At 44.5% G+C, this 117963-nt stretch overlaps 1 protein-coding gene and 1 pseudogene across 1 annotated transcript; one reads left to right on the top strand and one right to left on the bottom strand.

Moving 5' to 3' along the window:
- Positions 1 to 371: 371 nt before the first annotated feature.
- Positions 372 to 97856, top strand: LOC140478531 (anoctamin-7-like). The gene is made up of 24 exons (XM_072571790.1): positions 372 to 498; positions 24076 to 24249; positions 28086 to 28170; positions 29911 to 30092; positions 33391 to 33498; positions 38931 to 39067; positions 43769 to 43826; positions 48228 to 48338; positions 51123 to 51282; positions 53289 to 53379; positions 54409 to 54505; positions 54981 to 55124; positions 58053 to 58190; positions 60117 to 60215; positions 64118 to 64220; positions 65130 to 65241; positions 70384 to 70438; positions 76582 to 76679; positions 77731 to 77867; positions 81797 to 82002; positions 85461 to 85609; positions 87626 to 87716; positions 92235 to 92354; positions 96827 to 97856. Exons 2-24 carry the CDS (start codon positions 24124 to 24126, stop codon positions 96941 to 96943), a joined length of 2724 nt encoding a protein of 907 aa, XP_072427891.1. The 5' UTR covers positions 372 to 498; positions 24076 to 24123; the 3' UTR covers positions 96944 to 97856.
- LOC140478530 (protein mago nashi homolog pseudogene) lies at positions 73861 to 74186 on the bottom strand (annotated as a pseudogene).
- Positions 97857 to 117963: the final 20107 nt, after the last annotated feature.

Below are 117963 nucleotides of genomic sequence, written 5' to 3' on the forward strand. Positions count from 1 at the left end.
ATGCTGCCAGATCTGCTGAGTTTCTCCAGCACTTTGTCTTTTTAATTTCAGATCTCCAGTCTCTGCAGTATTTTACTTTCATCAACACCTGGATATGATCATCCATAATCTCCTTCACACACGGTGTAGTCTCTACAGTATAACTGAATTGGTGATGATTTGACGGTCACAGTAACTGCTTCCTTTAGTGACAGTTCCAGTCTAATGTGTTGCTCATCTCTCTCTCTCTCTCTCTCTTTCGCTGCTCCATGCAAACTAAGGGATTGTTTGCACACCAGGAGGGTGCACTGTTGAACAAACAAGAATTTCCCCAGCACTGCTGATACTTCCTTGCAGGCCGACACTTCCTCACAGTCTGTTTGTGCGTGCAAGGCAGAGCATTCATCCAGAGCACGGCTGGTGTGTGGGTCACAGTGTGGTGTTCTCTGGGAGACATATCACCGGCACCTTACTGAATGAAAGGTTCACAAGGCTGCATGATGGACAGAACTTGACAAGGTAGGGAGTCATTACTAATATTTATTAGCAAATAATTGCACTGCAATCCCGAGAGTAAAAACTTCAGCCTGCATTTTGCAGGCAGGTGCTTTAGGATCTAAAGACATCCCTAAAGAGTGAGTTTAAATGTTGAGACAGGGAGCAATGATTCTGCCCGGATGGTGAGTAGTTGAATTTCTCATCTGGGGCTTTGCAACAAGTTGAAGTCCTGCTTCAACACCCTTTATATTTTCTAATCAGAGATGTTACAAATGCTCCGAGCTATTTAGGTTTCTTCCAGGTGTTCCAAGTTCCAGCTGAAATTTGCCATCAATTAACTGAAGTGAATACAGAACGTGTGGAGGCTGGACTGTTTGTTTGAGGTGGGACAGATTACTTTGTGACTTTGGGATATGTTATGACACTCCTCTGTGGCGCCTTTATATTCTGAAGTGGATCTTGAGATAGGGTACTGCCATCGCACCACAAGCGCTCCCTTTCAGATTATGTTGTTTGTTGATTAATATGCATGTCTATTTGATGTTGCGGTGTGAGGGTTGAGTTGAGGGAAGAGTGTATTGTTACATAAGATGATACTGGCACGGGAACCAGGTTCTCGTGTGCCTGTGTCAGAGACCACTGGGGATATCAGTTGGGTGTCCTCTTTGACCTCATGTATCAGGGTATCATTGCTGTTGTTTGTGGCAAGAGAGACGCTGTTTGTTTGAATGTCACCAGTGCTTCCCAGGCTCTTTCCTCTTTGAAAATTATTGTAACCGCTCAGAGAACATGGGACACTGAGGTGGGCTTGGTGGAAAATGACTGAAAGTGAAGGACTGACATGCTAGAGTAGGGGGGCAACATTCAGGAGTTGGTCAGATGTCCACAGTAAATATTGCTGCTTTGAGTTTGCAACATCAGCATTTCAGCTCACCACACCTCATTTTGGGAAGCCCTACCGTGTGGAAACAAGCCACACCGACCCTCCAAAGAGTATCCCACCCAAATCTGCACCCCTACCCTATTACCCTACATTTCTCCTGACTAATGCCCCTAACCTACACATCCCTGAACACTATGGGCAATTTAGCGTGGCCAATTCACCCTAATCTGCACATCTTTGGACTAAGGAGACATGGTTTCCAGTGTATGGAGAGGGGGAGACACTGACCTAGAACTCAGGAAGCATATCTTGACTTTGGATGGGGTGCAGTCCAGATTTATCAGAATCTTAGCATCAGACAGATGTACAGCACAGAAACAGATCTTTCCATTCAACTTGATCCAGGCCGACCAGATATCTTAAATTAATCTACTCCCATATCCCTCCAAACCCTTCCTGTTTATATAACCAGCCAGATGCCTTTTAGATGTTGTAATTGTACCAGCCTCCACCACTTCCTCTGGCAACTCATTTCATAAACGCAACACCCTCTGCTTGTAAAGGTTGCCCCTTAGAAACATAGAACATAGAACATAGAAGAATACAGCGCAGTACAGGCCCTTCGGCCCTCGATGTTGCGCCGATCAAAACCCACCTAACCTACACTAACCCACTATCCTCCATATACCTATCCAATGCCCGCTTAAATACCCATAAAGAGGGAGAGTCCACTACTGCTACTGGCAGGGCATTCCATGAACTTACGACTCGCTGAGTGAAGAACCTACCCCTAACATCAGTCCTATATCTACCCCCCCTTAATTTAAAGGTATGCCCCCTTGTAATAGCTGACTCCATACGTGGAAAAAGGTTCTCACTGTCAACCCTATCTAACCCCCTAATCATCTTGTACACCTCTATCAAATCACCCCTAAACCTTCTTTTCTCCAAAGAAAACAACCCCAAGTGCCTCAGCCTTTCCTCATAGGATCTTCCTACCATACCAGGCAACATCCTGGTAAACTTCCTCTGCACCCGTTCCAGTGCATCCACATCCTTCCTATAGTATGGCGACCAAAACTGCACACAATATTCCAGATGCGGCCGCACCAGAGTCTTATACAACTGCAGCATGACCTCAGGACTCCGGAACTCAATTCCTCTACCAATAAAAGCCAGTACGCCATATGCCTTCTTCACTGCACTATTTACCTGGGTGGCAACTTTCAGAGATCTGTGTACATGGACACCAAGATCCCTCTGCTCTTCCACACTACCAAGTATCCGACCATTAGCCCAGTACCCCATCTTTTTATTACTCTTACCAAAGGGAATCACTTCACACTTAGCTACATTGAACTCCATTTGCCACTTTTCTGCCCAGCTCTGCAGCTTCTCTATATCCCGCTGTAACCTGCCATATCCTTCCTCACTGTCTACAACTCCTCCGACTTTCGTATCATCCGCAAACTTGCTCACCCAACCTTCTAACCCTTCCTCCAGGTCATTTATAAAAATGACAAACAGCAATGGTCCCAAAACAGATCCTTGCGGAACACCGCTAGTGACGGCACTCCAAGATGAACCTTTGCCATCAACTACTACCCTCTGTCTTCTTCCAGAGAGCCAATTCCTAATCCAAACCTCCAACTCACCCTCAATGCCATATCTCTGTATTTTCTGCAGTAGCCTACCATGGGGGACCTTATCAAACGCCTTACTAAAATCCATATATACCACATCTACCGCTTTCCCCTCATCTACCTCCTTCGTCACCTTCTCAAAGAATTCAATAAGGTTTGTGAGGCACGACCTGCCCTTCACAAAACCATGCTGACTATCCTTGATCACATCATTCTTATCCAGATGTGCATAAATCCTATCCCTTACAATTCTCTCTAAGACTTTGCCCACAACAGAAGTGAGACTCACTGGCCTATAGTTACTAGGATTATCCCTACTCCCCTTCTTGAACAAGGGAACCACGTTTGCTAGCCTCCAGTCCTCTGGCACTACTCCTGTCGACAAAGAGGACACAAAAATCAAGGCCAATGGCTCTGCAATCTCCTCCCTTGCTTCCCAGAGAATCCTAGGATAAATGCCATCAGGCCCAGGGGACTTATCTATTTTCACCCTTGCCAGAATTTCCAACACCTCTTCTCTACATATCTCAAAGCCATCCATTCTACTTATTCGTGCCTCAGTATTCATATCGACAACAATGTCCTGTTCCTGAGTGAATACTGACGAAAAGTATTCATTCAGTGCCTCCCCAATCTCTTCAGCCTCCACACGCAACTTCCCATTACTATCCTTGATTGGACCTATTCCTTCCCTAGTCATTCTTTTATTCCTAACATACCTATAGAAAGCCTTAGGGTTTTCCCTAATCCTACCAACTAAGGACCTTTCATGTCCCCTCCTTGCTGCTCTTAGCTCCCTCTTCAGGTCCTTCCGGGCTACCTTATAACTCTCAATCGCCCCTATTGAACCTTCACGCCTCATCTTTACAAAGGCCGCCCTCTTCCATTTAACAAGGGATTCCAACTCCTTATTAAACCACGGCTCCCTCACACGACCCTTTCCTCCCTGCCTGATAGGTACGTACTTATCAAGGACACTCAATAGTTGCTCCTTGAACAAGTTCCACATATCAATTACGCTCTTGCCTTGGAATCTACTTTTCCAATCCACACATCCTAAGTCATGCCTCAACGCATCATAATTTCCCTGCCCCCAGCTATAACTCTTGCCCTGTAGTACACACTTATCCCTCTCCATCACTAGACTAAAAATCACCGAATTGTGGTCACTGTCCCCAAAGTGCTCACCTACCTCTAGTTCTAATACCTGGCCCTTTCACCCTAAACCTATGCCCTCTAGTCTTAGACTCCCTATCCTCGGAAAAAAAAAACCCTTGGCTATTCACCCTATCCACGCTCCTAATTATTTTATAAACTTCTATAAGGTCACCTCTCGGCTCCGATGCTCCAGGGAAAATAGTCCCAATCTATTCAGCCTCTGTCTATAGCTCAAACTCTCCAAAACTGGCAACATCCTTGTAAATCTTTTCTGAAACCTCTCAAGTTTAACATCATCTTTCCTATAACAGGAAGACCAAAATTGAATGTAGTATTGCAAAAGTAGCCTAACCACGGATAACTGGGGAGAGAATAGGGCCCGTCAAAGATCAGCAAGGCGGCCTTTGTGTGGAGCCGCAGGAGATGGGGGAGATACTGTAGGGATTCTATGATATTAAATGGTGGAATAAGCTCAAGAGGCTTTTTTGAGGTATTTTAGGTTTTGGAAGTGATTTCCTCGAATTCCACAAGGTCAATCTGAGACTGGTACATTTGGGAAAAGGAGCGAGTCAAACAGTCAGGACAGGCAGGGACAAAGCAGAAATCAAGGTAGAACTGAAATTAAACTGCATTTACTTCAATGCAAGGGGCCTAACAGGGAAGGCAGATGAACTCAGGGCATGATTACAAACATGGGACTGGGCTATCATAGCAATTACAGAAACATGGCTCAGGGATGGACAGTTCTGGCAGCTTAATGTTCCAGGATACAGATGCTGTTAGAAGGATAAAAAGGGGGTCAAGCGAGGAGGGAGAGTGTTTTTGTTAAGGGATAGCATTACAGTTGTACTTAGGGAGGATAATCCTAGAAATATATCCAAGGAAGTTATTTGGGTGGAACTGAGAAATAAGAAAAGGATGATCACGTTATTGGGATTGTATGATAGACCCCCTAATAGTCAGCGGGCAACTGAGAAACAAATTTGTCAGGAGATTTCAGTTGCCTGTAAGAATAATAGGGTGGTTATGGTCAGGGATTTTAACTTTCCAAACATAGACTGGGTTTGCCATAGTGTTAATGGTTTAGATGGAGAGGAATTTGTTAAGAGTTTAAAGAAAATTTTCTGATTCAGTATGTGGATGTACCTACTCGAGAAGGTGCAAAACTTGACCTACTCTTGGGAAATAAGACAGGACAGGTGACTGAGGTGTCAGTGGGGGAGCACTTTGCGGCCAGCGACCATAATTCTATTAGTTTTAAAATAGTGATGGAAAAAGATAGACCAGATCTAAAAGTTACAGTTCTAAATTGGAGGAAGGCCAATTTTGACGGTATTATGCAAGAACTTTCGAAAGCTGATTGGAGGCAGATGTTCACAGGTAAAGGGACAGCTGGAAAATGGGAAGCCTTCAGAAATGAGATAATAACAGCCCAGAGACAGTATATTCCTGTCAGGGTGAAAGGAAAGGCTGGTAGGTATAGGGAATGCTGGATGACTAGAGAAATTGAGGTTTTGGTTAAGAAAAAGAAGGAAGCATATGTCAGGTATAGACAGCAGAGATCGAGTGAATCCTTAGAAGAGTATAAAGGCAGTAGGAGTATACTCAAGATGGAAATTAGGGGAGCAAAAAGTGGACATGAAATAACTTTGGCAAAGAAGGTTTTTATAAATACATTAAGGACGTAAGGTAATTAGGGAGAGAATAGGGCCCCTCAAAGATCAGCAACGCAGCTTACGTGTGGAGCCGCAGGAGATGGGGGAGATACTAATTGAGTATTTTGCATCAGTGTTTACTGTGGAGAAGGACATGGAAGATATAGAATCTGGGAAAATAGATGGTGACATCTTGAAAAATGTCCACATTACAGAGGAGGAAGTGCTGGATGTCTTGAAACGCATAAAAGTAGATATATCCCCAAGACCTGATCAGGTGTACCCTAGAACTCTATGGGAAGCTAGAGAAGTGATTGCTGGGCCCCTTGCTGAGATATTTGTATCATCGATAGTCACAGGTGAGGTGCCAGAAGACTAGAGTTTGGCTAACGTGGTGCCACTGTTTAAGAAGGGTGGTAAGGAAAAGCCAGGGAACTATAGACGGTGAGCCTGACCTCGGTGGTGGGCAAGTTGTTGGAGGGAATCCTGAGGGACAGGATGTACATGTATTTGGAAAGGCAAGGACTGATTAGGGATAGTCAACATGGCTTTGTGCATGGGAAATCATGTCTTACAAACTTGATTGAGATTTTTGAAGAAATTATGAAGAAGATTGATGAGGGCAGAGCAGTAGATGTGATCTATATGGACTTCAGTAAGGTGTTCAACAAGGTTCCCCATAGTAGACTGGTTAGCAAGGTTAGATCTCATGGAATACAGGGAGAACTAAATATTTGGATACAGAACTGGCTCAAAGGTAGAAGACAGAGGGTGGTATTGGAGGGTTGCTTTTCAGACTGGAGGTCTGTGACCAGTGGTGTGCCACAAGGATTGGTGCTGGATCCTCTACTTTTTGTCATTTATACAAATGATTTGGATGTGAACATGGGAGATATAGTTAGTAAGTTTATAGATGACACCAAAATTGGAGGTGTGGTGTTTAGTGAAGAAGGTTACCTCAGATTACAATGGGATCTTGATCAGATGGGCTGAGGAGTGGCAGATGGAGTTTAATTCAGATAAATGTGTTTTGGAAAAGCAAATCTTAGCAGGACTTATGCAGTTAATGGTAAGGTCCTGGGGAGTATTGCTGAGCAAAGAGACCTTGGAGTTCAGATTCCTTGAAAATTCCTTGAAAGAAGAGTCACAAGAAGATAGGATAATGAAGAAGGCAAAAGTGAGGGCTGCAGATGCTGGAGATCAGAGTCAAGATTAGAGAGGTGCTGGAAAAACACAGCAAGGTCAGGAAGCATCTGAGGAGCAGGAAAATCGCCGTTTTGGGCAGGAGCCCTTCATCCTGCCCGAAACGTCGATTTTCCTAATGAAGAAGGCGTTTGGCATGCTTTCCTTTATTGGTCAGAGTACCGAGTATAGGAGTTGGGAGGTCATGTTGCAGCTTTACAGGACATGGGTTAGGCCTATCAGAAGGATGTTGTGAAACTTGAAAGGGTTCAGAAAAGATTTAGAAGGATGTTGTCGGGGTTGGAGGATTTGAGCTAGAGGGAGATGGTAATATCCTCGGGAGTGTTGCTGAACTGGTCTGTTTCCACACTGTAGGGAATCTAAAAAAAAGAGACCTTGGAGTGCAGGTCCTTGAAAGTGGAGTCGCAGGTAGATAAGATAGTGAAGAAGGCATTTGGTATGGTTTCCTTTATTGGTCAGAGTATTGAGTACCGGAGGTGGGAGGTCATGTTGCGGCTGTACAGGACATTGGTCAGGCCACTGTTGGAATATTGCATGTGATTCTGGTCTCCTTCCTATCGGAACGATGCTGTGAAACTTGAAATGGTTCAGAAAAGATTTACAAGGATGTTGCCAGGGTTGGAGGATTTGAGCTATAGGGGGAGGCTGAACAGGCTAGAGCTGTTTTCCCTGGAGGCTGAGGAGTGACCTTATAGAGGTTTACAAAATTATGAGGGGCATGGATAGGGTAAATAGGCAAAGTCTTTTCCCTGGGGTCAGGGAGTCCAGAACTAGAGGGCATAGGTTTAGGGTGAGAGGGGAAAGATATAAAAGGGACCTACGGGGCAACTGTTTCACACAGAGGGACATGTATGGAATGAGCTGCCAGAAGAAGTGGTGGAGGCTGGTGCAATTGCAACATTTAAGAGGCATCTGGATGGGTATATGAATAGGAAGGGTCTGGAAGGATATGGGCCAGGTGCTGGCAGGTGGGTCTAGATTGGGTTGGGATATCTGGTCAGCATGGACGGGTTGGACCAAAGGGTCTGTTTCCATTCTGCACGTCCCTATGGCTCTATGGGTCTATGAAGTTAGATATGGAGTACATCAGGTGTTCTCTCGGGAAACATTTCTTTGCCTAACACGAGTGAAAATTCACAATATTTACATCAAAGAGGAACAGGTGAGGCTGTTGGTTAAAAATGTCAAAATTAGATAGATCTCTGTTGAGGGTAGGGTAATGAATGTTGCTGAATGAAGGGCAATGGATAAAGTTCATACAGAGATAGCAATAATCCAATAAAATGACTAAACAGGGTCCTGTTCTCATGGCATGTGGTTCTTGGCATCCTCTAATATAGTGCTTTGATTGTTGTGCAATTAGAATATTATTTGCACAACAATCAGTGGGGGATTTAGTATTGGAAGTGGCTGGTGCTATTTAAAGGTAGATTGCATCTTGGCTGCAAAGTAAACTAAGAGTTACCACCCAATGCCTGGAGGAAGAATGCCTCAGCACCGCCCTCCTGACTTGTCCATCACCTTTCCCATCTATCTGCTCCACCCCCCTGACATATCACCTTCTCCCTCACCTTCATCTACCTATCGCTTTCTCATCTACCTTCCCCCCAACCCCACCCCCCTCCCATTTATCTCTCAGCTACCCCCAGCCCACAAGCCTCATCCCTGATGAAGAGCTTGTGCCCGAAATGTAGATTCTCCTGCTCCTCGGATGCTGCCTGATCTGCTGTGCTTTTCTAGCACCAGACTCCCATCTCTGATCTCCAGTGTCTGCAGTCTTCACTTTCTCCTGGCAATGTGAGAGAGCTTGCCCCAAAGTCTTCTCATTATGTACTTGAAGGACAGCGGTCGAGTAACATTTTCATGCAGAGGGTGGTGCGTGTATGGTATGAGCTGCTGGAGGAGGCGGTGGAGGCTACAATTGCAGCATTTAAAAGACATCCAGATGGGTAGGTCAGATTCGGATGTCTGGCTGGTGTGAACGAGGCAGATGGAAGAGTCTGTTTCCATGCAGTATGACTCTATGACTCTAAAGACTGGAGAGGGTGATACTGCAGGTAAGAACTCATAATTGTGAAGAAACAGTGAACCTGCTGGGACACTTTTGAGAAGGAAAGGTTGAGGGATGTTTTAATAGAGGTTATTCAAATAAAGATGTGGTGTGGGAGGGCAGATTGGAGAAGGTGTTTCCACTTTTATGGGAGACAAGAACTTAAGTCCAAAAATACACAGTGGCAACTACTCAGCAGTGAGACCAGGAGAAACTCAGGCAGTGGTTGAGAGGTGGAACGTTCGACCATAGGGAGTGCCTGAGGCAGTGACCATAGACACTCTTGAGGATGAACCAAAGAATGAAAGAGATGGGATTACAGGGCTACCCGTAATATTGGGGTAGGCAGGCCTCAAGGAGGCTCATGTGTGGGTGGCACGGTGGCACAGTGGTTAGCACTGCTGCCTCACAGCGCCTGAGACCTGGGTTCAATTCCTGCCTCAGGCGACTGACTGTGTGGAGTTTGCACATTCTCCCCGTGTCTGCATGGGTTTCCTCCGGGTGCTCCGGTTTCCTCCCACAGTCCAAAGATGTGCAGGTCAGGTGAATTGGCCATGCTAAATTGCCCGTAGTGTTAGGTAAGGGGTATATGTAGGGGTATGGGTGGGTTGCGCTTCGGCGGGGCGGTGTGGACTTGTTGGGCCGAAGGGCCTGTTTCCACACTGTAAGTAATCTAATCTAATATGATCACAGGAAACATCAGGGAGTCTGTTAGAATCCGAGCAGTGCAGTCGTGCTCCCAAATTACACTTAGAAGGTATCCGAAATAAGAGTATAGTTCAGATGAAAATCAAAATGAAACATTGCTTTTTTTATTTAAATAGGAACATAAAAAAATTATGGCATGTGGTAAAATTTGAAGTCAGTCAAAACCTGGATTACTGCAATAATTCCCTATCCTGTGGGATGTGGGACTGGATTACAGCAGGAACAGCCTGTCCTGTGGGGTGTGGGACTGGATTACTGCAGTAATTCCCTGTCCTGTGGGGTGTGGGACTGGATTACTGCAGGAACAGCCTGTCCTGTGGGATGTGGGACTGGATTACTGCAACAATTCCCTGTCCTGTGGGGTGTGGGACTGGATTACTGCAGTAATTCCCTGTCCTGTGGGGTGTGGGACTGGATTACTGCAGGAACAGCCTGTCCTGTGGGATGTGGGACTGGATTACTGCAACAATTCCCTGTCCTGTGAAGTGTGGGACTGGATTACTGCAGGAACAGCCTGTCCTGTGGGGTGTGGGACTGGATTACTGCAGGAACAGCCTGTCCTGTGGGGTGTGGGACTGGATTACTGCAGGAACAGCCTGTCTTGTGGCATGTAGGACTGAATTATGAATGTTCTGTGGAATGTGGGACTGGATTACTGCAGGAACATTCTTTCCTGGTGAGGTTTGGACTGGATTAATGCAGTAACAATCTGTCCTGTGGAGTGTGGGCAGTAGGAACACCATGCGCTTTTGTTCAGTGTATAGATTGTTGCCCACTGTAGAAAGGTATTGCTTTAATTTGTTCTCTATACGATGCCACCCATTGTCACAGCGTATTCCTTCCCTGGGTCTGGTTGGAATGTAGGCCTTACATAAGGATAGATCCTACAACTAGCCAAGTTGAATTGTTACAGCCTGTGCTGTCGATGTGTTGGAGTGGATGTTGCAGCTGTTAATCTGACCCCAACACACACACAGACACCCCTGGGGGAACTGGAACAAAGCATTAGGAAAAAACAGACAAAACATTACTGACATTCAGGTATAGGAATATATGATAAAGAATATACGTCCTTTGATTTCTAAATACATGTTTATTTAAAATATACTTTATTCATGAAAAAAGGTCTTTATACACATACATAGTTCCTGGAATAGTTCACTTCTGTACATACTTTGCATATGGAGAAACAAACAAATAACTTTCCTTACAATTTCAACAAATCAAGACAGTTCTTGCTTATGCAAGACACTATTTACATATATTTGAGGCACCGTAAGTGTCAGTTAACTGAATGGTTCCCCGTTGTACTTTGGCAACACATGTCTTGTGCTGGGAAAGGCTGACAGTCTGGGATCAACTGATGGAGCATGTCTGTCATTGCTTGTGCTTAAAACAATGCTGCCTGTTTATGTGTATGTTCCTGATGCAGGAACTGCTGGGGCTCCACCTCCCTCAAAGCCGGATCTTTGCACGTTATCTCAATAAACGCATCCTTGTGATGTGGCAGATAAAGGAACAGGATCCTGCTGGGTTTCCCTGATTTGCATTCACACGCAGCTCATATGTCATTGCAGAGAGTGAGTAAGAGAGAGCGCCGGCAAAACAAACAGGGATTAAAGGGTCGAGAGGACCAGTTACTTCCTGATTCCTTCCTCACTTTTCAGAACAAAATCTACTTAGGAAATTCCTAAATCCAGCAAGCTGTTGGTGCTTAGAGAGTTGAAGTGCTTGGTTTTGTTTGCAGTGCGTGTTACTAGTTATAACTGGTGAATATCCAAAGTGACATGTCTATTCTCATGATTTGGAGGTGTCAGTGTTGGTCTGGCATGTACAAAGTTAAAAATTACACAACACCAGGTTATAGTCCAACAGGTTTATTTGGAAGCAATAGCTTTCAAAGCGCTGCTCCTTCATCACTCATCCAACCACCTGATGAAGGAGCAGCGCTCTGAAAGCGATTGCTTACAAATAAACCTGTTGGACTATAACCTGGTGTTGTGTGATTTTTAACTATGTTTGTTCTCTGCAGGGACCTACTGGTCTCTCCCACGCTCCCACCCCCTCCCCTGAGTAATGGGGAGGTCCATGGGTACTGTTCAGCCACTTGTATGCTGGAATCCTGGAAAAGCTGGCGTGAAATCACGGGCTGGATGTTTCTATATCTTTATCCCCAGAAATTTGTTTATTTGGGTCAACTGAAAAAGTTCTCTTGTGCTAGAAAGCATTAGAGTTTTAGAAAAATTGTATAAATTTGCTACACGTCAGACTTATGACCTGGAGATCCAGTCTCAACATCCCCTTGGAGAGGGACTGACTTGCTGTATTTATGTAACTCACACCAGCTCAATTGTGAGAAAAGCAGAATGCCCCCCTCCATTTTTTGGCTCAGTGGTTAGCACTGTTGCCTCTCAGTCTTTCATAAATAAGGAGACTAAAACTGTTTTCCATACTCCTGATGTGGAGCCTTCTCTTCTCCAAGAAGAACCATAGAATCTTGACAGTGTGGAAGCAGGCCTTACAGCCCATCAAGTCCATACTATCCCTCTGAAGAGCATCTCACCCTGACCAACCCCCTATCCTCTGCCTGTAACTCAACATTTCCCATGTCTAACCCACCTAGCCTAGATACAATGAGCAATTTAGCATGGCCAGTCCATCTAACCTGCACATTTTGGACAGTGGGTGGAAACCGGAGCACACAGAGGAAACCCATGCAGACACAGACAGTCACCCAAAAGTGGAATTGAACCCAGGTCCCTGGCACTGTGAGGCAGCATTGCTAACCACTGAACCACTATGCCACCCATAGATTAGGGGACACAGTCTAACAATAAGGGATCTCCCATTTTTGACAAAGGATTAGCAGGAATATTGTTTCTCTCAGAGAGTCATGAGCCTGGAGACAGGGCAATTGCATAGTTTAAAGTCTAACAAGAGGGTCAAAGGATATTAGAGGTTAGCTGGATTGTGGAATCGAAACGGCATGATCTTGCTGAGAGTAGAAGGGCTGAATGGCCTACTTCTGTTCCGAATTGGTATGTTCATATGTAAGTGAGGAGAATTGATTGAGGTGCTCCAAACCATGAGAGACATGGAGGGAGTAGAAAGGGAAAATCTTTCAGAAAAAGTCAGCCAATACCAATAGCTACTTTGTCAACAGCTTTGAAGGTAAGCTGTACTGGAATACAGTATGGAGTGTGACATTGCTCATGAGGGACATGCCTGTTAGATTGGTCCATGGTGAGTTAGGAGTTGCGTCACATTCTGTTCACTTTCCCGATGACCTGCGGTACCTGCATATTAACCTTTAGTAATTCACGCACTATGATACCCAGATCTGTTTGCATCTCAGTGTTCTGCAATCTCTTGCAATGTCGACGATATGCCTTTTTCTTTGTTTGTTTCTGCCAAAGAGGACATTTTCCCACATTATATCCATTTGCTAGATCTTTGTCACTCACTTAATCTAACATTATGACTTTGTAGCTTCCCTGTGATATAGTTGCCAATGTTCCTGGAATGTCAGAAATTGGAGATTAAAGTCCAGGATAATCCATGAGAAAAAAGACTGGGTCGTTCAAAAATTGAATCCCCATTTGTGAGTAATGGAGGTTTGCCTCCCCCCTTAAACTAAAGGTCCTTGTCCACCTTTAGCCGATACAATGAAAGCTTGTGGGCTGCCTGCCTTTCTTAGCCACAGGAATTTGAGTGGTGGAGTGCACTGGGGTCCTTATGGGCATTAATTGGCCCCTTAAGGATCTCAATAGGTCTCAGGATGAATTAATTACTTGACATTTTATCCTTACCTTGAACATGTCAACGGTATGCTGGAGGTTGGCAGGCTGGTCACCTCCTTTAGTTTACGTGCCAACAAGCTTTCAAATATACTGGCAGGGAGTTCGCATCTTGAAAAAGATTGTGTGGGCTCTTTCTTAGGGCTTTGTCTCTAACATGTCCCATTTCAATACACCACAGAACTCCAGCTGAGACCTTAAACCAGTGAAGCAGAATGTTCCAGCACAACGTCTTTGTGTTTAAATTGCGTTCTGAAAAGCAAAAAAACCACTTTATGAGCTTGTCCTGCCACCCTTACTTACTTCCAGACTGGAAAATACCCACCCATCACCCCCTTTTCTTCCTGTCATTGAATCAATTGTATATCATGTCACTACTTTCTCCTTAATTCTATGGGCTACTCTTTTCTTAACCAACTTACTGTCAAATGCCTTATTAAAGAAGATATATAAAACATCTACTACACGATCTTGATCAACCTTCTCCTATTTTGCCAAACGTTAGTCAGAGATTAACTCCATGCTCTCTCTTCTTCATTAAACCATGCATTATGTAATTAAAGCTTATTTTATCTCTGTTAATGGTCTCCCTGTTATAGAAAGAATGTTATTAAGCTGGAGCAGTTTCAGAAGAGATTTAGATTACTTACAGTGTGGAAACAGGCCCTTCGGCCCAACAAGTCCACACCGACCCGCCGAAGAGCAACCCACCCAGACCCATTCCCCCATATTTACCCCTTCACCTAACACTTTGGGCAATTTAGCGTGCCCAATTCACCTAACCTGCACATTTTGGACTGTGGGAGGAAACCGGAGCACCCGGAGGAAACCCACGCAGACACGGGGAGAATGTGCAAACTCCACACAGACAGATGCCTGAAGCAGGGATTGAACCCAGATCTCTGACGCTGTGAGACAGCAGTGCTAACCACTGTGCCAATGTGCCGCCCATTTAACAGGATGTTGCCAGGAATGGAGGGTTTGCGTTATAAGGAGAGGCTTGATAAGCTGGGACTTTTTTCACTGGAGCATAGGAGGTTGAGGGGAGACCTTATAAAGGTTTATAAAATCATGAGAGGTATAGATAAGGTGAATGGCAAGAGTCTTTTCCCTGGAGTTGAGTATGAAATGTTTGGAGGGATGTGGGCCAAGCTGAGGCAGGTGGGACTAGTTTAGTTTGGGATTATAGTTGGTATGGAGTGGGTGGAATCGAATGGTCTGTTTCTGTGTTGTATGACTCTACAACTGAGCAGTGTTATCATGTCACTATGTGAAGACTTTCTCTTGCATGTTTAATGGGTTTAGCATTCTCTCCAAACTTACAGCACTGGTTTTAAGCTCCAGTCTCTATCAGGATTCTGTTGGCACAGAGACAGTGTCCCTATCACCATAACATCTCTGAACATCAATTGTTGGTTAGAAAATATCTACTCCACAGCCAGCGGTGAGTTGAAATTGCCAGGAACCGTGCTCTGACTTGCATGTCAAGAATTTTCAATATGTAGCTTGTTTGATGTGTTTGGTAAAACAGGAAACTGAGCATTAATGAGACAGGCTCTAGTGCTAATGACTCATTTAACAAACACTAATCCCCTTTAATGAGCAATGTGTTGGTGCTTCACGAGAAAATCGTCACATCACTTGGCAGCAACATAAAAGGCGGACAGAGAACCTCCTGACGTTGGGATTTACCTGACCACAGACTTCTCAAATATTTCTTCCACAAATCTCACCCCCCTATAGATTCCACCCAATGCATTTCTTGCTGTTGAATCTTTGTGGGTTGTGTTGAGCTGAACCGTACTGTCCCTCAACAACTTATCATGACCACATCTTCATATGCTGGTTCGGTTGTGTTTGCAGTTGGGTTAACTCACGTGGGAAATTATTGGATTGATTTGCTTATCAGAAAAATGCCAGAAGGCAATTATTTCAGTAAATGAGATCATAGCCATCACCTCAATCGGGTAACCGTTCATGGTCGATTAGGCAAATGCAGGTCGATGTGTGTTTGTGTGATTATCGAATCAATTTACTGTGGGTGTGAATATATTGCCTGTGGGTGTGCATTTTTAGAATTTATTTAATGGGCTGTGGTTGCCAATGGTGAAGCCAGCATTTGATTCCAACATGTAAGTGCCCTGGAGAAGACAGCAATGAGCTGGTATCTTGAACTGCTGAAGTCCATCTGGTACAGGGAGACCGAGCGTGCTGTGAGAACTAAGGGAGTTGCAGGGGTCTATTAACACAACTGTATGTTCACGTGTTAATGCCTCTGACTCATCTGTAGGTTATTTTGGTTTCTAAGTTTTTCACTGTCAGGTCATGTTTGAATTAACCCTCATTAAACTTGTTGGAATGACAGATGTCAGTTTGTGATACACACGATAGCAAAAGTTAATAATTGTATCTGTGTGATTATGTTTTTACTTTGCAGTGCAAAATGTGATGTAAAGGCGTTCGTTGTGTCATGAAAATTATTCAGAGGTGGCATGTTTGAATGGGAAGGGATTTTGCACAGTGGGCCCTCTCCCTGATCTCTCAATCCCTTGTCCCTGATCTCCCGACCTCCCTCCCTGATCTCTCGAAGCCCCACCCTCACCCTCTCTCTCAGTCTTGCACAGTTTCCACTGAGATTCTTTTTCAGATTTTGCTGTAAACAGTTCCAGATTTCCCTGTGACCTTTGACATCCCATGCCACCCTCATTCCTGTGGAGCTTGCAGGGCCTTCGTGCGGAAGGGCAGGAGGGTCCTCTCAATCTTCATCTCAACTCTACTCCAACCAGCCGAGCTCTACCAGATTTTGGATGGAATGGACAGAGGTTTTTTACCCCCCCCCAGGGTAGCAATATCAATGACTAGGGGACGTAGACTTAAGGTCAAATGGGGGGGATGTTTAAAGGAGATGTGAGAGGCAAATATTCTTTGCACAGAGGGTGGTAAGTGCCTGGAATGTGCAGCCAGAGGAGGTGGTTACAATAATAATGATTACGAGGCATCTTGTCGACATATGAATAAACAGAGAATAGAGGGATACAGACAGTATTATAGCCAAAGCTTTTTAGTTGAGAAAGGCATCATGTGTCCGTGTAGGCTTGAAGGTACCCTTCCTGTTCCCGTGCTGTTCTTTCTTCTCTTTATTCTGGTGTTGTCCCCATCCTGGTGTGAGAGAGTGAGGCTTAGATTGCAGACAGGAAGTCAACAATAGCAGTTTTATTTTCAGTCCAGAATGGTTATGTAGGAAATGCCACCCTTCCCGCACTGGGCACTAAACAAGCCACATGACGTGTGGAGCCTATTAGTGAATAAAACCTGGATTGCTGAGGTCCCCACTTTTCACCCTTAGAAACAAGAGGGAAAAGAAGAGGATTATAGAAGTGTTAAAGTTATAAAGGGGCATGGGAGGTTAGATATGTGGAGAATGGAATATTTTGAACCCCACGGTGAATTTGGGTAAAGGTGGGGGAGGAGCCTGTCAACACTGAGGGTCAAATGTCAGTGCGTTAGGAAGCTGGGTGTAAAGTTCAGAGGGTGAGGCTGTGTGAGGGAAAGCATTGTGTGAAAGGCAGGTTTCCGAATACTCATTTGCTTAATTAAAGCCGTCCTAACGGTTGAGGGTATTGTGGAAGTGGCTGAGGTCCTGCAGCAACACCAGCGCAGGATTCTGGCAGCCTGTGGCAATGTGACTGGTGAGCCCAGATGGCAGTCAGCAGTGTGACAGGAGCACAGAGGCACAGGGATCGAGAGCTCAAGCCCAGTGTGGGGGGAGAGATTGAACCCAATCTGCAGGGGGTGGGGGTGGGGGTGGATAGAGATTGAACCCAGTGTTCAGGGGGTGGGGGAGAGATTGAACCTAGTGTGGGGGGGTGGGGTGGGGGGGAGACAGAGATTGAACCCAGTGTTGGGGGTATGTGGGATTGAACCCAGTGTTGTGGGGAAGGGGGGGCGGATTGAACCCAGTGTGGGGGGGTGAAAAAGAGATTGAACCCAGTTTGGGGGTGGGGGGAGAGAGAGAGATTGAACCCAGTGTGGGGGGGGAGGGGAAAGAGATTGAACCCAGTGTGGGGGTGGGGGGGAGAGGGAGATTGAACCCAGTTTTGGGAGGGGGTGAGTGGGAAAGAGATTGAACCCATTATGTGGGGGGAAAGAGATTGAACCCAGTGTGGGGGCGGGAGGAGATTGAACCCAGTTTGTGGGTGGGGGGGGGGGGGCGAAGAGATTGAACCCAGTGTGGGGGTGGGGGAAGAGATTGAACCCAGTGTTGGGGGAAGAGAGAGATTGAACCCAGTTTGTGGGTGGGGGGGGGGCGAAGAGATTGAACCCAGTGTGGGGGTAGGGGAAGAGATTGAACCCGGGGCAGGGGGGAAGAGATTGAACCCAGTGCGGTGGGGGGGGGGTGGGTGGGGAGAGATTAAACTCAGTGTAAGGGCGGGGAGGCGAGAGAGAGAGAGAGATTGAACCCAGTGTGGGGGGTGGGGAGATTAAACTCAGTGCGGGTGGGGGTTGGTGGGGATGAGATTGAACCCAGTGTGCGGAGGGGTGAAGATTGAACCCAGTGTGTGGGGGGGGGGGGGGGGTGAAGATTGAACCCAGTGTGTGGGTGGGGGAGAGAGAGATTGAACCCAGTGCGGGAACGGGGAGAGATTGAACCCAGTATGGAGGAGGGGATCAGATTGAACCCAGTATGGAGGAGGGGATCAGATTGAACCCAGTGCAGGGAAAGCCCAGCTTGGAGAAAGAAAGACGTAATTTGGAACTTTTAACTTTATTACCTATTTGCCACTTTTGCTGAGAACAACAGTAATGTTGAACTTTTAACTTATTTACTATATCTTCTACTTTTTAACCTAAGAGTTGGTATCTAGGTCCCCTGTACCTCAGATAGCACCATAAGTGGCTCACTGTGCTGCTGTACCCCTGGCTGGACTTGAGTACATCTGATAATAAAAGCTAATTCTAATTCCAAGACACACACACACACAAACACACACACACACACAGACTTGAGCTTACTTTTGAGGTGTCAAGGTGCCTGGAATGTGCAGCCAGAGGAGGTGGTTACAATAATAATGATTACAAGGCATCAAGGTCTACCCAATGTTATTGACATTTGCAGGTGAATGCAAAATGAGTTCAAATGGTAAATCCTGATGAAGGGCTTATTCCCAAAACATCAATTCTCCTGCTCCTCGGATGCTGCCTGACCTGCTGTGCTTTTCCAGCACCACACTCTTGACTGTGATCTCCAGCATCTGCAGTGCTCACTTTCTCTCAAATGGTAAATGGCATCTGAGCAGTTGTGAGCAGGACTGTGTTTTGCATTGCTGTTACCAGTGCCTTCGTTGATATCAGGTGGTCCATCCAGTTTCTTTCCTTTCTTGAGAATTTTGGAGCAACTGAGTGGCTTGTTAGGGCCATTTCAGAGGGCAGCATGGCGACTTAGTGGTTAACACTATAGCCTCACAGCACCAGGGACCTGGGTTTGATTCCAGCCTCGGGCAACTGTCAGTGTGCAGTTTGCACATTCTCCCCGTGTCTGTGTGGGTTTGCTCCACATGTTCCAGTTTCCTCCCACAGTACAAAGATATCGAGAATGTGGTGCTGGAAAAGTACAGCGAGTCAGGCAGCATCCAAGGAGCAGGAGAATTGATGTTTTGGGCATAAGCCCTTCATCAGGAATCAGGAAACACTCCAAAGATGCGCAGGTTAAGGTGGATTGACCATGCTGAATTGCTCATAATGTCCAGGGATGTGCAAGTTAGGTGGATTAGCCGTCGGAAATGCCATGTCAAAGAGTTAGAAAGACAGGGTAGGTGTGAGATGATCTTCACTGGATTGGTGCAGACTTGATGGCCTCTGTCTGCATTGCAGGGACTATATGATTCTCAGGTAGTTAAGGCTCCACCACATGGTTGCGAGTTGAATCACAACGAGTCATAGAGTCATAGAGATGTACAACATGGAAACAAACCCTTCGGTCCAACCCGTCCATGACGACCAGATATCCCAACCCAATCCAGTCCCACCTGCCAGCACCCGGCCCATATCCCTCCAAACCCTTCCTATTCATATACCCATCTAAATGCCTCTTAAATGTTGCAATTGTACCAGCCCCCACCACATCCTCTGGTCAGATGTTGTTCACTCAAGTGAATCAGGTGGATTTTTATGACATTGGATGCTGGTTTCATGGTCATCATTGGATTCTTAACTCCAGGTTTTATATTGAACTCGAGTTCCACCATCTGTTGTGGGGAGGATTCGTACCCAGACCCTGGGACAATATCTGAGTCACTAATCCATTGACACCATCACCTCGCCAGACTAAGACTGAACTTCTCTGAACACCAGCGTCCCAGGGACATCCACTGTCTGCAGAGATGTGCTGCCCGCTGGAACTGCTGATCGCAGGCTGCCAGTATCTGTCCAAATCATGTCCTCTGAATTATTTTGGACTCTGAAACCCTCCAGACATCTGCAGAATCTCCCGGTCAACCACCCACAATTAGCTGGGTCCTTGGCGGGTTGTTTGCCAGTTACATCAGCCTTGCCAGGTGGAAGCCGGCTCGCTGCACCCTGGTGCTGGGCAACATTGGACCCACATACATGGCAACCTGGGCACACCCAGCTTCATCAAACACACCTCCAACACCATCGCTGGTGTGGAAGTGCAAGGATATAGAGTCATGCAGCATAGAATCAGACCCTTCAGCCTTACCAGTCCATGCCAACCGTAATCCCAAACTAAGCTAGTCCCACCTGCCTGCATTTGGCCCATATCCCTCCAAACCTTTCTTACTCATGAACTTAGATGAATGTCTTTTAAATGTGTTAACTGTGCCCACATCCACCACTTCTTCAGAAAGTTCATTCCATGCACGAACCACTCTCTGTGTAAAAACAAATTGTCTCTCATGACTTTTCAAAATCTTTCTCCTCTCACCTTGAAAATAAAACCTCTAGTCTTGAAAACCCACCCTAAGGCAAAGACACCTGCCATTCACTTTATTTTTACCCCTAATGATTTTATAAACCTCTATTGAGGTCACCCCTCAACCTCCTGTACCCCAATGAAGAAGGTCCTGGCCTGTCCAGCCTCTCGTTATAACTCAAACCCTCCATTCTCGGTAACGTCCTGGTAAATCTCCTCTCAATCCTCTTCAGCTATAACAGGGTGACCCTATCAGAGTCAGGAAATGGTCTCTTATAGGTAAGGGGAAAACATTGCAGGCTATGAACTATCAGAGGAGATAAGGATGCCATCTCTGTAATGTGCAGAGTATAATCTTGAGTCACAAGCCTCTTGACAATGCAAACTTGCCTCTGAGTGAAAATATTCCACCTCGTCTCAGATGGAAATAGCTGAGCTCTTATTCGCTCTGCACATTAAAACCTAGCCCAGTATTCTTTCATATGCATGAATCTAAAATCCAGCAGGGCATGCCGGACAGCCACTCCGAAATCCAAATGGGAGCTCAGGAGAAACTTTACTCAGGGCAGTGAGAATGTGGAACGTGACAATTGTGTGACTGACTGTATAGTGCAGGTAAGGAATTCTAGTTGAGCACAGGGGAGAGGGGAATAGAAAAACATGCTGATACGATAAAATGAAGTTTGTGGAAGGTCTTAGAAGACGCTCATGTGGGCAGTAACTACCAGCATTGAGTCAGGGTCTATTTTAGGCTGGAAGGCAAGAGCACTGCCATAGGGTTAAATGAAGAAATAACCCCAACCCTAACTTTGAAGACATAAATGCTGATCTCTCCACCCCCACTTAACAATTCTCAATACTCTCTACAGTATCCCTTTATTCCTGATGAAGGGCTTTTGCCCAAAACGTCGATTTTGCTGCTCCTTGGATGCTGCCTGAACTGATGTGCACTTCCAGCACCACTCATCCAAAAAATGTATCCCTTCATTAGCTTCTTTACAGCAATCCATGAGACCATTCAGCCTATCCAGATCTGCCGCCATGTGGAATACTTTAAGAATAAGAAGGCTCAAAGGTAGAAGACAGAGGGTGGTGGTGGAGGGTTGTTTTTCAGACTGGAGGCCTGTGACCAGTGGAGTGCCACAAGGATCGGTGCTGGGTCCACTACTTTTTGTCATTTACAAAAATGATTTGGATGTGAGCATAAGAGGTATAGTTAGTAAGTTTGCAGTTGAAACCAAAATTGGTGGTGTAGTGGACTGCAAAGAAGGTTACCTCAGATTGCAACAGGATCTTGATCAGATGAGCCAATGGGCAGAGGATTGGCAGATGGAGTTTAATTTAGATAAATGTGAGGTGCCACATTTTGGGAAAGCACATCTTAGCAGAACTTATACAATTAATGGTAATGCCCAGGGAGTGTTGCTGAACAGAGACCTTGGAGTGCAGGTTCATAGCTCCTTGAAAGTGGAGTCGCAAGTAGATAGGATAGTGAAGAAGGCGTTTGGTATGCTTTCCTTTATTGGTCAGAAGTTGGAGTACAGGAGTTGGAGGTCATGTTGCGGTTGTACAGGACATTGGTTAGGCCACGTTTGGAATATTGCATGCAATTCTGGTCTCCTTCTTATTGGAAAGATGTTGTGGAACGTGAAAGGGTTCAGGAAAGATTTACAAGGATATTTCCAGGGTTGGAGGATTTGAGCTATAGGGGAGGTTGAACAGGCTGAGGCTGTTTTCCCTGGAGCATCGGAGGCTGAGGGGTGACCTTATAGAGGTTTACAAAATCATGAGGGGCATGGATAGGGTAAATAGACAAAGTCTTTTCCCTGGGGTCGGGGAGTCCAGAACTAGAGGGACATAGGTTTCGGGTGAGAGGGGAAAGATAGAAAAGAGACCTAAGGGGCAACGTTTTCACAAAGAGGGTGGTGTGTGTATGGAATGAGCTGCAAGAGGACATGGTGGAGGCTGGTACAATTGCAACATTTAGGAGGCATCTGGATGGGTATATGAATAGGAAGGGTTTAGAGGGATATGGGCCGGGTGCTGGCAGGTGGGACTAGATTGGGTTGGGATATCTGGTCAGCATGGATGAGTTGGCCTGAAGGGTCTGTTTCCATGCTGTACATCCCTATGACTCTAAGAAAAAAAAGATACAGCTTAAAAGAGAGTCCATCAGTTCTGAGCCAGCTCATCATCAACGATACCTGCGCCACCATCCCACCTCCACCGCCAACACTGGAACCAACCAACATTCATATCTCCACTCTTCAGGCGCCATCTTTCACTACTGCGCTGCTAGAGCTGTCCAACTCCATTTGACCTTTTCCACAGCTTTGTAAATTTCTTTGCAAACTATTTATCCACTCGTCTTTTAAAAATAATAATGAAAGAAGAAAACCTCGAGTTGAAATGGAATTTCACAAACAACAGGACATCACTAAACACCACAAAGCCAGTGGGATATTCTTGAAGTTTATTTAATGTTGAAATGCAGCCAATTTGTGCAAAACATGCTCGCACAATCAAATAATGACGAGGTAAATATTTTTGGAATATTGATTCATGGATAAATATTAGTCAAAGGGGATCTCCCCTTTGTCAAAATATTTGCAGTCGGATCCATGGCGTCCATCTTAGAGGTTAGAGGGTGTTCAGTTTAACTTTTCTTCTGAAGGATGGCACCTTTGATATTGCGGCACTCCCTCAGATCTTTACGCTCAAGTCCTGGTGTTGGACTTGAACCTTTAGTCCTGACAGTGATGCCTACTGGATCACCATGACTTACCTTTCTTCTCACAGTGGGACACTCCATGTTCTACAAATGCGTTTTATTTTACAAAAAAACTTACCAGTTCCTATGAAGTTTTGGCGACAATCTTAGATTGATGCCCAGAAGTTATAGCCCCACAGATTAGATAAAATAACTTACTCTGATCCATCTCATCAAAATTAGTGTAAGTGTGGGAGAAGCAGAGATTCTCATCACGTTGAAGAAGTATTGAGATGAGCACTTGTGATGCCAAGAAAGATAAAGCAATGGGAGACAGTGAGGTCTGAAGATGCTGGAGATCAGAGTTGAGAGTGTATTGCTGGAGAAGCACAGCAGGTCAGACAGCATCCGGGGAGCATAAAAATGCTGCCTGACCTGCTGTGCTTTTCCAGCAACACACTCGCAGATAAGGCAATGGGCCAGGTGCTGGAAAATGGGATTAAGATAATTGGGTGGTTGTTTTTGCCTGGCACAGACTTGATTGGCTGAAAGGCATGCATCAGATCTCTATCACTCTATGACGTCCACCACATCTACTCTGAAAGTCCATTGACCTTCTGCAAAGTTAGCCCAAATGTTCTTGTCCACTTTCTCCCCCTAGTCCCTCTTTGTCTCGACTCACAACAGTCCAAAGCTGTCCTAAATTCTTCATCCCGACAAAGAGTTCCGATCCTCCTCAAGATGTTCAGCGGAACTGTATGAACACACGACACTGTTGACATTTACCACAGAGCGAGAGGAGTTCTGCGGGGAGTTCTCTTCAAAGAGTTCAAGGGTCTTGCTTTTCATTTCCCAAGCAGGTTCAACACTGGGCACCGATTTCCAAAAAAAAGAGAAGCTGAAACGCTATGTTGAAGAGTAAAGCCAACAAAGAGAATGATGCCATTAACCTCATTTCACCCAGTGAATTGAAGAATGAGTACTATGGCAGCTTGGAAAGTGAGGAGGATGACACCTTCGTGGCAATGCAGGAGGTGGGTGCCATTTACTCAAGTTTTAATTAATCCACCAAAAGTCTACAGATTCCAGTCGCTGTGGCTTGGGGAAGAGAGGGTTTGAGAGGAGACCTGGTACGAGGCACTCAAAATCACGAGGGGTCTGAACACAATAGGTAGGGTCTCAAATGTCGGAGCATGGATTAAAGAGGCTGGCAAAGCAAAACAAAAGGAGCAAAAGGTTTTGCCACAGGACGGGGGGGCGGGTTAAAGTCTGGAATGTGCCTTTGATAGTCTGGCTGAGGCAGGTTCAATTGAGCCACTCTTCGTCAAAACTGTTCAGAAGAAGGGTCGCAGGATCCAAAACATTAACTCTGCTTTCTCTCCACAGATGCTACCAGATCTGCTGAGTTCCTCCAGCAATTTCTGTTTTTGTTTCTGGCTTGTAAGGCGAGTTTTGTAGCTGGTTAAGAATCAGCTCCTTTGTTCTGGGTCTGGAGTCACATATCAACCGGGCTGGGTAAGGATAGTAGATATCCTTCACGTAAAGGCGCAAGATGAGTTTTTATGAAGATTGATGATTATTTCATGGCAGATTTACATAGACCTAGCTTTGTTTTAATAAATAATTCAATTTCTGTCAATTATTGTGATGGTATTAGTCTAGGTATGTGGATAATTTGTGGGTAATTACATTATTTCTGCCCCACTGTCTCCTCATAGCTCAGTCTGTTTACAACTTTGACACTTTCAATCCTCCTTTGGGACCTCTCCTCGATTGTCCAGTTAGTTACATTATTAATGGATCTTTTCCAGCTAGAGAATGACCAAAATAGCTTTTCTTCCGATTCTGGCACTGCAACATATGGGACTCCCACTATTCGTGGCCTCCTTTTGATAAATGTGACTGATATATAAAATATTATGCCTATGTATTAATTTATATATAGGATTTAAATAATACTTTTTAAGAGTTAGGATTTTCAAATATAGGCATAAAGAGCTGATTATTCTTCTGAAGAGTTAAAAAAAAATAACTAATTGTGGCAGTCTTTCCAGAACAGTGACCCAGTTCAGCCAATATCCAGGAGTGTTAATAGAAGATTGCAATGTTTTTTTTAAATTCATGGGATGTCACTGTTGGGTCAGCACTTATTGTGCAACTCTACACGCCTTTGAGAAGGTGGTGGTGAGCTGTGACTGAGGTAAACATTGAAGGCCTTGAACTTTGGGTCAGGATAATCAAAAACCAACTTTATATTAGAAAACGTTTTATCTTTTCTTCACTAGATTAGAGGAGACCTGACAGGAAGCAGGAGAGTGTAGAGCAGTTCAGGAAAAGCAGAATTACCTCAGCAGAGAAGTTTACTTTGTGCAACTTCCAGATCAGAAGTGATAATTAGAAATCTGCAGGTTTTTAAAAACTGAGAAAGTCTAAGCTCTTAGTTTTGTGAGTATTCATCTGAGAAGACTTCACAATTCACAGAAAAGAATGAGGATGAATCATCTGCGTCAAATTTAAGATTGGATAGACAGAAGTAATTTTCCCAGTTTTTTTTATTCATTTATGGGATGTGGGCGTCACTGGCTGGACCAGCATTTATTGCCCATCCCTAGTTGCCCTTGAGAAGGTCATGATGAGTTACCTTCTTGAACTGCTGGAATATAGATACATCCACAAAGCCATTTGGGCGGGAGTTCCAGAATTTTGACCTAATGCCCCAGAAGGAACACCGAGGGAAATTACAGATGTTAGTGTCCCCATGTATCTGCTGCCTTTGACCTTCTAGATGCAACTGGTGGTGGGTTTGGAAGGTGCTGCCTCAGTGTGTTTCTCCACCGTGTCTTGTGGATTGTATACAATGCTGATGCTGAGCATTGGTGGTGGAGGGAGTGGATGTTTGTGGGTTTGAATCACTGTAAAAAGTGATGGTAATCAGGAGCAGATTGAAACTTTGTTTTCCTGGGTGTTTTAGTAACTTCTTTTCTCACTGTCTTCTGTAACTTGGTTTGGTTTGCTTTGCTTTTGTTTTATTGAGTTGTTAAATTAAGTCTGCAAAGAGCACCATGTTCACTAAAATTTAAAAACAGATCTGTTAGACCAGATTTCATCCTGGGATCTGGTTTAACATCAGATGGGATCATTCATCCTCCTATTTCTCATCCCTTAGTAACATGATCTAAAAACACGGTCTGCGTGTACATTGATGACAACCAGCTCTAGCTCACCATCAAACTCTCAACTCCTTTACTGCCTCTGATTTATCGCATGAATCTTGATAAGGTTCCTCAAACGAAGAATTAGGAAGACTGGAGTTGTTGGCCTCCATTCCTGATTCAAACTCTGTTTCGTAGCAACCACCTCTACCCCATTTCTGCTATGGGTGGCCATGTCTTTAGCTGCTTAGGGCTGAAGATCTGGGATATCTTCCCTACCTCCTGCTCTGTTTTAATCCTTTAACTCGTTCCTTAAAACGTACCTCTTTTTACAATTAGAATTCCTATAGTGTGGAAACAAGCCCTTTGGCCCAGTAAGTCCACACCAACCCTCTGAACAGTATCCCACCCAGACCCATTCCCCAACCCTATTACTCTTCTTTTCCCCCTGACGCATGCAGCTAATCTACACATCCCTGAACACTACGGGCAATTTAGCACGGCCACTCCACCTAACCTGCACATCTTTCGACTGTGGGAGGAAATCGGAACACCCGGAGGATACCCACGCAGACACGGGGACAATGTGCAAGCTCCATGCAGGCAGTCACCAGGGTCCCTCACACTGTGAGGCAATAGTGCTAACCACTAAGCCACCGTGCCGCCTCTGCGATCATGTTTTGTTTTGCCGTTTGTCCTACCATCCCCAGATGTGTCAAATATAATTTGTTCAAGTTCCTCAGGATGTCTTACTTTGTAATAAAGTTAAAAGTGCTATGTGAGTGCAGGTTATTGTTGATTTGGCCCACTCGCTTCTGGTTTCCCTTTCTTGTGCCTTGAACAATATTATTGACCACCTTTGCCCCTCCCTACGTGTTTTATGACAGCCCTCCAACTTATCAAGTTTGCCATCTTTCACTCTTTCTCTCTGTTCTATTCTTACTGACTTGAAGTTAAGAGTTATCCCAGCATTTCCTGCTCTAACTCACTTTCTTCCAGGACCAACAGCTTATATTTACTGTACTATACATACACAATAAAACATCCCCTTGGTGTTTCACATGATCTAACAGTGTTTGAAACCGAACCATATGAGAAGGTCAAATAGTAAAAGTTTGGTCAAAGAGGAAGGTTTGAGGAAAGTGGGATAGAGAGATGGAGGGGCTTGAGGAGAGAATTCTGGGGTTTGGGTCCTCATTAGTAGGAATGATGAGAGCACTGAGAATCCACAACCACCTAACGCAGTGACAGCGTGCCGAAAGCTAGTGCTTCCAATTAAACTTGTTGGACTAGAACTGGGTGTTGTGTGATTTTTAACTTTGTGCACCCCAGTCCAACACTGGCACCTTCAAATCATTGAGAATTGGGAATGTCCCAAAAGAGGCAGAGATACTTCGGAAGGCTGAAGGAGATCGTGAGGCAGCAAGAGGAGGTGGAGGGAGGGAGGAAGGGATTTGAAAATGTTTTACAACCAAGGTGATACTTAACCGGAACCCGGTGTAAGCCAGAGAGCGCACTGCTGATGGGGTGGATGGGATTTGCCGTGAGTTCAGCAGACAGCAGAGTCTTGGCTGGTCTCATTTTTATTTAGGATGGGGGTCAGCTACGAAGCTAGTGAGAAGTGTGCCAGTTTGAAGTTTAAATAAGCGTTCTCCTGCACTAACTCAGAGATTTTGTAACTCCTAAAAGCACATTTATTGCCGCGTTCCTCTACTTAGGTCAAAGATGAATTCATAGAGTTCACAGCAGACCCACAGGAAGAAGAAAAAATTAACTTTTTCAGTGATGGGAAGACCAGAATCGGTGAGTTTTGTTCATTTACTGCCAACTTGGTTTGGCAAGCTTTTTAGTTTTAGTTTTAACTTGGGAAGGGTTCACAATATCAGCACTAAAGGGTAAAGGGGATGATTGTAATGCACTGGGGCCATGGGTTTAAATCTCACCGTGACGATTGGTGGTGTTTACACTTGAGTCAATTGAAATGTACCATTTGAAGGTCGTACCTTTGATCGTTGTAAAGACCCATCTGGTTCACTAATGCCACTTTAGGGAAGAAAATCTACCATTCTTGGCTAGTCTGGCCTACATATCACTCCAGAGCCACAACAATACTTAACTGCCCTCTGAACTGCAGAGTAAAAGGGAATGGGCAATAATTGTGTTCGGGGCATCCCTGCTCGCGATGCTCACATCCCACAGAAGGATAAAGTAATAACGTTTGCATTGATCCGTGTTCAACACTGCTCTATTGAGTACTCTCTCAATTTTGGATTGACAAACCAGGGCAGGGCTTACAAAGTTAATGGTAGAGCCCTGGGGAATGTTAAATTCAACTAGGTAAAAACAATGACTGCAGATGCTGGAAACCAGGGTCTAGATTAGAGAGGTGCTAGAAAAGCACAGCAGTTCAGGCCGCATCCAAGGAGCTCCTTGGATGCTGCCTGAACTGCTGTGCTTTTCCAGCACCTCTCTACTCTAGACCCTGGGGAATGTTGTTGAACAGAGAGACCGAGTGGTGCAGGTACTTGGTTCCTTGAAAGAACCATCAGGGAAAGACAGCATGGTGAAGAAGGCATTTGGCACGCTTGCCTTCATGAGTCAGAGCATTGAGAAGTTGGGACGCCATGTTACAGCTGCACAGGACATTGGTGAGGCCAATTTTGGAATACTGCACACAGTTCTGGTCACCCTGCTATAGGAAGAATGTCATTAAACTGGAAAGGGTGCAGAAAGGATTCACAGGGATGTTACTGGGACTGTAAGGTTTGAATTATAAGGAAAGGTTGGATAGGCTGGGACATTTTTCCCAAGCATATAGGAGGTTGAGGGGGGACCTTTGAGAGAATAGATAAGATGAATAGCCACGGTCTTTCCCCAGGGTTGCGAAGTCCAAACTTGAGGTTTTGGACATAGGTTTAAAGAGAGGGGAACGATATAAAAGGGACCTCAGGGGCAACTTTTTCCACACAGAGGGTGGTGCGTGTATGAAATAAACTGCCAGAGGAAGTGGTAGGTGCAGGCGCAGTTACAATATTTAAAAGACATTTGGGCAGGTGCATGGATAGGAAAGGTTTAGAAGGATATAGGCCAAATGCAGGCAAATAGGACTAGTTTAGTTTGGGAAAGGTAATCGGCATGGACGAGTTGGACCAAAGGGTCTGTTTCTCTGCTGTATGATTCTATGACCAGGGTCAGAGAAAAGCTTCCTTTACTTTGGTTATGAGAATGCTCCTTAATTCCAGTCTAATGTAAAATGCTTCTGCTCCACTTTTGCAACAGTTATGTTTCCCATGTTGCTTGTGCCACGTGACGTTGACATGTTTCTGCGGTTTAGTGGTAGATTTTGAGCTAGCTGTAAACTGATTGATGCCACCAGCCTGAGAGCTGACATTTAGCTTCTGATTGAGCGAGTTGGATATTTCAGTCCCAACTTTTGCTGTTCAACCTGGAGGGTTCAGCGGAGACGATTTGAACATTGAACAAAACCTGGCAGGGAGACAGGAGAGATTAAAACACTTTTGTGTTCTTTGACATTGATTCCAGATTTTGTCCTTGTGTGGGAAGAGGAGCTACAGAAGCTGCCTGAGAGCGTGGGAGCAGAAAATGTGGACGGTGCTAGTGAAACACACCAGGAAGCGAAAGTAACCACAAAACTAGCCCAGGAGACGAGATGGAGAAATAAATTTCTAGATAACCTTGGGAGGAATGGCCTGCTCATGGAAATGGTAGGTTGGGATGGGGGGGGAGGGAATTGTTTGTGGGAGAAGGTAGGAAGGTCAGGAGAGAGTAGGTTTGTTAGAGAGCACAGATCAAGGAGCAGGGCATTGGGAGGGGACAGTATAGGAGTGGCGGGGGGGAAGGGTAGGTCATGCAAACATACAAATTAAGATCAGGGCCATTCAGCCCCTTTAAGCCTGCTATACCATTTGAAAGGTCATGGCTGATCTGGTTGTGGTCATGACACCGTTTTCCTGTTTCCTCATAATAATACTCTTTGACTCCGTTGTTTAGTCAAGAATAGCCTAAACCACAACATTATGGATCATTAATTATAGTTAAGGCAGAATTAGATAGATTCTTGGTAGGCGGGGAATGAAAGGTTATCGAGGACGGATGGAAATATGGAATTTGAAACACAAACAGATGTGTAATAATCTGGTACATCAGGGTAGTAGAACAGAAAGCAGAATATTGTGTTACAGTTACAGTGAAGGTGCAGTGAAAGATCAACTCTAATATATGAGACATCCATTCATAAGTCTGATAACAACAGGGAAGAAGCTGTTCTTAAATCTGTTTGTACGTGTATTCCAACATTTGTATCTTCTGTCCAATGGAAGAGTGTGGAAAAGTGTCTAACTTGGGTGGGAAGGCTCTTTGATTGTGTTGGCTGCTTTCCCGATGCAGCTGGGGTCAATGGAAGGAAGGCTGGTTTATGTGATGGACTGGGCTGCATTCACAGCTCTCTGTAATTTCTTGTAGCCTTCAGTTGCCATACCAATCTGTGATGCATCTGGACAAAACTTGGTCAGAGTCACTGTGGACATGCCAAATTCCCTTAGCCCCCTGGAGAAGTAGAGCCATTTGAATGGAGGCACACGTTTGAAGGGCTGAATGGCCTACTTCTCCTGCTAATTTGTTCATCTATAAAGGAACATGCTTGGCGCAGTTCACTTGGAACCCACTGGTGTTGTTATCTCAATAAATATATGGCCTTGCCTCTCCCTAAGCAAATCATCAGCTCGAGGGGATTATTCTCCACCTGGTTTTGCATATCTTGCCTATTTGCATGGTTTATGGAACAACAGAGCAAGAATTGCATGAGATATTTCAGAAGGTGAGTTGCTGTTCCCAGCAGGAGGTTTGTAAAAAGAATATTTCTGCTGCTTGGAGGAGCACCACCCAGTGCAGAGAGCGACTTGAGGATCAATGCTTTTATTTCTTTCTTCAGCATACAAAGAACACTATTAACAGGTACAGCGGGCTCAACGTAAACATCCATTCTAACATTGTTTAAACTTGCAGAGAGCATAATCTCTCCTTTTACACCCTGGTCCTTTAACCAGCTTGAATTTACTTGCTGCCACTTCACTAGTTCCCGTGATCAATTCACAAGGAACCTCATCATCTTTAATACATGCTGAGTTCAGTTTTGAAATTCCGGAGTTAACCATTTCTAAATTTTGTTTTAAGTTTATGTTCTCTGTCCCTTTTCCCTCTCTCCCCCAACTCTGCAGGGAATTCAGAGCTGTCAGCCCCTCGCCATTTCCTGATAGCCTGCCTAGACTACCCTTTCTCTACATACACTGAATGAGTGATGACTGCTGCCCCACATTGACAGCAGGGGGAGCTCTCTACTCCCATGCACTTGAACAGAAAGGTAGAGCCTCAGTTTAATATTGAAGACAAGATATATCAAGACAGCTGGTGGAATTTAAATTCAATTAATGAATAACTCTGGAATTGAAAACTAATCTGAGTTAATGTTGACCATTACACGGTCATCAATTGTCATAAAGACATATATCCCTGACTCACGGCTTTTCTTATCAGCCACCTTTACCTGATCTGGCCTTCATGTGACTTCAGACCCACACCATTGTGGTTGATTCTTAATTGTGTCCTGAAATAGCCTGGCGAGCCTTTCAGTTCAAGGGGAACTAGGAATGGGCAACAAATGTTGGCTTTGCCAGTTAGGCCCAGTTAGGATCAATTAAAAACAAACAATTTTCATCTGATAGCTGTCTCCATACTGCACAGAACAGCCAACCAGTTATGTGTTCAGCTCCTTTATGGGGACTTGTTTGTTTAAATTTGAGCTAGGCGGGGTGACTTTGACTGGTCAAGGCATTGCCCTGAGAAATGGACCACTGATGATCTTGTTGAGTTGAAACAGGTGCAGTACATCTTTCTATTTGCAAAGAACAGGACTTTTGTGATGATATTGTGGCTTTAAGAGGTGTGTTTTGTCCTGTTTTTCCTTTAAAGAGAGAGATTGGGGGAAACAGGTGTTGAGCAGATTGTGAGAAGATAAACACCTGTGAGGCCTTGTTTTTTTTAAAAGTTGGAACAATAGAAGCATCCTGAGTGATTGTGGTGAAGCTCTCACACATCCAGAATATTTAACTAATCTTTCAGCAGTTGTTGCTGGGTCTCAGCAGGGTTGGAAGGCAGTGAATCTCTCTCGACTGCAACACTCTCTGTCTCTGAGTTGTCTTTCAGAATTGTCTTTTGATTTTCTTTCCTCCTGGATTAGAGAACTGCATGTAAGACAATCTGTCCTCTGAATTTGCCATTTTGCCACCTGTGTGCTTATGGGATGTTACTATATTAGAACAGTTGCTGTTTAGTCGTAAAATAATCTATTATTCTGTTAAGTTTTCCTATAGAGTTGTTATTCAAAGTTCCTCTTTCTTTTGTTGTATTTTAACTCTAGTGATCAAATAAATTATGTTTTGCTTAATCTCGAGTAGTTTGGCCAATCAAATTTCATCTGGAATACAGCACCTCACATTTAGCTTCAAAATAAGAAAATGTTAGAGTCTAAGCTACCTTCTTAATATATTTTGAGGGGGTCTGATCTGGACCATAACACTATGTATTAATATAGGTAGCTTCTAGTACATGCAATTGAGTCACGCTGTGAACCCTGACTGACAATCCCAAATCAGCTGTCAGTGTAATTATTGACACACTCGGGATTATTTAGCAAACATTGTCCTATTATGGAATAACGCCTAAAGTTGGACACTGTTTGGGATTTTCAGGAATGGGCTAGTTGGGTACAGTCAGTTGCGAACAGCTGAAGAGAAAAGCTGTCTGGTACAATTTGCCCATCTTTGGCATTAAACAACCGAAGTTTATAACTAGCATCACACTGGCTCTGAATTCAGTTGAGAATGGTCGGCGTAGACCCCAGTGATAAAGAGATTAAAATGGGGGCATTCTCCAGAAGCCAGTACTGGAGGAGGACAAAGAGGATTGTGGAGATTGCTTGGTCATTGACTGGATTTATCTCCACAGCATGAGACACAGAATGAGAAGCACCGAATCCATTACATTTTGCTGAGCGTTCCATGGAAGATACTGTGTCTTTATGCTGAGGACATGAAGCTACGCGTCCCACTGCAGGTTGGTGAATTATCTGTGGACAGGCTCAATCTTTACTTACTTTAATTACCTTCAAGCCTAGTTTTGGTCCCAGTCTTTCCTGAAGACAGTAGGACTCATGTTGCTGAGCTTCACCTTCCTCCAGTATTTCCGGTTAAATTGAAAAAAGTTGTTTATCCAAAACCTGGCATGAATTGTTCTGGTCACAGAGTCAAAGAGCTGTGCAGCATGGAAACAGACCCTTCAGTCCAACTCGCCTATGCCGACTGGATATCCTAAATTAATTCAGTCTCGTTTGCCAGCATTTGGCCCATATCCCTCTAAACCCTTCCTTTTTATACCCATCCAGATGCCTTTTAAATGTTGTAATTGTACCAACCTCCACCACTTCCTCTGGCAGCTCGTTCCATACACACACCACCCTCTTGGAGAAAAAGTTGCCCCTTATGTCCCTTTTAAATCTTTCTCCTCTCACCTTAAACCTATGCCCTCTAATTTTGGACTGTACTACCCTGGGGAAAATACCTTGCCTATTTACCCTATCCATGGCCCTCATGCTTTTATAAACTTTTGAGGTCACCCCTCAGCCTTCAGCGCTCCAGGGAAAATAGCCTCAGCCTATTCAGCCTCTTCCTATAGCTCAAGTCCTTCAACCCTGGCAACATCTTTGTAAATCTTTTCTGAACCCTTTCAAGTTTCACAACATCCTTCCTATAGGAGGGAGACCAGAATGGAATGCAGTATTCCAAAAGTGGCCTAAACAATGTCTTGTACAGCTGCAGCATGACCTCCCAACTCCTGTACTCAATGCACTGACCGATAAAGGCAAGCATATGAAACATCTTCTTCACTATCCTATCTACCTGTGACTCTACTTTCAAGGAGCTATGAACCTGCACTCCAAGGTCTCTTTGTTCAGCAACACTCCCTAGGACCTTACCATTAAGTGTATAGGTCCTGCCCTGATTTTCCTTTGCAAAATGCAGCACCTCACACTTAGATAAATTAAACTCTGTCGCACCAAAGGAAATAGTTTCTTATTATCTACTGTATAAAATCCTTTAACCGTTGTAAACTTGATCACTCCTGAAGCTTCTATACTTAAGAGAATAGATTAGATTACAGTGTGGAAACAGGCCCTTCGGCCCAACAAGTCCACACCGCCCCACTGAAAACAACCCACCCATACCCCTACATTTACCCCTTACCTAACACTACAGGCAATATAGCATGGCCAATTCACCTAACCTGCACATCTTTGGACTGTGGGAGGAAACCCACGCAGACACGGGGAGAATATGCAAACTCCACACAGTTAGTCGCCTGAGGCGGGAATTGAACCCAGGTCTCTGGCGCTGTGAGGCAGCAGTGCTAACCACTGTGCCACCGTGCCACCCACAGTGGCATAGATGCCTTTTGTTTGACAGTGGCCCTCATTAACCTGTTACCATCACTGTGAGGGAACCATGAACCAAAATAATTACATTTACAAAATGACACCAGAGAAAAGAAAATGCCAATTAGATTATTGCCTTCAAATAAATCAGAATCGAAATGAAATAACACATATACTTCTTCATATATGAAGGTAAATCTCACTTTTAATAAAATCGATAAAACAAAAGTATCACTCTCACAAACACAGATATCTTCCTTCACCAGACATGGTATTACACAGAGTCACATTTCCATAATGTGCTGTTAATTACTCACACTGGGTCGGTCAGAGTCCTATCTGACAAGAGCTTTCGCCTTCAATTTTCGGTATGATTGCTATCAGCAAGGTTCACATCCACAAACTGTTACGATCTGGGGTTAGCAAGTCAAACTAGGTCTACCCTCACTAACACTGGATTCACAACATAGTGAAATTAAAACATTCAATGTCTCTCAATTTGTCCAATTGTTCCTAACCAGTCTTTACAAGCAAGAGAACTTGAACACCAAGTTTATAACTTAAACAGCAATCAACATTTTATTATTAATACTGTAACTTTAGCAGGACAAAGCTAAACAACAAGATACTCTAATTAATATTTATGATTTAAAACCCATCTTCTTTGTTCATAACCCAATTCTCATACACACAGACTGAAACACCATCACGGTTAAAGGATAAATTAAGAAGAAAATATAAGAATTGTAATTTGCCAGTTCAATAAAACAGTTTCAAATGATAATACCAAGCATTTATGTAATTCTGGGATAATGAGTTATTTACAATCATGGAACTGGAAACTTAATTTCAAAGTCATTGGAATACAAACAGTTTCAGTAGACTTGTACTTATTTCTTACAGGCTAGAATTCTTTTGTCAGAATATTCAACAGCTCTTTAACTGGACAGAAAACTAGAGTGAAAGCAACAGCCAGTCCCAAAGCTTCCAAAATCACTCTGCATCTTTGTTTTCTCTTTTGTCATCAATATTCTCTGTGGTTCGCTGGTTAGCATCAGATTGTGGGCGGCACAGTGGCACAGTGGTTAGCACTGCTGCCTCACAGCGCCTGAGACCCGGGTTCAATTCCCGCCTCAGGTGACTGACTGTGTGGAGTTTGCACGTTCTCCCTGTGTCTGCGTGGGTTTGCCCTAGGTGCTCCAGTTTCCTCCCACAGTCCAAAGATGTGCAGGTCAGGTGAATTGCCCATAGTGTTAGGTAAGGGGTAAATGTAGGGGTATGGGTGTGGACTTGTTGGGCCGAAGGGCCTGTTTCCACACTGTAATACAATCTAATCTAACCTCCCTGATTGACCAACTCAACATCTAATCAGCTGCCAGCCCTTGGAATAATAGCACTCAATGCTGAATCATCTTCATTTTGTTTAAATTAATAATTAAGTTGCATTGTCTTTCTTTTTTTAAACCTATTCTTCTAATCAAACTGTTCAGAGATGTAGCACACACATTCTGGAGCAGGTGGGGCTTGAACCTGGGCCTCCTGGTTCAGGAGTCGGACCCTAAGTTGCAATATCTTCCAGCCAGTTCCCAGGAGCAAACATCTGCATTTGTTTTCTTTTCTTTTAAAACTTGCAGCTGTCCAACGTTCAACTCTTAATTCTAGCAAAAGAAAATTGGGAAAAATAAAGCAGAGATAGTGAGTGTCTCAACAAAATGTTCTCTCCCTAATGTCATGATATCCTGATTGTGTAACTTTTAAGAGTTCCCTTCCAACCAGCCAACCAATAATGTCCCCATTCACCATTTACCTATGTCTGGGAAAATATACATCAGCATCTCTGAACAATTCACACAGCTTTGTGGGTTTAAGTTCTGTTCTTTCTCTTCGCCCGGTACTTCCAAAGCTCCTATCTCACTTTATGCCAAACAGAAAAACTGACCTCTTTCTAGGAGCCATTTTGCTTAATATGTTCCTCTTTCTGTCCCTTTCCACTTTCTCTCTGTGTCTGCATCTCTTCACTGACCATCTTCACCCTCCAGCTCCCCTACTTGCATCAGTAGCTCTCCTTTCTGTCTGTCAGCACAGAGCTTCATTCTCAACTTCCTGTTGGTACTGCTTTCATGTTAAGGGTCACCAGGTCACGTGAACTAATATGTTTATTATCTTACTGTGCTGTTCCCGGGTCACCATAGACATTTTAAGTCTGTTGTGTTTCTGATGTATTCGTGGTTCAATCCCCCTAAGGCTAATATATCCTTCCTGCAACGTGGTGCCCAGAACGTGGTTCAACCAAAAATCTGTACAACTCGAATGTAACTTTCGCCCCTTTTTGCATTCCAGCCCTCCAAATAAAGATTAACATGGAGCTGGTGTAGATGTGGTAAAAATTGGGAGGACAGATGCACTGCATTGGGATGGCTATGTTTAACAGACCATGATTAGGCAGCAAAAGACTTTCAGAGATTTACAGAGGTTTTATTGTAAATCTATTGTTTAGCACAGACAACAGTTTCCACCTTTTCCTTCTGGACCCTTTCCCTGTCTAGAAGCCAAACCTCCCCACAGTAGAGAGGAACCCAACGCTTTTTCTTTTGAAAGCACACTACCAATTGACCCAAATAATCAACAAATGAACATTATAAACACTGCCCACCAGGGCTGATGCAACATTAACAAAAATAAAGGAATGCTAAGGAACCCGGCGCTTTAAGAACATAAGAAATAGGAGCAGGTGTGGGCTGTCTGACCCACTGAGCCTGCTCCATCATTCAATAAGATTATGGTTGATCTTCTCATGAACTCAGCTCCACTTACCCGCCTGCTCACTATAACCTTAGTTCCTTTACTTTTCAAAAGCCTATCTATCTTTGTCTGAAAAACATTCAACGAGGTAGCTTCAACTGCTTCTCTGGGCAGAGAATTCCTCAGTTTCACAATCCTTTTGGTGAAGAAGTTTATTCTCAACTCAGTCCTACATCTGTTTCCCACCCCCCCCTTATTTTGAGGCTCTTCCTCCTAATTCCAGTTTCACCTGTCAGTGGAAACAAGCTTCCCTGCTTCTATCTCACCTATTCCCTTCATAATTTTGCACGTTTCTATAAGAATACCCCCTCATTCTTCTAAATTCCAGTGAGTATAGTCCTAGTCTACTCAATCTCTCCCCATAAGCCAGCCCTCTCAATTCTGAAGTCAATCTTTATTATTAACCCATTGCCAAATCACGATGCTAACGAAATAAAACAAACAACAAATTCTGTGCCAATAACTAACAAGAAGGAAAGTGAGGAGGCACTAAATTAAATGGAGTTGGATGGGGAAATATTGTGGTGCCCATCTCTCTCAAACACTCTCTCTCCACCAAATCCACTAAGCATCAGCTATTCTCAGTCAGCTCTGTAGCTGCCCTGGTTAACCCTTAAAGGGACCTATATTTCCAACCTGACAAACTATCGAGTGGATAAGTTGCTGGATTCAGATGCCTTGCTTCCCAGGTCACCAAAAGAACTGAAAACTGACGTAGCAGAAGTGCTGGTCATAATCTTTCAATCTTCTCTAGATAACAGCGTGGGTGACAGAGGATGTGGAAGGGAAAATGTGACACACTTGCTCAAGAAAGGATTTAAGGGTATGCATAATAACTACAGTCAATTTAATGCCGGTAATAGGTAAGGATTTAGAAACAATCATCAGGAAAAAAAGAATCATCAAACATAAGTTAAATATAGATCACCAGCCTTGATTTGTAAAAGGCAGATTGTGTTGGACTAATTGATTTTGTTTTGGTGAAGGAACAGAAAAGGTCTGATGAAGGAGTTACAGTGGATGTTGGTCGACTTTAAGAAAGTGTTTGGTGAAGGGCCACATAAAAGGCTAGTTGACAATAATAGTGGTTCAAAGAACAAAAAGGAACAGTATCAGCTTGGATAACAAGTGATCATTAGCACAAAACTCCTGACCTGAGCTTTATGGACAATTGTTTCGGAGGCTGACTCAACCGAGGGTGGAGGTTTCCGACACAGCTGCAGCTTCACTGACCTGGACTTACTGTTCCTTTCAGGCCTCTGTAAACTCTCACTCCAACTGGTCAGAGGACTTGCTCTCGAAGCTGGGGATCCACAACATCATGTCGGAAGACTTTCCGAGCACCCCTCTGGAGTATTACACCTGCCCGTTCCGACGCTCCAAGTTAGAAAGGTCTGTATGAATTCAACTCTATTAGGTTGTCAGGCCACCCTCTCAAGGAAGGAGGAACTGCATTCCTATAACGCCTTTCATGACCTTACGTTATCCAAAAGCACCTTATGGCTAATGAATTGCTTTGAAGTAAAGTCATGGTTGCAATGTTGGAGACAAAGCTGCCAATTTGTGCACAGCAAGCTCTCTCAAGCAGCAAAGCAATAAATAATCTATTAGTTTGGGGATAAAAATTGATCAGGGTGCTGGGGAGTGGAATATCAAGAGAAGGAGGTGAGGTTACAGAACCTTGATCAGAGCTCACCTGGACATTCAGTGCAGTTTGGGAATATTCAGCCATGATATACCACGGATTTACTAGACCGATGAATGACTGAATTAGCTTTATCGCCACATGTACTCAAATGAGTACAGTGAAAAGTTTATAAGTTGTCGCTTATAGTGCCATCCATCTTAGGTTACAAAGGTACTTAGGTACAATCCTTAATTACAGAATAGAAAACTGAAGAAAATGAAAGTTACATTACAGCTTTACAGAAAAACAAGACACAAAGTTAAAAAGACAAATACCTGATTTCAGGGCTTGAAAAATTACCTTGAGGGAAAATTACAAAAGTTTATCTTGAATCTCTATGGGTGAATCAAACATCCCAGAAATGGCCTAATAAAGATGTTTACAATGATAATGTTAGGGCAACATGTGTTAATATATTTACAGTAAAATCTAAACATTCCCATCTCCATAGAGGGCACAAGCATGTTAGTCTTGTGAATGAACCTCATATATCTCTGTTTGTTCTACGTTCTGGTTTTTTGTGTTCTGTCAGACTATGTTGGGTGAGGGTGGATTGATTTGCTGTGGGTTAGAATCATAGAATCCCTATGGTGTGGAAAGAGGCCATTCAGCCCATCGAATCTGTACCAAACCTCCAAAGAGCATCCTACCCAGTCCCAGACCTCCACCCTGGCTTCGTAACCCTGCATTTCCCCTGGCCAATCCACCTGACCTGCACATCTTTGGGCTTTGGGAGGAGATTGGAGCACCCTAAAGTACTCCATGCAGACATGGGGAGAATGTGCAAACTCCACACACAGTTGGTCGCCTGAGGGTGGAATCGAACCTGGGACCCTGGTGCTCTGAGGTGGTAGTGCCAGTGAGCCTTCCGAAAATTGATATGTGTTACATCTTCTGAAACTTCCATGCTCCTCTATCTCCAACCTTCTGAGCATTCCTGATTCAATTACCTAGTCCTTAAATTCCAGATTTCCCCTCCCTTTTCCTAATCTCCTCTCTCTCCTCTCCCTCTCCCTCTCCATCTCTTTCTCTCTCTTTTCCCTCATTTTTCAAAACTTAGGCCTTTGGCCAAGCTGTTGCTCAACTGTCTTAATATCTTCTAATGTATGTTGGAGTCAAATGTAATTCAGTAATATTCCTGTGAAATCATGTGATGCATTTTACCCATGATGCTATTTAAAGATGTGGAGGGTGGGGTGCAGAATTAAATGCCCTCCGCTGTGGCGTGTTTGGTGGCAGAGGGTATTTAATGATAGCAGAATGGTGGGTGGGGTGACCTTCTACCCCTTCTTCCCATCTCCACCCTGGTGATGTCTGTGGCGGGTACACACAGAGGAGGCTGCCAACTGAGTCCCTCCAGTTTGAAAGTTAATGAGCACTTGAGGGCCTTATCCTGTTACAGCTAGTATTAACCCAGACTTGTATGTGGGGTGGGGGTTAGGGGGGTGGGACAAGCATGATAAGTAAACTATGGGGTGTTGCTTCTGGCTTCCAGAGGGTCAGTTTGGGAGGGGAATATCCTCGTTCGCAGGCATACTGCAGCTGCTTGAGGGACCTGGCATTGGAAACATTGATAGTGACCCTGTCTTCCCTCGTGGCTGAACACTCCTCTGTGACAAGCCTTTGTCCCACCCCGGGCATCAGTGACAATACTAGGCCTCGTCATCACTGACAATACTCGGCCTCGTCATCAGTGACAACACTAGGTCTTGTCATCAGTGACGACCCTTGGGCTCATCACTACTGACAACACTAGACCTTGTCATCACTGGCAACATTAGGCCTTGTCATCACTGGCAATACTAGGCCTCGTCATCAGTGACAACACTAGGCCTCGCCATCACTGACAATACTAGGCCTCATCATCACTGACAATACTAGGTCTTGTTGTTGTCACTGGCAGTAGTCCCTCAAAATTGAGTCTATTCTTTGTCAGGTTAGATGAGTCTTCAGATGACTGAGGAACTTTGGATTTACAAACTTTTCTGCAGTGGGAGTGGACTGTGACACAGGGAAATTGAATCCGCAGTCTGGGGTTGGCTTCCTACCTCTTCCTGGGGCCATTGTTGCACCTCATGGCGGAGTCACTGAGCCTTGAAGTGGCTTGTGCCTTGATGGATCAGGGAATCCCTTGTTGAGTGTTGACAACTTTCTCCTTCTGGTCACTGGTGTCAATGCCTCTGTACTTTAGGGTGGCGTGATTGTATCCTCTAGCAGGGAGTAAAGGCACAGAAATGTGAAAGAGATTCACTGGGCTTATCCCTGGGATGAAAGGGTTGACTTATCAAGAACAGGTTTGGCTGTTAATCATTAGACGTTGGAAGAATGCGGGGTGGTCTTATTGAAACCCACAGTATTCTGAAGAGGGTTGTCAGAATAGATGTTGAGAAGAGGTTTTAACTGTTGGTGGGGGGGGGGGGGGACTCTCTCCAACCAGGGGGCATAGTTACAGACAAAGGGGATGTTCATTTAAAACTGAGATGTGAGGAAATTTCTCACTCAGCGAGAAGGGACTGTTTGACATTCTCTACTCCAGAGATTTGTGAAGGTTCATCAGAAAAGTATTTAAAAATCTGGTTGATTTATTGTTGTCACGTGTACTGCAATACAGTGAAAAGGGGTGTTTTGCGTCCTATACAGGCCAATCCTACCATACAGAGTGCAGGACACAGTGTTACAGCCACGGAGAAGGGGCAGAGAGAGACATGTCAGATTAATATTTGAGAGGTCCGTTCAAACGTCTGATAGCAGCAGGGAAGAAACTGTTCTTGAATCTGTTCGTACATGTATGCAAGCGTTTATATCTTCTGCCCAACAGAAGAGGGTGGCCGAGAGTAGAACTAGGGTGGGGAGGGGTCTTTGAGTATGTTGGCAGCTTTCCCAAGGCAGCGGGAATGGATGGAAGGAGAGAGATTTTTGAAATGTCGAGTCTGACGAAACTGCTCCTTTAACAAGGTTATATTGTCCTTGGCTTTTTTTTTCCGGAGAGGTTGTAAATGACACAGTCTTCGAAAAGTCTGGAGTTGAGGGATTTTAGGGCCAATTTAATAAAGGCAATCAGATACTGTCTCAGGCAGAAGGCTTTCAAGTTTAAAAAAAATAATCATTGTGCACTGAAATGGGAGTAGCCAGTTCTCCCCTGCTCTGCTTTTCTCTGGTTTGTTTTTTTTCTCGCAGTAGTGTGGAAAAAAGCCGCTGGACCCAAAGAAGCAGGTCCATGCTGGTGCTTTCCCTCTGACTTCTCCCCTGTAAGACCCTGTGTTTGATTCTACCTTTTGTGCCAAAGGGTGTTTATGGGGATTGTTGCAAGTATTTGGAACAGCATCATTAAGTTGGGATAGTCTGTTGGGTTTTCGGATAGGTTAAGTTATTCGGTATTCTGCTTTCTGTTCTTTGTGTTTCATTCAGTAATCTTGTAAATAAATTGTTTTGTTTAAAACTAGGTGATTTGACCAGCTGATTCTCTCCTGGAATATCCACTTTACACCTGCTTAAAACAACTAGCAAAATTAGGACCTGGGCTACCTACTTGAAATATTTTGAGGGGTTCTGGCCTGGTCCAGAACACGAGAAGTTGAGGGCAATGTTGAATTGGCATCAGAGAGGAGTGGAGGCCTGGCGTAGGTCAGCCATGGTAGACTGGCGCAGTAGACCTCAAGAGCTAAATGGTATATTGCTGCTCCTATTTCTTATGTTCTTCTACCAGGATAATGAGTTCATGTGGGTGCAGTACCGAGAGCAGCCACCACCTCCCTGATGGCACTACTGCTCAATACAATTACCAACCACTGTTTGGCCAGTAGCTCTTCATGGATGGGAATTTCACCTTACTGGGGAAGATCTATCACTGTCCAGTGTGGCCTAGGAGAGGGCATGCATGTTTGGAAGGTGATGTCAAAGGAGACTTGGTGAATTTCTGCACTGCACCTTGTAAACAGAGATGCTGTTTAGTGAATGCTGGTGGGTGTAGTACCAATCAAGTAGGCTGTTTTGTCCTGGATGGCGTCGAGCTTCTTGAGTGTTGTTGGATCGCCACATATCACATCGCACTCCTGACTTTTGCCTTGTTGGTGGTGGAAATGTTTTGGGGAGTCAGCAGGTGAGTTGCTTGCTACAGTGTTCCGAACCTCCAACCTGCTCACGTAGGCACTGTGTTTATATGACGGGTCCAGTTGGGTTTTTGGTCAATGCTAATCCCAAGGATGTTAAAAATGAGGGATTCATTGATGGTAACACCATTGAATGTCAAGGGGTGGTGGTTAGATTGTCTCTTGTTGGAGATGGCCATTGCTAGGCGCTTGTGTGCTGTTTTCTTCTTGGACTCATATGTCGAGTGTTTTCGCAACTTTGGCAAATTTGGAAGAATGAATTATTGAAGATATTTACTGGAGATATTTCCTGTGCAGGTACTTAAATAATAAGAACAAGGAGGACTTCTTCACCAACACACAGAGGCATCAGATCGTGAGTACTGGGTAAACTTTCCCTCAGGGAACCATGCACTGTATTAGTTACTATGGTTGTGTGTCTTCATTTGGGGAGATTTTAATTTAAACTCATTAAGTAACTTGGTAATTCAGGACTTGAGTATTGCTGCAGGCAAAGAGAATATTGAAGCTTTTCACGTTGCACTGTTCAGGACTGATGCAAGAATGCCACATTTTAAAAGGAATAACAATTTACATTACATGAGGAAACGGTTGCTGATTGGTTGGCGAATAATCTCTGATTGGTTAAAGTGTTGTCATGGAAATGAGAACAGATGTCCCCCAAGCTCTTGTTTAATTGAAGAAGGCACAATATTTGGTTCTTCTTACCTGCAGAGAACAGGGCCCTGCATGTGAATGTATGTAGCTTCTATCAAGCATCAATGCAAGCTTGACTGATCATCTTAAATTGATTGTAAAAGCAATTCTTTGCACACTCAATATTATTCGGTTATTGCTGTCCAACCAGATGATCAGATTTAATGTTGGACACTGTTTGAGATTTGCAAGCATGGCTGGTTGAGTATGCCAGTATTCTGTCTGTTGCAAAGGTGCTGTTTGGTATATCGCAACAGCTGGAAGACCTAGGATTTATAAACTTGGCATCACACTGGCACTGAAACTCATATGCCACACAGTGTTGTAGGCCACTCATCTTTTTGGTTTGATGGCAGTATCCTGTTAGTTGTTATGGGCCAGACCAAACCCCCTCAAAATATTTGCAATTTTTGAGAAGGTTTACAAAATTTACAACATTTACAAAATACCCTGCACACTATAGCAAACACTACCTTGGACAGACAGGCAGAAACCTAGCCACCAGGATATACAAACACCAACTTGCTACCAAAAGACATGACCTACTATCACTAGTATTCTTACATACAGATGAAGAATGACACCACTTTGATTAGGACAACACATCCATCCTAGGACAGGCTAAACAGAGACACGCACAGGAATTCCTAGAGGCCTGGCATTCAAAATGGAACTCCATTAACAAACACATTGATTTGGACCCCATTTACCAATGTCTCAGAAAAAGAACCAGAAATGATATCACCGATCTGTACAGACCAAAACAGATAAATAGCAAGCAGGACAGAACACCAGCGCTTCACTGGCGGCTCACTGATGGTGTTGCCTAGCATGGTGACGAAACGTCTGAAAACAAATCTTCCACCTCAGTGAGCAAACTTAGAACCTGCCCCTCAAAATATATTACGAAGATAGCCTAGACCCTGACTTCTTCTTAACTTAAAGGCAAATGTAAGGCGTTGCATTCCGAGTGTAATTTGATTGGTTAAACTACCAAATTTGCAGCAGAACATACTATATTCATACACTACAGGTAAGGTACAACTTAAGAAAGAAGAAATTGGAATAACAGCTCATTTAGAAACTTAACAGAATAATAAATTATTACCTACCACTAATGAACTGATCCAATATAGTAACATCCCATAAACATTCCTTTGACAAAGGCAAGTCCAGGAAAAAAATAGATTGTCTCACAGACAATTCATCCAGTCCAGGAGGAAAAACATCAAGAGGAAATGTTAGTACAGTCAAGGGTGTGTAGGTTAAAATCAACTAGGAGCAAGTGAAGACTGCAGAAGCTAGAGATCAGAGCTTAAAAATGTGTTGCTGGAAAAGCGCAGCATGTCAGGCAGCATCCAAGGAGCAGGAGAATCGACATTTCGGGCATAAGCCCTTCTTCAGGAATGAGGAAGGTGTACCAAGCAGGCTAAGATAAAAGGTAGGGAGGAGGGCCTGGGGGAGGGGCGTTGGGAATGCGATAGGTGGAAGGAAATTAAGGTGAGGGTGATAGGCCAGAGAGGGGGTGGGGATGGAGAGGTCGGGAAGAAGATTTCAGGTCAAGAAGGCGGTGCTGAGTCTGAGGGCTGGGACTGAGAAAAGGTGGGGGGAGGGGAAATGAGGAAGCTGGAGAAATCCGCACTCATCCCCTGTGGTTGGAGGTTAGGCTAGTTTGACACAACATGGAGTGCCGAAGGGCCTGTACTGTTCTATGTTTGAAGACTCAGAGGGAGAGTAGCAGGGAGAGCTAGAGTTTCCAAACCCCAGCCTCAACACTCTAGCAACTGCTGCTGAGAAACTAAAACTAAAAATCCTGGCCCTGTAGGAGCTTGCCCCACCCATTCCTCAGCCAACCCCACGGCCCTCACATGCTGTTTATGGGCTTGCAGTGACAGCTTGGTACCTCTGACATAAAACCTCTCTTCAAACCCAAACCAGGACAAAACACACCTCTCAAAACCATTGTATCATCCTGCATTGGAGAGCGCTGCTTGTGTTGTTACTAAGTGGTAGCAGCATGCAATAGTCTCTCAAGTAATAACACTCGACTCCTTTGTGCATTTAACATGGCAATGCCTCAGTCAATCAGAAGTGTCTTGTCTTTACAGAATTAAACAAAGGCTTTGGGAAAAGCCGTTCCCTCCCTGCTGCATTCTCCATGGCGGAGATTCAATCAATTTGAATCCACTTGATAACCAATCACTTCTACTCTTATACAGTATAAATTGTTGCTCCCTTGGAACCCTTCGTTCTTGTTTGTCCCGGTGAAAAGCTTTGGCAACGCATCACTTTGTTCAGCGATACCTAAGTCACATTTGTTTCCTGTTGGTATGGGGAACTTCAGTTGAAATTGTCAGCATTGACGTTCGCTTTTAGTGTTACATCAGTTTATTTTACAGCAATGCTCAGGTTGGGTTAGAAGGTCCCGGATAATGGGCAGTGCTTTGTGAGCTTGGGAGATGATGTCCATGCTTATGGGGTGGCACGGTGGCCCAGTGGTTAGCACGGCTGCCTCACAGCACCAGGGACTCAGGTTCAATTCCCACCTTGGGCAACTGATTGTGTGGAGTTTGCACATTATCCCCGTGTCTGCGTGGGTTTCCTCCCACAGTCCAAAGATGTGCGGGTTAGGTGAGTTGGCCATGAGAATTGCCCGTAGTGTTAGGTACATTAGTCAGGGGGGAATGTAGGGGAATGGGTCTGGGTGGGTTGCTCTTCAGAGGGTCGGTGTGGACTTGTTGGGTCGAAGGGCCTGTTTCCACACTGTAGTGAATCTTAAAAAAAAACATCGTGCTGATTCCCTCGTGTGTATCTCTGTTTTTCACTCAATGAAATGAAGAGATTGAGCTTCCTTGTCCCAGGGAGCTTCTGCCAAACCATGAAAAATAGGCCTTTCAGCCCCTCAAGCCTGGTCGACCAGTCAGTAAAATCATGGATGATCTGATGATTATATGTACACAGAGTTCAAACTGAATGGTGCAAGTTAAATTAGATTTCAGTCTGACTTTTTGGAACTCGGTTTTAATGACCTTATAACATACAAACAGGTGTAGCCCATCCAGCCCAGCTCTGCTATTCAATCAGATTGTGGCTGATCTAGTAATCCTCAACTTCACTGTCCTGCTTCTTTTTTTCCCTCTGTAACCCTTGATTCTCTTACTAATTGAAGATCTGTCCATCTCAGTCTTGAACATGTGTAATGATCCGGCCCTCTGCACTAAAGAACCCACTACCCTCTTCAAAGAGAAATCTCTCCTCGTGTCTATTATTAATTAATGACCCCTTATTCTGAGATTACGCCCTCTGGTACTAGACTCTTCCACAAGGGCAAATCACCTCTCCATATCTTCCATGTCAAGACCTTTCAGAATCTTGTATGTTTCAGTAAGGTCTCCTCTCATTCTTATGAACTCCAATAAGTACAAGCCCAGCCTGCTCAACCTCTCCATATAAGACAGTCTCTCCATCCTGGTATCATCCTAAAGAAGTTGCTATGGACTGCCTCCAGTGTCAGTGTGTCTCTCCTTACATAATGGGCCCAAAACTGTTCACAGCGGGTGTGTGCACGTGTGTGTGTGTGTGTGTGGTCTGACTAATGCCTTGTACAGGTTTTAGAAAGATTTTCCTGTTTTTGTCTAGATTCAAGGAAGCCATTTAGCTCGTCAAGACCACACCAACCCTCCAAAGAGCATCCCACCCAGACCCAACCCCATGCCCGTAACCCTATGACCCTGTATCTCCCATGGCTAGTCCACATCCCTGGACACTATGGGCAATTCAGCATGGCCAATCATAAACTGCGCATCTTTGGACTATGTGGTGGGGCGCGGGGAACTGGAGCACCCAGGGGAAATCCACGCAGACACGAGGAGAACATGCAAATTCCACTCAGACAATCGGACGAGGGTGGAATTGAACCCAGGAGACTGGCACTGTGAGGCAGCGTGAGCCACCATGCCACCGTCTAGGAGCGGGGCCTTCAGAGACTGGGTCTTGTCATGTCTTAATTTGTTTACTAATGTATTTGATCAATTCTGATGTTGCTTCCCTCCTCGGACAGGTTTATGAAATATTAGCAAGGACTAAGTACGGGCTTCAACGAAAGGCACAGATTGGCATCAATGGCCTGTTGACTGCAAACGTGTTTACGGCAGCCTTTCCCCTTCACGATGTAAGAGCACTGCTTTATTGTTTACGTTCCAAACATCTGTCACGGGTACCCCAATACTTTAAGAAAAAAACCTCATGGGATTTGGATGTCTACCTCATCCCTAGTTGTCCAGAGAGTGTTCTAGGTCTGGAGTCACATGTAGGCCAGACCAGGCAAGGACAGCAGATTTCCTTCCTTAAAGGTGAACCAGGTGGGATTTAGTTTTAGTGACAGTTTTATGGCCATCCTTTAGGTTAGTTTTTTTTAAATTCCAGATTTCTATTGAGTTCAGATTTCACCATCAATCCTGGTGGGATTTGCATCTCTGTCCCCCAGAACATTAACCTAGGGTGTTCTGGAATCCTAGTTTATTGTCTCTGTCTCTACACCACCTCCTTCCTGCAGGTGACATACTGTACATTACAACTGAACACCAACTGGGGCAAACCGGTTCAACTGGACTGAGGAATTCTGCCATAAAGTATAATACAGCATTAACAGACATTGTCAAATGAGTGTGAAACTGACAAACAGTTTCAATGTAGATAAGCATGAATTGATTCATTTTGACAAAAGCAATAAAGGATGGCACACAATCCTTTGAAAATCTAAGTTTGAATGGGGTACGGTGCAGATACACTAATTATTTACAGCAGCAACATTGGATTATAAGGCAAACTGTGCGTGGGGATTCATTTCTAGAAGGATAGAATTCAAAAGCACGGACATTTCATTACACTTAGATATAATGTCTTACCTCCCTTGCAGTACTGTTCCCAAGATATTGCAAAAGGGAGAAAGAGGTAGTAGGTCAGGTCTTTGAGAATAGAAGGTAGTGTCCCTGTCTCTGAGCCAGACGCTCTGGGTTCAAGTCCGATCCAGGCCGGGGAATGTGCATTCGTAACACAGTCAAACAGGTCATTTATCAATCTGTAAATTCTTCCGATACACATGAATGGCGAGGAAATGTGGAGTCACCAGCGACACTATCCAGGTGACAAGATGCATGGAACTGTGTATGTTGCCACAGTAATTTAGACCCGTTTGGAGTTGGTGAGTGCAGTTTGGCTGGGTGGCCTGTGTAGATTGTATTGGGGCCAATAACAGGTGCTTTGATTCCCCTCAACCTGCCTGGAGGTTGTGGTGCTATCCATTGGGCAGATAATTCTAGAAGGAAATAGAAGTACTGGAGAAAAAGTGAGAAAAGGCCTTGTTTAGTCAGACTGAGAGGTTGTAAGTATTGGGGAGGCGAAAACAGGCTGGGCCTACTCTCCCTGAAAAGGAGAATGCTAAAGACTGACCTGAGAGAGTTCTTTGAAATGATAAATGTTCAATAAATATAGAATCCTTACAGGGTGGAAGCAGGCCACTCAGCCTATCAAGTCCACACCGACCCTCTGAAGAGCATCACACCCAATCTCGGCTACCCCTCATCTCCCATGACTGATCCACTCAGCCTGCCTGTCACGGGATACTAGGGGCAATTTCCAATGGCCAACCACCTGACCTGCACATCTTTGGACTGTGGGAGGAAACCGGAGCACCCGGAGGAAACCCACGCAGACACAGGGAGAATGTGCATACCCCACACAGACAGTCACCCAAGGTGGAATCAAACCCGGGCCCCTGGCATTAAGCTACCATGCTACCTAAATGTGAACAAGACCTTCCTGTTTGTAGGAGCCCCAAACTCTAAGGGCCATCTATATAACAAAGTCAGTATTAAGACCAATAAGAAATTGCACAGGAGCTTCTGTATTCAAGAACATAATTAAAAGGCTTGAATGAAAAGATTAGAATGTGGACTGTGCTCCATATAATGCATTGTGGAGCTTGTCAGTGTCTGATTGTAGCAGTTTGATGAAAGGAACCACACTGAGGAGAAAAGGAACGGAGAAGAAAAACTGGAGAGAAATAGTGAAGGGGGAAGGGAATAAAGAATAGATATGACCAAAGTGTAAAGAAGCAGGAAGAAAGAGGAGAGAAGCAGAAAGACAGCAGTGAGAGTACAAACAAAGAGCAGAAGCCCAACAAGAGGCAGAGGGAGTCATTGGGAATTGCCCATGGATCGGTATTTTCTTCTTAGGTGTTTCGGTTGGAGTCATGTGGGATAAGATTGAAGAGGTGGGATCCATCAGCCTGCCTGATTTGTGTCCTGTTTGAATTCTAAAAGCTAGCCAGTGCCCTGTGTGGCTCCATCCACCCTCTGACTGTCCGACCTCCCCTATTGGGAGTACTCAAGTGAAAGATTTACCTGGCCAGTCCAACCAAAGGCGTTGCTCAGACAAAACCATGGGAATGGTGGGAATGTTCCCACTTGTGGTTTGGCTGGGTACATAGAGCCTAGGGAAGAGTACTACTAGGGAAGATATGATGTGCTATAAGGGGGCACATTCTAAATCACTGTCAATCAGTACCTAATACTAATTTGTCTTATAAGGACATTCTGAAGCATCAGGAGTCAAAATCAGATGCATTCAACTTGGCTTCACAGTAAATCTATCTGTAAATAAGGTCAAAAATCAAATGAACATCATGGTATAGTCCAACAGGTTTATTTGAACTTGCAACCTTTGGAGCTCTGCCCCTTCCTCAGGCATGGCAAACCTGTTGCTCTATAACTTGGTGTTTGATTTTTGACCAGTCCAACTGCAGCATCTCCACATCATATCTGTAAATAGTCTGACTTTCAAATTGAGAAAGTAAAAGACTATAACAAGGAGAGGGAAGGCATCGCTGGTGTAAACTCTGAGCAACTGCTAAGAACTAGGTAATCACTAACCTCACCATTGGTTTTGTCTGCAGGGTCCATACCAGACTCGGGGTGAACAGGGTGAACAGCTCAGCCGTAGGCAGGTACTGTATGAGCATTGGGCTCGCTGGGGCAAGTGGTACAAGTACCAACCTCTGGACCATATCCGGAATTATTTTGGAGAGAAGATTGCATTTTACTTCGCGTGGATAGGTACGGTTCTGCATGAGTGACTTTTCAGTTTAATTCTTGTCTTCAACGAGATTGAAATCTGCAAGTGCCACAAGGGGAGCCTCAAATCAGTCCAAAAGAGTACAGTATGCTCTGTAAACCTTCAACCTGCATTCCACCCACTTGTCCATCATGAACGTTGAGTATGAATAAAACTCTGCAGTCATAATTACAGATATCGTTCAGTCCTTTGAGTATAGGAGTTGGAAAGTCATGTTGAGGTTGTGCAGGACATTGGTGGAGCCTGTTCTAGAACATTGTGTCCAGTTCTGGTTGTCCAGTTATAGGAAAGATATTTTTAAGCTGGAGAGGGTTCAGAAGCGATTTACCAGGACGTTGTCACGTATGGAAGGTTTAAGTTATAAAGAAAGGTGACCTTATAGAAGTTTATAAAATAATGAGGGGTATGGATAGACTTAATGTTGCTTGTCTTTTCCCTAGGATGGGGGATTTCAAGACTAGGGACACATTTTTAAGGTGAGAGGGGAGAGATTTATAAAAGATATGGGGGGAAAATTCTTTACACAGCGGGTGGTTTGTGTGTGGAATGAACTTCCTGAGGAAGTGGTGGATATGGGTACAATTACAACGTTTAAAAGACATTTGGATAAGTACATGAATAGGAAAGGTTTGGAGGGATATGGGCCAGGAGTAGGCAGGTGGGACTAGTTTGGGATTCTGGTCAGCATGAACTGGTTGGACTGTAGAGTCTGCTTCTATGTTGTATGACTATGACTCCATGAAAAGGAGAACATGATGATACTGCCTTGAACAATGGATCTACACATTCCACAGGGTCTGTACTTCAGGAAATGCCTGTTACTATATTTATTTAGCTTCACACGGTGTGATATTGTGTGTCTTTGCAAGGTTGTTGCATGAATTCATGTGCGAGTCACAGAATCTGGGGCTTGATCTTATTCACTGGCTCACAGTTTTCAAACAGTCCCGTGGATGCACAAATTTCTAAAACTTGCTTAAACAGAATCAATAATACGAGATGACATTTTGGAAAAGATAACAGTGAAAATAGATAACATGAAACAAACATTAGGTGAAAACACTTTATTAATCCACAAAGCAACAGGTGCGACCCTACTTGTAGGAGCTCATCGCTGACTGGTTACTCTGCAAACAAATTCTCTGCACGCGCCTTTCCATGACCTATCACATCCTGATTCCTAACTGCCTGCAGCAGCGATATCCCTGTGGAGCGTGCAGTAAAGCTTTTCTAACCATTGCCCTTTGACATATAAACCCATAACTCAAATTGGGACAGCAAACTGGGTCTCAGTGCCTTATTCATCCTTCCCAAGCTATGCAAGACCGCCTCCATGTGGTTAATGTTGGTCTTAGCAGGGGATGTCTCTAGCTACATACCACTATTGGATATGATCTCTTACAGCAACGATATGGAAAGACTGACAAGGATAATAGCTGAAACGTGCACATTTAAACATCAGAAAGGGTTGACAGACTGGATCATTTTTAAAAAATACAACCATGAAGGGTTACCTGATTGAGGAAATGATGGGAGGTTTCAAGAGTGGGGACAGAGAGAACATTTCCTCTTATGAGGAACAGAGGAGATCAAAATAACATTCCCAGAAGGGAATTCATAAGAAACTCCTTTCCATTCACTGGGGTCAGAATCTTGTCAACATAGAGAATGTTTGAAGTGAATTAGTAATGATTCTTTGAAGAGAAACTGGACAGACAAGTGAGGATGAAGGGAATAGAAGGCTATGATAGTAGATTTACATGGGGCAGGAGGAGGCTCGAGTGTTCTTGTTGGGCTGAATGGCCTGTTTCTGTGTCCTATGTAGTTGGACATTATCCTCATCCCTTCAGTGTCCGTGATCAGAGCTCCTCCTACTTTCTGTACCTACCCCACTAACTGCAGTACACTAGCCAGGACTGACTCTCAGCTTGAATGCATCAATTGGCTGGATGTTCAGTAATTGATGTTAACTTGTTATTTTTTTCAGGATTTTACACAGGGTGGCTGTTACCAGCAGCAATTGTGGGAACTGTGGTCTTCATTGTTGGAATTAACCTGGTGCTGAGTGACATTCCTGCGTGAGTTTTATGCCAAACAATGAGTGAGGGATTTAACAGTCCAAATGTAGTCACAACGCTATGTGCTACAGTTCAATTATAGTCACATCTGTATATTGATGCACTCTGAACATTGTCATTCAGTACAGTCAGAATATGCTTCCACTGTGCAGGGTTACAGTATGAATATGATCACACTGTTCAGAACTACAGTCTGAATGTGGTGACAAGCAGTTCTCCTAGAACTCATTTAATAGGAAATCGCTTAATAGAAATAATGGGAAAAGTGGGGCTGGGAGCAGACCAGCAAAGAATATCACACATCATCACCCAAAAATCACCCAAACATCTAACACAAAATATAGCACAGAACGAATGAAGGTTGAAATCATGTTTATTAACAAAAGTAAATTTAACACAGTATATTTAAAAAGTAGAAGAAAATACAGTACCTCTCACAGGAAGCTGCTCTGTCGGCAGCCTGACATTGGTGCTCGTGCAGAATGAAGCACACAAACCCATCTCCACTGGAATTGCGCTATTACCAACAGAGGTAAGCATTCTCGAAAACACCATTCCCTAATTCTTCAGTGATGTTACAGCCAAATTGCGCTACTGAAACACATGTTATCCCAGAACTACCTGCACATTGATGAGAACTACAGCCCGAATTTGATTACATTGTACAGAACTGCAGACTTAATGTGGTCACACTGTATGGAACTACAGTCTGACTGTGGTCACACTGTATAGCAGTACAGTCTGAATGCAGTTATACTTTATAGAACTACAGACTGACTATGACCACACTGTCCAACACCACGGACTGTGATTACACTACTACTGTATGAATGTGGTCATACTGAACAAAACTACAGCCTGAATGTGGTTTACAATCTTGTCTGAATTGGAAAGATGATGAGAATAAAACAACAAGTCTGGTTCTGGAGGAAGGACTCAGCCTGTGGTTTGGGAGGACAGCGCATGTGGCTGATGACATGGACACAGTCCCCATGGTTATAATTTCTGTTCCTCTCTGTCTTTACCCAGAAAGGAAATCTGCGAACAAGGAAATAATTACAGTATGTGCCCGCTTTGTACAAAGTGTAAAACTTGGAAACTCTCCAGTATCTGCTCGCTCTTCAAGGTAAACCCATTTCTTCATTGACTGAGCCCTGGGGGGTGTTTGAGTGACTGCACCACAGTGCACTTCTGCAGTAGAATACTCCTGTGACAGTACGTTAACCCGATTCTCCCACCAGTCAGGGGGTTCAAAGGTAGGGGGGTCATCGGCATAAGCTGTTGGAGAAGAGTCATTGTGAGTGAGCAGATATGATTGGCTGGTGATCAGGCATGGAAATGTCTCCTCTGGTCCTCCCTGGTCCAATGTCACTAAAACTAGTTTCTAATTCATCTGCTCAAGCCCAGCTCAGGTGAGGAATCCAGCCTGGCTGGGATCAACCCTGGAAAATTTGTGGCCTGTCCAGGGTCTGGTTTTTCTCATCCATCTCAAATCCTTCAGATTGATCACCCCTTAATCACGTAGACACCAGGGTAGGGGGTTTACGTATTTGTAAATATATCTACATTGCTGGCCATGTTTCTGTCTCCCTGGTCTTCAGGTGAGCCAGCTCTTTGACAATGGGGGAACGGTGTTCTTCAGTATCTTCATGTCGCTCTGGGCGGTGAGCTTTCTCGAGTACTGGAAGAGAAAGCGTGCAATCATGGCCCACAGATGGGACTGCTTGGACTTTGAGGAAACTGAGGTAAGAGACATTTTGAACAAACAAAACAGGCAGGACCTTACCAGGATACCCCGGCTCCTATAGCGTCCCCACAAACCGAGGCTACGGGTTCCAATCCCACTCCAGAGACACTTCAGCTGGCCTGATAAATCCAGCGGTAGTGTGGAGGCTGTCATGTTACTGGGAGTACTGCAGGAGTGTGGCAGTGTCAGAGGTGCTGTCTGTTGAAGAAGATGTCAAACTAAGGCCCACCAGCCCTCCAGGTGTTTTGTAAGAGGTCCCATTGCACTCTTCTAAAGAAAAGCAAGGAAACTCTCTACCTTTTGCTGTTAACATTTATTTAAATTCATTCATGGGATGAGGGCATCACTGGCTAGGTCAGCATTTATTGCCCGACCCTAATTGCCCAGAGCGCAATTAAGAGTCAATCACGTTGCTGTGGGTGTGGAGTCACATGTGGGTCAGACCATGTGGCAGTCGCCTTCTGATGATTTTTATTGCATTCACATTCCACCGTCTGCTGCAATCGGATTTAAACCTGCGTCCCCAGAACATTACCTGGGTCTCTGGATTAGCAGTTCAGTGATAATTTATGGCATCACGGTGGCTCAGTGGTTGCCACTGCCGTCTCACAGCGCCAGGGACCCGGGTTCAATTCCAGCCTCAGGTGACCGTCTGTGTGGAGTTTGCACATTCTCCCCGTGTCTGCGTGGGTTCCCACCGGGTGCTCCAGTTTCCTCCCACAGTCCCAAGATGTGCAGGTCAGGTGAGTTGCTAAATTGCCCGTAGTGTTCAGGGATGTGTAGGTTACATGCATTAGTCAGGAGAAATGTAGATAATAGGGTTGGGGAATGGGTCTGGGTGGGTTACTCTTCATAGGGTAAGTGTGGACTTGTTGGGCCGAATGGCCTGTTTCCACACTGTCAGGATTCTATGATGACCATTAAGCCATTGCTCCCCCTTTCTAACATTTGTAATTATCCCTGCAGTCAATTTTGTTAAAGCATATTATTGAATCATGTTGCTGTTTGTGGAAGCTGACTGTGTGTCAGTTGGTTACAACTGCAATGTAACCCACAGGCTCTTTGGGACGTCCTGAGGTTATGAATGATATTATTGAGATATGAGGTCTTTCAAAAATGGGTTGTGTAAGTGTCTGCTATCAAGTGTTTGCCACAGGATCCCGCCACAAATTGAACGTTTGCCTTTATTTCAATGAAAAACTGTCAACCTGAAACATTTTTGTCCAAACGTCTGGTCCAAGAGGCAGTGAGTCTGAGATGGGAAGGTGACTTTTATTAGAAGGGTTGCTGGTGTCCCAGAAAAGCCAGCCTACCCCCTTATTCTACCCCCCTCTGCTGGAATTTGGTTCTGGGCCTGCTGCTGCTAACTAAGGTCCTTAACTAGTCAATTAATGGCTAGTTCAGGATGACCAAAGGGACCATTCCTCCATGGTCTGCTAAGATCTCAACTCCTGATTGGACAAAGCAGGCAGCCCGGCCTACTGGTAAGACAGTTTGGGCAGGGGACATTTGGTGCTTGTTCATTGGCCTGCACTAATTTGTGAAGGACTGGGACTGGGGATGGGGATGAAGGGGGCTGTTAGCTGCCAGACTCCTGCCCTTCCCCCACTTCCAGTCTCGCTGTAACTCCCAGAAATTCCCACTCCAACAAAAAACACACATAGCGAAGACCTTGGGCCTAGTCACCATCACTGGCCTCTCATCAGCAGCAGCAGCTCAGTCCTCAGGGTGTTTCTGGCGAATGTGGTAGCTGACCCGGCTTGGCAAACAGCTCATGTGGGGTGCACCATGTACCCTAAGGGAAGGGAATGGGGCCTTGATATTGCAGAAAGGGCCCACGGCTGCCCCCCAAACTGCCTGATCAGAGGAACACATGGTGAGGCTTACTCTGACAGTCAACCCGGGTGTCCACCTGTTCGCCAAAATTCCAATGAAAACAGGGGTTTTCCAACTGCTAAGTCAGCCTTTCTCTGTCTCTCCCTCCCTCTCTCTTTTTGTCTGTCTGTCTCTCTTACTTTGCCACTATCTCTCTCTCTCCTTTTCTTCTCTCTCTCTCTCTCCTTTTCTTTCTCTATCTCCCATCTGTCTCTGTGTCTCTGTGTGTATGTCTCTCTCTCTGTATCTCTCATTCTGTTTCTCTGTCTGTCTCTCTCTCTCTGTCTTGCTCTCTCTCTCTCTCTCTCTGTTTCTGTCTGTCTCTGTCACTATCTGTCTCTCTCTCCCTCTCTGTGCCCCACTGTCTCACTGTCTCTGTCATTCTCTCTCTCTGTCTCTCTCATTCTTTCTCTTTCTGTCTCTCTCCACAGATACAGCCTGGCCTGCAGATTATTTCCATCGGATACTGGTTTGTGCTTAAACCATTATATTGAACTAGTTTCAGGACTGTAAATGTAAATTGAACTCTGGGCTATCAGTGACTGAGGCGGTGTGTGGATCTTAATGCCGTTAGCACCTGCAATGGGATCTGCTGCCTAGCTGTGAATGTTAGGCTCATGCTGCCTCATCCTATCCTCTCACCTCCCATTGCGGCTCGTCAGCAGCTGCTCTGTGACAGCCAGCGTCCCAAGTACCCCTGGGTCCAGCTCCTGACCTACTGTTTGCCCTCTGGAAGAGATCTGTGTAGCTTTTCAAATCTGACCGACTGCTCAAAATACTGTCATTTCCTTTTCTGCACATGATCTTTATTGAGTCCTGTTTGGTCTGTTCTTGAGATTTGTGGGCGTACTGTAACACTTAGAACTCACATCTGAAAAGGCCTTGATTTCCTTCCACAGATCTTTACTTATCGCCCGCGACCCCGAGGCGCACAGTTGACAATTTCGTGCTAATGCATCCATCGCGTGATTACTTGTGACTGCCTTCACCCGCTTTCCTAACGTCATGCCATTCCAACGGGGTTGATCCATTTTGACGTTTTCATTTTCAGGAACGCCCTCGGCCTGAGTTCACGGTTGTAGCTCCCATGACGACGAGGAATCCAATCACGGGGTCAGAGGAGCCATACTTCCCAGAGAAGGACAGGCTGAAGCGAATGGTCACCAGTTCCATGGTGATCCTGCTCCTGGTATGAAAGGGCACTCGATAAATAAGGCACACCTCCTTTGACTTCCCAATAACAACTGGTGTGCCCTTGGAGGTGGAGCACACTATTTCCAATGTTACGCTTGAGACTTGTTGTGACTAGTGGGTACCTCAGGGTGTTTCAGTGCATCACCTGGCCCAGATATGTAATTTTACCTTCAACTTTACTTTGTTTCCTTTTTTGTCATTTATGTCCCTTTAAGGAGTAATCAATTACTTAATTAGTTTGTTTCTTTATTTAATACTTAAAAGACTATTAAACAAAAGGATCTGGTAGTGTCCCTTCTGATTCGGGAGATCTGGGTTCCAGTCCCACCTGCTCCACTTGTCACTGTTGGAATATTGTGTGCAATTCTGGTCTCCTTCCTATCAGAAAGATATTGTGAAACTTGAACACGTTCAGAAAGGGTCTACAAGGATGTTGCCAGGGTTGGAGGATTTGAGCTATAGGGAGAGGTTGAATAGGCTGGGGCTGTTTTCCCTGGAGCATCAGAGGCTGAGGGGTGACCTTATAGAGGTTTATAAAATCATGAGGGGCATGGATGGGGTAAATAGGCAAAGTCTTTTCCCTGGGGTGGGGGAGTCCAGAATAAGAGGGCATAGGTTTAGGGTGAGAGGGGAAAGATATAAAAGAGACCTAAGGGTCAACTTTTTCATGCAGAGGGTGGTATGTGTATGGAATGAGCTGCCAGAGGAAGTGGTGGAGGCTGGTGCAATTGCAACATTTAAGAGACATCTGGATGGGTATATGAATAGGAAGGGTTTGGAGGGATACAGGCCGGTGCTGGCAGGTGGGACTAGATTGGGTTGGGATATCTGATTGGCATGGATGAATTGGACCGAAGGGTCTATTTTTGTGCTGTACATCTCTTTGACACTATGACTCTAAGTTGATTAGAAAATATTTGAAAAAGAATCAGGACTGAATTTTTTTTAACTGATTCGTGGGATGAGGGCTTTGCTGGCTGGGCCAGCTTTTATTGGCCTTCCCCATTTGCCCAGAGGACAGATAAGAGTCAAACACATTGCTGTGGGTATGGAGTTACATGCAGGTCAGACCAAGTAAGGATGACAGTTTGTCTTCTCCAAAGTGGTCATTGATTGGTGATTGAAGGGCTGTTTGACCCGACTGTTTGCCCCTCTATTCACAGCCTGGTATTTCTGGAGGGGGAGCATTTGGTTCCAAGAGCTGTGCCCACTACCTCCCCTCAAATTGATGACGTTTCCTTTGAAAGCTGTCTGTCATATCTGACTGATGCATTCACCTCTACCAATCAAAATCCCAATCAGCCAATCAATCACCACTCTCCTCGCTTGAAGTTATGAACGTTGGTGTGCCATGAATTGGTTTTCTTACAGGTTTTCCTGATCAGTGCGAAATTAAATGTTTCAACAAAATGCATCTTCTATGTACAGCAAATAGTTTATTGGCTAATGGGCACTCAAATAAGAATAAAAAACATTTTGGGTCCAGTGACCCTCAGAATAGGATCTTCACGGATGCTGCCCGACCTGCCGAGCTTTTCCAGCAACTCCTGTTTTTGTTTCTGACTTACAGCGTCCACATTTCTTTTGGTTTTCAGATTAGCAGTACGTTGGTGTATGTAATTAGCTCAGTTGGTTAGATCTGCAGCATAGGTTCATTTCCCATTCAGATCAAGGTAGACATGGGAGGTACCTCATCACCCTGACCCTGAGAATGGAAGGCAAGAGCAAACCACCATTGACTAAAACCTGCCAAGACAATGACTGAATGAAGCAGGCAATAAAGCAAGGAGTAGAAAGGGACTGCCAGCTCTTACAGAGTGCAATTCAAACACTGCGCCTGTGTTATTAACTAACAGGGTCTAGGTATCACTAACCAGTAGTTGTGTTGCATTCATTGATTTGTGATTTGTTTGTTTTGCAGGCTGCAGTGGTTGTGATTTTCCTGATTTCTGTCATACTGTACCGCACCATCATGAAAATCTTAATTTATGAGACAGGAAATAGCATCGTTTTGGCAACTGTGAGTGCACGACTTCTGGACGACCGCATTCAAAAAATAATCAAAGAATGTGTATTTCTGTGACGTCTCTGAATGGAGATCTTGTGACACAGTGTCCCTGCCTCTGAGCCTGAAACCCCAGGGTTTAAGCCTTGGTAAGGCGTGTTTGTAAAGCAGGCAAAAGGGAGGACTGCAGATGCTGGAGATCAGAGTCTAGATTAGACTCTGATGAAGGGCTTTTGCTCGATTTTCCTGCTCCTCGGATGCTGCCTGACCTGCTGTGCTTTTCCAGCACCACACCTTTTGACCCTTTACCCTGGCCCTCTGCTGGGTGTCATGCTGCTGTGGGTCAGACCTGCCTAGAGGCAGAGAACTCAAGGAGAGGTCCCTGTGACTACCTGAAAGCACTAGACAGTCATTAAAGTGCCTTCCAAATGTAAGGACACTGCTTCACGTAATGGCCAATTTCTCCCATCAAGCTATGTAGCCATGAGATAGTCATCAGATTTGTTCTTGGGTGTTGGTTGAGGGTTACATTTTAACCAATGAGATGTCATTGAGTTATAGAGTCCTACAGCATGGAAACAGACCTTTTGGTCCATTTGTCCATGCCGACCACATTTCCCAAACTAAACTAGTCCCATTTGCCTGCATTTGGCCCATATCCCTCTAAACCTTTCTTATCCATGTACCTGTCCAAATGTCTTTTAAATGTTGTAACTTTACCTGCATCTACCACTTCATCCCATGTATGCACCACCTTCTGTGTGAAAATGTTGCCCCTTAGGTCCCTTTTAAATCTTTCCCCTCTCACCTTAAACCTATGCCCCACCCTGGGGAAAAGACCTTTGCTAATCACCTTATCCATGCCCCTCATGATTTTACAAACCTCTTGGACATAGGTTTGCTCATTGAGCTGGAAGGTTAAATTTCAGACGTTTCATCACCATACTAGGTAACATCTTCAGTGAGCCTCCGAATGAAGCACTGGTGGCATGGCCCACTTTCTATTTATGTATTTAGGTTTCTTGGGTTGGTGATGTCATTTCCTGTTCTTTCTCTCAGGGGGTGGTAAATGGGATCCAAGTCAATGTGTTTGTTGATAGAGTTCCGGTTGGAATGCTATGCTTCTAGGAATTCTCATGCGTGTCTCTGTTTGGCTTGTCTAAGGATAGATGTGTTGTCCCAGTCGAAGTGGTGTCCTTCCTTATCTGTGTGTAAGGATACTAGTGAGAGTGGGTCATGTAGGTTTGTGGCTCGTTGATGTTCATGTATACTGGTGGCTAGGTTTATGCTTGTTTGTCCAATGTAGTGTTTGTTACAGTTCTTGAAAGGTATTTTATAAATTTTATAAACCTCTATAAGGTCACCCTCCCTGGCCTCCTACACCCCACAGAAAAAAGTCCCAGTTTATCCAGCATCTCCTTATAACTCAAACACTATAGTCCCGGTGATGTCCTTGTAAATCTTTTCTGCACCCTCTTCAATTTAATAATATCCTTCCCGTAGCGCTGGTCTTCTTTTACATCCTCTTGAGCGGGAAAATGGGAACCTTAGTTTAATGTCACGGTGTCATGCAGTTGTAAAGTTGTTATGACATAGCAGCAGGCAATTTGGCCTAATGAGTCCATGTTGACTTTCGCCAGAGCAACTCCAGTCACTCTCATTTGGTCCATCCTAGTTGCTTGCCACTCACCTTTACTCAATTTGCTTTTGAAATGATTCTTGTCTACGCTTTCACCACCTCTGTGGGCAACACATTCCAGGTCATTGCCACTCACTGCAGGAATATTCTTCCTCACATTCCCCTAGCCCTAGCCCCTGCTCTATGTTTGCACAAAACCATAGATTCCCAACAGTGTGGAAGTATACCATCCACCTAATCCCTGTAATCCTGCATTTCCCATGGCTAACCGACCTAACCTACACATTCCTGGACACTATGGACAATTTAGTGTGGTCAATCCACCTAACCTGCACATCTTTGGACTATGGGAGCAAACTCACAGGCAATTACCCAAGGCTGGGATTGAACCTGGATCTCTGGCCCTGTGAGGCAGCAGTGCTAACCAATGAGCTACCATGCTACCCAACCTTGTGTCCCATTGCATTTGCACCATCAGCTCATCCAACTTGGTCAAATCTCTCCTCAATCCTTTTTTCGAAGCTTTGCCTAGCTGACCTTTTGGCTAAATCTCCTGGAATCTTTCTGACAAATCTCCTCTGCACCCTCCCAATGATCCTCATCCTAAAGTGTGGTGACCAGAATTGTAGCCTTAGCAGTTTTCTAAATGATTCAGCAGAACTTCCTGGCTTTAGTATTCAGTACCTCTGCTTATGAGTCCCAATATCCCATGGGCATTACTAGTTACGCTTTCAATATGTTCTGCCCTCTTTTAAGCTCCATGCACACAAATTGCAGGGTTCCTATTGTCCTGAATGGTCTTTAGCTCTCAGGTTTTTAGGCTGTTAAGCCTATTTTGCCTCTCACCATCCCTTTTGCCAAGATGAATCATTCTAGATTGTTCTGCATTACAATTCATACCCCTCAGCTGAATGGTGACAGCTCCAACTGTCCAGCATAGCTTTGAGAATACTCAAAGAATCATTACCATAACATATATTCTTACATTGACTTAGCAGGATAGAGCTGGCCAGGGTATGGAGGAGGTAGGATCAATCAGGCCGAGACAGAGTTAAGAGCCCATTAAGGTGGGCGAGGCAGGATCTTGGACCAATCAGGGTGGAGGTATCAGGGTCAAGGACCAATCAGTGTTGGAGAGTCTGGGTCAAGAACCAATCACTGTGGAGGAGTCAGAGTCAAGGGCCAATTGGTGTGGAGGAGCCGGAGTCAAGGGCCAAATACATTTTTTTAGATTAGATTAGATTCCCTACAGTGTGGAAACAGGCCCTTCGGCCCAACAATTCCACATCGACCCTCCGAAGAGCAACCCACCCAGACCCATTTACCCCTGACTAACATACCTAACACTATGGGCAATTTAGCATGGCTAATATACCTAACCTGCGCATTTTTGGATTGTGGGAGGAGACCGGAGCACCCGGAGGAAACCCACGCAGACATGGGGAGAATGTGCAAACTCCACACAGACAGTCACCCAAAGTGTGAATCGAACCCGGGTCCCTAGCAGTGTGAGGCAGCAGTGTGGAAATAGGCCCTTCGCCCAGCAAGTCTACACTGACCCTCCAAAGAGTCTCCAACCCAGACTCATTACTCATTATTTACCCCTGACTAATGCACCTAACCTACACATCCCTGAACACTACAGGCAATTTAGCATAGCTAATTCACCTAACCTACATATCTTTGGATTGTGAGAGGAAACCCACGCAGACACGGGGAGAACATGCAAACTCTACACAGACAGTTGCCCGAGGCTGGAATCAAACACAGGTCCCAGGTACTATGAGGCAGCAGTGCTAGCCACTGAGCCACCATGTCCTCTGTAGTCAAGGGTCAATCATGGTGGAGGAGTCAGGATCAAGGACCAATAACAGAAAATTTTGGGTCCAGTGGAGTTCTGAGGAATGGTCACTGGACCTGAAACGTTAATTCTGATTTCTCTCCACAGATGCTGTGAGACCTGCGGAGCTTTTCCAGCAGTTTCAGTTTTTGTTTCTTACTTCAGTTTTTATTGAAAATCAAGGACCAAGTCAGGGTCAGGGACCAATCACTGTGAGGGAGTCTGGGTCAGGGGTCAATGTGGGACAAAACTAATCAGATGAAGAGAAGGACCATTTTGGGGAAGGATTTGGCGTTCATATATTTTCAAATCATAACTTCCTATATTTTAAATCAATGTATTCTTGAATTTGGATATATATCTTATTGCAGATTGAATAGTAACTGTTTAGTCTATACCTTTCTGAAATATTTATTGTACATTATTCTTTATTTCCAGGCATCAAGAATTGCCAGTATAACAGGATCTGTGGTTAACCTACTGGTCATCCTCCTGTTGGCCCGAGTGTATACATCACTGGCTCATCTCCTCACGAGATGGGGTAAGCTCACGATGTTACACATCCTAATGATCTGGAATTTAGATTATCCAGGTCAATCAGATTATCATAGTTTGTCAATCCACCCTATGTGCCCAGATCTCTTGGTGGTCTTGTTGCATATCAGTCTTGATACCCTCTATATCTTTCCTGGGGTCTGGTGCCGAGAATTGAATTGAGTGTGCTAAATGAAGCCTACTCAGAGTTTAATTCTCAGTTCGATTGCCCCACACAAATTGTCAGGGTCCTCAGTTCCTGAATGCTCTTTAGAATTGTGTAGTTAAGCCTACATTGCCTCTCACTATCCCTTGTGCCAAAATGAATCACCTTAGACTTCTCTGCATTAAAGACCACCCCCTCAGCGAACTGGTGATGGAGCAGGGCTACTGGATGATGAAGAAAACTGGAGTGGAAGTCTGATTTTCCCACTGTTCTGACGAGCAAAAGAATGTGAATCATACCCAGACTCCTTTTCTGAAGAAGTGTCACCGGACCTGAAATGTTAACTCTGATTCCTCTCCACACATGCCGCCAGACCTTCTGCATTTCTTCAGCAATGTCTGTTTTTGTTTCCTTTTCCAAGGATGGGCCTCACCAAGGCCATCATCCTGCCGAATCCTTACTTCTACAAACAAACAACCCTCTGTCCTTTCTTAACCAACTCCAACAGAGTTGAGTTGACAAGTATGGAGGATCAAACCCATTGAATCCCCAAGTAAGCTCCATGTGCTATCAGGAACAATTCTTGGAAGAAACGTTTTACCCAGATCAAAGGACAATGTAATGGTCACTATGACCCCACAGGGCTGCCCTTCCTAACCCCTCAGGGAAGCTAGATGTAATGGAGATGATGTTTGAGAATGATCAGTTTCTTGCTGAAAGGATGAACAATGTTGTATCTGTCTGTTCCAGAAATGCACAGGACCCAGTCCAAATATGAAGATGCCTTTACCTTTAAGGTGTTTGTTTTCCAGTTCATCAACTTCTATTCCTCGCCAATTTACATTGCTTTCTTCAAAGGCCGGTGAGCAGAGTTTCCTCTCTTCAAAACAAATGGGTGTTTTCTTGAGTTCTGCCCTTGCAAACAGGCCGAGTCTGACGGGCATGGTTCTGAACGTTGCTGGGATACATTTCCAGTTCTTCCAGGGATATGGTTCTGGGATTCTGACTCAGTGCATTGAGTATACGAGTTGGGAGGTCATCTTGTGGCTATACAGGACACTTTTGCAATAATGCATTCAATTCTGGCCTCCCTTCTGTAGGAAGGATGTTGTGAAACTTGAAAAGGTTCAGAAAAAATGTACAAGGATGTTGCTGGGGTTGGAGGGTTTGAGCTATAGAGAGAGACTCAATAGGGGAGCTGTTTTCCTGGAGCATCAGAGACTGAGGGGTGACCTTCTAGAGGCTTATAAAGTCATGAGGGGCATGGATAGGGTGAATAGCTAAGTTCTTTTCCCCAGGAATCTAAAACGAGAGGGCATAGGTTCAAGGTGAGAGGGGAAAGATATAAAAGGGACCTAAGGGATTAGGGTAACTTTTTCATATAGAGGGTGGTGTGTGTATAGAATGAACTGCAGAGAAAGTGGTAGATGCAGGTACAATTACAATGTTTAAAAGACATTTGGTATATGGGTAGGAAAGGCTTAGAGGGATATGGGCCAAATGCAGGCAAATGGGGCCAGTTTAGTTTGGGAAATGTGGTCAGCATGAATGAGTTGGATTGAAGAGTGTGTTCCTATGGCTTACATTTCTATGACTCAGTGGTTCGAAATTGATTCCAAGAATCTGACTCTCACTACAATAAAGTTTCTGGATGATCGTAGTTGTGGGGTGCTCATTGCTTTCTGGCATCTTGCCTGAATGCCTGATGAGAGGTCCTTTTCCAACCCAGGGGTCAGTCTGTTCTTCCCTGGGTGGGTTACATTGACAGAGTGGGGTCAGTCTGTTATTCGCTGGGTGAGTTGCCTTGACAGAGTGGGGTCAGTACTCTATTCGCTGGGTGAATTACTTTGTCAGAGTGGCTTCAGTCTGCCATTGGTGTGTAAGTTTGTTGGACTGAGTGGGTTCAGGCAACCTTTCCCTGGGTTGGTAACATTGACAGATTGGGGTCAGTCTGCTCTTCCCTGGGTGTGATACATTGACAGAGTGGGGTCAGACTGCTCTTTTGTTTCGCCTTATTGCAACATCTAGGAAGAGGTTTATATGTTAGTATTTTGGTTCAAATGGAGAGGTGGTAAAAAAAATCAGGAAGTCCTTTTGCAACTGTACCACATCATTTAAAATCTTGGGATTCTCAGTTGGGATCACTCCCAGAATCTGTTTGATTTGCTTAAGTCTTTGCATGGTGTGAATGCTGAACCTATTTCCACTCTGTTGTGTTTCTTAGGTTTGTTGGTGGTACCCTCTACTGACAATATGTCTGTATTTTCAACTGATAGTCAACCCCCTAACTGTTATTCAACTGTGGGAAGCAGAATCTGAGACTAGCTTGTTGTTACTGGGTAACAGTAAAGAGTGGCCCTTTCTAGCCTGGGGTGGGGGGAACAAATTGCTTCAGAATAGACCTGTCGTCTGGTACATTTAAGAACAGCGGTGCATTGCACCCCATCCCAGTAGGGTCCCTGGTAGAAACAAAATGTTGTCCTCTTAAAAGAATCAAACGCTACCTCAATACCTCAAAACCTCAGTACAGGTTTCTCGAATAAGTATTGAAGACAATGACCACAACTTTTTTCAGGAGCAGAGCAGATTGCTTTTCAGGAATGCATTTAAGGAGAAGCAAGACAGGACCCATGTGAGAAAAATGACTCCAGTGACTCTTGTTCAGACATGGGACTGATAGAAAGTAGGATTGGCACTAAAACCAGATCAGACAAGATTAGAATAGCGCCGCAAGCTCAAAGGAGCCAATCCCACACCAGTCCTATGTTCCAGTGCATATTTCATAGAACATAGAACATTACAGCGCAGTACAGGCCCTTCGGCCCTCGATGTTGCGCCGATCAAAGCACACCTAACCTACACTAAGCCATTATCCTCCATATACCTATCCAATGCCCGCTTAAATACCCATAAAGAGGGAGAGTCCACTACTGCTACTGGCAGGGCATTCCATGAACTTACGACTCACTGAGTGAAGAACCTACCCTTAACATCAGTCCTATATCTACCCCCCCTTAATTTAAAGCTATGCCCCCTTGTAATAGCTGATTCCATACGTGGAAAAAGGTTCTCACTGTCAACCCTATCTAACCCCCTAGTCATCTTGTACACCTCTATCAAGTCACCCCTAAACCTTCTTTTCTCCAATGAAAACAACCCCAAGTGCCTCAGCCTTTCCTCATAGGATCTTCCTACCATACCAGGCAACCTCCTGGTAAACTTCCTCTGCACTCGTTCCAGTGCCTCCACATCCTTCCTATAGTATGGCGACCAAAACTGCACACAATATTCCAGATGCGGCCGCACCAGAGTCTTATACAACTGCAGCATGACCTCAGGATGCCGGAACTCAATTCCTCTACCAATAAAAGCCAGTACGCTATATGCCTTCTTCACTGCACTATTTACCTGGGTGGCAACTTTCAGAGATCTGTGTACATGGACACCAAGATCCCTCTGCTCTTCCACACTACCAAGTATCCGACCATTAGCCCAGTACCCCATCTCTTTATTACTCTTACCAAAGGGAATCACTTCACACTTAGCTACATTGAACTCCATTTGCCACCTTTCTGCCCAGCTCTGCAGCTTCTCTATATCCCGCTGTAACCTGCCACATCCTTCCTCACTGTCTACAACTCCTCCGACTTTCGTATCATCCGCAAACTTGCTCACCCAACCTTCTAACCCTTCCACCAGGTCATTTATAAAAATGACAAACAGCAATGGTCCCAAAACAGATCCTTGCGGAACACCGCTAGTGACGGCACTCCAAGATGAACCTTTGCCATCAACTACTACCCTCTGTCTTCTTCCAGCCAGCCAATTCCTAATCCAAACCTCCAACTCACCCTCAATGCCATATCTCTGTATTTTCTGCAGTAGCCTACCATGGGGGCCCTTATCAAACGCCTTACTAAAATCCATATATACCACATCTACCGCTTTCCCCTCATCTACCTCCTTAGTCACCTTCTCAAAGAATTCAATAAGGTTTGTGAGGCACGACCTGCCCTTCACAAAACCATGCTGACTATCCTTGATCACATTATTCTTATCCAGATGTGCATAAATCCTATCCCTTACAATTCTCTCTAAGACTTTGCCCACAACAGAAGTGAGACTCACTGGCCTATAGTTACTAGGATTATCCCTACTCCCCTTCTTGAACAAGGGAACCACGTTTGCTAGCCTCCAGTCCTCTGGCACTACTCCTATAGACAAAGAGGACACAAAAATCAAGGCCAATGGCTCTGCAATCTCCTCCCTTGCTTCCCAGAGAATCCTAGGATAAATGCCATCAGGCCCAGGGGACTTATCTATTTTCACCCTTGCCAGAATTTCCAACACCTCTTCTCTACATATCTCAAAGCCATCCATTCTACTTATTCGTGCCTCAGTATTCACATCGACAACAATGTCCTGTTCCTGAGTGAATACTGACGAAAAGTATTCATTCAGTGTCTCCCCAATCTCTTCAGCCTCCACACGCAACTTCCCATTACTATCCTTGATTGGACCTATTCCCACCCTAGTCATTCTTTTATTCCTAACATACCTATAGAAAGCCTTAGGGTTTTCCCTAATCCTACCAGCTAAGGACCTTTCATGTCCCCTCCTTGCTGCTCTTAGCTCTCTCTTCAGGTCCTTCCGGGCTACCTTATAACTCTCAATCGCCCCTATTGAACCTTCACGCCTCATCTTTACAAAGGCCGCCCTCTTCCATTTAACAAGGGATTCCAATTCCTTATTAAACCACGGCTCCCTCACACGACCCTTTCCTCCCTGTCTGATAGGTACATACTTATCAAGGACACTCAATAGTTGCTCCTTGAACAAGTTCCACATATCAATTACGCTCTTGCCTTGGAATCTACTTTTCCAATCCACACATCCTAAGTCATGCCTCAACGCATCATACTTTCCCTGCCCCCAGCTATAACTCTTGCCCTGTAGTACACACTTATCCCTCTCCATCACTAGACTAAAAATCACCGAATTGTGGTCACTGTCCCCAAAGTGCTCACCTACCTCTAGTTCTAATACCTGGCCTGGTTCATTACCCAGAACCAAATCCAGTATGGCCTCACCTCTTGTTGGCTTATCTACATATTGTGTCAGGAAACTCTCCTGCACACATTGCACAAACACTGATCCATCTAACGAACTGGAGCTATAGCTTTCCCAATCAATATCAGGAAAGTTAAAGTCTCCCATAACAATCACCCTATTACTGTCACTCTTCTCCTGAATCATCTTCACAATCCTTTCTTCAATGATTCTAGGACTATTAGGAGGCCTGTAAAAGACTCCTAACAGGGTGACATCACCTCTCCTATTCCTAACCTCAACCCAAACTACCTCAGATGGCAAATCTTCGTCCATCTTCCTTTCCACCGCTGTAATACTATCTTTGACAAGCAAAGCCACACCCCCCCCTCTTTTACCCCCACCTCTGACCCTACTAAAACATTTAAACCCGGGAACCTGCAACAGCCAATCCTGTCCCTGATCTAGCCATGTCTCCGTAATAGCCACAACATCGAAGTCCCAGGTACCAACCCACGCTGCAAGTTCACCTACCTTATTTCGTATACTTCTGGCATTAAAGTATACACACTTCAAGCCACTCTTCTGTTTACAGGCACCCTCCTTTAAGATTGATGCCAAATTCCTAACCTCCCTACACTCCAGGTCCTGCACCCTAAAGCTACAGTCTAGGTTCCCATGCCCCTGCATTTGATCCCATTTCCTCTGCTCTCTCTCAGTCTACCAGTGATGTTTGTTTCGCCTTATTGCAACATCTAGGGAGGGGTTTATATGTTAGTATTTTGGTTCAAATGGAGAGGTGGTAAAAAAAATCAGGAAGTCCTTTTGCAACTGTACCACATCATTTAAAATCTTGGGATTCTCAGTTGGGAGCACTCCCAGAATCTGTTTGATTTGCTTAAGTCTTTGCATGGTGTGAATGCTGAACCTATTTCCACTCTGTTGTGTTTCTTAGGTTTGTTGGTTATCCTGAACACTATGGCTCGCTGCTTGGAGTCAGAAACGAGTCTGTAGGTATCAGATTTACAAATACTTCGCAGAACCTAATCACAGAACATGTTCAGATTTCAGGAGGTGGAGAAGGCAGTGACGTGTGTGTGTGTGTGTTTGTGTGTGTGTGTGTTTGTGTGTGTGTGTGTTTGTGTGTGTGTGTGTTTGTGTGTGTGTGTGTTTGTGTGTGTGTGTGTGTGTGTGTGTGTGTGTGTGTGTGTGTGTGTGTGTGTTTGTGTGTGTGTGTGTGTTTGTGTGTGTGTGTGTGTGTGTGTGTGTGTGTGTGTTTGTGTGTGTGTGTGTTTGTGTGTGTGTGTGTTTGTGTGTGTGTGTGTGTGTGTGTGTGTGTGTGTGTGTGTGGAGTTGGGATGATGTTGGAGGCTGCGGGGGTGCTGGGGTCACAGCAATACCAGACCAAGCCAGACCAGGATGTACCAGCCAACCCTAACCTGGGTGCTCCTGTTATATCCATCCATTAACATCCTCCCATTGGGCAAGGTGCAATGTGAGGTAAATTCTGAGACCATCCTAGAATTTCCAGCTAGTTAGCCTTTCTTGGGCCTTACCTCTCATGGTCATGCACGGATTCCTTTCAGGGGTCATTTTATTTTCGAGGGCTACTTTTTCATATTTTGCAAAATACCTTTTCAAACTCACTAACTCATTTAATAGGTTATATAATCACGCGGTCACAATACCTTTTTTGTATTTGAGATGACATACAGGCTATTGAACCAAAACAGAATTAGAAGAATTCATCAATAATAAATAACTCTCCATTAAACTGAATGCCACAACACAGAAGGCAAGAAGTAATTTCTACAATTCCATGGTATTTAAACTGATACAAGACAACAGGCATCAGTTAGCAACAAAAAAATTTTAATAAGTAATTGTAACTCTCTTCTATCCTAAAAAAGCCATCACCTTAAACACACTGTCCACAGATGTGTAAGATCACAGCTAAAATTGGAATATTTTAACCGGACAATTAAGACTCTTTTTACTGCATCTCAGATCTCAATCTCCGAATTATGTTAATAATTGACACAATGTCATTACAATCAGATCCACTACATTTTTTTCTAAATATTGAACTTAAACTAGAGCCCTAAACTAGAGATTCTATTTTCATTTGCAAGTAATTCATTACCTCGGTGACTTTAAGCTGAGTATTCCTTTATTGACAGATTTAAAACTATTTTCACTCCATTGCAGCTTTCCTCTCCCCCCTTACAGTCTGTTCGCCTCCAAACACAGTCATTTTGCAGTCCCCTTCTCCCTCCCACTGCAATCAGTTTGGAGTCACCTCCTCCCATTCATCCCCATATCTGCCCACCCTTGATGGGTGCCCCCACTCTGAACTGGCGGATGGAAAGCCCGGATTGAGATGGAAGCTCCTGATCCCATCCTTGGCTAAAGGTGGCCTTTCCTCCCTGCTATCGCTTACTTTCCTAACTGCCTGTTGGTGCTCTGTTCACAGGTCACCTCCCTCCCACCTTAGCAGCAAGCACAAGTAGACAACCAGGCCATAATTGGAGGAGCAATTCATCACCATCTCCTTCTATCCTAAAACATCTGGAAACAGACCCTTCGGTCCAACCTGTCCATGCTGACCAGATATCCCAACCCAATCTAGTCCCATCTGCCAGCACCCGGCCCATATCCCTCCAAACCCTTCCTATTCATATACCCATCCAAATGCCTCTTAAATGTTGCAATTGTACCAGCCTCCACCACTTCCTCTGGCAGCTCATTCCAAACCCATACCATCCTCTGCATGAAAAAGTTGCCCCTTAGACCTCTTTTATATCTTTCCCCTCTCACCCTAATCCTCTTGTTCTGGACTCCCCCACTCCAGGGAAAAGACTTTGTTTATTTATCCATGCCCCTCATAATTTTGTAAACCTCAATAAGGTCACCCCTCAGCCTCCGATGCTCCAATGAAAATAGCCCCAGCCTGTTCAGCCTCTCTCTATAGCTCAAATCCTCCAGCCCTGGCAACATCGTTGTAAATCTTTTCTGAACCCTTTCAAGTTTCACAACATCTTTCTGATAGGAAGGAGACCAGAATTGCACGCAATATTCCAACAATGGCCTCACCAATGTCCTGTACAGTTGCAACTTGACCTCTCATCTCCTGTGCTCAATACTCTGACCAATAAAGGAAAGCATACCAAACGCCGCCTTCACTATCCTATATACCTGTGACTCCACTTTCAAGGAGCTATGAACCTGCACTCCAAGGTCTCTTTGTTCAGCAACACTCCCTAGGACCTTACCATTAAGTGTACAAGTACTGCTAAGATTTGCTTTCCCAAAATGCAGCACCTCACATTTATCTGAATTAAACTCCATCTGCCACTTCTCAGCCCATTGGCCCATCTGATCAATATCCCATTGTAATCTGAGGTAACCTTCTTCATTGTCCACTACACCTCCAATTTTGGTATCATCTGCAAACTTACTAACTATACTTCTTATGCTTGTATCCAAATCATTTATATAAATGACTAAAAGTAGAGGACCCAACACCGATCCTTGTGGCACTCCACTGGTCACAGGCCTCCAGTCTGAAAAACAACCCTCCACCACCACCCTCTGTTTTCTACCTTTGAGCCAGTTCCGTATCCAAATGGCTAGTTCTCCCAGTATTCCGTGAGATCTAACCAGTCACCCATGGGGAACCTTGTCGAATGCCTTACTGAAGTCCATATAGATCACATCTACCGCTCTTCCCTCATAAATCCTCTTTGTGGGAGTTTAAGGAGAGTTTAAGGAGATTATATCTGCAATAAATGCTGTTGGTTACGAATCCTATCAGATCGAATAGATCGAATATTCAATAAGATCTTGACTGATTTGTTTGACACCTCAAATCCACATTCTTGTGATAACCCCTTATAAAGCCCCTGGGTACTCACAAATTAATCTCACTGTGGAGATCGTTGAGCATGAGTTCCCATGGTAACAGACAATGGCCTGCCCAGCTGGAACTCTTCACCTTTATATCGGTGAGAGCCCTCTGTGGTGCACCGGTGGTATCTCTACCCTGAACCAGGAGGACCAGTTCAAGTCCCACCTGCGCTAAATGTGTGTAATAACATCGCTAAACAGGTTTATTAGAAAATTAGGTTAAATAAAAATCTTCCCGGGGAGGCAAAAGCCTAATGGTATTATCCCTGGACTGTAAACCCAGAGACCCAGGTAATGTTCTATTCTTTTATTTTGACATCATTTGTTTTAATATAGAAAGGAAATTTTGTAAACAAGATGAAGTTGTTTATACATTCACATAAAAAAATACCAAATCCTCCCCCCCCCCCCAAATAAGATAAAGTTAGCTGCTGTAACACATGGTTAGTCCATTTCAATTCACTGAGTCTTAATCACTCCAGTCCATCCCCAACTCCATTATCAAGCAGGTGTGGAAACCAAATACTTAGATAGGCTTGATCTTGAAGTATAGCCCACTAAGGCTGACAACGAGACATTTTCAAATCCTGGTGGACCAGATCGTAGAAAACCTGCAGATCCTCTCAATCCTTGGATTACTTGGATTAACATCAATTGGAGTCACAGTCTTAGATGTTGTAAATGAAAGTGTTCACTACTCCAATTTCTAGATCTTGTTGTCACACATGGTCACGTGGGGGTTGGGGGAGGGGTGGCACAAAGCATCATCTTCCTTGTGATTTGCCTGTCTTCTGTGATTTGCTTTAGTTCTTGCATGACACTTCTATGCACGTATGTCTCCTTCTGAATCATAATATCATTTTTGTAATTGCTGTTGTTGCCATACCTTAGTTTTTGCCTGGCGTGAACTCAAATACCAGTAACTTGTGACCAAACCTGTCCTTGTGCCCCACATAATAGCACAGGTAGAAACCGCTCGACGTGGTCCCATCATGCCTCCTGCATCAGACCAATAGTCTTTGATAGCCTAAAAGGGGCCTTCTGTGGTGCAGTGGTAGTGTCCCTACCCCTGAACCGAAGGACCTGGCTTCAAGTCCCATCTGCTCCAGAGGTATGTAATAGCATCTCTGAACAGGATGATTAGAAAAATACGTTTTTAAAAAATACCTCTACCCTGAAGGTGCTCTTGCGGTGCAGTTATAGTGTTTCCTCTCCTGAAGCAAGAGGCACAGGTTCAAGTCCCATCTCCTCCAGTGATGTATAATAACGTGTCTCAACAGGTTGATTCGAAAGTATAGCAGACCCTGGAATTTCTTTTTTAAACAGCAAACCTTGATAACCCTTGTGACACAGAGGTTGTGTTGCTACCTCTGGGCTTTGGAGGCCTGGATTCAAGTCCCACCCATTCCAGAGGTGTGTCATAACATCTCTGAGACTGGAAAATGAAATAAATCAGACATCCCCTCCAACTCCGTTTTGATTCAGACCCTTCCCTCTCTTCCTTCACTTTTGATGGTGTGCGTTGCCCATAATGGGCATTGTGAATAAACATTTATTTGGCTATCTGGGTGTTTTATTGGTGTTGGTTAGTGTTTAAAAAGGAAAAAGAAAGTAAATATCATAGTGATTTTGCTGGTGGGAAAGTCACTTAGTTTTGTGTGATGACAATTCGGAGTATAGAGGAAAAAGAGAAGGAGAAAATAAAGCAGACCCAAAGAGGGCTCTTATAATGCTTAGACCAGGAGATCCAGGTTCAAGTCCCACTTACTCCTGAGGCTTTAATAACATCTCTGAGCAGGTAAACTTTTTAAAAAGCAAACCCAACTGGTGATTTTGCTGGTGCAAAAGTCACTCAGTTGTGTGTGATAGCACTTTTGGGTATATACAGAAAACAAAAGGTAGGCCCAGGAGTTCTTGTGGTGTGGTGGTAGTGTCCCTACCTCTGAGACAGGAGGCCTGGGTTCAAGGAGTGTAATAACATCTCGGAACAGGATGATGAAAAAAAACAAAGCAGACCCAGGAATGGGCGTACAAAACTGTCTGTCCCAGGCTGGGACTAGCCTATGTACACCACAATAGCAACTCCATTTTGTTGCTGTGCAATAAACTAACTCAGGCTTCCTGAGTTCTTACACGCCTACTTGGATAATCTTTCAATCTGCCCACCCTTCCCTTAAAAATATTAAAGGCTGCTCCCAGGAAGAGTTCCAAAGACTCATGATCATGTGAGAGAATTTTTTTTTGCATTTCCTCTGTTTAAATGGAGGTAACCCAGGGCTCCTCAGAATCTTGTATGTTTCAACTGAGTCACACTTTTACACTCCAGTGTCTAGCCTACCCAACCTTTTGCCATAAGACAGCCCTCTCATTCTAGGCATTTGGTTGGTAAACCTTGTCTGAACTACCTCCAATGCATTTATATCTTAATAGGCAACATGTTCTGGGCTAGCCAGCGATGCCAACTTCCTGTGAAAGAATAATTTTTTAAAAAGTAGATTCTTAACTTACGTACTGCATTTAACCTCCAAAACAGTGACCTCAACTATCCAGAAGGACAGGGGCAGCAGACACATGGGAATACCACCACCTTCAAGTTCTCCTCCCAACCACTCACCATCCTGACTTGGAATTAGTTCCTTTAGTGTTGCTGGGTGAAAATCCTAGAACTCCCTCCCTTACGGCATTGTGGGTGTCCTTATACCCCATAGACTGCTACGGTTCAAGAAGGCAGCTTGCCACTACCCTCTTGAGGGCAACTCGGGACAGGCAATAAATGTTGGCCTGGTCAGTGCTACTCAGATCCCAAGGATGAATATATTTTTTAAAAGATCACATTTTGATGTATCTTTCATTTGGAACTTTATGAGATGCTTTCTGGAAGTCCATTCAGACAACATCCATGAACTCTGTTACTGGTGACCTCCTCAGCAAACATAACTGGATTAGGAAGATATGTACCTCTAACAATGGCATGTTGGCTCTCTCTCTGATTAAAGGTAGCTACCTTTCTTTAATGGTAGCCCATTATGGATTTTCACTGCCAGTCCCCTGCATTGTTTGTCGGCCATTGCTGGTTGCCCAATCGGCTGTCAAGCATACAGGTTATTGGGGCCTTTCGAGATGCAGTGGTAGTGTCTCCATCTCTGGACCAGATTGAAGCCCCATCAGCTCCAGATGCGTTCCACGACCTGCTTGAACAAGATGGTTAATCTACCACAGATTATGAGTCACTGTTTTGTGTTTGCAGTGTGGCGCCGGTGGCTGCCTGATTGAATTAGCTCAGGAACTGTTAGTCATCATGGTTGGGAAGCAAATCATCAACAATACACAGGAATTTGTCATCCCGTGAGTATCCAATTCGATGTGAATTTTTAAACAATACCTATTCAGCCCAAAATAGCGAAGGAGTCTTGATGGCCGTGAATGTTTACATTTCTTTGTACAAATGGTCAGGAGTTAAAGTTGTAGATACAGTGAGACAGGATCAGGTGTAGGCGATTCAGCCCCTCAACTGTGTTTGATAGCTCAAATTAGATCCATGTAAGGAGAAACTTCTTCAGCCAGAGAGTCTATGGAATTCATTGCCACAGCAGGCTGTGGAGGCCAGATCATTGAGTATATATAAGACCGAGATTGATATGTTTTAGATTGTCAAGGGGACCAAGGGTTATGGGGAGAAAGAAGGTGAATGGGGTTGAGAACCTTATCAGCTATGATTGAATGGCAGAGCAGACTCGATGGGCTGAATGGCCTAAGAAACCTTACCCCCCACCCCGCCGATGCATCATTTCTACATTTTAAAAGCATAAGATTTAAAAGGTATAGGAAGAGTTCAGAGAACATGAAGATGAACTCGAAGATCAGCTACGATCTAATCAAATGACAGTTGGACTCCACGGGCTGAATGGTCCCACTGCTTGGCCAATTTTGTTTTTAATGTTCTTATCTGCGAACTAGAGTAGTGAGGAGAAAAGGTGGTTGCAGGACAAGTTTGTTGCAACACTCCCACTTTATTCTGTGCATGGGTTGACCACATTCCAAAAGCAATGCTTTGAATTGAAGAATGAAATTCGCCCTTAGCAACCGATTATCTTGTTCCTTCCAATGTGCCAAACACTTAAGCTTCAAAACGTAGTGTCTCGTTCGTGACCATGAACCCTCAATGAATCAATGACCATTGATCATGCACCCGAGCTACATTGTTGATGCGTATTCATCTTTGAAACATCTTTGCCAAAGTGCATTGTCATCCTGATGAAAACTTGCAATGTTAGGAAGCTATAAATAAAAGCAGCTAACATTTCACTATGCCAGAAGTAACTCCTCAGATCTGACTTTGAGCTAGCATTCATTTGGATGCTTAACCTTGGATTCTGTTGTGTTTCTCATCGAACAGGAAGTTGAAATATTGGTGGCAGAAACGGAAACTGAAGGGCACGGCCAAAGAGAAGTCCATTCCAATCCAAAATCCATGGGAGAGGGATTATGAACAATTGGTCTATGAAGGGCTCTTTGATGAGTATCTTGAAATGGGTAAGTTGCTCCCTAAAACACTAACAGATTGTGATGGAAATCAGAGCATGGTTTATCCTGAAGTGAAGGAAGAGTTCAGGATATGAGAAATGATTTATTCTGGTAGGAAGAACATGGAAGACAATATAACATAAAGGATACAACTCCAAAATAGGTGCAGGAACAGGGCAGTTGTGTGTAAATGTGTATAAATTATTAAGGGTGACATGTTGAGATATGGATAATTACATATACAATAATATATTGGACTTTATTAATGTGAGCAGAAAATACAAAACCAAAAATGTATGTTAAATGTATATGAAGCACTGCTTAAGTGTCAACTAGAATGTTATGTCTAGTTCTGGGCACCACACCTTAGGAAGAACGTGCAGACAATAGAGAGAGTGAAAGTTCACAGAGATTGTTATAGAGCTGAGGAACTTCAGTTACTCAAGTCAGTTGGGGAATATGGGACTGTTTTCTTCAGAGATGGGATAGTTATTTTCAAAATCAGGAAAGGTTTGGGACAGTGAAACTGTTTCCCCTCATAAAATGATTAATAGAGGGCACAGATTTAAAGTAATCAGCATTAGAGACATAAGGAGAAACATCTTCACAGTCAGATCCCAGCTGACATTATTACTGGACAAGTCAGATCGCAGACAGGCATCTGGCTTGATAGATCATAACTTTATTTAGAGTTATAGAGATGTACAGCATGGAAGCAGACACTACGGTCCAACTTGTCCATGCTGACCAGATATTCTAACCTAATCTAATCCAATTTGCCAGCACTTGGCCCATATCCCTCGAAACCCTTCCTATTCATATACCCATCCGGATGCCTTCCAAATGTTGTAATTGTACCAGCCTCCATCACTTCCTCTGGCAAGGCATTTCATACACGTACCACCCTCTGTGTGAAAAAGTTGCCCTTTAGGTCCCTTTTATATCTTTCCCCTCTCACCCTAAACCTATGCCCCTCTAGTTCTGGATTCCCCCATCCCTGGGAAAAGACCGTTTACCTTTTCCATGCACCTAAGATTTTATAAACCTCTATAAGGTCACCCCTCAGCCTCCGATGCTCCAGGGAAAATAGCCCCAGCCTGTTCAGCTTCCCCCAATAAGCTCAAATCCTCCAACCCTGGAAATGTCCTTGTAAATCTTTTCTGAACCCTTTCAAGTTTCACAATATCCTTTCGATAGGAAAGAGACCAGAATTGCGCACAATATTCCAAAAGTGGCCAAACCATTGTCCTGTATGGCCACAACATGACAGCTCAACTCCTATACTCAATGCTCTGTCCAATAAAGGAAAGCATACCAAATGCCTTCTTCACTATCCTATCTACCTGTGACTCCACTTTCAGGGAGCTTTGAACTTGCACAGCAAGGTCTCTTTGTTCAGCAACACTCCATACACGCACCACCTTCTGCAAGAAAAAGTTGCCCCTTAGGTCCCTTTTAAAGATCTTACCATTAAGTGTGAGTCCTGCTCTGATTTGCTTTTTCAAAATGCAGCACCTCACATTTATCTAAATTAGACTCCATCTGCCACCCTTCAGCCCATCGACCTATCTGATCAAGCTCCCTTTGTACTCTGAAATAAACTTCTTCGCTGTTCACTACACCTCAATTTTGGTGTCATCTGCAAACTTACTGACTATACCTCCTATGTTCACATCCAAATCATTTATGTAAATGAAAAAAAGTAGAGGACCCAGCACCAATCCTTGTGGCACTCCACTGGTCACAGGCCTCCAGTCTGAAAGGTAACCCTCCACCACCACCCTCTGTCTTCTATCTTCAAGCCAGTTCTGTATCTAAATGGCTAGTTCTCCCTGTATTCCATGTCAGTTAACCTTGCTAACCAGTCTACCACGAGGAACCTTGTTGAGCGCCTTACTGAGGTCCATGTAGATCACGTTCACCGCTCTCCCCTCATCAATCCTCTTTGTTACTTCTTCAAAAAAACTCAATCAAGTTAGTGAGACATGATTTCCCACACACAAAGCCATGTTGACTATCCTAATCAGTCCTTGCCCCTCCAAATATATGTAAATCCTGTTCCTCAGAATTCCCTCCAACAATTTGCCCACCACCAATGTCAGGTTCACCGGTCTATAGTTCCCTGGCCTTTCCTTACCACCTTTCTTAAATAGTGTCACCACATTAGCCAACCTCCAGTCTTACGGCACCTCACCTGTGACTATCGATGATACAAATATCTCAGCAAGGGGTCCAGCAATCACTTCCCTAGCTTCCCACAAAGTTCCAGTGTACACCTGATCAGGTCCTGGGGATTTATCCACCTTTACCTGCAAACATCTGCCTCCAATCAACTTTTGACAGTTCTTGCCTAACACCATCAAAATTGTCCTTCCCCCAGTTTTGAACTTCAACTTTTATATCCGGTCTATCCTTTTCCACTACCATTTTAAAACTAATAGAATTATGGTCGCTGGCCCCTAAATGCTCCCCCATTGACACCTCAGTCACCTGCCCTGCCTTATTTCCTAAGACTAGGTCAAGTTTTGCATCTTCTCTAGTAGGTACATCCACATACTGAATCAGAAAATCGTCTTATATACACTTAACAAATTCTTCTCCATCTAAACTCTTAGCAATATGACAGTCCCAGTCTATGTTTGGAAAGTTAAAAATCCCTACCATAACCAGCCTATAATTCTTACAAATAACTAAGATCTCTTCACAAACTTGGGGTTTCTCAATTTTCCACTGACTATTGGGGGTCGATAATACAATCCCAATAAGGTGATCATCCCTTTCTTATTTCTCAGTTCCACCCAAATAACTTCCTTGGGTGTATTTCCAGGAATATCCTCCCTAATTACAGCCTTAATGCTATCCCTTATCAAAAACACCACTCCCCCCTCCTCTCTTGCCTCCCTTTCTGTCCTTCCTGTAGTATTTGTATCTTGGAACATTAAGTTGCCAGTCCTGCCCATCCCTGAGCCATGTTTCTGTAACTGCTATGATATCCCAGTCCCATGTTCCTAACCATGCCCTGAGTTCACCTGTCTTCCCTGTTAGGCCTCTTGCATTGAAATAAATGCAGATTAATTTGTCAATCCTACCTTGTTCTCTGCTTTGTTCCTGCCTGCCGTGACTGTTTGACTCACTTCTTTTCCCAACTGTACCAGTCTCAGATTGATCTCTTTCCTCACTATCTCCCTGGGTTCCACCCACCCACCTTACTAGTTTAAATCCTGCTGAGGAGCTCTTGGAAATCTCCCTGCCAGTATATTAGTCCCCTTCCAATTTTGGTGCAATCCATTCTTCTTGTACGGGTCACTTCTACCCCAGAAGAGGTAATGATCCAAAAATGCAAAGCCTTTTCCCCTGCACCAGCTCCTCAGCCACACATTCATCTGCTCTATCCTCCTATTCCTACCCTCACTAGCTGGTAGCAATCCAGATATTACTATCCTCAAGAACCTCATTTTAAAATGCCTGCCTAACTTTCTATATTGTCCCTTCAGAATCTCATCCTTTTCCCTTCCTATGTCATTAGTTCCAATGTGTACAGCGACCTCCTGCTGGTCCCTCTCCCTTTTGAAAACGTTCTGCGCTCTCTCCGAGATTTCCTTGATCCTGGCACCAAGGAGGCAACACATTGTTCTGATTTCTTGCCGACGGGCCGGAGATGCATTTGAGATTGTCAGAGTATCCAATTGGCTAAATCTCTCATGGTCTTAAAGCTACACAAATAAAAACAAATTGACTAGCCATTCACTTTATTTGTTGATAGTGCAACAAAATGGGTGCTGTCTTCTCCCCCATTACCATTGTCCTGTAGGCAAATTATGCAGACAGCTTGTGAGGCAATTTAGAGGATCCAGAGGAAGTGCTTTGCAAATGCAATTTGGTTCTTTAATTTCCAAGGCACATTCTAACAACGATGGTCACCGTCTCTCAATGTTCAGTCCTGCAGTTCGGATTCATCACCATCTTTGTCGCTGCATGCCCATTGGCCCCTTTGTTTGCCCTTCTCAATAATTGGGTAGAAATCCGCTTGGATGCCAACAAGTTTGTGTGTGAATACAGGCGGCCAATCGTGGAGAGAGCTCAGGAGATTGGGATCTGGTTCAACATTCTGGAAACCATCACCATGTTCGCGATATTAAGTAACGTGAGTATCCCAGCATCTGTCTCCTTTTTTCATGATAATTGACAATGATCATACTTAGGAGAAAGTGAGGACTGCAGATGCTGGAGATCAGAATTGAAAAGGGTGGCGCTGGAAAAGCGCAGCAGGTCAGGCAGCATCCAGGGAGCAGGAGAGTCAACATTTCAGGAATGAGCCCTTCATTAGGAATGGTCACACTTAGACTGGCTTTCAATTGCGGAATATTTTTTATTGATAAATCTAGAATTAAAAGCTAGTCTCAGTAATACTGACAGTGAAGCTTAACATCCATCTGGTTCACCAATGTCATTTAGGGAAGGAAATTTGCCATCGTTAACATAGAACATAGAACATAGAACATAGAACAATACAGCGCAGTACAGGCCCTTCGGCCCTCGATGTTGCGCCGATCAAAGCCCACCTAACCTACACTAACCCACTATCCTCCATATACCTATCCAATGCCCGCTTAAATACCCATAAAGAGGGAGAGTCCACTACTGCTACTGGCAGGGCATTCCATGATCTTACGACTCGCTGAGTGAAGAACCTACCCCTAACATCAGTCCTATATCTACCCCCCCTTAATTTAAAGCTATGCCCCCTTGTAATAGCTGACTCCATACGCGGAAAAAGGTTCTCACTGTCAACCCTATCTAACCCCCTAATCATCTTGTACACCTCTATCAAATCACCCCTAAACCTTCTTTTCTCCAAAGAAAACAACCCCAAGTGCCTCAGCCTTTCCTCATAGGATCTTCCTACCATACCAGGCAACATCCTGGTAAACCTCCTCTGCACCCGTTCCAGTGCCTCCACATCCTTCCTATAGTATGGTGACCAAAACTGCACACAATATTCCAGAAGCGGCCGCACCAGAGTCTTATACAACTGCAGCATGACCTCAGGACTCCGGAACTCAATTCCTCTACCAATAAAAGCCAGTACGCCATATGCCTTCTTCACTGCACTATTTACCTGGGTGGCAACTTTCAGAGATCTGTGTACATGGACACCAAGATCCCTCTGCTCTTCCACACTACCAAGTAGTCTACCATTAGCCCAGTAATCCATCTTTTTATTACTCTTACCAAAGTGAATCACTTCACACTTAGCTACATTGAACTCCATTTGCCACCTTTCTGCCCAGCTCTGCAGCTTCTCTATATCCCGCTGTAACCTGCCATATCCTTCCTCACTGTCTACAACTCCTCCGACTTTCGTATCATCCGCAAACTTGCTCACCCAACCTTCTAACCCTTCCTCCAGGTCATTTATAAAAATGACAAACAGCAATGGTCCCAAAACAGATCCTTGCGGAACACCACTAGTGACGGCACTCCAAGATGAACCTTTGCCATCAACTACTACCCTCTGTCTTCTTCCAGAGAGCCAATTCCTAATCCAAACCTCCAACTCACCCTCAATGCCATATCTCTGTATTGCTCTCACAGTCCTTCCTTCATTCGGATACATGTCCTTACTTCATTCAAAACAAAGGTGTGTATTTTCACAAGTAAGGACATGTTCTCTGCACACAAAAAGAAAAGTGCATTTTTTAATCACTCAGAAATAGAATTACGTTTATTGTCACATGTACCTAAATTACAAAAGAACAAGAGTACAGTGAAAAGTGCATAATTACACGACGCCATCTTAGGTACAAAGTACCTAGGTACAGATCTTAGGTACAAACATAGAGAAAATAAAGAAAAAGGTTATGCCACATTATATATATACATAGTATAATTATAGGTTAAGAAAATAAGAAATACAGTTGGTTTTGCTTTAATGCGCATTTCTTCAATGCAAATTGGGTATAACACGATTGAAGAATTTAGACCATTGTTTGTAGAACGCGAATTTTCCTTCCCTGTATTGTTTATAATGTGAATCCGGTCCCATTGGTTTCAGTGGTGCTGCTATTGTGCAATTTTCTTATAATGCGGGATCGCGAGGGGAACACAACTATTGCATTATATCAGAACAGACTGTAAAACTAAAAAGGGCTTTATATAAGGGCTCATGGGCTTAGACACCCCTTTGGCAGCACCTTGGCAAATCAGAGTCGACTTGTTAAACTACCAGCTCTTTTCCCTTCAATAGAAAATCGTGGTGAAATGTGGTTTCCTTGCACTTATCCTGATGAGTGCAGGATGAAAAACCATTGCAATGTATCTCCCTTTCCAGCAAAACTCCAATAAGTAAATGTCTCCCTTCAGTCTCCTCAGATGCTCCCTTTTAATTTTGTCACAAGTCTTCTTAAAATAAAATACTTTTAGCATTTATGTTTGCAACCTTCTGTCTTCTTCAACCTGCCTGTCCCCTGTTAGAGCAAGTCGGTACCTTCCTAACCCACTTTCTCACAATCCCAGATTTGCTCCTCCCTAACCAGCATTGATAAATCAAATCCCAAAGAACATCCTTGTGGAGAGTGACTCTTCGCAACTATCCCTCTGTATCCTCCGATTTCTCTCCACTAGCTGGTGAACCAAGTTCCAGTCTCATCCCTCCAGCCAGAGAGTTAAATGCAATGACTTCACTCCTGCACTGTTAGCTCTGGTGTCCCTTGGTGATCCATCCTTAGTCCCTGGTTATTTCTCAGCTACTTGCTGCACCTGCCCCTGACCCCAACATTGCACAGTCAACAGTCAACTCTATTTCACCAGCACCTCTTCTGATGCTCCCACCACTTCTGCTTGTCCAGCTTCCAGCACTGGCTAAATTGAAATTTCCTTCAGTTCACTTTTGAGACAATTGAAGCCAGTGTCTTTGGTCTCTGCACGTGTGAGGGCTTAAAGGAGCAATCTGTGCACAGCCCACCAGCCTGGAAGAAACATTAACCGCCACATAATCCCTACCTCGAGATCTCTGCATTCCTCTAAATCTGTATTTTGTGTATCCCTAAAGATCACCTGTTCCCATGACTGCATGTCCCTGGATCGTGTGCTCCCAAATCGCATGTTCCTGGATCACATCTCGGGATCTCATGTACCCAGATCATGTGTCCCCAAATCTCATGTCCCCAGATCACGTGTCCCTAGTTCAAGTGTTCCCAGATCGTGTGTCCGCTGGCATTGTGTGTCCCCAGGTCACATGTCCCCCAGATTATGTGCCCCCAGATGGTGTGTCCCTGGATCTCATGTCCCCAGGTGATGTGCCCCTAGATCATGTGTCCCTGGGTCACATGTCTCTGGTTGTCATTCGTGGACTATTGTCAGCTAAGCCATCAGCTCCCATATTTTCATCCCTCCCCTTTAGGACATTCCTGAAATCCCGGCTCTTTGACAAGTTTCTGCTGACGTGACATAATATTTCGCTACTTGCCTCCTTGGGCCATCTGACTGGGATGGGGGGGGGGGGGCGGGTTTCTAATATGTGTAACCAGCTGCTCAATAACAAAATCAAACTGACCTAGTGCTGAGTGCCATAGTTACATGCAACACACTCCCCTCCCACAGGCATTTCTGATTGCGTTCACCTCAGACTTTCTGCCTCGTCAATATTACCAGTATGTGCACCAGAATAATCTGACTGGATACACCGACTTCACCTTGGCACATTCAACCAGCACATCCTTCAACCAGCAGCACAGCAATATCACATGCAGGTAAGACTAGGAAAGGGTGAGGCACCTAAAGAGAGACTATAACACAGGAACATCAAATTCAAGCTGGCTCTGAGCTGTTTCAAGTACTCCACTGGAATAAGTAATCGCTGTGCTGCTGGGGCAGAGAGTAGACTGGGTGTTACCTCAGAGGCAACAATGCAACAGCAGAGACTGGGCTTTTCTTCATCCTTTGGGAATATTCAAGGCTGAGATAGACAGATGTCTAATCAGTAAGTGGATCAGGAACGTTGTGAAGGATTGAGTTGAGGATTTTCAGATTGGCCATGATTTCATTGAAGAGTGGGGCAGACCCGAGGGGCTGCTCCTTATGGGCTGCCTTTGGGAGATTGAAAGGCTCCATTATAGGGGGAGGGTGTACGAGTTGTGAGAGGACGTGAAATGGCGACTGGTGTTCAAGGTCCAGGAAGGTGTGCGTGGGCTGTGGGAGGAAAGCTCATCAAATATATTTGTCCCTCCTTTCCTCAGCAACAGACTCCAGAACTGAATTTTGACTCAAAGGAAGTTGTGTGGGAGGGGTTTCTTGACGTAAGCCCATTTCTCAGCTCTGAAACGGGGCCTGATGGTAACCTCCAGCTCTCCAGCCTCAGACCCGGCAGGAAGCTTGGAACAAGCAATTGGCGATTACCCAAATGACCAGCTAAAACCATTGGGCCATCATTTCCACCTTGCATGGCATCTTCCATCACTTCCAGTATGAGATGGCTATCTTTTACAACGTCTACCTTGCTCAGGTAACGGTCATAGTGCAGTTCCTGTTAAGACTGTAACGTAGAGGAGCACAATTAGGCCATTTGGCCCATCTAGTCTTCTCTGCTATTCGATCATGGTGCTAATAGGTTTCTCAATCCCATTCTCCCGCCTTCTCCCCATGTCCTTACCAATTAAGAACCTGCTGCACAGGAGAGCCAGATAATCAGTGGTATCGGGACCATCGGTGGAAATGGGAAGGCTGCAGAATTAGTGGAGATGAGCCCAATTGGAGACGTTTCTCAGACGGAGTCCTGGATCACCCCCTGCCCAGCTCCCTGGGTTTGGAACTCAGTTCCAGTTGGTCAGTCTCCCACTTTCAAACTCCGTCTACCCACTCCTACACCCCAAAGTATTTCCACAGCATCAGAATATGAGTCATTGTGGGAAACTGGCGACTGGCATTCTGACTCCCCGGCTCCTGCCCTGGACTATTTTCCCAGATGTGGGATTTGGACTTGTGGCGGTGTAGACACTTACATGACCATAAGGACCACTTGAGACCAATTTGAAGGGAGCCAACAGGTAATTCCTAGAGGGAACGGAGGACAGTTTAGATGCTGGACTTGACCCCCAGGGGGCAGACGTGATGAGGCGGCTTTAAGGCCTGCTTTGCTCCTCCTACCACAACACCCCCAGCTCCCACACCCCCGGCCACCTGAGTTCTGCGAAGTGCTGCTCCAAAGGGGACAAACCTCACCCCCACACCCTCCACAATTGCCCCCCATCTGCAAACATCCTATTTTGTTTCCCATTTTGGAAAGTTTGAGAGAGGGAGGCTCCAATTTGAAGCACTCTCTCACACACACACATACCTACTCTGACAACCTGCTGCTGGTGCTGCTGCTGCTGGGTGGTGAACATACAAGTTAGAAGCAGCAGTTAGCCATGTTGCCCCTCCCCTGTTCTGGTAGCAATTGCAGGTTTGGAAGGTGTTGTCTAAGAACCCTTGGTTTGTTGCTGCAGTGCACCTTGTAGATGGCCCACTCTGTGTTGATGGGGGTGGGAGTGAATATTGAAGGTGGTGGATGTGGTGCTAATCCAGCAGGTTGCTTTGTCCTGAATGGTATCGAGCTTCTAGAGTGTTGTTGCACTCATCCAGGCAATTGGGGCATATTCCATCACACTCCTGACTGGTGCCTTGTGGATGGTGTCTCCTGGCACAAGGGGAACACAGAAATAATGCAGTTGACTCTTCACCCAAAGTAGTTGGCAACCCATAACGTGTGTGTGCTTGCTGATTTACAGGTACCGAGATTTCAGGGATCCCAGTGGTGAGTTTAGTCTGACATACTGGAAATTATTGGCAATTCGTCTGGCATTTGTCTTTGTGTTTGAGGTGAGTTGGTTTGATTGTATTACGTGGGGAATGTAATTGATGTTCTGAACAAGGCCATCGATCTGTGAACCCAGGGAGGAGCTCTTTGGAGATGTACATTTAGGAACTGACACCTACATGTTTCAGACAGCACAGACCCTGCAGTCAGACAATCAGTTTTACTCTTAAAGGTTTAATCTGATCCACAAAAGGGAACGGAAAGGAAAGAGTGTTTACATTCAAAGAGCCACAGTGGTACAAAATGAGGTCATTTGGCCCATTGACTCTATGCTGATTCCCTGCAGAACAATCCAGTTTCATTTCCCTGCTCACTCCCCTTGGCCCTGAAAATTTATTTCCCTCAAATGCCGGTCCAAATTCCTTTAAAGATCATACTTTGCCTCTGTCTCCATCTACCTCACATTTCCCACACATTTCTTACCCAAAACATTAAATCTGTGTCTCCGTCAGCCAATGGGAGCCATTTTCTTTGTTGACCTTATTCAAACTTGTCGTAACATTTCAATAAGATCCCTGATGAATCTCATTGATCCAAGGAAATCAAGCCCAGCTTTTGCAAACTTACCATTTAGCTAAAACTGCCCTTTTGCACCAATTCTGGTTAATCTCCTCTATATTCTCCCAAAGATTTTCATATACATCCTTCTAGAAGTGAGGTGACCAAGGTAACACAGTGGCTCAGTGGTAGCACTGATGCCTTACAGTGCCAAAGACCTGGGTTTGATACCACCCTTGATGACTGACTGTCTGTGTGGAGTTTGCATGTTCTCTCCTGGGGTCTCTGGTTTCCTCCTACAGTCCAAAGATGTGCAGGCTAGGTGGATTAGCCAGAGTAAATGTAGGGTTACAGGGATAGTGTAGGCAGGGACGGGGGTGGTGTGGTGGGTCTGTGCGAAATGCTCTTCGGAGGGTTGGTGTGCACTCAATGGGCTAAATGGCCTGCTTCCACACTGTAGGGATTCTTTGGTGATATTCTAGCTGTGGCCTGATTAGTTGTCAGGTCTCAATACTTTGTCTGTGTTTCATTACCTTCATGTCACTCAGTGTGAATAGAGACCCCATGGTTTGTGTCAGTCATGGCTCAGTGAATAGTACTGTCACCTCTGAACTGCAGGGTCCCAGGTTAAAATCCCACTGTCTGACTTGAGCACATGAGCTACAGCTGACAATCCAGAGAACACTGCATTGGCTTTCAGGTTAGATCAGATGTTAAACTTCAGCTGGTTGTAAAGGACCCCATTGCAGTATTTCACAGACAAGTAGGGGAGCTGTCTTTAGTACCAGTGGCCAGTATCTATTCCTTAATCAGCATCATTGAAACAGATTATCTATGTTGGTAATAATGTTAACTGTTAATGGAGTATGGATGATAACCAGGATGCTGACACAGGCAGAAATACATCAGTGATTGGAGCTGTGTAACTGTGTGTAGTTCTGGTCCCCACACTCTAGGAAGGATGTAATTGCCCTAGAGGGGATGGCGAGGAGATGCACCAAGATATTGCCTGGTCTGGAGTGATTCAGCTGGCTCAGGTTGCTGTCCTTAGAGCACTGAAAGCTGAGGGGGACCTGACTGAGGAGTAGAAAGTTATTAAGAAGTATTGATAGGTTAGATAAGGAGGTTTTTTTTTTCTTCCTTAGTAGAGGGGTCAATAACTAGAGGGGATGTTTCAAAGTAAGAAGCAGGAGGGGATCTGAGGAAAAGCGTCTTTTCACACAGAAGATAATAGGTATCTGGAACTCACAGCCTGAAAAGGTAGTAAAGGAGGAATTTTCAATACCTTTGAGAACTATTTAGATTAGCATTTGAAACAGTAAAGCATACAAGGCTACAAGTGCTGCAAAAGAGAGGCAGGATCTATGAACCTGCACTCCAAGGTCTCTTTGTTCAGCAACACTCCCTAGGACCTTACCATTACGTGTATAAGTCCTGCAAAGATTAGCTTTCTCAAAATGCAGCACCTCACATTTATCTGAATTAAACTCCATCTGCCACTTCTCAGCCCATGATCAGGTCCTGCGGATGTATCCACTTTTATGTGACTGGAAGAATGATCTTGATGTTGAGGAAGTCCAGAACTAGGGGTCGCAGTCTAAGGATAAGGAGTAAGCCATTCAGGACTGAGTCTCATCACTCAGAGAGTTGTGAACCTGTGGAATTCTCTCCCACAGAAAGCTCTTGGGACCAGTTCGTTAGATACATTTAAGAGGGCGCTCGATGTGACTCTTGTGCCACTAAAGGGAATCATGGAGAGAAAGAGGGAGTGGGATACTGAAATTGCATGATCAGCCATGATCATATTCAATGGTGGTGCAGGGTCAAAGGGCAAACTGGCCTTCTCCTGCACCTATTTTCTATGTTTCTATAACAGAACCACCCACACCCCCATAAATCACAAATGTTAATTATTGCCTTGAAAAGGTTCATGCTATTTGGTGAAGCTAACATGGGTCCATCAATCAAGATGGCTTTTAACTGCTCAAAAGATTCCTGGCATTCTCCTAGCCACACTACCTTGGCTTTCTTTTGGATAAACCTAACAGTGGAGCATCAATAGAGCTGAAATGTGATACATACAACTAAAACTACACCTCCCCAAGATTCTCTTTAACTCTATTTGCCAAAACTACCTCATGTCCCCTTTCTGCCCTCCTGATTTTCCTCATAAGTATACTCCTACTGCCTTTATACTCTTCTAATGATTCACTTGATATCTGCTATCTATAAAGAGAAAGTGAGGACTGCAGATGCTGGAGATCAGAGCTGAGAATTTCCAGCAACACATTTTCAGATCTGCTATCTATACCTGACATCTGCTTCCTTCCTTTTCTTAATTAAAACTCAATTTCTCTACTCGTCCAGCATTCCCCATACGTACCAGCCTTCCCTTTCACCCTGACAGGAATATACTTTCTCTGGATTCTCGTTATCTCATTTCTGAAGGCTTTCCATTTTCCAGCTTCTGGAACCTCACCTGTGACTATCGATGATGCAAATATCTCAGCAAGGGGCCCAGCGATCACTTCTCTAGCTTCCCACAGAACTCTCAGGTACACCTGATCAGGTCCTGGGGATTTATCCACCTTTAACCGTTTCAAGACATCCAGCACTTCCTCCTCTGTAATCTGCACATTTTGCAAGATGTCACCATCTATTTCCCTACAGTCTATATCTTCATATCCTTTTCCACAGTAAATATTGATGCAAAATATTCATTTAGTATCTCCCCCATTTTCTGTGGCTCCACACAAAGGCCGCCTTGCTGATCTTTGAGGGGCCCTATTCTCTCCCTAGTTACCCTTTTGTCCTTAATATATTTGTAAAAACCCTTTGGATTCTCCTTAATTCTATTTGCCAAAGCTATCTCATGTCCCCTTTTTGCCCTCCTGATTTCCCTCTTAAGTATACTCCTATTTCCTCTATACTCTTCTAAGGATTCACTTGATCTATCCTGTCTATACCTGACATATGCTTCCTTCTTTTTCTTAACCAAGCCCTCAATTTCTTTAGTCATCCAGCATTCCCTATACCTACCAGCCTTCCATTTCACCCTGACAGGAATATACTTTCCTTGGATTCTGGTTATCTCATTTCTGAAGGCTTCCCATTTTCCAGCCGTCCCTTTGCCTGCAAACATCTGCCTCCAATCAGCTTTCGAAAGATCTTGCCTAGTACCGTCAAAATTGGCCTTTCTCCAATTTAGAACTTTAACTTTTAGATCTGGTCTATCCTTTTCCATCACTATTTTAAAACGAATAGAATTATGGTCACTGGCCCCCAAAGTGCTCCCCCACTGACACCTCAGTCACCTGCCCTGCCTTATTTCCCAATAGTAGGTCAAGTTTTGCACCTTCTCTAGTTGGTACATCCACATACTGAATCAGAAAATTGTCTTGTACACACTTAAGAAATTGCTCTCCATCTAAACCTTTAACACTATGGCAGTCCCAGTCTATGATTGGAAAGTTAAAATCCCCTACCATAACCACCCTATTATTCTTACAGATAACTGAGATCTCCTTACAAATTTGTTTCTCAATTTCCCTCTGACTATTGGGGGTCTATAATACAATCCCAATAAGGTGATCATCCCTTTCTTATTTCTCAGTTCCACCCAAACAACATCCCTGGATGTATTTCCGGGAAAATATAAGTGAAATTCATATTGATTGCTGCACATGGGGTGATAGTGAAATATCAGCCTTTTAAACACCCTGCTCAAGATCAATGGACAAAGAGTGAAACCGGAACCTGACTCAATGTAGAATTGGATCAGACATGGAGCAAAATGGGATCAGGCATGGAGTTAAACATGATTAGAAACTCACAAACATAAATTCCAGATAATTTAACACACAAACGTTTTGTTGGGTAATCATAAGTGCTTAATCTATTAAGTTTGAACGTAATATTGAGAGGTTAAGTGTGACCTTTTCAGCAACATCTAGATGCTTTGCTGTTATCCAGTGAAAGCACTGCTCGCAGTTAAACTCCCTCCTTTCTTATCTCTCTGGCAGCATGTGGTATTCTTCATTGTACGGCTGATTGACTTGCTGGTCCCAGACATCCCTGAATCTGTGGAAATTAAAGTGAAGAGGGAGCGCTACTTGGCAAAGCAAGCTCTGGCTGAGAACCAGGTAATTGCACAGAGGAATCAGTGCAATATGCAGGAGATGGGTCTGTTGGTTTGATTAAGAATATCATTGACTGCAATGTCACTCTCTGCAAATGAAGGCATGCATAATTCAGTCGTGAAATCTGACAAGAACACCTGATGGCGCCAGAAATGGCGACTTTGTACACTTTTTGTTGTACGCATGTATCTCTGTACTTGAGTGCATCTGACCATGAATCTAATTCTAATTCGTGAAACCATTCTATGTGATTGAGGCAGTAGGGGTAGCTGTTATACCTTGATGGAGAGTCATGGTGATAAACTGTTAAGGAGCTGACAGAGGTTTGGGGATCATAAATGGAGTTGGGACAGTCATAGAGACATCAGTCTTACCACAGGGCAAATAGGGGGACTGAGAAGTGGTAAGGAATGACTGTGAATCCCTACAGTGTGGAAACAGGCCATTCGGCCCAACAAGTCCACACCGACCCTCCAAAGAGTAACCACCCCGACCCATTCCCCCTACCCTATATTTACCCCTGACTAATGCACCTAACCTACACATCCCTGAATGCTATGGGCAATTTAGCATGGCCAATTCATCTAATCTGCTCATCTTTGGATTGCAGGAAGAAACCAGAGCACCCAAAGCAAGCCCACACAGACACAGGGAGTTTGTGCAAACTCCACACAGACAGTTGCCCGAGGCTGGAATTGAACCCAGGTCCCTGGAGCTGTGAGGTAGCAGTGCTAACCACTGAGTTATCATGCCACTCTGCAGGAGAATGGTAGCATTGTAATAATGTCAGTCAGGCCCAACTGAGTGTTTGTGGGTCTTGGGTTCAAATAGAATAATAGGTAGAGAAATTTAAATTCAGTTGGTTTTAAACCTAGAATTGGAAGCTAATCCTAGTAATCGTGACTCAGGAAGCAATAACCAACTGTTGTAATAAACCATGTGGTTCACGGATGTCCTTTAGGGGCTTTCCTACCTGGTCTGACCTATACATGACTTCAGCCCCAAAGCAATGTGGCTGGTTTGTAACTGCCCTCTGAAATTGTCTAGTAAGCCACTCAGTTCAAGAGTAATTAGGGTTAGCCAATATTTACTACCCATTTCCCACACAAAACACTTTAACAATTTGTTGTAAATAATCTGGGAGTAACTTCAGTGTAATATTTAGTACAGTTTTTAAAAAATAATTTGCATACTTTCCTTTTTTAGTAGTAACTATATCGGAGTTGGGACTAAAGGTCTGTGTGGTGTATTTGGAAGGCATTAAGATGTAGGAATAGAAGGACGCCATTCAGCCCATTGAATCTGCTCCACCATTCAATGAGATCATGGCTGACTTGATAATTCTCAACTCCACTATTCTGCCTTTCCCCTTGATTCCCTTACTGATTAAATGTTTATCTCAACCTCGAAAATACTCAACGATCCAATCTTGACACCCCTCTGTAGTAAAGAATTCCATACATTCATTCCACTCTGAGAGAAAAAGAAGTGTTCCTCACCTCTGTTTTAAGTGGGTGACCCCTTACTCTGAGTCAGGAACTTGGGGGTTAGGAGTGGGGAATAGGCAATTCAGCCCTTCATGCCCACTCCACCATTTAACGTGATCATGGCTGATCTTATCCTGGTCTCAACAGCACGTACCTGCCTGCTCCCCCTAGCCCTTTATCCTGCTTTTCATCAGTAGCATAACTATTTCACTTTTCTATTTCAATTTTTCATTTTATACATTAGATGAAGAAACTGAGGGTATTCTGGTTAAGTTTGCAGACGATACAAAGGTAGGTAGAGGGACAGGTAGCATTGAGGAGGTGGGGAGGCTGCAGAAGGCTTTGGACAGGTTAGGAGAGCGGGCAAAGAAGTGGCAGATGGAGTACAATGTGGGAAAGTGTGAGGTCATGCACTTTGGTAGGAAGAATAGAGGCATAGACTATTTTCTAAATGGGGAAAGAATTCAGAAATCTGAAGTGCAAAGAGACTTAGGAATTCTAGTCCAGGATTCTCTCAAGATAAGCTTGCAGGTTGAGTCAAAGTTAGGAAGGCGAATGCAATGTTGGCATTTATTTTCAGAGTACTTGAATATAAAAGCTGGTATGTACTTCTGAGGCTCCATAAGACTCTGGTCAGACCACATTTGGAATATTGTTTTGTGCTCCATATCTCAGGAAGGATGTACTGACCCTGGATTGTGTTCAGAAGAGGTTCATGAGAATGGTCCCAGGAATGAAAAGCTTAATGTATGAGGAATGTTTTAGGACTCTGGGTCTACATTCAATGGAGTTTAGAAGGATGAGGGGAGATCTAATTGAAACATACCGAATACTGAATGGCCTGGACAGAGTGGATGTTAGGAAGATGTTTCCATGGGTAGAAGAGACTAGGATCCAAGGGCACAACCTTAGAGTAAAGTGAAGACCTTTTGCAACGGAGATAAGGAGAAACTTCTTCAGCCAGAGAGTGGGGAAATCTATGGAAATCATTGCCACAGAAGACTGTGGAGGCCAGATGATTGAGTATCTTTAAGGCTGAGATAGATAGGTTCTTGATTGTCAAGAGGATCAAGGGTTACGGGGAGAAAGCAGAAAAATGAGGCTGAGAAGCCCATCAGCCGTGATTCAATGGTGGAGCAGACTTGATGGGCTGAATGGCCTAATTTCTGCTCTTATATCTTATGGTCTTATTTCTTTCTTGAATCTGTTGATTGATTCTGTCTCCACTGCGCTCTGGGGCAGTGAGTTCCACAGATTCACGACCCTCTGAGAGAAGTGGTTTCTCCTCATCTTAGATTTAAACCAACCTCCTGTCACTCTATATCTATGATCTCTTGGTCAAGACTCATTCCCGATGATGAGCTTATGCTTGGAACATCGATTCTCCTGCTCCTTGGATACTACCTGACTGGCTGTGCTTTTCCAGCACCACACTACTGACTCTTCATCAAGACTGTCCCACAAGGAAGAACATCTGCTCAATGTCCACCTTATCAATCCCCTTTAGTATTTTAACCTTTCCTCATCAGAAAATCCTTCCATATCCAGAAACAGTCTAGTGAATCTTCTCTGAATTACCTCCAACACCAATATGTTTCCTTTCAGAAAGAGACCAAAACTGTTCACAGTATCCCAGCTGTGGTCTGACTGGTGCCTTATATGGTTCTAGATCAGTGGTGCTGGAAGAGCACAGCAGTTCAGGCAGCATCCAAGTAGCTTCGAAATCGACATTTCGGGCAAAAGCTTTTGCCCGAAACATCGATTTTACTGCTCCTCAGATGCTGCCTGAACTGCTGTGCTCTTCCAGCACCACTAATCCAGAATCTGGTTTCCAGCATCTGCAGTCATTGTTTTTACCTCTCTGGTGCCTTATATGGTTTTAGCAAGGTCTACCTTTTTTATACACCATTCCCATTGAAATAAAGGCCAACATTCCACTTGACCGCCATATAATCTGTTTAGTTTAGGTGCTAGCTTTTTGGAATTCATGCATAAGGATTCCCAAATCCAGCTCTGCTGCAGCGTTTTGCAGTCTTTCTCCATTTAAATAATATGCATCTCATCTATTCTTCCTGCCAAAACACATAACATCGCATTTTCCATGCTATGTTCCATTGAACTGGTTTTTGCCTTCTTGTTTAAACTGCTTATATTCCTTTGCATCAACCTCACTAATTGCCCTCTCAGCCATTCTTGTGTCTTATGCAAACTTGGCTACAGTGCATTTACTTCCTTCATCCAAGTCATTAATGTATATTGTAAATAATTGTGGCCTCAGCACTGATCCATGTGGCACTCCACTAGTTACTAGTTGCCATCCAGAAAATGCCCCCTTATACCAATATATTAGGTTCAACACCATGGGCTCTTATTAAGTAGCCCAACATGTGGTACCTTATCGCATGCCTTCTGGATATGGCTGTCTTGTGACAATTCCTCCATCAGTGCCCCCACGTTGAATTGGTGATTCAGGTTTCAGCTGGGGTTCTGGGACAAGGGAAAAATGCATTACTTTTGGGACAAGCCACAGAATTTGTCAATGACTTAGCAGTCATATCTCCCATATGTATGTAGCACACAAAGTGCACATGTATACACAAACAATGGCACTGCAGCCATAAACACAAACCCACATAGCACAGACACACACACTTGCGCATACACACAGACACACACACACAAACACAAATACACAGATACATGCACATGGACACAGACACACACACACACACACACATGCGTGCACACATGAATGTGCACACAAATGCACACATACAAACACACACATACACAAAGACATATACAAAGATACACGGGCAGGCACATGTAGACACTCTCACGCACTCATAAACACACACGCACACACGCACAGAGACACACATATACACAGGCACAGAAACACACACACAAACCCTGACACACACACACACAGACACACACACATTAATATCTCCGGTATTAATGAAACTTTTCCATGTTGCTTTTCAGGTTTTTCTGGAACAGTCAGAAAGCTCCAACGGATTTGTCAGCCCGAGACTATCAGATACCAGAGCAGCTGTAGACAAGCACAATCTGCCTGCAATCCCAGAAGATGCACCAGTTTAGCCTGGACACCTCACTCACCAGTTGTACTGTAACAATGCGAATCCAATCTGAAACTGATCAGAAAAACCCACTCAGCTCGCTCAAAAAAGACGTAAATGGTTGAAATCCAGGGCTGGGGTATTTTAAACCCTGCCCCCAATGCCAGTCTGTCACCGGTTTGTGGGAGGGTCTGGAAATGAGCCTCAATATGTCAAAGGGGTCAAGGGTTATGCAGGGTGGGGGTGGATAGGAGAGGGGAGATCTTATCAAGGAGCAGAGTGGATTGATGGACAGAATGGCCTCCCCAGGTCCCATTTCTTGTGGAACCTGACACCCCAATCAAATATTCACCTACTCCTGTTTTAAACACTGTGGACTTTCGGTGGGTCTACAATCAGAATGATTAAGTGAGGCTCTCCATTCCAGATCTTCTGGCAGTGATTTGAGTTGAACACCCTCGTGCACCGTTTCCTGGCATTCCCAGGAAAGGCGGTGACTGAAGTAAACTGGCAGCAGGCCGATCCTGTGGGTCACTGCTTGTTTCTAGCAATGCTTGTGGGTCAAGGGAAGCCAGTACGAACATTTTTTTAACTTCAAAAATATACTTTATTCATAAAATACTTTGACGATCTATACAACTGGACACGCCATACATATGTAAACATTCCATTTCCTTACATACTGAAACAGAGTAATCATTCCTATTTACAGGTCTGTACGACTACATTTTTAGCTGAGGCGTCAGCAGAGCTGTACAAACATTCAGCTCTGATCTCTCCCTCGCTCCCACCAATTGCTGCTCATTCTGGATTGCTGGGGGCCAATTCTTCCACAGCTCACCTTCTGATCCCCCCTGTCTGTCACCTATCAAGGAAAGGAAGGAACGAGGGTAAACTATAGCAGAGGTCCTATCAGCTTCTATTCCCCCAGTAGTTTCGAGCTTCCCCCAACTACCTCAAACATGCTTCCCCCCCCCCCCCCCCCCCCCCCGTTGCCTCCCCATAAATATTGACTTGGAAAGTTCATTTGAATAAGACAACTGTCTTATGAGTGGTTAATGGGTATTTGCAGAAATTCTGTTTCCCCAATCCCTTCCTCTCTCAAGGAAGCCAAAGTTCACAGGAGTCCTGTTCCATCCCAGTGGCAGCTCTGCAACGTGTGAGCCTGATCACTGAGTTCTGGCCGGCTATTCAACTACAGGAAGCACCATGTCACCCGTGTCTGTATTTCTCCCGACAGTTACACCGTCCCTTGGATGGTGACCAGGAACCTTCAGAGATTGCTCTGTTTCTAGCTCGGCAAAGTGGTAGAGTCTATCACGCTGAGATCAGAACGCCGACATTACCTCAGTGAATGTCCATGGAAAATCACTGGCCCATTGGGATCGACAGAAAGTGACAATGAAGAGCCACAGTAGTCATTTATCAAGACATGAGTCAAAAAGTGTGACGCTGGCAAAGCACAGCAGGTCAGGCAGCATCTGAGGAGCCAGAGAGTCGACGCTTCGGGAATGTGAAAGGCTGATGCCCGAAATATCGACTCTCCTGCTCCTCAGATGCTGCCTGACCTGCTCTGCTTTTGCAGCCCCACATGTTTTGACTCAGATCTCCAGCATCTGCAGTCCTCACTTCCTCCCATTCTCGAGACATGGCTTACCTTGGAGTACAAAGGTCTGTTTCAAAGTTTAGGTCAATGTAGCCACTGAACCCCCACATACTTGTGTGAACAACAAGGTTATCCTGATCACACAGGAAAGTCTCCTGGATAATGTGGGGCAAATTCCAATGGGTGCCATGCAGAATGGAGGACGTTAAGGTCATATAGAGAGTGGATGTGCAATCGGATTTCTCAATAAAATGATTAACAAACTACAAAACCACCCGCTCTTCAAAACCCCAGACTGGACCTTTGAAACTGGAATATTTCAAATGTCTCCATCCCGAGGAAAATCCTGCACAGTTTGCTAACGCACTGTCTTTTGGCAACTGTACGTTAATGAGCACGGTCCTGTATATCCAGTACAGAAAGTTAGAGTTTCACATGTCTCTGTAAACAACACATCTTTGTAATATTTTTGATCACAGCAAATGTGTAGATCGATAGATATTTTCTAATCAACCTGTTCCAGTCTTTACACACCACTGGAGCAGATGGGACTTGAATCGGGATCTCCTGGCTCAGAGGTAGGGACGCTACCATTGGGCCTGCGTACTGATGGATTTTGTGTGTATCGAAAGAGGAATGCAATGACAGGCATCCCAAAAAGAAAGGCACCATATCTGCCTAGCACTTTTCACAACCACTGGATGTCTCAGGCCTTCAGGGTTCTTTCTTGAAATGCAGTCTTTATCATAAAATTCCTACAGTGCAGAAGCAGGCCATTCAGCCCATCAAGTCCACACCAACCCTCTGAAGAGCATCCCATCTAGACCTCGTCTACCACCCCCCTCCTCCCCCTCCTCCCCCACTCCCCACCTTATTCCTGTAACTATATGTTTCCCTTGGCTAATCCAACTAAACTACACAACTTTGGACTGTGGAAGGAGAGCAGAACACTCGGAGGAAACACAGACACAGGGAGTCGTGCAGACTTCATACAGACAGTCACGCGAGAGTGGAATCAAACCTGGTGCTATGAGGCAGCTACGCTAACCACTGAGCTACTGTTCCACTGAGATAAACACCATCATTACGACTCTTGCAACAGTCTGCAAATCTCTGGTCTTAATAACCACCCGACATTTAAGCGAAATTGCCCAATATTAAATACAGAGTCCCCAGTACCCACCTGTGCCTGGTTGCTGTGCTGAAACTCTGGATAGGGGATTTGAACCCGGGACCTTCATCCCAAGGTGAGGGTGCTCCCAATATGAGCCACCCCTGATGGAATGTGAATTCACTGGAAGGACCAATGTGAAACTTTCAAAACACTGAGTGATTGCCAGGGTTGGAAGATTTGAGCTATAAGGAGAGGTTGAATTGACTAGGACTATTTTCCCTGGAGCATCAGAGGCTGAGGGGTGACCTTATAGAGGTTTATAAAATCATGAGGGGCAAGGATAGGGCTTATCTCTCCATGCTTCAGGCTCACTGCCTTTATTCCTGATGAAGGGCTTTTGCCCGAAACGTCAATTTCGCTGCTCGTTGGATGCTGCCTGAACTGCTGTGCTCTTCCAGCACCACTAATCCAGTAAATAGACAAGGTCTTTTCCCTGGGGTGGGGGAGCCCAGAACTAGAGGGCATATGTTTAGTGTGAGAGGGGAAAGAGGTGCCAGAGGAAGTGGTGGAGGCTGGTACAATTACAACATTTAAAAGGCATCTGGCTGGGTATATGAATAGGAAGGGTTTGGAGGGATATGCACTGGGTGCTGGCAGGTGGGACTAGATTGGGTTGGGATATATGGTTGGCATTGACAAGTTGGACCCAAGGGTCTGTTTCTGTGCTGTACATCTCTGTGACTCTATGATCATCGCCTCAAGCCAAGGGCTTGGTCCTCACCAACTGAATTGTTCCGACTCTTGCTCCCATCACACAGACCTGTGCAGAAGTTGATCGACCATCTGGGGAAACTCATATCATTTTCAGAGAAAATCCCTGCAATCATCTCAAAAAGAGGACTGAATGGAATTGACTCCTGAATAGGAAGAAACATGACAGCGTTTTGAGGGGAGATTTTGGTTCGAGCAACATAATCGGACCATCCTCGGTGAACCATCCATAATGGCCATTCATTGACTCAGACACAAGACAGATGTGGACTGGGAAGTAGCTGTTATATTGCACATTGGCATATGAACAATCCAATCAGATTGTGCATCTCCTCACACAATCACAAGCCAGTTTATTAAATTGTTTGCTGCTGTTTTTGAAATTATGGGCCTAGTGAGATCTGAACCAGGCTGTCATAACACATCAGGGATATTTCTATCCGATAAGATAAAAACATGTCGCAAAGAAGAGTCATACCAGACTTGAAATGTTTACCCTGTTTCTCTCCCCACAGATCCTGTCAGACTTTGGAATACAAGTAAATCTTGTTCTCACTCAATACCCGCACTGTGTTGGAAAGTAATGCCGGGAACACACCACTGACTAGCCTTTCCTTGAGCTAATTTAGTAGCTTGGGTTTGCAACCAACTGATTAAACAGAGAATTTGGGACAGACTTTATTGTGATAATCATATTTAAACCTGTGAGTGTCAATGATAATACAGCCATATCTGCTTAGGAGTGGCACAGTGGCTCTGTGGTTAGCACTGCTGCCTCACAACACTAGGGACCCAGGTTCGATTCCAGCCTTGGGTGACTGTCTGTGTGATGTTTACACATTCTCCCTGTGTCTATGTGGGTTTTCCCCTCTAATCCAAAGATGTAAAGGTCAGGTGAATTGGCCATGCTGAATTGCCCATAGTGTTAGGTGCGTTAGTCAGAGGGAAATGGGTCTGGGTGGGTTACTCTTCAGAGGGCCGGTGCCGACTTGTTGGGCCAAATGGCCTATTTCCACATTGTAAGGAATCTAATCATATGGGAACAGATTAAAAACAAACACTTAGATAAAGATCTAAATAGCACACACAGTTTGCTCTTCATTGTACAACATGCCGCCTTTAGTCTTTTTTAGTGCCTATGTAGGTTTTTGAACAGGGATCTCGAAAGTGGAGGGAGAGGGTTGGGGGGAGATGCCATGGGCTGAAACTTTGGGATTGTGAGCTCAGAGGTAGCAATATTTTCCATCCAGCCCCTCCTACCTCACTCTCTCGGGTCTTCTGTCCCCATCGCCTGCTGTCACAGACCCTCCCATCTCACTCTCACAGAGTGAGTCATGACAACAGCCCAGCCTCGAGATGGGGTCACAGTGGGAAAGGTTTGGGAAACATTATTCTGGTGTCTACCATTGCATATCCAAATTCTCACCAAATCAGATGCAACTTAATTTCCAAGATCAGTTTGAGATGATCTGAGCACTACCACCCATTGCTTCTGTCTTGTTGTCTAGTTTCTATCTGGTGAAAGGCATTTAGTCCCATTCTCCTGCTCTAGGTGTATTTTATTCAATGTAGCACCATCCCTCAAGTATATAGGAACCATTGTTCACAGCTCAATGTACATTGCTTGGCAGATAACAGGTCATGTTACAACACTCTTGGCACAAAAGAAAATGATTAAAAAGGCTGAAAGAACATTGATTTATATGCCAAGGGGACCAGAATGGACAGGGATAGACTTTATATAAACATACAAAATTGGAGCAAAACTCAGCCATTTTGATCCTCAAACCTACTTCACCATTCCAATAAGGTCATGGTGATCTGTTTGTATTTTGAATCCATCCCACATTTCCAAGCTATAGAGTCATACAGCACAGAAACAGACCCTTCGGTTCAACCAGTCCATGCCCAACATAATCCCAAACTAAACTAGTCCCATCTGCTTACATTTGGCCCATATCTCTCCAAACCTTTCCTATTCATCTATTTATCCATATGTCTTTTAAACTTGTGAACGTACCCACATCCACCACTTCCTGAGGATGTTAATTCCACACACTAAACACTCTCTGTGTTAAAAATATTCGGTGATCGCACATCCACCGTTCCCTGAAGCAGAGAGTGCCAAAGTTGCACAAACTCTTGAGAGAAAAAAAAATTTTCCTCATCGTTGTCCTTGAACTTTGACCATAGTCACTTAATTCGGGACTGACCTACAGACTGACCTACACATGCAAATTGCTCAGACCATTCTTATTCATGACAATCAAATCATCCCTCACTTTTCTAAACTCCAGTGGAAACAGGCCTAGCCTGACCAAACTTTTCTCATATGACAACCCAGTCATTCCAGGTATCTAATAAACCTCCTTTGAATTACTTTTCAATGTACTGACATCCTTCCATACTTAAGGGGACCAAAACAGCGCACATTATTCACGGTGTGTGTCTCACCGATGCCCTGTGTAACTGGAACTGAATGTCCTTACTTTTCAATTCAATTCTTCATGTCATAAAGGATAGCATCCCATTAAATCAGCAGGACAGCACCAGAACATCTCAGCGCTTCAGGGTTCTACACTCCTCCTCTGTTTAAGTAATATCAGCTTTTCCATTCTCCCTGTCATGACTCCCTTGGGTCGTGTACTGGAAATCGAGCCCCTGAAGCCTTCACAAATGTGAAAACTTGATTAAGCCACTGAATTAGCCAATCTACTAAACTCCTGAACTCAGGTTAAAAGAATGTACACACCAGGTTTTTAACCTTAACATAAATTATTTATTGTAATCAAATCATTTTTAAACAATAGCAGGAAAGAACTATGAATTGTCAGCTTATAACTCTATAATTTAAACTGTAACCCATCTTAAGTTCTTACACACAAAAACAGACACATAGGGAGACAAGACAAGACACACGTATTATGGGTAGTGAAGGGAAAAAATGAAAAGAGCACAATTCTGGCACCAGTCTGGGATCACAGATGTTGATTCTTGTTTTCTTTTGGCTTTCTCTCAGCTCCTTCTGATTCTTTGTTGATGATGTGAGGCTGTGGATACATTGATTCTCAGTATTCCACTCACTGATTGAGGACTTGCCCTTTCAGTATCTCTGAAGATGGGCATGTGCCCCTTTCTCTCTCTCCACAAAGGAGTTTGTAGAGACAGCAGTTTACAAGAAAATGACGAGTGAGAACAGTTACAAAGGAAATGTTCTATAGTTCTCCACAAACAATGGAGAGAGAGAGAGAGATTCAAACACTTCCTTTTTGCAAACTAAATACTTCTTTTGATTTGACCAAACAAAAGGTTCTTGAGCCTTGTTCAGGAATCAATCAAAAGCTTGTTACTATGCTGTGTACCCCTGAACACAAACCCAACCAGAAAAATCACTCAAAAGACTGATTCTGGGCAACACTGTCCTGAATATACATTTTAGGTGCAGATTAGTTAGCATTTCCCCACTGCAAGAATAAAAGTCAAATTATAGATACAACTCATAATGAATTCCAGTAACTTGGTTTTAAAACTGCAACAGTGTCTTCTACAGTTTCCTTGTTTCTTGCACAGTTGGAATACCAGATGGGAAAAAGTACTGTTTAGACCAAGTGGTCTTCATCAACCTCCATGTGATGTCTGGATGAAAGACTATTTTAAAAATCTGTTTTATAGAAAACAATATGCAAGACTTCCACCCAATCATCCTCATTCATTCCTTATATAAATCTTAGATATTCTTTACCATATTTCTATAAACCTGTTAACACGGTAGCATCAGTGAACAATCATGCATCGCATGTGTTAAACGTTTCAATGAATGATAGAGGATTATAGTCAGTAAAGATTAATGTTACGTTGCAAACTCGTTGGCATAGATTCCGTAACATTCAATAACCAATAATAATCACAAAGTCTCCTTTCTCCCATATAGCACTTCCTCTGATCTGGGTTAATTCCTTAGAAAAGTACCCATTGGCTTCTTTATTCCTGGTTCATCCTCTTGCAATGAGAATGCACCTAGACCCAAATCACTGGTGTCAGTTGCTATTTTAAAAGGTTTGGTAAATACCGGGCAGGAGAAAGTGAGGACTGCAGATGCTGGAGATCAGAGCTGATAATGTGTTGCTGGAAAAACGCAGCAGGTCAGGCAGCACCTACGGAGCAGGAGAATCGACGTTTCCGGCATGAGCCCTTCTTCAGGAATGAGGAAAGTGTGTCCAGCAGGCTAAGATAAAAGGTAGGGAGGAGGGACTTGGGGGAGGGGCATTGGAAATGTGATAGGTGGGAGGAGGTCAAGGTGAAGGTGATAGGCCGGAGTGGGGGTGGGGGCGGAGAGGTCAGGAAGAAGATTGCAGGTTAGGAAGGCGGTGCTGAGTTCGAGGGATTTGACTGAGACAAGGTGGGGGGAGGGGAAATGAGGAAGCTGGAGAAATCTGAGTTCATCCCTTGTGGTTGGAGGGTTCCCAGGCGGAAGATGAGGCGCTCTTCCTCCAGCCGTCATGTTGCTATGGTCTGGCGATGGAGGAGTCCAAGGACCTGCATGTCCTTGGTGGAGTGGGAGGGGGAGTTGAAGTGTTGAGCCACAGGGTGGTTGGGTTGGTTGGTCCGGGTGTCCCAGAGGTGTTCTCTGAAACGTTCCGCAAGTAGGCGGCCTGTCTCCCCAATATAGAGGAGGCCACATCGGGTGCAGCGGATGCAGTAAATGATGTGTGTGGAGGTGCAGGTGAATTTGTGGCGGATATGGAAGGATCCCTTGGGGTCTTGGAGGGAAGTGGGGGGGGGGGGGGGGGAGGTGTGGGCGCAGGTTTTGCATTTCTTGCGGTTGCAGGGGAAGGTGCCGGGAGTGGAGGTTGGGTTGGTGGGGGGTGTGGACCTGACAAGGGATGCACGGAGGGAGTGGTCTTTTCGGAACGCTGATAGGGGAGGGGAGGGAAATATATCCCTGGTGGTGGGGTCCGTTGTTCAGATTATTTATTAAGATTTCCTTCACTGGAGATCCAAGATGGCGGCAGTCTGAGTGGTCTGCTGTGCTGGGCTCTGTGTCATACCCCTGGGCAAGGTGGACCTTTACCTCTCCCCCCCCCCATTATCAATCACCCCCAGGAGATAAAAGTATTAATTTAAACTCACGGACTATTTGGAGCTGCTGAAATCTGGGACAGTTTTAAGGTCAGGATGAAGCTTGATAAAGGAAAGGGGCATAAAGGAGCATAGCAGATAGGACACTCCCCTACTGTGTCAGGGGTGCCTACAGCCAGTACTCAGTCTCCTGGGACTGCCCCTTTGGATCCAGCAGGACAGCAACACTTCCTATATGAGTTTGCCAAACTCCGAGAGTGGATTCAAGCAGCAGTTGAGCCACTACCTGCCACGCTAAAGAAGCGTGAGCAGGAAATCCAGCTGCTGGAACGAAGACTGAAGGCAGTGGAGGAGAGGACCGTGGCATCGGCGACTGTAGCGGAGATCTCGGGGGGGGGGGAAGGATCCGAACTCTGTAAGACCAGGTTCAGATCCTTCAGGATCAAGTCGGTGACCTAGAAAACAAAAATAAAAAGGAAAAACTTATGGATCGTGGGTCTCCCGTAGCGCGGGGAAGGCGAGGAGCTCATCGGCTTTCTGCAGGGATGGCACCCGAAATTCCTGGGGTTGGAGTCGGAGTCAGGTCTGGTGAATGTGGAGAGGGCCCATCGGATCGCAATGCTCAGGTCCAGGCTGGACCTGCACCCCCGTACAGTTCTATGCAGGCTCCTGTATTGTAGAGGAAAACAGTTAATAGTGGAAACAGCAAGAAGACTGGGAAGAAATTCACGAGCTTTAATGTATAAAGTCTCAAAGATAATGTTTTTTCAGGACTTTTCAGGAGCCCTGATTAAGAAGAAAAGGACATTTGATGATGTCAAAAAAGAATTAAGGGAGGGACCTGAACATTCAATACTCCTTGAGGTACCCAGCCGTGTTGCGTTTCACTCATGGGGGGACTGTACATAACTTTGACTCCACAGCAAATGCAAAGGACTTTGTGAAGTCTTTGAAATGAAGGTCCTGGGTCAGGGTGGGAGGGGAGGGGGAATTATTGCCGACAATGATTTGGGGGGCGTGGTTTATTACCCCCCCTTTCTACTTCCTTCTTCCCCTTTCCCCTTTTTTTGGGGTTATCGGTTTTATATGTACAGTTTTGTAAAATTGGAATTATTTTATATATCGGTCATTTGGTATTATCTAGGGTTCCTTTTTTTACTGCTGCCCTTTTGATGTTGTATTGGGGGTGGCTTTATCTGTGGCTAAGACGAGTGGAGGGGGGACGGGTATCCATTGTTAACTCTCAGAATGTAAATAACAGATTCTCCTCATTTGTGAATTGCCTGGGGCGAGGGCACGACTTTAGCTAGAGGGAGTTAAGATGGTACTAAGGATTGGGAGGAGTGCCCCCTATGGGCAAGGGGGAAGATCTTGAGCGAATTGGGGGTTATTTGGATGTCTGTTTCAGTTAAATGTAGTGTTTTTTTTTAGTTGTAGTTTTTATAAGAATAGTTCTTAGATCGCTTAAAATTAATATTTTTGTAACTCACCGCGCCTCAGATAAGCTCCCCCCCTCCTGGGAATCCACGGGCTGCCCTAGATGACCATGGCTAGTGATTTGTTCAGGTGGTGCACCTGGAATATAAAAGGGAGTCATTCTCCCATTAAAAGAAAGAAGGTCTTATGAAACCTCAGGAAGGAAAGGGTGGACATTGCCCTGCTGCAGAACACGCATCTAACTGATAAGGAGCATCTAAAACTGCAGCAGGGGTGTGTTATGACAGGGTATTTTTCTCATCCTTCAGCTCTAAGTACTGATAAGAAGGAACCTCCCTTTCCAGGTAATGGAGCAGATTAAGGATGAACATGGACAGTTTATCATTCTTAATGCCCTAATACATGGAGAAGAATGCAGTGTTTTGAATGTAGGTTGTTCCTCGGCGCACCCTCTTAAATTTCTAACTGATGCAATGGCTAAATTAATGAATCTTGGGTTCACCATATGATTTATAGGAGGGGATTTTAATTGCCTATTAGATCCCGAGATGGGTAAGGTGCGAAAAGGCCTGGCAGGTACACTCGCACAGTCTAAACAGTTGGTGGACATGTGCGATGAGTTGTAATTAGTGGTTATGTGGAGGTACCTCTACCCTAACGGAAGAGACTTCACCTTCTATTCCAACCCACACAAGTGCCATATGCGAATTGACATGTTTTTTATGTCAAATGATGATTTGGACAGAACATTGGCGTGCAAAATTAGGCATATAGCTGTTTCGGATCATGTGCCAGTGTATTTAGATGTTAAAATCCAGGGTAGTGGAATGGATGCGCATCACTGGTGCACGGATCCATTTTTGTTAGGGGATAGGGAATTTATTGAATATATTACAAGAGAATCCAGGGCTTTTTGGGATATTAATTCAGGTACGGCTAGTAATCCAGCAATACTTTGGGAGACCACTAAGGCATATTTACGAGGTCTGATCATTTCACGTTCGACGACTAGAAGGAGGCAGAGGGAGGAGCAGCAACGGATGCTGGAGACTCGGCTGAAGGTAGCTGAGGAAGTATATTATAATAGGCAGTCATTGGTCAAGCTGCAGCAGGTCACAGCTCTCCGGGCTGCTCTCAACTCAACACACACACACAAGTGGCTAAAAAAAGAGGTCTCCTTTGCCAAACACAGACCATCTGAATTCAGAGATAAACCTGGTAGATTATGTGGCTTATCTGACTAGGAGGAAAAAAAACTTCCCAATCTATCACCTCTGTTAGGGAGAAGGCTGGTACGATTACCCGCGAGTTGAAAAAGATCAATGTTAGGTTTAGGGAATACTTTGCAGAGCTATATCGGTCATGGGGCAGGGGGGGTGAATATGGTACAATGGGAATGCAGTCCTTGTTTGAAAATCTTGACCTCCCCAATATAAGCACGGAACAAGCTTCCCTTTTGGATGCGCCTGTAACGGTACAGCAAGTGCAGGAAACAATAAGGCATCTCCAGGGTGGCAAAGCACCGGGGCCAGATGGATTCCCAACTGACTTCTAGAAGGAATTCATGAACATGTCAGTGGAGCCACTTCTGGGGATGTACATCTATTCTTATACACAGGATTGTCTGTCACCTACTCTTAGGGAAGCTAATATCTCCCTCATTTTAAAGGGCCCTGAAGAATGTACTTCATATGGACCGATTTCGCTGTTGAATGTCGACTTCAAAACTTTATCCAAAACGCTGGCTCTGAGGCTGGAGAAGATCCTGCCCCATATTATAAAAGAAGACCAGACAGGTTTTGTTAAGGGCCGTAGCTCCTCCAACAATATCAGGGGAGTACTGAACACAGTACAGGTATGCCAGCAAAGATTGATCCCGGGTTTGGTGGTCTCCCGAGATGCAGAAAAGGTGTTTGATTGGATAGAATGGTCATATCTATTTGAGATTCTAGAGTGCTTTGCTTTGAGGCGGGGGAGGGGGGGCCCTTTGCCAGATGGGTAGCGGTATTGTATAATGATCCTAAGATGGCAGTCATTAAAAAATGGTGCTAAGTCAGATAACTTTAACACTGGGAGAGGTAATGGACACGGGTGTCCTCTCTCAGCAGTATTATTTACCTTGGCGATTGAGCTGTTAGCCGAAACTATCAGGGAGGGATCCTGAAATAGTAGCGCCAAGGGTAGGAAGGGGGGAATCACCCTTTATGCTGACGATGTCCTTTAATTTTTGGCCAATCTGGAGAAATCTGTCCGTCGACTGATTCAAACAATTAATTCATATGGTGGTTTCCCGGGTTACAGAATCAATTTTACAAAATCGGAAGCCATGCCGGTGGGGCGATTAGTGGAGGTGCCTAACCTAAAGGATGGAATGCAATTCCTATTTAGCTGGTCGCTAAAAAGTTTCTTGTATTTGGGAATTTTTATTACCCCTTCCTTCCACCAGCTGTATAAAGCTAACTATGTATAACTACTACAGAGGATAAAACAGGATTTGCAGCGGTAGGAGGGGTTATCATTATCATGGTTGGGCCAAATAGCCCTGATTAAGATGAATGTTCTTCCTCAACTGCTATACCCCATGAGAATGCTCCCGTTGCTGCTACCGCGACAAGTGTTACGGAGGCTCAGTGGTTGGCTAGGGTCCTTTATTTGGGGCCACAGGCATCCTCTAATTAAATTCACTAAATTGCAGCTTTTGCAGGCTGAGGGAGGGGTGGATCTTCCGGATTTGAAGAAATACCAAATATATGCTAACATATCCTGTTAGCATATGTTGGTGACGGAGTACGGGGGAATCCGGAGTCAATTTGGCTTGATATTGAAACCTTGCTGTTGAGATATCCTTTAATGAATTTATTATCCACGGACAAGATGAAATCTGTGGCCCAGCATTGTAAGAGTCCAATCATTTTAAATACGGTGAAAACCAGGAGGATAATGAGGCAAGACGAGGGCAATTGGTCTAAGACTTCGTCATTTACCCCGTTGGTGGGAGCCCAAGGATTTAAATCTGGGACAATGGGCTCCGGCTTTAAGACATGGGAGAATAAGGGAATTTTCTGCCTGGGAGACTTACTTGAGGGGAGGTCCTGATGTAATTTAATCAGTTAAATCAGAAATATGGATTGTCCAGTGGGGATCTTTGCCAGTACTTTCAGATAAGGGATTATATACAGAGGAAGACCACACTCCTGGCTCAGTGTTACAAAGCAGACATGGAGAAAAGAGTGCTCCAGTGTACAGGAGCTCTTTCACTCAGTGCTTTATATCACTTACAGAAAGGTCGGGGCCTGGAGGACATGGAAGGACTCTATAGGACATGGAATTGAGAGTTAGGAGAGGATATTTCGTCAGAGGTATGGGAAGACATCTGGGGGAATGTAAGGAAAATCTCAGTATGTAACAGAGCGTAGGCCATGCAATCGAAGATCACACACAGGGCTTATACGGTGCCAGAGAGGAATATCATCAGGGTGTCCCCAATGTAACATTAGTACAGGCACTCTTACACACGTTACTGGTCCTGTTGTAAGATCCAGAGATATTGGAACGCTATAGTAAGGGATCTAAAGGTTATCCTAGGAATTGAAATTAATGTGGATCTGGTATTTCTTCTTTTGGGGTTGCCAAATTTGCCCTCTCTGGGGGAACACGGGAAGAGATTGTGTAATATTCTTAACCATTGTGCGAGGAAGAACATTCTGATGAACTGGACGTCAGAAAAACCACCAGGTCTTATGGGGTGGCGTAGGCTGGTGTTGGAACATCTCCCCAAGACTACCTCACAAATATGGTGCACCACAAAACGGAACGGTTTTATAAGACCTGGCAGCCCTTTTCAAATTATATTGACACTGACTTACCAGCAATGTTAATCAGGGCCGTGGTATAACCATGGGAATCAGTACGATCTGAATGAATAGGGCAATAGAATAGAATACAGTGTTACAGCCAGAGAAGTTACAGAGAGAAATCAACTTTAGTATTTGAGAGGTTCATTCAAAAATCTAATAACAGTGGGGAAGAAGCTGTTCTTGAATCTGTTAGTACGTGTTTGCAAATTTTTATATCTTCTGCCTGACAGAAGAGAGTATAACTGGGTTGGGAAGGGTCTTTAATTATATTGGCTGTTTTCGTGATGCAGTGGGAAGTGTAGATGGAGTCAATGGATGGAAGGCTGGTTTGCGTGATGGACTGGGCTGTGTTCATGACTCTCTGTAGTTTCTTACAGTCCCAGGCACAGCAGTTGCCAAACCACACTGTGATGCATCCAGATAGGATTCTTTCTATGGTTCACCTATTAAAATTGGTAAGAGTCTTTGTGGACATGCTGAATTTCCTCAGCCTTCTAAAGAAGTGGTGTTGTGCTTTTACAACTGTAGCATCAACATGGATGGACCAGGGTTGATTGTTGGTGATTGTTACTCCTAGGAACTTGATGTTCTTGACCATTTCTACCTGATCACCACTAGTACAGATAGTGGTGCGTCCTCCACTCTACTTCCTGAAGTCGATGACCAGCTCCTTTTTATTGCTGATGTAGAGGGAGAGGTTGTTATCTTTACACCATGCCACTAAGCACTCTATCACTTTCCTGTACTCTGTCTCATCAGTGTTTGAGATCCAACCCAGTACGGTGGTGTCATCAGCAAACTTATAAATGGAGTTAGAGTAGAATTTGACCACACAGATGGGAGTGTATATGGAGTATAGTAAAGGGCTGAGTTTGTAGCCTTGACAAAACATTGACCAAACAAACAAGAGTTTGGTAAATCAGCTATGATCTGATTCATAAGTGTTTGGAATGTAAATGGGATACCTTTTAACTCAAATAGCATCACCTGACATTTATACAACTAAAGATCAATTGTTGTTTATTCAGCACAGAGTTTCCTACAGCTACTTCCTTGCTCGACAATAGCATACAGGCAGGTGTATTGCTATAGATTTCCTTATACTTGCTCAGTAACCTTACTGGATCTTCCCATTGTCCTTCCTTTAAATATGAGAACACGATGTCTAACTGCCCCACTATTTCTGTATTGGTTTGTCAAATTACAGAAGGTTCACTTGTGAACTGTTTATCAACAGCTTAGGGCCCTGCTCTAAACCACAAAAAAATTACACATAATCGTGAACACAGCCCAATCTATTATGCAAGTCAGCCTTCCATCTATTGACTCCATCAACACTTCCTGCTGCATTGGGAAAGCAGCCAACATAATCATTATCGGCCTCACTCATACTGTGTCTGTCATCCTCCTCTGCTTTTACCAACTGACACTTTTTCTTTGTCATCTCCTCCTCTGCGCTGATATTGCTTCACCATATACATGACATAATCTATTTTTCTTCCTGTGATCAGGAGTATCTATCAGACAGGTCACTTTACTAACCTTGTAGAAACCACTGAATCTCATTTTTAAAGATTCACCTTTGTTGCCTGTTTGAAAAGTTCTAGTCGTAGCACATTTGCCATTCATTCATCTTTGCCCAAGAAGTTCTTAAATGTTCCTGATTGATATAGAATGTGGGGAAATAGATGGTGACACCTTGAAAAATGTCCATATTACAGAGGAGGAAGTGCTGGATGTCTTGACCTAAACAGGTGTACCCTAGAACTCTGTGAGAAGCTACAGAAGTAATTGTTAGGCCTCTTACTGAGATATTTGCATCATTGATAGTCACAGGTGACGTGCTGGAAGATTGAAGGTTGGATAATGTGGTGCCTCTGTTTAAGAAGGGTGGTAAGTACAAGCCAGGGAACTATAGACCAGTGAGCCTGACGTCGGTGGTGGGCACGTTGTTGGACAGAATCCTGAGGGACAGGATGTTCATGTATTTGGAAAGGCAGGGACCGATTAGGGATAGTCAACATGGCTTTGTGCACGGGAAATCATGTCTCACAAACTTGATTGAGTTTTTGAAGTAATAACAAAGAGGATTGATGAGGGCAGAGTGGTAGATGTGATCTATATGGACTTCAGTAAGGCGTTCAACAAGGTTCGCCATAGGAGACTGGTTAGATTTTAGATTTAGATTAGATTAGATTCTGTACAACTGTGGAAACAGGTCCTTCGGACCAACCAGTCCACACCAACCCTCCGAAGAGTAACCCACCCAGACCCATTTCCCTCTGACTAATGCACCTAACACTATGGGCAATTTAGCATGGCCAATTCATCTGACCTGCACATCTTTGGAGTGTGGGAGGAAACCGGAGCACCTGGAGGAAACCCACGCAGACATGGGGAGAACGTGCAAACTCCACACAGACAGTCACCCGAGGCTGGAATCGAACCTGGGAACCTGGTGCTGTGAGGCAGCAGCACAGTTAGATCTCATGGAATACAGGGAGAACTAGCCATTTGGATACAGAACTGGCTCAAAGGTAGAAAACAGAGCGTGGTGGTGGAGGGTTGTTTTTCAGACTGGAGGCCTGTGACCAATAGAGTGCCACAAGGATTGATGCTGGGTCCACTACTTTCCATCATTTATATATATGATTTGTATGTGATCGTAAGATATATAGTTAGTAAGTTGGCAGATGACACCAAAATTGGAGCTGTAGTGGACAATGAAGAAGGTTATCTCAGATTACAACAAGATCTGGACCAGATGGGCCAATGAGCTGAGAAGTGACAGATGGAGTTTAATTCAGATAAATATGAGGTGCTGCATTTTGGGAAAGCAAACCTTTGCAGGACTTATACACTTAATGGTAAGGTCCTGGGGAGTGTTGCTGAATGAAGAGACCTTAGAGTGCAGGTTCATAGATCCTTGAAAGTGCAGTCACAGGTAGATAGGATAGTGAGGAAGGCGTTTGGTATGCTTTCCTTTATTGGTCAGAATATTGAGTACAGGAGTTGAGAGGTCATTTTGCAGCTGTACAGGACATGGTTAGACCACTTTAGGAACTTTGCGTGCAATTCTGGTCTCCTTCCTATTGGAAGGATGTTGTGAAACTTGAAAGGGTTCAGAAAAGATTTACAAAGATATTGCAAGGGTTGGAGGATTTGAGCTACAGGAAGAGGATGATTAGGTTGGGGCTGTTTACTCTGGAGCATCAGATGTTGAGGGGTGACCTTATAAAGGTTTCTAAAATCATGAGGGGCATGGATAGGATAAGTAGACAGTCTTTTCCCTGGGGTGGGGGAGTCCAGAACTCAAGGGCATAGATTTAGGGCGAGAGGGGAAAGATATAAAAGAGACCTAAGGGGCAACCTTTTCACGCCGATGGTGGTATGTGTATGGAATGAGCTACCAGAGGAAGTGGTGGAGGCTTGTGCAATTGCAACATTTAAAAGGTATTTGGATGGGTACATGAATAGGAAGGGTTTGGAGGGATATGGGCCGGGTGCTGGATGGTGTGACTAGATTGGGTTGGAATATCTGGTCGGCATGGATGAGTTGGGCCAAAGGGTCTGTTTGCATGCTGTATACCTCTATGACTTTATGACTTTACAAGCTGCTGTGAGACCCTATTGGAACATGGATATGTAGTCCAACATTAAAGAATTGTCTGTTTTTCTTATGAATTTTTCCTTAATCAATTTTAATTAAACTCTTAACACATAACCATAAACCAATTCAATGGACTAAACCCAATAGATCTATTCGAGAAATCTTTGGTAGCAAATATTAAGAAGTCTACATTATTACCCCTATCCTATGAGTATTTTTGACAATAGGTTTTAAATTGCTGCCAGCCTTTTTAGTGCCTCATCTTTATCTATCACTACACTGTTCCATTGTTAAACACCCACGTTTTCAACTAGGTTATTATCACCATCTTCTAAGTTGGTAAAGACAGAAGCAAAATATTAATTTCATAGCTCTGCCATATCCTCTGCTTCAGAGAGGATACCCTGCTTGTTCCTTATGGGCTCCATTCTCTTTTTCACTATTAATATGTTTGAAGAACATTTTACTGTTTGTTTTAGTGCAGACTGCTAACTTTTCCTCATGCTTCCTCTTAGCCTTCCTTATTTCAGCTCTCTCCTGATTTAGACGTACTCTTCCTAATTTCCATTGATATGTTTATTCTGATATGCATCATATGCCTCCTTTATCTTCCTTATTTTCTCACTAATATCATTAGGCATCCAGGGCACTCTAGCTTTGGATATGCCTTATTTATTGCTCATGGCTATGAACCTAGTTTGTGGCCTATTCATCTGGCTTTAATTATTCATTTATTACTTATTCATGAGGCATCACTGGGCAAGCCAGCATTTATTGCCCATTCCTAATTGCCCAGAGGGCAGTTGAGAGGCAACCACATTGCTGTGGGTCTGGACTCACACATAGGGCAGACGGGCTAAAGATGGCAGATTCCTTCCCTAAAGGACATTAGTGAAATTCTCTCATTTTTCATCCACTGTTTAATCCACCAAAATATGTTTCCAATCAACATGCTCCAGTTCAACTTCTAGGCCCCTAAAATCTGCCCTTTTCCAGTCCAGGATCTTAATTCTCGACTGATTTTTAAAATCCTTTCCAACTCCTTACATTATGTAATGATTGCTATTTCCCAAATGCTCCCCAATTCTGATGTTCTCCACTTGCTCTGTCTCATTCCTTAGGATCAGATCCAATACAGACCCCGTGGTAAAAACAATGACTGCAGATGCTGAAAATCAAATACTGGATTAGTGGTGCTGGAAGAGCACAGCAGTTCAGGCAGCATCCAACGAGCAGCGAAATCAATGTTTCGGGCAAAAGCCCTTCATCAGGAATAAAGGCAGTGAGCCTGAAGCATGGAGAGATAAGCTAGAGGAGGGTGGGGGTGGGGAGAGAGTAGCATAGAGTACAATGGGTGAGTGGGGGAGGAGATGAAGGTGATAGGTCAAGGAGGAGAGGGTGGAGTGGATAGGTGGAAAAGAAGATAGGCAGGTCGGACAAGTCAAGGAGACAGTAACTGAGCTGGAAGTTTGAAACTAGGATGAGGTGGGGGAAGGGGAAATGAGGAAGCTGTTGAAGTCCACATTGATGCCCTGGGGTTGAAGTGCTCCGAGGCAGAAGATGAGGCGTTCTTCCTCCAGGCGTCTGGTGGTGAGGGAGCGGTGGTAAAGGAGGCCCAGGACCTCCATGTCCTCGGCAGAGTGGGAGGAGGAGTTGAAATGTTGGGCCACGGGCGGTTTGGTTGATTGGTGCGGGTGTCTCGGAGATGTTCCCTAAAGCGCTCTGCTAGGAGGCGCCCAGTCTCCCCAATGTAGAGGAGACCACATCGGGAGCAACGGATACAATAAATGATATTAGTGGACGTGCAGGTGAAACTTTGATGGATGTGGAAGGCTCCTTTAGGGCCTTGGATAGAGGTGAGGGAGGAGGTGTGGGCACAGGTTTTACAGTTCCTGCGGTGGCAGGGGAAAGTGCCAGAATGGGAGGGTGGGTCGTAGGGGGGTGTGGACCTGACCAGGTAGTCACGGAGGGAACGGTCTTTGCGGAAGGCGGAAAGGGGTGGGGAGGGAAATATATCCCTGGTGGTGGGGTCTTTTTGGAGGTGGCGGAAATGTCGGTGGATGATTTGGTTGATGCGAAGGTTTGTAGGGTGGAAGGTGAGCACCAGGGGCATTCTGTCCTTGTTACGGTTGGAGTGGTGGGGTCTGAGGGCGGAGGTGCGGGATGTGGACGAGATGCGTTGGAGGGCATCTTTAACCACATGGGAAGGGAAATTGCGGTCTCTAAAGAATATATTTCCCTCCCCACCCCTTTCCGCCTTCCGCAAAGACCGTTCCCTCCGTGACTACCTGGTCAGGTCCACACCCCCCTACGACCCACCCTCCCATTCTGGCACTTTCCCCTGCCACCGCAGGAACTGTAAAACCTGTGCCCACACCTCCTCCCTCACCTCTATCCAAGGCCCTAAAGGAGCCTTCCACATCCATCAAAGTTTCACCTGCACGTCCACTAATATCATTTATTGTATCCGTTGCTCCCGATGTGGTCTCCTCTACATTGGGGAGACTGGGCGCCTCCTAGCAGAGCGCTTTAGGGAACATCTCCGAGACACCCGCACCAATCAACCAAACCGCCCCATGGCCCAACATTTCAACTCCCCCTCCCACTCTGCCGAGGACATGGAGGTCCTGGGCCTCCTTCACCGCCGCTCCCTCACCACCAGACGCCTGGAGGAAGAATGCCTCATCTTCTGCCTCGAAACACTTCAACCCCAGGGCATCAATGTGGACTTCAACAGCTTCCTCATTTCCCCTTCCCCCACCTCATCCTAGTTTCAAACTTCCAGCTCAGTTACTGTCTCCTTGACTTGTCCGACCTGCCTATCTTCTTTTCCACCTATCCACTCCACCCTCTCCTCCCCCACTCACCCATTGTACTCTATGCTACTCTCTCCCCACCCCCACCCTCCTCTAGCTTATCTCTCCATGCTTCAGGCTCACTGCCTTTATTCCTGATGAAGGGCTTTTGCCCGAAACGTTGATTTCGCTGCTCGTTGGATGCTGCCTGAACTGCTGTGCTCTTCCAGCACCACTAATCCAATACAGACCCCCCCTAGTAGGGCTGGAAATATACTGTTCCAGAAAGTTCTCCTGCACACATTGCAGGAATTTCTCCTCTTCCATGACTCAAATCTAGTTTTTCTCATCAACCCAATTAAAATCAAGATCTCCAAGCTGTCCCTCCATATGCTGTTAGTTCCACATGACCCACAATCACTTATTGTTCACTCTACCTATCTAGATGTTTATCCAATTATTCTGTTACGTCCAAAACCCTTTCACCCAGATGGCAACAGACCATACAAGACTCACGATGGTGGTTGCAAACTAGACCATTTATCCCTCAAACTATTGAGTCAGCTGCTCCTACTACCTTACTAATCTTCCCACTAGCCCCTCTCTCTTTTCCCAGAGTAGCATTAGGCACCATAGTACTGTGGTTATCCCCGGAGTGATCCACCCCTGGCTCAGTCACATTGCTCATTAACTAGGCATCAAAAACATCATTTCTGTGAGTCAGCTCCAAGGAGTCCGGGGTTTCCTGGACCTGCTGTTTTCTTGTTTCGACA

Source organism: Chiloscyllium punctatum, chromosome 6, assembly GCF_047496795.1.
Source record: "Chiloscyllium punctatum isolate Juve2018m chromosome 6, sChiPun1.3, whole genome shotgun sequence".
Taxonomy (NCBI): Eukaryota; Metazoa; Chordata; class Chondrichthyes; order Orectolobiformes; family Hemiscylliidae; genus Chiloscyllium; species Chiloscyllium punctatum.

What these genes read in the sequence shown, in the direction of transcription:
- LOC140478531 (XM_072571790.1), top strand. Translation starts at nt 24,124, where the DNA reads ATGTTGAAGAGTAAAGCCAACAAAGAGAATGATGCCATTAACCTCATT. An exon ending in ATGGCCTGCTCATGGAAATG is followed by an intron (nt 30,093 to 33,390) that starts GTAGGTTGGGAT and finishes TTATCTCCACAG; the next exon opens with CATGAGACACAGAATGAGAA. An exon ending in CGACGCTCCAAGTTAGAAAG is followed by an intron (nt 39,068 to 43,768) that starts GTCTGTATGAAT and finishes TTTCCTGTGCAG; the next exon opens with GTACTTAAATAATAAGAACA.